The 144,179-nt window shown below is 47.9% G+C and overlaps 2 protein-coding genes and 2 pseudogenes across 3 annotated transcripts; 2 read left to right on the top strand and 2 right to left on the bottom strand.

Annotated features, from left to right (window-relative positions):
* Positions 1–65,552: 65,552 nt before the first annotated feature.
* LOC149357353 (uncharacterized) lies at positions 65,553–126,298 on the top strand (annotated as a pseudogene).
* Positions 80,784–115,552, top strand: LOC149357354 (uncharacterized; annotated as a pseudogene).
* Positions 83,354–97,662, bottom strand: LOC149357355 (uncharacterized). 2 transcript variants are annotated; one of them, XM_089584549.1, is made up of 6 exons: positions 97,498–97,662; positions 95,625–95,671; positions 93,749–93,808; positions 85,854–85,951; positions 84,914–85,134; positions 83,354–84,082 (listed from the first exon to the last, which is right to left on the bottom strand). In XM_089584549.1, exons 3-6 carry the CDS (start codon positions 93,792–93,794, stop codon positions 83,962–83,964), a joined length of 486 nt encoding a protein of 161 aa, XP_089440675.1. In that variant the 5' UTR covers positions 93,795–93,808; positions 95,625–95,671; positions 97,498–97,662; the 3' UTR covers positions 83,354–83,961. The 2 variants fall into 2 exon arrangements, with proteins under 2 accessions (XP_089440675.1, XP_089440676.1); XM_089584550.1 differs by lacking the exons at positions 95,625–95,671; positions 97,498–97,662 and adding an exon at positions 93,916–93,973.
* Positions 126,299–141,157: 14,859 nt separating the features above from the next.
* Positions 141,158–142,797, bottom strand: LOC149357352 (P2X purinoceptor 7-like). Its single transcript, XM_089576572.1, has 3 exons — positions 142,565–142,797; positions 141,744–141,962; positions 141,158–141,311 (listed from the first exon to the last, which is right to left on the bottom strand). The coding sequence occupies exons 1-3, from the start codon at positions 142,795–142,797 to the stop codon at positions 141,158–141,160; spliced, it is 606 nt and encodes a 201-aa protein (XP_089432698.1).
* Between the last annotated feature and the right edge of the window lie 1,382 nt (positions 142,798–144,179).

Here is a 144,179-nt window from a genome sequence, read left to right as displayed (position 1 = left end):
CTCTATTAGCGATTACCTTGGTAAATACCTTGTAGGCAACGGACAATAAGCTGATCGGTCTGTAATTCAAGTCCTTGACGTCTCCTTTCTTATGAATTAAGATAATGTTAACGTTCTTCCAAGCCTCTGGTACTCTCGAGGTCACAAGGCATTGCGCATACAGGGTGGCTAGTTTTTGTAGCACAATCTCTCCTCCGCCCTTCAGCAAATCTGCTGTTACCTGATCCTCACCAGCTGCTTTCCCTCTTTGCATTGCTCCTAAGGCTTTCTTTACTACATATGATACACAAAGTATTAAAAACACATTGCCACGTACTTCGAACAAACTAAACGTTGTTGATGAGAGCATTGCTGACATTTCGGGCAAATCACTCTGAAACTGATTGTACTCCTGTAACTACATTAAAACTGTTCTTTTTTCTTCCCTTTTATTTTCGCGTACATATGTGTCATCATTTTTTCTGCATTTTTGTTTGCTACCTCACACTGCAGGGGTGACTGACTTTGATCTGTGTATATTTTGAATCAGTGCTTATTTCCTACACTGCTGTCTGCTGCCACGCTCTGTAGAGGTTTGAGCACTCGACTAGCTGCTCTTGCAGCTTTTATACTCGGCCTTGCCCAAGTGACACTGGGAAAATAATTCAATACACTTGCTTCAGATGTTCACTTGGTGCGTTAGCTGAGAATCTTCACCTCCTGTGTTTTATTTTAGCATCAATCTTTGCGGGACTTATTGCCAAGCATGCAAACACTCTGGCATGCTTGCGCCACTGCAAGAAAATATTGTGGAGTAAGTAAGTGGGCCAAAAAAAGGATGTCCCTAATGCCACACATTCTATTTACTTTATTTGCAGAAGCGGTGTGCTTTCCTAACTACCACGGGAGAAGCTGTGTTCTGGGCTCTTGACCTACAAAGACCATCGTGCGAGGGTGGTCAACACTACCTGAAAGGACCCCAAGCTCCGTACTCACTCATGGAACAAAATTCCTGCAGGCGGCAGACACCTGCATTGAAAGGAGATGTTTTCAGCTGCCCCTCCTGTGGCTACGTTTCAGCAAACTTTGCCGATATTACGAGACACATGGACCGTGAGACAGGAGGAGAGTCATTTAAATGCTCCGAGGGCCCAGCGGTGTTTGCTAAATGTAACTGTAAGGGAGATGTGCGGTGCCAAACAGGAGGACGACCGTATGAGAGTGATATCTGCCCTCTTACAACTGAAGGTTCTACTACGCTAACTAGGCACGAACGCACGTACATTGACGAAAGCCCCTTCAATCTCGACACTTGTCCATCTACAGCTGCAGACACGGGAAATGTCACTCCACATAATAATACGCACACTGGCAAAAGTTCGTTCAATCGTGGCCCGTGCAGTTTTACACCTGCAGAATCTGGATGTGTCATTCCGAACGATACTATGTACACTGGCGAAAGTCTGTTCAATCGCAAGACGCGTACTTTTGCACCTGCAGAGTCTGGATGTTTCACTCCACATGATACTCTGCATTCTGTTGAGAAACGTTTAAAGTTCGATATGTGCCCTTCTAGAACTGCAGACTCTGGAACCTTAACTCGGCACAACCGTACGCAAACTGGGCAAAACCTCCTCTCGTGCGACATGTGCACTTATATAACTGCTCGCTCTGACAATCTGGTTCTGCACAAGCGAAAGCATACTGGCGAGAAACCCTTCCTTTGCGACGTGTGCCCTTTTGCAACCGCTAGATCTGGCGACCTCACTCGACACAAGCGTACGCACAGTGGCGAAAAACCGTTCAAGTGCGATTTGTGTCCTTTCAGATGTACAGTCTCTTCAAACTTAATTCAGCACAAGCGAATTCACATTGGAAAAAGACCCTTCAAGTGTGAAATATGCCCTTATGCAGCGTCCCAGCAAGGGACTTTAAAGCGCCATATGCTGACGCACGCTAGCGCAGAGGTATGTCGCTGTACTCTGTGCTCATTCACAAGTTCAAATAGAGAGGACATCAGAGAGCACGTATCCGATCATAGGCACTGACCTTCAGATGTGCTCACAAATGTCAGGAATACGCTTGCCGCTGGAGTCCAGTCCTAGGCGCTTACCAGATAACTAAGCGCCCTCGATGAGACCTGACGTGAGACGTATTGTTCTTGAATTCTGACAGAGATCCGTACTCTACGACTCGGTTCCTAAAGGAGAGAGATAAATGCAAGATTTCGGACCTTTTATTTTTTATTCCTTGATGCGTATTGCTGCATTGTCTTGCTGATAAGTGACATTTTAGAACTGGACACAGCATCAGTGCTTCGATTTCTATCCGATGCAAAAATTGCGAAGGGTACATCAGACTACTCTCTTGCTTAGAGCTTCAAAAGTATCCATTTTTGTATTCATTTTTATTTTTATATATTTATAATTTTGGCTTCCTCTGTAATTGGGCACCTGTTCGTTACCATACAGTCGGCAAGAAACGCATATTCTACGTCCGCGTATGTTCGCCAAGAGGCAAAGTGGTTTTGTGACCCATGGGTTTTATGCTCACCTCGCAATCTGAAAGTCCTTGGTGCACTCCCCTGCATCTTTGAAAGAATTGTTAGCTTTCTGTGTACACCACAGTGCCGTCATCTGGCAGCTTTGTGACCACTGCCGCTGGTCAACGCTGACACTGCGTTTCGTTCTAGACAAGCCATATAATGCGTTCGCATTGATAAACTGCAAAGTCTACGGCTGGCTTCGCCACACATCACACGCCCGGTTTCTTGCAGAGCGCCAATTGATGTAAAAGATTCATGGCAACTGCAGCCGAAAGGAATGTCGGTAGGCAAAGCTATCTTCCAAATACTTGCTTACAGTGATAATGAGAATGTTGGGCTGCGGGCAATATGCAAGTTGCAATAAAATTGCCACAGTAGTTCGCCACGACACACGTGCAGTGAATTCATCCTATGATGTCTGTACTTGTACCTAAGCTGCTCATTTGCATTTCAACATTCAAATAAAGAACAGATTTTTAAGTCCATGCCTGAGGAATGTATTCAAAGAAAATAGTGTCACCACTCGGCAATGGTTGGATATGGAGCACAGTTCTGAAACTTGCTTGAGCCCACTGTTCATGGCCTGCGCATCTATCGGCTAGCTTAAGCGGGGTCACAGTACAAAGTGTACAAGTGATTCCCAGTTACAGCGAAATGAATAAAACCACAAAAACAAAGACTACAACGATATTCGGCAATGCGAAGTTTCAGCGCAGCTCTTCACACGACACCTGCCGCCCATGGAAGGTGGCGTGTTACGCTGCTAGCCACCCTCCGGGATCGTCCCGTGGCAGCCACCTTCGGGTTGTCCGTTCCTCCGCTGTCGCCGTGGCAGGTGGCGTTTCGCTCTGCTGTCCCACTTATCTGGGTGGATACCCGAACCACGCTGTATGGGAGGGTAAAGGAGGGAGCGAAGAAAGAATGAGGTGCCGAAGTGGAGGGCCCCAGGAAAAATTTCACAGGGCACTGCACAAACCGCATTTAAGTAATGCGAAAGCACTGACGCCTCCTCGCCGCCTCTAATTACTCCTCTTTGCCTCTAGTTGCTCCTCTTTGCCTATATGTCCATTGTGACGGCGCGTCTGACAAAGGAATCGCATATTTCATCTTAAACACACTGAAGGGACCTATTTACGTAATTAATTGACCTGCCGTGGTAGCTCAGTAGTTACGGCTGTCGGCTTCTGACCGAAAAGACGCGGGTTCAATCCCGGCCGCGGCGTCCCAATTTCGATGGAGGCGAAATTCTAGAGGCCCGTGTACTGTGCGATGTCGGTGCACGTTAAAGAATCCCATGTGGTCAAAATTTCCGGAGCCCTTCAATGCGGCGTGCATCATAGCCTGAGCCCCTTTAGGACGTTAAGCTCTAATAAACCATTATTAATTTATAATAATTCGCATTTAATTTACTATTAATTTTATTCACATTTAAGTCCCTTAACTCACTTTGTGCGGACACGAAATCATCGACTTAGCCAAGAAAGTCTTTCGCCTTAATAATTTTGACCACATGGCGATCTTAAACATTCACTGATATCGCACACCATACAGGCGTCGCCTGCTTCGTAAAGGGGCCGCCGAGGTAGGGTTGGAACCCGGGGACGCCGCCAGACTAGATGATCGCCTTCGGGGGGAAGAGGGCGAAGAGCTGCGGTTTAAAAAAGCAAGTTGAGCATAATTCGTTATGTGATCATGACATTGCTTGGGATAATACGTTTGATAAAGCGCTACGAAGCAAACATGCATCATTCTGCTGGCACCATGATGGGCCCTATTTGGGTAGCATTTTGATGGAAAAACACTCGAAAACCGTTGTTCACTGCGCTGGTCGGTCTTGCATAGCGTAAATTTACATTTCTTGCCGCGCCTGCTACTATAATCTCTGGCGCCCCCCGAAATGACTAACTGAATAAGAAAAAACGTGGAGGACTTGGGTTGCTTCTGTTTTAAATGCTTTAATGTCACAATCTAAGGGAACCAAGAAGTCATCACCGTACCGGAAAATTTTGAGAACGCTTGAAGACTCGAGCTTGTCCTTCAGGGATCTGTCATGCATAGCCATCAAAAGGTCACTCAAAAGGGGGGTAATGCATGAGCCTATACATATGCCTTGCTTCTTTATGAATCTCGAACCGTTCCACTCAGTTACCGAAAAAGTTACCGAAGAAGTTGTCAGATTCCTGCACGAGAACAGAACAAAGTCGTTCAATGGCTTCTCCATTGATATGAAGGACCTGTTTTATTCCATTCCTCAGGATGCCCTCATAAAGTGTGTTCGTGACGCGATCAACAGACACGGCGTGGTGGCCTTCCAAAATGAGTGTGGCGTGTCTGCGGCCGGCTTCATTCCTGTGCGCTTACCTAAAATCAACAGTAACTCTGTGGAACGGTTAGAGATTCATACAGAAGCAAGGCATATGTATAGGCTCATGTATTGCCGCTAATTTGAGCGACCTTTTCCTAACTATGCATGACAGATCCCTGAAAGACAAGCTCTAGACTTCAAACGTTCTCAAAATTTTCTAGTACGGTGATGACTTCTTGGTTCTCTTAGATTGTGACACTGAAACATCTAAAACAGAAGCAATTCAAGTCCGCCAGGTTTTTTCTCATACTATGGCACCTCTTGAGCTTACCCATAAATTCCCAGAGCAAAATGCTCTACGGTTTCAAGAGTTAAATGTGCTTATCGGGGAGAACTGTACGTGGGCTGGTTATTTGAACCAAGAGGCCATAAGCCTATCATAGCCTACGATTCAGCCCACTCAAAACTTGTAAAGAGGACCATCGTGAATTGAACTTTTAAGTATGCACTCGCAAAATCTTGTGAACACAAGTTGCAAGACATCTTTTTGAACCAAGTGGTGAGGCTGACGCAAACACGGTACCCGCAGTCCCGCCTTTCATCTGTAGCAAAAAAAAAAGTCCTGATACGTATGAAGCATGAAAGTAAAGCCCCGGATGATACTCGACAGCGGAACAAAAGGGTCGCCGTTCTGCCCTACCTGCACTAGATATTGCGTAATCTGACGAAAATTGGTAGAAAAGCAGAGGTACACGTAATCTGTCCAGCCCCTATGCGCCTGTCAATCCTGTGCAACAAAGTTAACAAAAAGAAAAAGAACAGTAGCTGCACAAGTACGCACCTAGACCCTATTGTGCCTTGTGCGGAGGGTGATGTATACTCCATCTTTTTACCTTGCGTAAGGCGTACATAGGCCAAACAGGAAGCTGTTAAAATGAAAGGTTAATTAAACATAAGAATGATTTAACTGGGGCGCCATTGGGGAACATGCCTGCCCATTGCCGAATATGTGACAGCAAAAAGAAATGTATATTTAATTTTAGGAAAACTACCGTCTTGAAAAAGCATAAAAACCAACTGATGCGCGAAATCGTTGAAGCCGCCTACCTCTCATGGCTTAAGGAAGGTTGCGTAAGCATGACATCTATTTCGCTCTCTGAAAAAGAAAGCATCTTTCTCTCTGGTTTTGTCTGATTTTACCTGGTCTTCAGAGGCACATTTCACATATTGCTTTTCCTTCTAGCCGTGTTAATTGTTGGCGCTCATCCTTCGTATAGCCAACCTTTCCACCGTCTTCTCGCCTCCTCATGATTTTAGTAAAATTCTTGCCTTCAACCCTGTTTTTACATTTTTTCCATCCTTTTTGTCATTCATGCACACTCAAGTCTGTTTTTTCATTTGTTCCATCTTTTTTGTCGTTTGTGCACACTCAACCCTGTTTTTTTTCTATTTCCTTTTTTTTTTGTTTTTTCCGCATGTCATTCAGTGCTTCATTTCATGCAGCGCAGTGTGCAGTGTGATTCTTGTTATCGTTTTGAAGCCCTGGACATCGTGTGGGTACCAGTTCGATCGCGCGCCTTCATTACTCCCCATGGTGGGCTTTTACCCGGTGTGTGTATATTAGTGCGGGTTCACTTTTTGCTCAAATAAAAGTTGGAAGTTCAGCTCTCTGTACTATCTTCTCCTCCTTCCTGGTTTGTGTTCGCGCTGCTGATACAAGTGGGCGGGAAAACGCCGAATTTCTGTCAAATTTGATTTAAAATGTGTAATTAAGCCTAAATAGGACATAATATCATTGAAACACCTATAATGTCGGTAAAAATTGCTCAAAGCCGAAGAAAACTACATGATGACGTCACATCAGCCGAAGGGGCGTCGAAGCACGGTGATCCGCCGCCAAGCAACAAATGGCGACACGCTGCGCATGCGCAGTGCGACGTCACCCCTTTCTATCGCCACACTCTTTGCTGTGTCGTGAAAGGAATTCAAGCACGGCAAATTCAAACCAGTGGAATGAGTCGCAAACACCTTCCGCCTTCCCGTACTTAACAGATATCCAAGTGCTTCCAAAGAATTCTTTTTTTACACTTAGCGTACCCAATCCTGACTTGATACTATTCAATAAAAGAGGCACCTGATACTATTCAATAAAAAAAACGAAAAAAAAACGCACCACGAAGTTTGGTTCCTTGTGGTTACCGCGTGGTGGCGCCACATAAATACTTCAGACAACGTGGGCGTGGTGTTCAGACAATCAGCACGCGGCGTAACCGAGATTCAGCAAAGTTTTTAACAGTTCTGTCGGCGTCCAGCTGTTAACTGGCTGCGTATTCACGCAGTTTTAGCCCGCTGTGTCCTGTCCATATACCACTCATTGTCCAAGCAGGATTAGAACGCTGACGACCCAACTCTACGGAGACCCCCTGTGAGTGACACTGTTCTCATACACATTGCACGCCTCCTTTTCGTTTGTGCACGACTCAAGCAATATCGATATTTTCAACGCTAATATGTATTCCAGGTTGCATGAAATGAATGGCTTTGTCGAACGTAGTGTGGCTTCTGTCTATATGCTCGATTGTCCGTTGTTTTGCGCTCTGTTTAAAAAATAAATACTAAATTTTCCACACAATTTACTCCTGCAAAACGAGATGTAGGCCAGCACGCCTCCCGCAGTTTTGTTTCTTTTTGCTTGGCTTTGGCTTCTTGAGGCACATCTAATGAGAAAAGCATAACAACACTCATAAGAAAAAGTACTGGTTGCAGCATTCAAATAGTGAAATTTCTCGCCCTCGCAATTTTTCTAGGCACTTCACTGGCAGCCAACTCAAGCGGTTCTACCTCGCTGTACAACGCCCCCTTTACCTTGCACGACCAAGTAGGACTGGGACGCCGACGACACAACTCTGAGGAGACCCCACGTGAGTACATTTGTTTTCTTGGACATGGCTCGGTTGATGTTTTTTGTGCGGGTGTCACAGAAAGCAGCATGAATTTCTACGTGCCCCATACTAGCAGCACGCATTGTCAATATCAAGGCAGCCTTCATCAAATATCCCGTTTTCTGCGCAGAGTAATCACGAGAAGTGCGGTTCGGGAAGAGAAGTGGGAAGTTCCTGGAATATGCCCTAAAGAACTGGCTCATCAGCTGTCACTAAGCGAGCCATTAAGGGTATTGCAAAGGTAGCGTATATCTTTAACTGCGGGAGGTCCAATTCTAGTGCGCCAAGTGAACTGAAGAAAGAAGCTCTGCCATTATTAGTATATCGATCATATTGCCGTGAGGTATTGTAACGTTTTGTTTCATAAGCTCGGTACGGACCTCATAATACTTCGCGAAGCGGGACCATATTTATCTCGAATTATCGCATTTAAGCGCTACTGCCACTACGTCATGAGACATTGTAGCTACTTTCTTCTCGCTCGTTACCTAGACAGTTCTTTCTCAGCTTCAAATTTAGTGCGGCTAAGAGCAGCGATCGTTGTTATCGCCGGCGTTGTTGCTATCGCGCTTGTTGCTATCGCCGTCGCAAAGCTGTTCAGTATAGTGGCTGTCACAGTACTGTGGTGCTGGGGAAAGTGTGGCAAAATATGGCAAAACTACGTTCTGCGCCACCTAACGCGTAAGTCCGCACTTTCGCCCCATGCGGGCGTCTCTGTACCTCCATTCCTACCTGATGCGTGCCGTACGTATCGATTGTGAAAACTTTATGCCGGTACACAAACAGTCTATCTTGCTCATAACGACCGCATCACAGCGAACGCTCGCTTATTACGAACAAGGGTAGTGGTAGTGCTATCGTTATAATAAGCATTAGGGCAATGGGGACTCCATTTCAAATACAACGAACAACCATGACACCGTAACTGAGGACACCGTAATGAACGGAGAGGAGCAGCAGATTCGGCCGCACAGTCCGGAAACCCGCTTACTTGTTAAGCGTGGAGTTGGAATACTGGCTCCGACCACTCACGACACCCGCCCTCTCAACGACTGCGTTCCAACATAATGCAGTAGAAAAAGCGACAAGTTGACGGCGAAGAGACAGTTTTACCCAATCGAGCAGTCAAAAACAAATGCCTTGAAATGCGCTGGTTGGAAGGTGCCGCAAACTTTCGCGTTAACAAGCAATACCGGCTACGAACTGGCGGCTCTCCATTCTCATCGGCAAGTCTAGCCAACTGATATTCTGGGGCGTGCGCTTTCGTACGCATCGAGCCGAATTAGAAGTCCTGCATGCATAATGCCCGTCTTTATGTTGTTATTCGCGGAGTGTGCAACAAAAAATGCGTTTCATAAGGGCGATTTACGATTATTTTGTCGAATGGCTTCTGAAATTATCCGTGACGTGGCGAAAAATATGGGAGCTTCTGCTTGTTCTTGACAGATTTTCTACGCACCACGTGTTTCCTTCAAAGATTATGGTGCCAATGGTCTCCTCGCCACCGAATAAAAATTGCAGGATTCAGCCACCGTACATGCGAGTCGTTCACGGCCTAAGTATGTTTCATCATCGGCTCTTTATACAGCGCGTGCTCATACCAGACGATGCTGAAGGTGGCCGTGCTCCGATTCAGATATCTTTGTTTACCGCCATGGAAATGAATGAGGCGGCGTTCATAGGAAATTGATTCCCTGAAACATAGTTCATAGGCCAAGAAGCGGCAGAAGACGCGGCGAAAGTTGCGCGTGATTCAACACATGTTGAATGGTAACAACGCGTTGTTGATGCACAGATAGGTGGACATGAATTCGGCTGGGTTGACTTCGAGACATGCGAATCATGACGCCGACACAGCAAAGCGTTACAGTGCCAAGGCCATTGTTCGCGAAGTACGATCGCTCCCCGACTTTGAAGAATCTGCTGAGGAAGATGCCGGGCTGCCACCGGTTTCCATAAACGCTTTAAACACGATTTCTGAATTCACGTTCTTAAAGCAGCTTCTTGCTTGGGCTCGGACGGAAACATACTTACGCACGCTTTTCAGAACTTCGAAAGCGTCGTGACATCTTCTACATCGAAGGACGCGACGTGCAATTGAACGTATCTAAGAAACGAGTTTCTTTCGTCGGACCTCGTATTTCTGGCCGGAAATTAAAAGTACACTTACTACGAACCTCGGATACAACGAACGCAATTAGCACTACTATTGTGTTCGCTATATGTGGGCTCGACTCTTTTGTTTCTTACGAGCCGCCGCGGTGGCTCAGTGGTTATGTTGTTCGGCAGCTGGCCCGAAAGGCGCGAGATTAATCCTCGCCAAGACGATCGCATTTAAATGGAGCCAAAAGACGACGTAAGTGCACGTTAAAAAACCCCAGGTGGTCGAAATTATCCGGTGCTTTGCGCTACGGCATCTCTCATGACTCGGTCGCTTTCGGACAATAGATCCACTACCCAAATCAATAAATTTTGAATTTTGACTTTTGCTCCTAAAATGTAAAAAAAGGTGATTACTTAACGTTAGCTAGGTGTGTGCTTATTCTTAAATTATGAGTCCATAATATATATTTCGCTCTAAATCTACCTGCACGTACCGCACCGACTTGTCAAATTTTTTAAATAAAAATCTGAGGAGTTTAAAAAAGTCATCTGGCATTTATTCACGCAGGCTATGCCGCACCCAGCTCCATAAAGGTGTTCATTAAATATACAGATCTACGGCATCCTGTGCATCAAAATACAGTGTGTTTAACTATTTCTGATTGTCCTCAATTCCCATGTGACCGCCCTAGTGTCTGCGGCAGCCAGCAGGGAATTTTCTCGTCAACCCCTCTCTTTCTTCCTTTTGTGAACCATGTCGCGCTTGGAGACATATTAGGCGTTTCAGGGAACCCGGCTATTAATTTTTAAAAGCAGGGTTCTAGTGTAAAGAGAAGCTCTTTGCTGTGTAGTAATATCAGTGTTGGCGTAGGTCTAAAAATATTCGAACTCTTTTAAGCAGTAAATTGTTTAACTAATTCTTGTAGTTAACTTCCTAACTGTGACCGATAGCCACCTGTCTGCAATCAAAGATTTCTAGCAGGCCATTATTGAAGGCTGTATCAGTTTTTGCACGAAACAGGCTGCCGCTGTGGCTCAGGGGTTATGGTGCTCGGCTGCTGACCCAAAAGACGCGGGTTCGATCCCGGCCGCGGCGGCTAGAATTTCTTTGGAGGAGAAATTCTAGAGGCCCGTGTACTGTGCGATGTCAGTGCACGTTAAAGAACCCCATGTGGTCGAAATTTCCGGAGCCCTCCACTGCGGCGTCTCTCATAGCCTTAGTCGCTTTGGGACGTTAAACCCCATAAACCAAACCAAACCGGTTTTTGCACGAAACAAAGGAACGGAGCCATCAATTACCCGTTTCCCTCAGGATCTGGTCCCATCGTAGAGAGCTCGCCGCAGTTGAGGGCTGCGGCGTCGCAAGGACGACATGGGTTTTCGGTGACACCGAGCCGCTTGCAGCACTGTTCCAGCACTACAGAAATTACCAGTGGACTTGCAGTTTCTACTCTCCCGTTCCCACCCCTACTGAAAAATCCTGTACGAATTTTAAACCGGAACCGCATACCGGGTTATTGTACAGGATTTGCGATACCGGATTACCGGAATGTCCTGTATAAAACAGGACAGTCCTGTATAATACAGGACTCTCCTGTTTTGTACAGGATACTCCGGTAATCCGGTATCGCAAACCCTGTACAATAAGCCGGTATCTGGTTCAGGTTTAAAATTCATACCGGCATACATGACAGTCCTGTATTGTACAGGCTAGGCCCGTATTATACAGGAGGCCCTGTATCACAGGACGAAGGCAGGAATAAAATGCTTCAAATATATCCCACTTGGACTAAATCTGCCCCAAAACTGGTGTCATAAGTGTATATGCCAAATGCTGCAATATACAGAGCCTCAGAAACTGGTTTGGTTTGGTTTGGTTTGGTTAATCTGCTGGTAACTGGTAATCTGCGATTATAAGCGACTCGTATTGCTGTCGATGTGCAATTGTGTTATTTGCTCCCAGCTTTTACCAAGTATTGGTAGCTTGGTGAGTATTATAATGCATCAAAAACTCCAAAACGTGTTCATTTTTTCGCATGTCTTGAACCAGCTCACTGAGGTAATAATTTAACTCTTTGCGACGATGTACCGGCACTGGGGTCTCTACAGGGCGCTGGTCAATGAAGTAGTCAAAAGCACCCGCAGAAAAGAAAATATAATTGGTAGTACATAATGCCCCCAGCTTATCATTTAACTGGGCACTGACACACAACATAATGCATTGAGCACTGTGACATGCAACTTACGGCCAATGGCTTGTAGCTTTTCAGGGGTCATTGGCTTTCTGCCCACTGTGGAGGCTTCTGTCTTCAGGTTCCGATGGCAAGCTTGCCCTGTAACGCTCCTTTCCAGGAGTTGTGCAGTCGTCCAAAGGCTGCGTCCTTGCAGAAACGCTAATCTTTGGGTGCCACCATAACTGCTGCCAACGTTGCCGAAGGAATAAAAATTCCATTCCCGAGGTGGACCTGTATGCAATAATTACAAATGCATAGCCGAGTTGCAAAAACGGGGCTCTGAATTGCGGGCCCTCGTGGGCCCAGACAAGCCACGCGTCTCAAGACGCCAGGCCCTGAGCATTGGCAATGCTCAGTATCGTGAATGCACCTCACGCCTTCCATATTTGAATCAATAATGTACTGCAAATCTGCGTCGTAACATTGTTGGTGTGTAAACAGGTTGCTCGGACGATTCCGATGCTTGCGTGGTCATCCTCCATTATTTACGGCACACACCGCAGCATCGATGCGATGCGTGATGTTTGTTCAAAGTCTTGAGCCGCTCCCCCTCAGGACGCTTATCGATGTTTGCTCTCGCACGTATACACCATATGCCTCTGTAAAGAAAGAATACAGACTATAAAACTTAGCTTAGTAGTGTTATCATGAAGGACAAGCAATTTCGGTATTTAACTGAAAGAAAATTTTGCGCTATTTCGTCCCTCTACGCTGTGCAATCTGCAAAGTTTTAGTTAAAAAGACACTGGCCAGTTAGAACGTTTCTGTTGACGCCGAGCATATAACCGAGACGGAGGCAGTACTTAAAGAACAGAGTGATTTAAAATGCGTGCTTACGTCCTAGCAGCACGACGTCGCTGTCATGAAATCCGCCTTCACCGCCGTGGCCTCCACCGGTCATTTCGGAGCGAAGTCATTCATCACTGAGACAAGGATGTTAGAGTTCTACCATATTTGCACTGGACGTACGCATAAAAGGCGATGTCATCTTTGATCATGGATTGATCAAGGCAACATGAAGAAAGTCGCAAAAAATTGTATAACACAAATTCAACGCCAACGAGCGAGTGCCAGCGTGTTTTCGCAGCTACCTTCATCGCTTGACTCTCAACCCAGCCGCAGGAGAGAAGAAAAAACCTGTTCCAAACAAACGCAGGAAAGGTGGGGGAGTCACCGCGCAGCGACCTGGCACAGTGAACAAGCAGATTCGGAACCTCCTCGCCACTTCATGGAAGCCTCTCGCGGAGCGTGGTCGGGAGGGCGGCTTAAAAAAAATGTTCGGTCGTGGGTTGTAGAGTGAGCGCCTCCATGCCGTTTCGGGGAACGGCACTGGGAGGGGTAGGACAGACACAGAGGAGCCCAAGGGGAAGGAACAAAGGCCGACAGAAAAACCAGGGATGAGCAGGTTTTTGGTTGCGACCGACTCGGACCCAGGAAAAGCAGAGAAGGCGGTGATGAGAGAAAAGAAAAAGCTTTAAAAAAAATTGCCCAAAGACGGGCTACTCGTGTAAGGTTCTACAGGTGGTTTTTGTTTTTATTTTGTTCTCTCGAGCGCTGTATCTTTTAGCTAGCACGAAGCGTCGCCCTTAAGGGAACACCCCAAGCTTCCGGCTCCGTGGAATTGACCTTTTCTTCGTCGATAGAAATGTTCTGGGCGATTTGTGATTAGTATGTCTTCCTGATACAACAGGGTGGGGCCGCTCGCGATTGCGCTTGGACAAGTTGCGTTATCAATGGGCAATCACTTGACAAAGAAGTGCAAAGAATTCCTGCACGAAAACCAAGGATGTTTTTTCTTCATCGATGCGTCGCTACAGACTGCCGCTAGCGAACATTAAGAAAGCTGCTGCAATGAACGCGACAGTAACAAACCATTTGGAGCCTCTGGCGCAGTCACCGGAGGCGCGCCATGTTTATCAGCCAGTCGTGAAGTTCTGCGCTGTGAAATTCAAAGTAATCCGCGCAGGACTTACGAAGGCTGCTGGCTGATGTATACTAGCCGTTAGCCCGCACACAGCCGCCCTGGATTTGTCAGGGTGCTGCACGGGAAGCCAATATGGCGGTTGCCGCAATTTCCCTTCATGCAGCCCCCGCCTTTCATGCACAAACTGCATGTTTTGCCACTGCGAAGCGCACGCTTAGCCCTTTTCTTTTCCTAGGCCTTTCAACAAAGCCGTGTATGTGTTGATTATCGCACTTATGCGCACGCTGACCCCCCCCCTTCCCCTAAAAAATATCTACTGGCGTACAACAGTCAATCTGCAGATCAAGCACCAAAACCGCAGCACATATCGCTCTGAATACAGGCTGGTATGTCCGGTTTGAGCTCCGTACCGGACTGGTCTGTCTGGTTTGAGCTTCGAACCGGGAATGGACTGTCCGGTATGAGCTCCGTACCGGAGCGGTCTGTCCGGTTTGGGATCGATACCGGACCGGTATGAACCGGTATGGCCATCAAACCGGACGGGTTTCGCCGGTATGAGAGTTATATTGGACCGGTATGAAACCGATATGTTCCGGTAAAATCCGGTTTGCCGCGATACCGGATTTTTCAATAGGGACGGGTTGACTCTGCAACGAGTGACTCCGCCTGCTATGATGCTGTGCAACTTTCACTCGTGCGGATATTGGGGAAACGTGCATCATGTTGCATTGACCACCGCCTCATAGAGGGGCGGAACCTTAGCAGATGTTTCGTAAGGTCGGTGCTGACTGTGAAAGGACGCTTTGGGCCCTGTCGAAAAGGCTCATCCAGTCACTCGACGCAGTGAAATTTTTTAATTCTTGCTTATTTCCTCTTCTATAGTCAGTATATAAATAAGTTTAGTTATTGTGCCATTATACCGGATTGTTTTCGTTTTCCCACACTTCGAACCTTCAGTGTTTTCTCCGCCCGATGTTCAACGCGCTACCACACGGAGCCAGGGTTCGAGATAGCTTCTGCACGAAGACAGCAGGTCATGAGCGCCTGTAATATTTACACGGGTTAAAAAAAAATTTGATGCATATTCATATCCCCGGCTTCCCTGCAACACCTGCAGTATCGCAAGGCAAAGCTTCTGCGCAAAGTTGCTGTCCCCGACACGCAACCCCTTTTGCACAGCCACAAACACAAACGAAGCGCACGAAATGCAGGTTCAGTGTAAAGTTGGTCCAGTCATAACCTCACATATCAACTTACCTTATCCGAAATTCAGGCGAAGATGGCTAAAAATGAATTCACTATATAACAAGTTCAAACTTGTTCACACAGCTCAGTAGAACCCACCACAGCTTTTGTACGGGTGTCGTGCTTTTGTATATTGTTCACAAAACTAATGCCCTCGTATCTCACACAACATGAGAGCTTGTTTCCAGTTTTCAATCAGTTATGTTTGGGTTCTTACTTTCGCAAGCAACTGAGCGACGTTTACCGAGAGCCTAAGTTTTAATTCTCACGTTCTTTGGCAGCCACTCCCGATATATTGATAGCTCACATGCATGACGACATGCTAGATGATTCATCCGTTCTTTCGATGTTCAGTTCTTTCCTTCTTAATCTTTCCATTCTTCATAATGGTTTAAAAATACTTTTGATCTAATCGTTACTGAGATGTGGTCAGATTTTTCCTGTCTGCTACGAACGCTAAGAAATTGTATTTTGTTGTACGTCTGGATTATGACATCCAGAAATGTCTTGTAGATCAAGCCTTAAGGCTTCGTCTTAGTTTTTTGATGAGCCGATAGGTATCGCTAAGTGCCTAATGTATTTGTGAATTCTCTCCGGAAAAATATTTCTCATCCTAAATGCCAGCTGTTTTCTTTTTGTTAAGGTTGACATGCAAGAGGAAAATAGCTTCAAGTTCATCGCATCAATGCACCTTAGAATGCACACAATGTTCTGCACAACACATGGACAACTGATCGATTTAATCTTTAAGGGCTAGAGCGTTACGAAAGACGTCAACGTCAAACTCCACCAAATGTTCTGGTTTATTTCAGCACAAGGTATTGGATAACGTTGCCTACATTGGCTGTGATATCTGAGCGTCCCTAACACTCCGCAAGAAACCACATACGTCAACATACGACCGTAGACACACTACAGGCACTATTTTGAAAGCTTGCATGAATGCACTCCTTATTGTTCAGGATGGCTTTGACGCGGTGCGTTTCCTAAAAATGGCCACATCCTGTGTGATATTTTGGCATCAATCTTTGCATCGAATTATTATTAAATATTGCGTTCGGAGTAAGCGCGACAAAAAATAAAAGCTGGTTTCCCCTAACGCCACACATTCTATTAATTTTTTCTCGCAGAAGCAGTGTGCTTTGCTGACTACCACGACGGAGGTTGTGTTCTGGGCTCATTCGAAGACAAGGACCAGCACGGAAAGGCGGTGAACACAACCAGCAGAGAACGCCTAGCGCCGTATTCGCTCATGGAACCGAATTCGTTCGGGCGACCGCCACCTGCATTGAAAGAAGATTTGTTCAGCTGCCCCAGGCCCTCCTGCGACTACGTTTCACCAAATTTCGCCGATGTAACGAGACACTTGCCCCTTCATACAAGAGGAGAGCCATTTCAATGCACTGAGGACCGAGCTGTGGTTGCGAAGTGTGACTGTAAGGGGCATATGGCGCGCCATTCAGGAGGACGACTTTGTGAGTGTGTTTTGAGCCCTTTTACAACTGAAGTCCCGACAACGCTAACTCAGCACAATCGTACGCACACTAGCGAAAGCCTCATCGATCGCGACACGCCTCCTGTTGCAGCTGCACAGTCCGGAAATGTCCCATCACAGGCTAGTGCGCACAGTGACGAAAGCCTCTTAAATTGCGACACCTGTCATTTTACAGCTGCAGACTCCGGAAATATCACTTCGCAGGGTAGTACGGACACTGGCGAAAGCCTCTTAAATTGCGACACCTGTTCTTTTACAGCAGCAGGCTTCAGAAACGTCACTCCACAGGGTAGTACGGACACTGGCGAAAGCCTCTTAAACTGCGACACTTGTTCTTTTACAGCTGCAGACTCCGGAAATGTCACCTCACAGGGTAGTACGGACACTGGCGAAAGCCCCTTGACTCGCCACACGTACCCTTCTACACCTGCAGAGTCTAAAACTTCCACTCCACATTATTGTAGACACGCCATGCAGAAACCCGCAGAATGCGATTTGGAAACTCTTGCAACTGCGGACTCCTCAACCTTAACTCGTCACGAGCGTACGCACACTAGGGAAAGACCCTTCAAGGGCGATAAGTGCGCTTTTACAACTGCACATTCTTATTCTTTAAGTCGTCACAAGCGTACGCACACTGGGGAAAGACCCTACAAGTGCGATAAGTGCCCTTATAGAGCTGCAAATTCTTCACATTTAACTCGTCACGAGCGTACGCACACTAGAGAAAGACCCTTCAAGTGCAATATGCGCTCTTTCACAAGCACAGATTCTCCAAACTTAACTCGGCACAAGCAAATTCACACGAGGAATGACGCTTGAAGTGTGACTTGTGCGCTTCTTCAGCCTCTGTGCGAGCGGCCTTAATGCGCCACATGCTGACGCACGCTCGCGCAGAGGGCTATCGCAGTTCCTGTGTTCATTTACGGGTTGAAATTGAGAGGACCTAAGAGAGCACGCGTGTGGTCACGGGCAGTTAAATCTTCTTATAGACGTACAGATGTCAGGAATCTACTTGCCGCCGGGGATCGCTCCAGGGCGCATTAGCAGATTCTGACGGACATCTTTACTGTACTACTCGGTTTCTAACGGAGGGAGATAAATGCAGCATTTTCGCACTTTTTATTTGATATTCCTTGATGCGCATTGCGGCACTGGGTTGCTGATAAGTGATACTTTAGAACTTGACACTGCATCAGTGCTTCGATTTTTATCCGAAGTGTAGAAGTTTTTATACTACAGGAGTTATGGGGCAAAAAATATGGATTGTACATAATACTAGTGATGAGCTTAGAATTTAAAGCGTGGTTTTTTGTATAGTTATTTTTCATTTATATTAATCTTTTCGATTCTTTCTTAATTAGACACCTATTCGTTAGCATAGTCTTCAGGCAACGTATATCGCACGCGCGCCTTTGTTCGCCAAGAACGTGGTTTTCTGGGCCTATGACTTGTGTGCTCGCCTCGCAATCTAAAATTCCTAGGTCAATCCCTTGCACCTTAGGAAGAAACGTTATTTTTCTGTGTATACCATGGTGTCGTCATCTGGCAGTTTTGTGACCGCTGCTGTAGTTTAACTCTGACCTGGTGTCTCTTTCCCGATGAGCCGTATGATGCTTTCGCACTCATAAACTATACACTACAGCTAACTTGGCCACTCAGTGCTCGCTGCTTTTCTAAGAGGGCGGAACTTGATGCAGAAGATCCATGACGACTGCAGTGAAAGGAGTGTCGGCAGGCAGTGCTCCCTTCCAAGTACTTGCTTACAGTGAGAATGAGCATGTTGGGCTGCGGACAATATGCATGTTGCAATAAAATTACCCCAGCAGTCCGCAAGAAGACTCGTGCGTTGACTTCGTCCTGTGGTGTCTTCGTTGATCTGCACTGCTCATTTGCACTTCGACATTAAAATGAAAGGAACAGAATTTCAGTACATGTCTCAAGAATGCGTTCCAAGAACACTTTCGTACCACTCGACATTGGTTGCATATGGATGGATGGATGGAAAACTTTATTACGCTAGCGAGTTGGCCGCAGTCGTGGCCTAGAGGCCTGGTCGTCCACCTCGGCTGCGGGAAGTGGTTGGTTCGAAACCCACCGCCGGGCACCCACCGGTAAAAATGAGTACAAGCCACCCCCGGCCCGGCGCCCGGCTTCCTCAGGGGTGTGCGCTTGGAAGAGGCTCTGCAAACCCCGCTGTGTCCTTACGGGGGCAAAACCAGTTTCGAACACACCAGCCTGCAAAGGTGCTTCGTGATTCAGTTGAGAGGTTCAACGAAGTTTCCAGAGTACGGTGAAGTCTGATCGAGTTCGCTCTAACCTGAATTCAGTGGCACTGAGCCAACAAATCTGCGCCTTACCACAAAAACCACAGCCGCAAAAAAAACCGGTGCCTCCGGTTAACGCAGCCGTGGTCTCGTGGTCGTGGACTTTGGTCTGAAACCCTTTTCCCAAGCATCTCAGCCTAGAAGAGCCGAGCACCAGGCCAGGGGAAATCTTGTACCTATTAAAGAATCCGGTGGGTATCCGGCGGCACCGGGGATCGAACCCAGCACCTCCTGAATGCGAGGCGGGTGCTCTACCACAAGGCCACCGCTTCGGAAAAACCACTACACTATGCATGCCCAGCACATCTATCTTCCATCTTAAGCGTGGAGCCACTTGAAAGCGCTAGATTGAAATGACAGTTGTTTCAGTCAATCACTCGTGCACCAGGCCGCGCGACGCATTTGTGCGACGATTGCTGTGCGTTGGGGCCTTTGTTTTGTGGCGCCAGAGAGGCGTCACTTCCTTGCAGGGCCGGCCTCAACGCGCCATGTTCCCCATGCTGCACCTGTTCCCCATGCTGCACCTGTTCCCCATGCTGCACCTGTTCCCCATGCAGCACCTGTTCCCCATGCTGCATCCCATGCTGCACATGCTGCACCATGGCGCACCTGTTTGAACAGGCGTGTTTAGATCGTGTGACCCTCCCAGAAGACAAGTTCCTGCGCCGGTGGAGCAACCTTTTCATCGCCGCCAGCGGGGGCCGCGTCACGGTGTGGCTCCTGGCGTATTGAATGTGTGGTGCGCGGTGTCGGTGCGCGTTCATCGTATTTAGTGAGCGTGCTTCCCCCCGCGATGCTTGGACATAATCGACCCTTTGAACAATCTGTGCAGTGAATGATTTCGTGTGAACGGCGACAGCAGTCACCGTCGTGTACTTGTTTCAGAGCTTGTTTGTACCGAGCGACACTAGTCGCTGCCTTGTTGTTTTGGTCTTTTTGAGGGACTGTGGTCCCTTTGCATGAATTATCAGTCCAATAAACTTCTCTTCAAATCAACATATCTCGGTTCCTCCTCGCCGCGCCATAAGGAGAGGGATAAAGGAGGGAGTGAAGTAAGAAGAGAAAGAGATGCCGAAGTGGATGGCTCCAGAATAAAAAAATAGCTGCGGTTCAACTACGTCTGAACCTGGCTAGAGAGTGAAAGCTATGGAGTATCGGGCAACTGTAACGTTGTATGCTTTCCGGACAATGGATAGGCAGCGCGCCCCCCGCCCCCCAGCCTCTCTGGCAGGTGGAAGTTAATGGTTGATCACGAGAGTTTGCTCACCGAATGAACGCTGCGGCCTGTTGCAGCAGTGCCGCGTGTCTGCAGCAACGTTTTCAGCTCTAACTCAAGCAGCCCACATCTATCATCACCAGAGCTACCTATAAGCGCGATTCAGGCGCCCTGTGACCCAGGTAGCCAGTTATGCGCACTTCTTTTCCTTAAAATCATCAGAGTGTAAAACATTGTCAACCCCAACGCCAATAAACACAATGAACGCCGACGCCCTATGGTTTCAGTGCCACATTTCATTCACAACGTTGTCAATGCCGACGCATGGAGCGGCCTACTGAGGTGTCCACTGTTCCAAGAAGGCAGTTATCCGCCTTTCCTTTGCATTCAAAGCTCCGGCTCCGTTTGTTTCGTAGCTTGAAGCGCGAATGGTGTCCACTGTCCCCGCGGGAAAGTTATGCGCCTTTCCGTTGCTTTCGAAGCTCAAGGTCTTTTGAAGGTGAAGACTAGGTACCCGGCGATCGAAGCACGAGGTCACATAGTGCAGCTTTCGCGTAACTTCGACATCCTGGGGATCACTAACATGCACTGACACCGCAAAGCACACCGGTATCTCCTCCGTCGGAACGGTGCTGCCGCAGTTCGCTTAGCACCCGGGTACTCCGGCTTAGTAACCGAGCACCCTTTTTTTTAGGGGGGGGGGGCGGGGGGGGGAGGGGGGCAGTTTAAGACAGGTAATTTGGTTTTATTGGGGTTTAACGTCCCAAAGCCACTCAGGCTATCAGGGACGCCGTACTGAAGGGCTCCAGCGTTGCCCAGTGCTGCATTGTCTTGTTCATAAGTGACATTTTAGAATTGGACTCAGCATCAAGGCTTCGGTATTTTTTGGAAATACAAGTTTTTATACTGACGGAGGTATGTCGTAAAAATTGCGGAAGGCACTTAGGTCTACTTTTGTGCTATGAATGCGAAAGCATCGATTTTGTATTTTAATTTCTTTTAATGTTATTTACCTTTTATTATTTTCTCTTCCTGGGTAATCACACACCTACTGATAAGCATAGTCACAAGACAACGCACACACTATGTTCAGTTTTGTTAGCAAAGAAGCAACGCCGTTTTGTGGCCTGTGGTTTTACGCTCGCCTCACAGTCTGAAAGACCCGGGTTCAGTTCCTAGCACGTTGGGAAGCTACTCCGTTTTCTTTGATAATACAGTGACGTCATCAGTGATTTCTGGGACCACTCCTGCTTGTCAGCGCCGACGGCGGGTTTCGTTTCCCATGAGCCACGTAATGTTTTCGCATTGATAAACGGCAGACTAAAGCTGGTTTGGCCACTCAGTGCACGCCCCGTTTCTAATAGAGTGTCACTTGGCGCGAAAGATTCATGTCAACCACCGCCGGAATCAGTGCCGCTACCCAGAGCTCGTTTCCAAATACTTTCTTACAGTGAGAATGAGGATGTCGGGCTGCGGACATTCTGCACGCTGGAATTAATTTGGAACAGCAGTTCGCCAGTAGGCTCGCGCGTTGACCTCGTCCTGTGGCTTCTGCCGTTTTATCTACGCAGCGCATTTGTACTTCGACATTCAAATAAAGAACAGATTCTTTAGTGCATGTCTCAAGAATGTGTTACACGAAAATCGTCTGGCCTCTGGACATTGGTTGGGTATGCAGAACAGTTTCCAAACTTGCTTCAGTACTCTACGCTTACCCAGCACATCGATCCTGTAGCTAATGCGGTTAGCCAGCTGCAAGCGTACAAGGGATTCCCGTTTAAAACTGAATGAATAAAACCACAAAAATTCATTGGTGACTACGATAGTCGCTGATGCGAACTTTCAGCCCAGCTCTTCACACGTCACCTGCCACCCCTGGAAGGTGGCGTGTAACGCTGCTAGCCACCATCCGGGATCTTCCCGGGACAGAACCTTCCGTTTGTCCATTCCTCCCCTCTTGACATGGCAGGTGGCAGTTTCGCTCTTCTCCCTGCCATCGTTGTCAGCCGGTCTGTTAAGCCAACGCTGACTCAGACGACTACGATGAGGAATCCAGGAACAGCGGCCAAAGACCGCTGATCAAAAAAAGCAAGTTGAGCATAATTAATTATGCCTGCCTGACATTACTTCGGAAAATACTTTTCGTGAAGCGTTACGAAGCAGACGTGCATCATTCCGCCAGCACCAAGACGGGCTCGATTTGATCACCATTTTCGTGAACAGTTTTTGGGACAGCCATTGGTCATTGTGCTGCCGGGTTTCTCATAGCGTAAAAATACCTTCCTTGCCACACCTGTGGTGGTCCTAGCATCCATTCCGCCCTCCGAAATGGATCAGTGAATAAGACGCTCATCTGGAGAGTACGAGTATGCGGGTTTAATCCGGGCCTTAGCTGGTGTGTTTACCTGGAGTCGAACGGAAAAGAATCCGTGCGCTGTGCGATGTCAGTGTAAGTTAAAAATACCGAGGTGATCCAAAATATTCGGAAGCCCTCCCCTACGGTAGCTGTTTTTCTCGTTGCTTTTTCCACTTACTCCACTGTCAGTGTGAGTCTGTCTGCGAGTAGAAAATTGTTTTTACTTCATATTGCGCATTTAAGGTACGGTGATATGCACTGGAATGAGAACATTTGGGGAGAGATCTGCCTGTTCGAAATCTTAATTGTGAAGAAAAGACTAACACTCCGACCAAGTTGTCGCGAGAGGTGTGCCTTCCAGTGTAGACTACGCACCTTCTTTAAGGTTGATTGGGTAGGAGCGGGACACGCGCTTTTACTATGAAAGTAATAGTAATAGTAATTAGAAGGAAAGCTGGCGGTGTGTGTGTGCCGTGCGTGTGTGTAGCGGTGGCGCAGTGATTATGGCGCTTCACTGCTGGCACGAAAGACTCGTGTTCGATCCCGACCACGGCGGTCGCATTTTCATTTAACGATTTGCTAGAGACCCATGTGTTTTGCGATGTCTGTACAGGTTAAAACCCTTAGGTGGTGGAAATGATCCGGAGCCCTCCACTACGGTGTCGCACATTGCCTAAGTTGCTGTTGTGCGTTAAACACTTTAAACAACCCTGCCGCTGGGGTGGCTTAGTGATTATGGCGTTCGGCTGCTGATTCGAAAGTCACTGGGTCGATCCCTGCTAGGGCAGTCTTATTTCGACTTAGGTGAATTTCTAGAAGATTGCTTACTTTGCGATGTCAGTGTACGTTGAAGTACCCCAGGTGGTCAAAAGTTTTGGAGCCCTTCACTATAGCGTCCCATATAGCCTCAATGGCTTTGCGACGTTAAACCCTCACAAACGATAAAAATTCCCACCTGCAGCAGCCGTTCTGAGTTGGGGTATGCGGCAGGCCAAGGGCTGCCTTGTATGCTGTTCTAATGATGCTGTTAAGTGCGTCTTGGTCCCTGCGACGCAGGTGACAGTACGGGCAAGCGTGCGTGATCCTACTTATCACGAAGTATTGGGTGATTCTGCACAGGCCGGCTTCTCTCGTGCCCCTCGGACTGGTGGCAATGTGCGTCACCAGCCCGCCTGTGTGGTGCGGCGTGACGCGTAGCCAGCGTATCCCTTCCTTGTTATATTATTCTCAATCAACATTCTAAGAACCCTGATCGTGGCTACCGGGGGCATCGGATGGTTCTGAACGTGTAACTCGAAGGTCGGGTTCCACCTGTGAGGTTTTGTTTGTTTGTTGTAACTGAGTTCCTATCCAGCCAATGAACACGCAAGGCCATTTCCCTGCACGATTGTCCCTTATCGATAGCTCGTTGTAATTGCAATCTCTCTTCGTCTGATAAGGAATTGGTCCATATGGTGATGCCGGCGTATATAGAAAATATGGAGAAAGAGGAGGCATCGAGGAGAAGCAAATCAAAGGGGTCGACGTGGGGCGAGTCCCCACAGCTTCCATGTGTGCGTAACGAATCCACAACACACGCCTGTCGCATTGCCCCCTTAGATGAGTTAGGCGACCCCAGAGTAATTTTTTTTCGTCGTGACAATCTTTCTTACATTGTTTATTGAGAGGATATTAGCTCTCTCTAGAATACTTACTTGTGCACTAACGCTTTAGACGTAATACAAGACCCTCACGCGAAAACGGACATTGTAAATGTCAAGGAGGGGGAAGGGAGCACTTTGATTTGTATACTACGCCTACTGAAGGCAGGTATCGTTACCTGGTCTTCTCAAGAACTCCGGGAACACAAAACAGGAAAGAGGAGAAGATAGTACGGAGCGCTGAACTTCCAACGTTTATTTGAGCAAAAACTGAACCCGCACTAATATACACACACCGGGTAAAAGCCCACCAGGGGGAGTAATTCAGGCGCGCGATCGAACAGGTACCCACACAAAGTCCAGGGCATCAAAAGATAACAAGAATCACACTGTACACTGCGTTGAATGAAATGAAGCACGAATAAGATGCGGAAAAAACAAGAGGAAAGGGGGAAAAAACAGTGTTGGGTGTGGACGAATGACAAAAAAGATGAAAAAAATGGAAAAACAGGGCTGAAGGCACGAATTTTACTAAAAGCATGAGGAGGCGAGAAGGGGGTTGAAGAGTTAGCGCTACGAAGGATGAGCGCCAATAATTAACGCGGCTAGAAGGAAAAGCAATATTTGAAATGTGCCTCTGAAGACCAGGTAAAATCAGACAAAAGCAGAGACAAAGGTGATTTCTTTTTCAGATAGCGAGATAGGTGTCATGCTTACGCAACCTTCCCTAAGCCATGAGATGTAGGCGGCTTCAACGATTTCGCGCTTCAGTTGGTTTCTATGCTTTTTCAAGACGGTTGCTTTCTTACAATTAGGAATACACTTCTTTTTGCTGTTACATACCCTGCAATGGGCAGGCATGTTCCTCAATGGCGCCCCAGTTAAATCATCCTTATGTTCCATTAATCTTTCATTTAAACATCTTCCTGTTTGGCATATGTAAGCCTTACGCAAGTTAAAGGGATGGAGTATACAACATCCCCCGCACAAGGCACGATAGGGTCTCGGTGCCGGGTTGTGCAGCTACTGTTCTTTTTCTTTTTGTTACCTTTGTTGCACAGGCTTGACAGGCTCATAGGGGCTAAAATGACTACGTCTTCGCCCGCTTTCCTACCAATTTTCTTCAGATTATGCGATATCTGGTGCAGGTACGGCAGAACGGCGACGCTTTTGTTCCGCCGTCGCGTATCATCCCGGGGCTTTAGTTTCATGCTTCGTACCTATCAGGACTTTTTTTGCTGCAGACGAAAGGAGGGATTGCGGGTACCCTTATTGCGTCAGCCACACCACTTGGTTCGAAAGCTGTCTTGCAACTTGTGCTCCCAAGACTTTGTGAGCGCATTCTAAAAAGTTGATTTCGCGATGTTCCTCTTTACAACTTTTGAGTGGGCTGAATTGTAGGTTAAGATAGGCTTAGTGCCTCTTGATTCAAATAACCAGCACACGTGGTTCTCCCCGAAAAACACCTTTAACTGTACAAACCATATAGCGTTTTGCTCTGGGAATTCATGGGTAACTTCAAGAGGTGGCATAGTATTAGAAAAACCCTGGAGGACTTGAGTTGCTTCTGTTTTAAATGCTTCAGTGTCACAATCTAAGAGAACCAAGAAGTCATCAACGTACGGGAAAATTTTGAGAACGCTTGAAGACTCGAGCTTGTCCTTCAGGGATCTGTCATGCATAGCCAGGAAAAGGTCGCTCAAAATGGGGGTAATGCATGAGCCTATACCTATGCCTTGCTTCTGTATGAATCTCGAACCTTTCCACTCAGTTACCGAAAAAGTTACCGAAGAAGTTGTCAGATTCCTGCACGAGAACAGAACAAAGTCGATCAATGGCTTCTCCATTGATATCAATGACCTGTTTTATTCCATTCCTCAGGATGCCCTCACCTCATAGAATGTGTTCGTGACGCACTCGATAGACACAGTGTGGTGGCCTTCCAAAATGAGTGTGGCGTATCAGCGGACGGCTTCATTGAGTTGTTGAGCGCTTAACTGAAATCAACAATAACTGAGCGGAACGGTTCGAGTTTCATACAGAAGCAAGGCATAGGTATAGGCTCATGCACAGCCCCCATTTTGAGCGACGTTTTCTTGGCTATGCATGACAGATCGCTGAAAGACAAGCTCGAGCCTTCAAGCGTTCTCAAAATTTTGCGGTACGTTGATGACTTCTTGGTTCTCTCAGATTGTGACACTGAAACTTTTAAAACAGAAGCAACTCAAGTCCTGCAGGGTTTTTTCTGATATTGTGGCACTTCTTGAAGTTACCCATGAATTCCCAGAGGAAAACGCTATACAGTTTGTAGAGATAAAGGTGTTTTTAGGGGCGACCCACGTGTGCTAGTTATTTTAACCAAGAGGCAATAAGCCTATCTTACCCTACCATTCAGCCCACTCAAAAGTTGTAAAGAGGAACACCGTGAATTAAACTTTTAAGAATGCACTAACAAAATCTTGGGAACGCAAGTTGCAAGACGGCTTTTCGAACCAAGTGGTGAGGCTGACGCAATCAGTGTACCCGCAAGCTCTCCTTTCGTCTGTAGCAAAAAAAGTCCTGATAGGTATAAAGCATGAAAGTAAAGCCCCGGTGTTGCGACCCGGGTAGCATGGCCGGAGACCGGTGATGGGACGAGGAGGATGGGAGACTGGGTTCGGAGGAAGGTAACGAAAAACTTTATAAACTTATATACATTATTTACAAAGGGTGACTGAGAATGGCTCTCAGTGGAAGGGGAACGTCTTCGTCAACCGTAGTCGACTGGAGCTAGCAGGCTTCTCTCGGCCACACTCACAGCCGAGTTAAGTATGGTTCGGATTCCCCAGATCCCTGGCTGGGGAGTAATGTTCGAAGAGCACTGTCCAATCGGATGGATCAAAGTAGAGGCTGGTGTTACCACCCACGGCCGAGCAGGTGCGGGCTTTTCCACTCTCTCGCAGCTGGGTCGATGGGAAGGGGGAGATGCTGACTCATCCAGCCCGGCTGGAAAGGAATCTCCCGCCGTCTTCCAGCAGGTGAATGAACCTGCCTCCCCGCCTGTTGTCCAGAACACGAGTCGGGAACACAGCAGTCTTCAATTAACAGCCAGCGTGACTGGCGCCGCCACGTCGCCCCCGCTTCGCTGTGGTTGCTCTGACAATAGCCCCTGCGCATCTCCCGCCTTCGTCGCTGCTGCCGCGGTCACCTGCACTCCGCTACACTAATCCATTTAGGCTCGGAGGGCGGCATTCCAAGCACCCCACTTCACCACCGCCGTCGCGAGGTTGTCGGCCTCGTCGATTGTTCACGGTTGCTGCTGGTCGGGCCCACGTGGCTAGAAGTACGGTCACGACAGCTCTTCCGCCGCCAGGTAGAGGCTTCGAAAGGGGTTACAGCTCCTCGCTGTCCTCTGAAGAGGCCGCATCAGCCAGGCAGGTCCTCTGTTTCCTGGGTGATCCAAGGGTCGGTGTCTGCAGGCCAAGGGTCTCAGATAGAGCATTAGTGGTCAAATCTGCACAATGCCCCCACCCCGGCAAGGCAAGAGCACCACCCTTCTCCAGAGTCGTGCCAGGCAAAACAAAGAACAAGGCCTCAAGCTGTGCTGCTCAATTAACTCCCCTTTTTGGCTCCCCCCCCTCAGGCGGTCTGGTTGGGTGAGCTGCGGACGGGACCTATGCGGACGATTAAATGCCATCGCATTTTTCAAATTTTAAACAGGTTTTGTGCTGGAAGAAATTACAGCTGCCGTTGCGATCCACAGACTAACGGCCCCGATAGATCAGACGAGAAGATAGTAGAGCTCCACAACTGCTCACGTAATCTCAAGCGCTAATCTATACATAACACACAAAACCCACACACCGCAACTATCCATTCCATAACCTCCAATGCCGTCATACAAAAAAAAACCTCTTTTACGCAGATGATTAACAAGCGTATTTAAGCTACATTATTACGGCCAGAAAACACGAAGTACAAAATCCTACACAGGCATAAAAGCTCAAACTTCGTTTGCGTCTTTCTACCGTACATGAATAAAAAAAAACACAGCAAATACGAGACGCGTGTATTCCTGGAATACCCTTACTTCAGCCGCGCCCGGCGTGGTCGGGCTGCCGTTCTACCAGCTACGGTTTCCAAAAAGCTGCGGGGATGATTAGTTCCGTCTCTTTGCGACTGGCATGCAAAGCCCGGGCAGCGCTGAAAAAGCTTTACACGAGAGAGGCGCTTCCCCCTCTCCCAGTTCCCTGCATGTCTCGTCTCTGTCTGACCCGCGCGCGCTCTACAGCGCCCTTTTGTCCGGTAGCCGCGCGCTTCTTTCCTCAGCCAGCAGCAGTGTTCACATGTCTCCTGACAACCCCTGCAGCGGTCCCACAATGGAGCAGGTGGCTTACATCCAGGCTGCGCACGCCTAGTTACCTTGGCTTTCCTGCGACGCCTATGAACTCTTCAGCGCCGCGCTTGCAATTTTGCAAAATTACAAGGTTGGCCGGTCCTCAAACTCGCGGGCTTTATGACCCGTACCTTTCTCATTTCAGCGCAACCGTTCACCTTAGTTTTCCTTGCGCGCCGACGCTTTCTCGAGGCTACCCTAGCGCATCTGTATCGTGCGTTTCCGGTTATCGCGGCGCCGTCGCGTATTAAGCTGCCGGCACTCGCCGCAGCATCAATTTCCAAAGGCCCGTCATGTTCACGATTTTTCTCGCCGTTCAGCGAAGCCAATTGCGCTTTCCTCGCAGTGCTAGGCGACGGTCTCTCCGAAAAGTCCACCGCTCCTGCGATTTCATTCAACCACAACTCGTTTTCGGGTGTTAGGTCGCGAGCGGCCGTCGTTCCCTCATCCTTGAAATGACCTTTGTTTTCATGCAGCGCTGATGCGCATTCCTGGCTTACAAGCGATCTTTCAGCCGTCGTATTCACCGCATGACTGCTTTCTGGTATTGCGGTGCCGTCACGTGTTAAGGTGCCGGCCCTCGCCGCAGCGTCAAAAGCCAGCACAGTGATTCCCGGAAGCTCGTCGCGTGCGGAATTTTCCTCGCGTAGGGAAACCACCTGAGCCCCACTGCCAGTGCTAGGTAACGACCTCTCTGAAAACTCACACGCCTCAGTGATCTTGTCTGAGCTAGGTGCTTCACTGTCTGGCGTTCTGTCGCTGGCCGCTGCGAATCTGTCGTCATCTACCTTCAAAGGACCTTTCTCGAGTGTCTCACCAGCTGTATTCGGATGAGATCTTTCGCAGTATATCTGACCCTGAGCTGCCTTTGCCTCGTTCTTCCTTTTCAAATCGGCATGACTCTGAGGGTTCGATATTGCCCTGTGATACATTACTTTGTCCAGCGAGTTCAAACAAATCATCGCTAGTGCCTTTGTTATGGCTGGTAGTACTACAATCCTTTTCCTCTGCGTTTAAATCAACAGATCCTGCCGCTGTTTCCACTGAACTGGCACTTCTCTTTACGCTTATACCCGCCTTCTCTTTCCTGTCTTGCGCAACTGTTGTGTCCCTAGCTGCATCTTCACTTTGACGTTTAGAGTCCACCACCATACGTATGCCGAAGAAACGGAAGAGGGCACCTTTTGCTATGTCATAGTTGTCGGCACCCTCATCGGACAGTCGCGCTAATACGGCGCTGACCTCAAAAGGGAGGATAGCCAGCAACATCATTGACCATTCGCCCTGATCTAGCTCCTCTTCCGTACATACTCGCTCAAAATTCTCGAGGAAAGTTCTGAAGCCCTCGCCTCTTCGAGAAGTCCTCAAACGATCTCGAGCCCTTCGCCATTTCAGAAGCTTTCGCGTTTCTCGCTCCGCTTTTGCTGATTCTGCCCGAACTTCAGCTAGCTTCATCTCTAGTTGCTTCATTTCTCGCAACACCTCTTTTTTCCTCTTTTGTACCGCTAATTCCAATTCCTCTTTTCTTTTCTGTTCCTCCAACTCTTCTTTTCACTTTTGTTCCTCCAAATCCAGTTCCTCCAAGTGCTCCACTATCTCATCCTCAAAACCGAGGGCCTCTATCGCACTGACAACCTGCAATTTCTTCATATTTTTCCCACAATGAATCCCTAACTCCCCACATAAGGAGATCAGGTCCATCTTACGCAGCTTTCGCCAGTCCATGACTGCCCTTAAATGCTCGTTAATAATGTGATCGCAAGTCTCTCAAGGATGTTGGTGCAAAGCAAGGTTCAAGTCCTAACAGGCGACTACAACCAACTTACATTACCAGGAAGAGCAGCACAAATGCTAAGCCTGGCAATACTGAAGGAGAAAAGGCAATGCACTCACCAAAACCGGAGCCAGGACACTACGCAGACGATTCCACCGCTGCCAACCAGTTGTTGCGACCCGGGTAGCATGGCCGGGGACCGGTGATGGGACGAGGAGGATGGGAGACTTGGTTCGGAGGAAGGTAACGAAAAACTTTATACACTTATATACATTATTTACAAAGGGTGACTGAGAATGGCTCTCAGTGGAAGGGGAACGTCTTCGTCAACCGTAGTCGACTGGAGCTAGCAGGCTTCTCTCGGCCACACTCACAGCCGAGTTAAATATGGTTCGGATTCCCCAGATCCCTGGCTGGGGAGTAATGTTCGAAGAGCACTGTCCAATCGGATGGATCAAAGTAGAGGCTGGTGTTACCACCCACGGCCGAGCAGGTGCGGGCTTTTCCACTCTCTCGCAGCTGGGTCGATGGGAAGGGGGAGATGCTGACTCATCCAGCCCGGCTGGAAAGGAATCTCCCGCCGTCTTCCAGCAGGTGAATGAACCTGCCTCCCCGCCTGTTGTCCAGAACACGAGTCGGGAACACAGCAGTCTTCAATTAACTGCCAGCGTGACTGGCGCCGCCACGTCGCCCCCGCTTCGCTGTGGTTGCTCTGACAATAGCCCCTGCGCATCTCCCGCCTTCGTCGCTGCTGCCGCGGTCACCTGCACTCCGCTACACTAATCCATTTAGGCTCGGAGGGCGGCATTCCAAGCACCCCACTTCACCACCGCCGTCGCGAGGTTGTCGGCCTCGTCGATTGCTCACGGTTGCTGCTGGTCGGGCCCACGTGGCTAGAAGTACGGTCACGACAGCTCTTCCGTCGCCAGGTAGAGGCTTCGAAAGGGGTTACAGGTCCTCGCTGTCCTCTGAAGAGGCCGCATCAGCCAGGCAGGTCCTCTGTTTCCTGGGTGATCCAAGGGTCGGTGTCTGCAGGCCAAGGGTCTCAGATAGAGCATTAGTGGTCAAATCTGCACAATGCCCCCACCCCGGCAAGGCAAGAGCACCACCCTTCTCCCGAGTCGTGCCAGGCAAAACAAAGAACAAGGCCTCAAGCTGTGCTGCTCAATTAACTCCCCTTTTTGGCTCCTCCCCTCAGGCGGTCTGGTTGGGTGAGCTGCGGACGGGACCTATGCGGACGATTAAATGCCATCGCATTTTTCAAATTTGAAACAGGTTTTGTGCTGGAAGAAATTACAGCTGCTGTTGCGATCCACAGACCAACGGCCCCGATAGATCAGACGAGAAGATAGTACAGCTCCACAACTGCTCACGTAATCTGCCGCGGTCACCTCCACTCGCGCTACACTAATCCATTTAGGCTCGGAGGGCGGCATTCCAAGCACCCCACTTCACCACCGCCGTCGCGAGGTTGTCGGCCTCGTCGATTGTTCACGGTTGCTGCTGGTCAGGCCCACGTGGCTAGAAGTACGGTCACGACACCGGGATGATACGCGACAGCGGAACAAAATCTTCGCCGCTCGCCGTACCTGCACTAGATATCGCATAATTTGAAGAAAATTGGTATCAAAGCAGGCGTACACGTAGTCTTTTCAGCTTCTCTGCGCCTGTCAAGCCTGTGCAACAAAGTTAACAAAAAGAAAAGGAACAGTAGCTGCACAACGAGGCACCGAGACCCTATTGTGCCTTGTGCGGAGGGTGTTGTGTCCTCCATTCCTTTAACTTGTGTAAGGCTTACATAGGCCAAACAGGAAGATGTTTAAATGAAAGGTTAATGGAACATAAAAATGATTTAACTGGGGCGCCATTGAGGAACATGCCTGCCCATTGCCGGGTATGTGACAGCAAAAGGAAATGTATTCCTAATTTTAAGAAAGCAACCGTCTTGAAAAAGCATAAAAACGAACTGACGCGCGAAATCGTTGAAGCCGCCTACATGTCAGGGCTTAAGGAAGGTTGCGTAAGCACCCCATCTATCTCGCTATCTGAAAAAGAAATCACCTTTCTCTCTAGTTTTGTCTGATTTTACCTGGTTTTTAGAGGCACATTTTGCATATTGCTTTTCCTTTAGGTGTGGTAATTGTTGGCGCTCATCCATCGTATCACAAAACCTTCCACCGTCTTCTCGGCTTCTCATGCTTTTAGCGAAATTCGCGCCTACAACCCTGATTTTCCATTTTTTCCATCTTTTTTGTCATTCATGCACACTCAGCCCTCTTTTTCCATTTTTCCCATCTTTTTTGTCGTTCGTGCACACTCAACCCTGTTTTTTTTTTGCCCATCACCTTTTTTGTTTTTTCCGCATTTCATTCGTGCTTCATTTCATGCAGCGCAGTGTACAGTGTGATTCTTGTTATCTTTTGATGCCCGGGAGATCGTGTGGGTACCAGTTCGATCGCGCGCCTTGATTACTTCCCCTTGTGGGATTTTACCCGGTGTGTGTATATTAGTGCGGCTTCAGTTCTTGCTTGAATAAAAGTTGGAATTTCAGCGCTCTGTACTATCTTGTCCTCCTTCCTGGTTTGTGTTTGCGCTGCTGATACATATAGGAGGGGAAGCGCTGAATTTGTGTCAAATTAGATTTCAAATGGGTAATTAAGCTTAAATAGCACTTAATATCACCGCCGCCGCGGTGGCTCAGTGGTTATGGTGCTCGGCTGCTGACCCGAAAGACGCGGGTTCGATCCTCGGCCGCGGCGGTGGAATTTCCATGAAGGAGAAATTCTAGAGGCCCGTGTACTGTGCGTTTTCAGTGCACGTTAAAAAACCCCAGGTGGTCGAAATTTGCGGAGCCCTTCTTTACGGCGTCTCTCATAGCCTCAGTAGCTTTGGGACGTTAAACCCCATAAAGGAAACGAGCCAAACCTTAATATCACCGAAGCACCTATAATTTAGGTAAAAATTGCCCATAAACGAGAAAAACTACATGATGACGTCACATGAGACAAAGGACGTCGAAGCAGTCTGATCCGCCGCCAAGCAACAAATGTCGACACGCTGCGCATGAGCACCACGACATCACCGCTTTCTCTCGCCACGCTCTTTGCTGTGGCGTGAAATGAATTCAAGCACGGCGAATTCAAATCAGTGCAATGAGTCGCAAACGGCTTCCGCCTTCCCGACATAAGAGATATCTAAGTGCTTCCAAATAATTAGTTTTTTTTGCACATAGCGTATCCAATCCTGACTTGGCGAGAAAAAGACACATGGCACTATTGAATAAAGAAAAAGAAGAAAAAAAACGCTCCAGGCAGTCGGGTTCCTCGTGGTTACCGCGCGGTGGCGCCACATAAGTACTTCAGACACCGGAGGCGCATGGGGTTCAGACAATAGGAACGGGGCGTAACAGATAATCAGCGAAGTTTTTAACAGTTCTGCCGGCGTCCAGGCGTTCACTGGCTGCGTATTCACTCAGTTGTAGCCCGCTGTGTATTGTCCATGTTCCATTCAATGTCCAAGCGGGATTAGAACGCTGACGACCCAACTGTAGGGAGACCTCGTGTGAGTAACACTGTTCTGTTACGCATTGCACACCTCCTTTTTTTTGTGCACGAGTCACGTTATATCAATATTTTGAACGCTAATATGCATTCGAGATTGCCTGACTTGAATGGTTTTGTCGAACTTAGTGTAGCTTATCTCTATATGCTCGATTGTCCGTTGCTTCGCGCTCTGTTTTAAAAAGAAATACTAGATTTTCCACACAATTTACACCTGCAAAATGAGATGTAGCCCAGCACGCCTCCCGCAGTTTTGTTTCTTTTTACGTGGCCTTGGCATCGCGACGCACATGTAATGTAATGAGAAAAGTATGACAATACTCATAAGAAAACGTACTGGTTGCAGCATTCAAATAGTGAAATTTCCCGCCCTCGCAATTTTTCTAGACACTTCACTGGCAGCCAACTCAAGCTGTTCTACCTCGCTGTACAACGCCCACTTTACCTTGCACGCCCTAGTAGGACTGGGACGTTGACGACACAACTCTGGGGAGACCCCACGTGAGTACATTTGTTTTCTTGCACATGGCTCGGTTGATGTTTTTTGTGCGGGTGTCGCGGAAAGCCGCATGCATTCCTACGTGCTCCATACTAGCAGCACGCGTGGTCTATATCAAGGCAGTCTTCATCAAATATCACGTTTTCTGCAAAGAATATTCTCGAGAAGTCCGGTGTGGGAATAGAAGTAGAAAGTTCCTGAAATATGCATTCTTTCACTTAAAGAACTGGGTCATCAGCTGTCCCTCAGCGAGCCATTTCGGGTAGTGCAAAGTCAGCGTATATATTCAGCTGCGGCAGGTCGAATTCTAAAGCGCTAATGAACAGAAGAAAGAAGCTGTGCCATTATTAGCATATCGATCATGTTGCCGTGAAGTTTTGTAATGTTTTTTAGTTCATAACCTCGGTACGAACCTCATAACTTTGTGTCGCGAAGCGCGACCATATTTATCTCGACTTATCGCATTTAAGCACTGCTGGTACTACGTTACCTAAACAGTTCTTTCTCAGCTTTAAATTTATCGCGGCTAAGAGCAGCGATCGTTGTTTTCTTCGAGGAGCGCGAAACATGCTTGTTGCTATTGCCGTCGCAAAGCTGTTCACTATAGTGGCGGTCACAATATACTAGCACTTGAGGAACTGTGGCAAAATATAGCAAAACTACGTTCTGCGCCAGCTAACACGAAAGCCTGAACATTCGCCCCATGCAGACGTCTCTGTACCTCCACTCCTACTTGTGCGTGCCGTACGTATCGATTGAGAAAGCTTTACGCCGGTAGACACAGTCGAGCCTGCTCGAGCGACCGCATCATAACGAACGTTTGCTGATTTCGAACGAGGGTAGTAGCGCTATAGATATAATAAGCATTAGGGCAATGGGGACTACATTTTCAATACAATGACCAACCGTGACACCGTAACTGAGGACACCGTAACGAACGGAGAGGAGCAGCGAATTCGGCCGCGCAGTCGAATAACCCACTTATTTGCTAAGCATGGAGTTTGAAATTGGCTCCGACCACTAATGACACCCGCCCTCTGAACGATTGCGTTACCAAATAATGCAGTAGGGAAAGCGACAAACTGACAACGAACCGACAATTTTACCAAATCGAGCTGTCAACAAAAAAATGCCTTAAAAGGCAACACCAGCGCTGGTGGTAGAGGCCGCAAACTTTCGCGTTAGCGAGCAATACGGGCTGTGACTGGTGGCTCCCCATTTTCATTGGCAAGTCCAGCCAACTGATATTCTTGGGCGTGCGCTATCGTATGCTTCGAGCCGAATTGGAAGTGCTGCATAATGCCTGATTTTATGTTGTTATTTGTCGAGTGTGCAACAAGAAAGGCGTTTCATAAGGGCGACGCAGATTATCTTGTCGAGTGGCTTCTGAAATCATCCGTGACGTGGCGAAAAATATAGGAGCTTCTGTTCGTTCTTCACAAATTTGGTACACACCACGTGTTGCCAAAAAGCGTCGCGTTCAAAAGGCAAGGAAAGGAAGGGAAGGGAAAACTTTATTTACACTAATAGTTTTTCCTGTGGTTTGGGGGCATCGTCAGAGACGTTTTGGTTCTACCCCCCGGAGCCTTCTCTGTCGATGTCGTCCGCCTCTAATCAGTGGTCGGTTGCCCTCAGTCCAGGGCTCCGCTTGCCACTGCCGCCCGTTGAGCTCGCTGTACCAGACCTCGTTCTTCACAGCGGTCGCTAGACAGCAGTCTCTTACTGCTCCGCACTCGGGTTTTGTATTTTGGGGACCACGTGTATGTTTTGGCAGGCCCATGTGATGTGGTATAGAGTAGGTTTTTCGTCGGACCAGGGACATTTGTCCGTGTATATCGTAGGGTGCATTTTGTTTAGTATATGTAGGTTTGGGAAAGAGCCTGTTTGTAATTGTCTCCAAGTGACAGCTTCCTCTCTACTGAGAGATTTGTGCGGTGGGGGATATCGCATTCGTCTGCCTCTATAGTTTTGTAGTATGGCCGAGTATTCCCTGGGTGCTGGAGCGAGTTCGGCGGTCTCGTCGGATGCTCGGAAAGTAATGTATCCTCGAGCTATCCTGTCGGCCTCTTGGTTCCCTGCCACCCCCGTGTGCCCCGGTACCCACACAATTTTGTGTGGGATCTTGTCGTTTTGTTCTTCCTGGTTTTTAATTCTCTCGCTAGCTGCGAGTAGTATACGGAGCGCGTGACGACCTATCCTGCCATTCATGTAATTTCGGCAGGCTGTTTGAGGTACCGTGAGTATTGTTAGTGGCCGCCCGGTTCTATAGCCCTCCGCCACCGCTAGAGCAACGGCTACTTCCTCGGACTCTGCAGCTGTGCAGCCTCGGAGAGACGCGCTGGTCATTTCGCGTAAAGACGAATCGACCACCGCCGCTACAGCGATTTTGGTATCTCCTCCTCTCCAAGACGCGTCTTTATACACGGTCGTGGCTTGAGGAGCGTAAGTTTTCTCAATGAATTCGGCCCTCGCTTCTCTTCTGCCTCGATGGAGGTTGGGATCCATGTTTTTTGGTACTGGAGCTACCTTGAGGGTCTTGCAAAGCTCGTCGGGGATCGCTGCCGTCCTCGACATTTCTCGCATCTGCTCGCGGTATCCGAGCCTCTGCAGGAGCGCTCTTCCAGTCGTTGTTTGCAACAGCCTGAGTTTTTGCGACTCAAGCTGCGCCTCTCGTAGCTCCTCAAAGGTGTTATGTAATCCCAGGGCCATGAGTTTTTCTGTAGACGTGTTGCGTGGCAGTCGGAGCGCTGTCTTATACGTTTTGCGTAGCAGGGCATCCATTTGTTGTATTTCATTTTTGTTGAGGCACTGGTAGGGTAGGCTGTACGTGATTCGACTAACTACTAGGCTTCTGACTAGTTTTAGTGTGTCCTCTTCACGCATGCCATGTCGCCTGTTGGTGATGCGGGTGATCATGCGTGCGACTTGTAGCGTTGTTGCTTTCAGTAGGGTAAAAATTTGAGTACTGCGCTGGTTGGACTGAACCCACATGCCCAAAATTCTTATTTTCTTTTCGGGTATGGGCGTCCCTTCTAGGTAGACGTTGAGTTTTAGGTCCTCGTTGGTTGGGACGGTCCGGGTTTGCTTGCCTCTCCAGACTCTCAGCAGTTCCGCTTTCTCGGTCGAGCATGCGAGTCCTGTTTCTGCGAGGTATTGCTCTACACAAGAGGCCGCTTGCTGTAGCCTTTCTCCCTTCTCTCCGAGACAGCCCGTGTTTGTCCTGACTGTTATATCGTCAGCAAACATTGCATGCCTGATGCCTTCGATGTTCTGTAGTTTTCGAGCTAGGCCTATCATAGCTATTTTGAAGAGTAGGGTGGATTAACTGATCCTTGGGGTGTTCCCTTGTTTGGAGTGCGAATTATATCTGATCGAAGGTCTCCTATGCCGATGGTGGCAGTTCTATCTGAAAGGAAGGCTTTGACGAAGCCGTGGATTCTGCGTCCGCAATCCAGGTTGTCTAGGCCCGTAAGGATCGCTTCATGGCTGACGTTATCGAATGCCCCCTTGATGTCCAGGGCCATTATGACATTTTCTCCCGTCCGAGGTACGTTTCGCAGGACATCGTGTATTTGAAGGAGAAGGTCCTGCGTCGAGAGCTTCGCTCTGAAGCCGAACATGGTATGTGGTACACAGTCGTTATCTGCCATGTAATTTTGCAGTCATAAAGTTGCAACCCGTTCGTGAAGCTTGCCAAGGCACGACGTGAGTGATATGGGCCGGAGGTTTTCAATTTGTAGCTTTTTACCAGGTTTAGGTATCATTATTACTTCGGCGTGTTTCCAATCTTCGGGAACCGTCTCCGCCTCCCAACGTTTGTTAAGAAAGCTGACGAGCTCTTGTATGAGGTCGTCGCTCAGGTGAATACAAGGGGGGGTACTGCGCACAAAAGGACAAGGACAAGAAGATAACACAACAAGCGCAGACTCGCGACTAACTTTATTTGAAAACACGATACTCCTTTTACCGCTCAGGCTGCGGATTAGGGCGTTGTCGATTCTGTCCGCTCCGGCTGCCGAGTTTCTGGTGGTGTTTCTTATGGCCGCGTAAACCTCTTCCACGGAATAAAAAATTGGCCGAGGCTCAGCTTGGTTAAGACCGGAAATTGCGAAAGCAACTTCATCAGTTTCTTCAGCCCGCCATCGTTTCCTAGCTTGAGCGAATTGTTGCAACCTTTCCTTGTGCATGTCGGACGACATGGCCTGGCTGAAATGCACAGCGTGGTTAGGCCGGGACGACTGCGACTAGCCGGGTCGGAGCCCGATATATCTCCGTCTGGCGTGGCGTCATCATAGCGAGCGCCTCCTCGCGGCAGCGACGCGCAGCTGCTGCTTGACGCACCGTGGTTACGCTGGGACGACCGCGACGAAACGAGTTGGGGCTCTCTCTCCCTCCGTCTGGCGTGACGTCACAGCGGGGGTCATGCTAAAGGTCAAACGTGGTTACACCGCCGGGACGACGCTGAAGGGCTCAAACTGCGAGCTGTATTGCTTTCGCAATAGAAGTGCAGGATTCAGGCACCGTACATGCGCGTCGTTCACCGGCTAAGTATGTCTCATCATCGGCTCTGCATACAGCGCGTGCTCATACCAGACGATGCCGAAGGTGGCCATGTTCCGTTTCTGTTCACCGCCGTGGAAATGAATGAAGCGGCGTGCATAGGAAATTGGTTCCCTAAAACCCAGTTCATAGGCCAAAAAGCGACAGAAGACGCAGTGGAAGTTGCTCGTGATTTGCCACATGTTTAATTGTAACAGCGCGTTCTTGATGCATAGATGGCTGGACATGACTTCGCCTGGGATGACTTAGAGACATGCGAATCATGATGCCGACACTGCAAAGCGATACAGTGCCGAAGCCATTGGGCGCGAAATGGCGCTCCCCGAATGGCAAGAATCTGCTGAGGAGGATGCCGTGCTGGCACCGGTTTCCATAAACGCTTTGTCCGCGATTATTTATATCACGTTCTTAAAGCAGCTTTGTGCTTGGCCTCGGACGGAAACCTACGTACGCACGCTTTTCAGAGCTTCGAGAGCGTCGCGATATCGTCTACTTCGAAGAATGCGACGTGCATATTGGACGTTTCAAAGAAACTAAAGTTTCTTTGGTCGGACTTCGTATTTCTGGCTGAAAATTAAAAGTACACTTACTACGAACGCAATGAGCACAACTATTGTGTTCGTTATAAGTGGGCTCGACTCTTGTTTCCTACAAGCCGCCTCGGTGGCTCAGTGGTTATGTTGTTCGGCAGCTGGCCCGAAAGACGCGAGTTTAATCCTCTCCAAAGCGGTCGCCATTAAATGGCGCCAAAATACGACGTAAGCGAACGTTAAAAAACCCCAGGTGATCGAAATCATCCGGTGCTTTGCGCTACGGCGTCCCTCATACACTCGGTTGCTTTCGGACAATAGATCCCACTAAACCATATCAATCAATTTTGAATTCTGACTTTTTCTGCTAAAATCTAAAAAAGGTGATTACTTAACGTTAGCTAGCTGTGTACTTACTTTTACTGATTCCATAATATATGTTTTGCTCTACAATCTACCTGCACGTACGGCACCGACTTACTTGTCAAAATTTGTTAAATAAAAACCATCTGGGATTTATTTACGCAGGCTATGCCGCGCACAGCTCGATAAAGATGTTTATTGAATCTAGAGATCTACGGCATCCTGTGCATAAAAATACAGTATTCAATTCCCATGTCACCATCCCAGAGTCTGCGGCAGCCAGCAGAGAATTTTTTCGTTAACCGCTCTCTTTCTCATCTTTGTGAGCCATGTCGCGGCCGGAGTCATACTAGGCGTTTCAGCGAAGCCGGCTATTAATTTTTAAAAGCAGTGTTCTTGTGTAAAGGGAAGCTCTTTGCTGTGTAGTAGTATCAGTGTTGGCGTATGTCTAAAATTATTCGAATCGTGTTCACCAGTAAATTGTTTAACTAACTCTTGTAGTTCACTTCCTAACTGTGACCGATAGCCACCTGACTGCAAAGATTTGTAGCAGGCCATTATTGATGGCCGTATCAGTTTTTGGAGGAAATAAAGGGACGGAGCCATCAATTACCCGTTTCCCTCAGGATCTGTCCCCAGCGTAGAGAGCTCGCCGCAGTTGAGCGCCGCGGCGTCGCAAGGACCTCATGTGTTTTCGGTGACACGGAGCCGCCTGCAGCACGGTTCCTCCACTACAGGAATTAGCAGCGGACTTGCAGTTTCTCGTCTCCCGTTCCCACGAGTTGACTCTGCAACGAGTGACTCCGCCTGCTACGATGCTGTGCAACTTTCATTAGTGCGGATATTAGGGAAACGTGCCTCATGTTGGATTGACCAGCGCTTCATAGAGGGGCGGTACCATAGCAGACGCTTCGTAAGGTGTGGTGCTGAGTGCGAAAGGACGCTTTCGGCCCTGTCGAAAAGGCTCATCCAGTCACTCGATGCAGTGAATTTTTAATTCTTGCTTATTTGCTCTTCTATATTCAGTATATAAATAAGTTTCGTTATTGTGCCATTATACCCGATTGTTCTCGTTTTCCCAAACTTCGAACTTTCAGTGTTTTCTCAGCCCGAAGTTCATCGCCCTACCACACGGAGCCCGGGTTTGAGATAGCTTCTCCGCCAAGACAACAAGCCATGAGCGCCTGTAATATTTACACGGGTTAAAAGCAAATCTGAAGCATATTCATATCCCCGGGTTCCCTGCAACACCTGGAATATCGTAAGGTAATGCTTCTGCGCAAATTTGCTGTCCCCGACCCACCACCCTTTTTTCCCCGCCACACACGCAAAGGAAGCGCACGAAATAAAGCCTCAAGCTAGAGATGGTCCAGTCGTAACTTAACATGTCAACTTACCTTATCCGAAATTCAGGCGAAGATGGCTAAAAATGAATTCACTATATAACAAGTTCAAACTTGTTCACACAGCTCAGTAGAACCCACCACAGCTTTTGTACGGGTGTCGTGCTTTTGTATATTGTTCACAAAACTAATGCCCTCGTATCTCACACAACATGAGAGCTTGTTTCCAGTTTTCAATCAGTTCAATCAGAGACCGGGGTTCGATTCCCGAACTCGGCCAATTTCTTACTCGGTTTTATTTATTTATCTGGCCTGACTAGACAGGTTAATTAGGCTAATTGAGTAATTAAGCAATCAACTAAACTGATTTCCGCTTACTTGAAGCATCACTCTACGATCCCTTTAATTGGTTGCATGGTTACTAGCCAAAGTACGATTTGCCCCGTTTGAAATTTGCGCACTGTGACGTCATGACAAACAGGGCCACAAACAAACAGTTAAACAAACAGGGCCATAAAAGGGCCACAAATTGGGCTTATGCCGCACGAGGCTGACTTATGGTTGCTTGGCGGGGGAACTTATCACTCATCCGTCAAGGCAACTGTTTGGTCTAAGACCCTTTTCCCAAGCATTTCACCCTAGAAGAGCCGAGCACCACGCCAGGGGAAATCTTGTGCCCATTAAAGAAACCGGTGGGTACCCGGCGGCACTGGGGATCGAACCCAGCACCTCCCGAATGCGAGGCGGATGCTCTCCACTCTCTCCACTCGCCGTAAGCTATCACGCATTTGCCTCTTCCATAAAATTTACTATCACAATCCTTGCCTGAAAGCCATCTGTGTAAAGGTACCATCTTTCATCTCGCCTCGCATAGACCACAATCAAAAAGTAGCTGTTCCACACTGCCGCACAGTGACCTGCTCTAATTCCTTCCTCCCTAAAACATGTCGTGACTGGAATAATCTTTCACCCACAGCCACCTGTGTTAGCGACACTGTGCGTTTTAAAAGCAAATTACTCGCACTGTTAGAATCAGACCAATTGTGATATGTTGTTTACTCATATATAGACTACATAAGGTTTCTTTTTTTTGTAATCCTTTTATTTATTTCTTTTTACTCCTGTACTTTTGTTCTCAATGTTTTCGTCCTATGTCTCTAGGATCTTTCAATATTCTTCGTATATATAGCCCTGTTTTTGATCTCTGTATTGTTTTCTTCACTGTCCCACCCCCTCTGTAATGCGAAAGCCCTGAGGGTAAAATAAATGAAATGAAATGAAATGAAAGTAACTCCTACGGAGCGTGCATCACAGGGAAGCGATCCACAGGGAAGGACCTGAATGTGCATTGCGGGGAAGCCAACCATAGGGGACAAGCAAAGCGCGTCCGCGCACCCGTTAAGGTTAAATGAATGAACCACAAAAATTTGCAGACAACTACGATAGTCGATAATGCGAAGTTTCAGCCCAGCTCTTCTCACGCCAACCGCCACAGCTGGAAGGTGGCGTGCTGCGGTGCCAGCCGCCCTCCGGGATCTTCCCGTGGCCGCCACCTTGCTGATGTCCGTTCCTCCGCTCTCTCCATGGCAGGTGGCGGCCTTTCGCTGTGCTGTCCCACTTATCCGGGTGGACACCCAAACCGCGCGTTAAGGGAGGGAAAAGGAGGGAGCGAAAATAGAAAAGAAGAAAGAGGTGCCGAAGTGGAGGGCTTCGAAAAAGAAAACGCTTAGAGGGCACTGCGGAAACCCCATTGAAGTATTGCGAACGCATTTATGAGGCCTCGTCGCCGCCTTTAATTCCTCCACTTTGCCTCTTGTTGCTCCTCTCAGCCTCTATGTCGATTGTGAGGTCGCGTCTGACAATCGAATAGCATAATTCACTTAAAACCAGAGTTCATGCAACTTACTGTATAATTAATTCACTTTTAATTCAAATTTATTTCATTTCATTCACACTTAATTCCTTTATTTCGGAATTGACTCATTTAATCCAAACCTAATTAACAATTATTTCACAACTGATTTACTCCAACTCAGCTTTAATTCATTGCAATATATCATTGCCACATAATAGCCACATTCATATACCATAATTTATAATTAATTAACCTTAATTCATTCCAATGCACACATATTATTCTTAATTTTCTATTGGCGTTTATATAATTTGTTGTTATTCATTAGATTTCGATTAACTCGAAAGCCCCATCGTTTTACCTCAATAATTATTTCGGACATCTAAATTTCGCGCTGCTTGTTGGCACCGCACACCTTAATGGTCCACGCTCCCACGTGGTAGGTCACGTGGGAGCGACCCCGGGTACGACACTTCCGGCGATTGAAACTTCGCCCTACTCAACCCGGACCACGCCACTTTTGGTCGCTTTTTTCTCTCGATGTACTTAACCTACGATCCGATTGGCACCAAATTTTTCGCCCGGCATCCTCACATCACTCCCTTCAATTATGACCAACCAGACGATATCTTTTTACATTTTCCCGCAACTGCTGCCGACGCGTTTTGCGGACACGAAATCGTCGACATAGCCAAGAAAGGCTTTCGGCTTAAATATTTCGACCAGATGGGGATCTTAAACGTAAACTGATATCGCACAGCACACGGGCGTCGATTCCATCAAAATGCGGTCGCCAGAGTCAGCGGTGGGGGGAGGGAAGATCTGCGGTTTAAAAGAGCAAGTTGAGCCTAATTCGTTATGCGATCCTGACATTGCTTGGGACAATACGTTTAGTAGAGCGCTGCGAAGCAGATATGCATCATTCTGCCGGCACCAAGATGGGCCCTATTTGCGTAGCATTTTGTTGGAAAAATACTCGGGAACACCGTTGGTCATGGCGCTTCTCGAATTCTCACAGCGTCAAAATACCTTCCTTTCCGCACATGCTAGTATAATCAATTCCGCACTCCGAAATGGAGCACCCAATACGGCGCCCGTCTGGTGATCCCGAGGATGTGGGTTTACTCCCGGCCTTGGAAGCTGCTTTTACTTGGAGGTGAAACGAAAAAAGATCTGTCGGCTGTGAAATGTTTATGGTACGTCAAAAATATCCGCATGGTCCAAAATATTCCGAGGCCCTCCACCACAGCACCTGTTAATTTCTTTGTTTTTCCACAGACTGCATTATCTGTGCAAGTAAAATACAGGAACATTGTTTTTACTTCATTTTTACTACGCACTTTACGGTACTTTATAAGCACAGGGACGAGAACATTTCGGGAGAGGTCTGCCTGGTCGAGACCTGAATTATAAAGAAAAGACTAACACTCCGACCTAATCGCCATGAAAGGACTCCCGTCCGGTGCCGTCTCGGCACCTTCTTTAGAACTGATAGGGCAGTAGCGGAAGACACACTTTTAATGCCACAAAATTCCTAGTCCCGTTACAAGAAAAGTTAGTGGCGTGTGCATGTGTGTGTGTTGCGGAGGCGCACGGCTGTTGGACCGAAAGAGGAGCGTTTGATCTCGGCCGCGGCGGTCACATTTCGATTGAGGCGAAATGCCAGAACCCTTTGTATTGTGCGTTATCACTACACGTTAAAGGACCCCAGGTGTTCGAAATTTCGGGATGCATTCACTACGGGGTCCCTTGTAGCCTCAGTCGCTTTGGGACGTTAAGCCCCATAAAGCATAAAAATTCCCAACTGCTGCACTCGATCTGGGTTGGCATGTGCCGGCAGATCAAGGGCCGCCTTGTGTGCTGTTGTAATGATGCTATTAAGTGCCACTTGGTTCCTGCAACGCAGGTGATAGTATGGGCAAGCGTAAGTCATTCTAGTTGCAATGAAGGATTGCACGAACCTGCTCAGGTCGGCTTTTTCTCAAGCCCCTGCGGGGGGGATGCGCGTCATCAGCCTGCCTTTCTGGTGTGCCGTGACGCGTAGCCGGTGTAGCGCATCCGTGTTGTATTGGAGCGAAAGGTTCACTACGGCACCTCGTGCTCCGATCGCCGGGTGCCTAGTTTTGACCTTCAGCGGTTTTAGAGGTCAAACGATAAAAAGAGAAAAAGAAATTGAATCAATAAGTCGAACTCGCGGCTGTGAGAACAGATCTCCTTAAGGGCCGCTGAGCGAGACCACTAGGCGATCACCGCCCCCCCCCCCCCCCAAACAAAGAACAAAAAAAAAACAAAATCGCGTCTTTGCAGTCTATAAAACAATGTTCAATTGCTTCAGGCACATTGCACAAGCGGCAGTTTACAGAAGACACAGAAATGTTTTTCCCATCGAGCCACGTGTTGACAGGTAGAGTTTCGGTGCGTAATTTATAGAATAATGTTGGTTTGCTTTAAAACATCATGACCCACGAGCCCAAAGTAGACAGAACGGTACAGTGGGGGCGGGAAGAGCCTCGATATCAATGCCCTCTACATATCTTTGCGCGAAACAGAATATAACTACTCATTTGAAAACCAAGCTGTCAAAAAACGCACGGAGGCATAAATTTCCTGCATAAAGCCTAGTAAACGGGGGCGCTCATTAAAATTGGAAGAAACTACTAAGCTCAGGAGTAGAGTCATGAAGTTAACCTGCAAGAATGCTCTAATAATCGGATGGGAAGAATCACGAAAAAAGAAGAAACGGGCAACCAACTGTCTCGCCGGTGCTCTAGGCCCAGCCCTCCTGCACAAACAGGCCTGAAAAGGTTATCACACCGCATGTGCTCAAATTCGGAAGTCCAAATAAACAATCAAGTGCGCATTACTGGAGAGAGTTCTGGCCGTTCAGAGTTATGCTCAGACGTTCCTACCGCATCGGATTTCAATTTTTGGTCGAGCCCATGCTTGCAACACCTTTCTGGCAACAAGAATTTATTACCTACTCCAGGTTCTTCACTGCGCCAGACATTACGTACAGCGTTTCCATCGTATAATTGAGACGTTTATTTGAACTAGGCGATCGCCGCAGCCAACGCACCTCGTGTTAAAGAGCGCCACACACTGGCGCTGTGGACTGGGGAGCGTCGTCTTCGTCAACTTCCATCTGATAATGATGATGATGATGATGATGATGATGTCCTCAGGCCATCTGCTCCGTCCCGCGGCACTGCCTGCTCACCGTCGTCTTCTACGAGGCAAAATTCGTGCTTTCGCTCTGATTCGAATGTATTAAACATTCTCTGTAATCTTTTTCAATTCTGAGTCCACAACGGCTATCGGGGGTATCGGATAGTTGTCAATGTGCAACTCGATGGCTTCCCGATGGTCGGATTCTGCCTGCGAGGCTTGTTTGTTCCTTAAAACTAAGAGTTCCGATTGAGCAAGTGAAATCTCTCGGTCATTCCCCTGCATAAAAGTTTGCACCGTGTCGATAGCTCGTTGTAATTGCTCTGCGATCTCTCCGTCGGATCCGGAGTTGGTCGATACGGTGATATCGTTGGCGTATCTAGAAAGTATGGAGAAAGAGGAGCCATCGAGGGGAAGCAAACCAAAGGAGTCGACGCGAGGCGGGTCCCCACATCTCCCATCTGTGCGCAATGAATCCGGAACACACGCCCATTGGAATGCACTCTTAAGATGCGTTAAGCGACCCCCTAGTCCTTTTGTCGTCTTGACTATCTTGCATTGTTTATTGAGATGATATTAGCTGGCTCTAGAATATGAACCTGTGCACAACAGTTTGCAGACGTAATACGAGACCCACATGCGAAAACGCACATTACAGGTATATCAAGGGGGAAGCACTTCGATTTATATACTTCCCCTACGAAATAAAGGTATTGGTATGACCTTCTCAGCCACTCCGATTTGCCCACCTTGCAATCTCGTCGACAATGACATGGTTTGATACTGTCGTTCGCCGACATCAATTATCATACGAAAATAGAATTTGAGGCTTATATGCAGCACAACTGAACGCGATATACTCCGCAAGAACATAAGATAAGCAGCACTAATGCCTCTGTGGAGAGCCAATTAAAACAAGCTGTTGTTTATTCCCGCAACGACAGCCGGTTGGAAGAAGTTACGTCGTTATCTGGCCACCTTATCATCTCCCAAAGCATTTTTATCTACAGTGAGATCAAGGCAGCATGTTTTCTGTACTTCGTTTGATTCTTCGAGTGTAGGTTCGCGGTGGTTTCGACGCTTACGTAGGAATAAAACGACTTTTTATTTACGTGATGCGTTCGTTTGTTGCGCAGCAGCTTGAAAGTGCGCCCTTCTGCTCTCTTTTCTTGTTGTCTGTGATGAACCAAGCATTTTTACACACCGTGTATCCACAACTGCATTGTCCACCAGAACGCAACCGGCAGTACCGCGCCGCGGTGGCTCAGTGGTTACGGCGCACGGCTGCTGACCCGAAAGACGCGGGTTCGATCCCGGCCGCGGCGGCTGAATTTCGATGGGGGCGAAATTCTAGAGGCCCGTGTGCTGTGCGATGTCAGTGCACGTTAAGAACCCCAGGTGGTCGAAATTTCCGGAGGCCTTCACTACGGCGTCTCTCATAGCCTCAGTCGGTTTGGGACGTTAAACCCCAATAAACCAAACCAAGCAACCGGTAGTATTGAATAAAGGAAAGCACTAAAAAAAACGGAACACAGAGCCGTGTTCATAGCGGTTGTCACGTGGTGACACCACATGAAAACATGCTGCACGGTGGGCGTGGTGTTCAGACAAGCAGTACGGGGCGTAACACAGAAGCAACGAACTTTTTAACACTTGTGAAGTTGTCTAGCTGCTACACTAGCTGCATAATCGAGCAGTTTTAGCCCGCTGTGTGGTGCCCATATTACACTGGATATGCAAGCAGGACTAGAACGCCGATGATCCAACTCTAGGGAGAGCCTGTGTGAGTAAAACTGTTCTTTTGCGCATTGACGTCTCTCGTTTTTTTTTCGTTCTTTTTTTGCGGCACGTCTCATGTTATAGGTATTTTTCAGCGCCAATACGTATTCTAGGTTACATAAAATGAATGGCTTGGTCTAACTTGATGTGCTTTTTGCCTATTCCTTGGTTTGTCAGCTGCTTTTCGCTCTCTTCTGTGAAGGAATAGCGGGTATTTATGCAAAATTTATATCTTCAAAACGAGGCGCGGCTTAAAGCACATCCCGCAGTGTTGTTTCTTATTTCTTGGCCCTTGTTTGGCGCCATACAAATAATCAGGAGAGTGTGATCATGCTTATAAGACAACGTACTGGGTGCAGCAGTCAAATAGTGAACTTTTCCCTTTTAACAACTTGTCTAGACGCTTCACAGGACGCCAACTCAAGCTGTTCTCCCTCGCTGCATCCACTTTACCTTGAACGACCAAGCAGGACTGGGAGGCTGACGACGCAACTATGGAGAGACTCTACGTGAGTACATTTGTTCTCTTGCTCAACGCTCGGCTCATGTTTCTTTTTTTGTTCGGGTGTCGCTGACAGCTACACGCTTTCCTACTTGGCCCATACTTGCAGTCTATGTTCTGTCTACATCCAAGCAATCTTCATCAAATGTCATATTTTGTGCACAAAATATTCTCCAGAAGTCCGGTGCGGCAATTGAAGTGGAAAGTTCATGAAAATATATTCTATCACTAAAGAACTGGCACATCAGCTGTCGCTCAGCGAAGTCGGCGCGAATTTTTAGCTGTGGCTTGTCGAATTCAGGGGCGCGAGTGAACAGAAGAAAGAAGCTCCGTTATTATTAGTGCATCGATTACATTGACGCCATGTTTTGTGTGTTCAATGGTTCATAGCCTTCGTACGGGTGTTTATAAGTTTGTGACGCAAAGAGCGATCATAATTGTCGCAAATTATCACATTAACCCGCTGCAAGTTTTCCCCATACACTATTTTCGCCATTGCATTTAGCACGTTACCAAAAAAGGCCTCTCTCAGCTTTAAATTTAGCGCGGCTGAGACCAGCTGTCATTGTGTTATTCGACCACTACAAAACGCGCTTGTTGCTATCCGCGCCGCCAAGCTCTTAAGTACAGTCGCGATCACAATATTGCGGTGCTTGTGAAGGTGTCGCAAAACAACGCTCTGTGCCACCTAACGGCGCAAGCGCGTACTTTCACCCCGTGCAGGCATGTCTGTACCGTCACTCCTAAATTATGCTCCCCGTATACGTAGCGACTGAGAAACCTTTATGCCCGTAGACATAGAGTACAGCTCGCTTATAACCACCTCAGTTATAACCGACGCTCACTTATTACGAACGAGGGTAGTGCTACCGTCAAAATGTGCATCAGTGCAATGGGGACGGCATATCAGATACGACGAACGACCGGGACAGCGTAACTAGGTAATAACGAATGCAGAGGCGCAGCAAATTCAGCTGCATGTTCGAAGAACTCGCTTATCTCGTAAGCGCGGAGTTTGAAGAGTGCCTCCGATCACTCATGACACCCGCCCTCTGAACGAATGCGGGAACGAAAAAATTCACTACGAAAGGCGACGCATTGACGACGAAGTGGCAGTTTTACCGAATCGTGCCGTCAAAAACATATATATACTTTGAAAGGCCGCAACAGCGCTGGTGGAAGGCAGCGCAAACTTTCGTGTTAACGAGGAAGAACGCCGGCGACAGGCGGCTCTCCATTCTCAACGAAGTCCAATCGACTGATACTTTGTGCAGTGCGCATTCGTACGCTACCGGCCGCATTGGGTGTCCTGCATAATGGCTTACTTTTCGTTCTAATCCGTGAAGTGTGCAATCAAGCATGAGTTTCATAAAGGCAATGCATGATTATCTCGTCGAGTGGCTTCTGAATTCATCCATGACGTGGCAAAAATTATAGGCGCTTCTGCTTGTTCTCGACAAATTTGCGACGCACCACGCATTGCCTGAATATGGCGCCAATGCTCTTCCTGCAACCTAATGAAAATTGAAAGATTCAGCCACCGGAAATGGGCTTCATTCACACCCTTAATGTGTCCCATCATCGGCGCTATATAGTGCGCATGCTCATACCAAAATCACGCTGAAGGCGGCGGCGTTCACTTCGCTTATCTTTGTTCGCCGCTGTGGAAATGAATAAGGCCGTGTGGATGCGGCTTACGATTGAGTGAGTAGGAAATTGCTTTCCTGAACCACAGTGCATGGGCCAAGAAACGACAGAAGACGCTGTTGAACATTCGCGTGATTGGACACGTGTGGAATTGAAGCAACGCGTCGTTGATGGATAGATGCTGGACAAGACTTCGCCGGCGATTACTTCGAGAGGTGCGGATCATGACGACGACATTGCAAACCGATACACTGACGAAGACATTGTGCGCGAAATACGAGCACTCCCCAAGTGCCAGGAATCTGCTGACGAGGATGCCGAGCTGCCACCGGTTGCCATGAACGCTTTCACCGCGATTAGTTAAATCGTATTCTTAAATCTGCTGATTGCTTGGCGTTGCACGGAAACATAGGTATGCCCTCTCTGCAGACCTTGGAAAGCGCCGAGATAGGGTCTGCTTCGAGGAAGCCGACACGAAAATGTACGTTTCTGAGAAACAAACGTTTGTTTCGTCGTACTTCGTATTCCTGGCTGAAAATGAAAGGTTCGTTCTCTACGAATCTCGAAGACAAAGAAGCGCAATCCGTGCTGCCGTCAGGATCGTTACAAGTGGGCTGGACTGTATTGCTCTTTACGAGCTTCCGCGCACGGAAGGCACGCAGCATGGAAGGTCCTATCGGAAGAGAAAGCTCCGTCGCCCCAGTGGAATGTCTCTGTGAAGTGAAGCCAACCCCTGGATTGGCCGGAAAAGTAGTCCACTGAAGCGAGCCGACATCGTTCAATCGAGCTGTGGCCATTGCACTTTTTTTTTTAGAACGGCTGGAATTTACACGCTTAACCCTGGAATTTTGCTGTTAATTCATTTTGTGGCATGTGCATCTACAGTCAGTTTGATTGTTCTTTCACTTGCACGACTCTTGAGTTTGCAGATCATGGCTTTCTTTGAAAATTTTCTAGTTTTCGACGCTTGCGGAATCTAGAGGTCAGTTGAATAGAGGTGATAGATAAGGAGTTTCATCTGTTGGGAATTTTTATAGTTTATGGGGGTTTAACGTACCAAAGAAACTCATGCTATGAGGGTAACCGTAGTGGACGGCTGCGGGTATTTTCCATCACCTGTGGTTCTTTAACGTGCAGTAACATCGCACAATACATGGGCTTAAAGCATTTAAAATTGGTAAATTGGTTTTTTGAGGAAAGGAATTGGCACAGTATCTGTCTCACCTGAACCGCGCCGTAAGGGAAGAGAGGAAGGTAGGAGTGAAAGAAGAAAGAAAGTGGTGCCGTAGTGGAGGTCTCCGGAATAATTTCGACCACCTGGGGATCTTTAACGTGCACTGACATCGCACAGCACACGGGCGCCTCTTGTGTTTCGCCAACATCGAAACGCCGCGCCGCGGTCGGGTTGTATCCCGGGTGCTCCGGCTCGGTAGACGAGCGCCTATCACTGAGCCACCGCGGCGGGTATTACAACAGCATTTCGGCTCCATCGGAATCCGACCGCCACAGCCGGGATCAAACCACCGTCTTTCAGGCCAGTAGCCGAGCGCCATAACTGTGACACACTCACGCACACACTGCGAGCTTTTCTTGCAATGGGAATAGTAATACTTTCACATGAAGTGTGCGTCTTCCGCTCCTACCGAATCAATCCTAAAGAAGGTGCCGAGTCGGCATTGGATGGCAGTTCTTTCATGGCAATTGGCTCCGAGTGTTAGTCTCTTCATAATTCAGATCTTGACCAGGCAGGTCTCTCTCAAAATGTTCTCGTTGCAGTGCTTGTAAAGTACAGCAAAATGCGTAATAAAAATTAAACAAAACAATTTTTCTGTATTTGACTTGCACAAAGAATGCAGTCGGCGGAAAAACCAAGAAACAAACAGCTGCCGTAGTGGAGGGCTTCCGAATATTTTTGACCACGTGGATAATTTTAACGTACACTGTAATCGCACGGCGCGCGGATTCTTACTGTTCGACTCCAAGTAAACAAAGCCTCCAAAGCCGGGGTTAGACTCCCATCCACGGGTTCACAATTTGAGCGCCGTATTTATTCACACTGATCCATTCCGGAGAGCGGAAGGGATGCTAGTGCCACCGCAGGTTCGGCAAGGAAGGTATTTTTTCGCTATGAGAAACCCGGCAGCGCAATGACCAACGGCTGTCCCAAACAATTGTTCATGAAAATGCTGCACAAATCGGGCCCTTCTTGGTGCGGACGGAATGATGCACGTCTGCTTCGTAACGCTTCACCGAAAGCATTATCCCAACCAATGCCAGGCATGCCTAAAGAATTATGCCCAACTTGCTTTTTGAGCCCGAAGGTTTTTGACCGCCGTTCCTGGATTCGTCATCGTAGTCGTTTGAATCGGCATTGGCTTAACAGACCACCTGAAACCATGGCAGGTAGTAGAAGAGCGTAGCACCACTGTCACAACGAGATCAGAGGAATGGACAATCGCAAGGTGGCTGCCACGGGACGAGTCCGGAGGGTGGCTAGCGGCGTAACACACCACCTTCCAGTGGTGGCACGTGGCGTGTGAAGAGCTGCGCACAAATTTCGCATTACCGACTAACCCAGTCGCCCGTCAATTTTAAGGCGGAAGCCTTTAATGCCCCATCGTTGTAAGCAGGAGTTGTCGACATAAATGTCACGCTTTTTAATTGTTCGAAATGGTCCTGACGCCACAGTGCGCGAATTTCAAACGCTGCGAATTGTACTTTAGCTAGTAACCATGCAACCAATTGATGGGATCGTATAGTGATGCTCCACGTAAGTGGAACTCAGTCTAGTTCCTGACGCCACAGTGCGCCAATTTCAAACGCGGCCAATTGTAGCAAGCGTGGCTAGTAACCATGCAACCGATTAAAGGGATCGTATAGTGATACTACAAGTGGAACTTTGTTTAGGTAATTGCTTAATTATTCATTTAGCCTAATTAGCCCTTCTGTTCAGGCCAGATAAATAAATAAACCCGAGTAGGAAATTGGTCGAGTTCGGGAATCGAACCCCGGTCTCCGCAGTGCGAGACGAGCATGCTTACCACTCTGCCATGCCAGCCCAGTGGCCTTTGCAGTCTTGCGAGCCGATCAGCTTGAGCTGCTCTTCAGGCTTCGAGCTGGACAGCGCAGCCTCCCACTGCTCCGGTGTTGGTGTGTTGTTTATCGGCGCTGCCTGCATTTTCTGACAGGCCCATGTAACGTGGTAAAGCGTTGGGTGTTCACCGCATAGCGGGCATTTGTTGTCATATGTGGAAGGATAGATTTTGCTGAGTAAACTGAGATTGGGGTATGTATTAGTCTGCAGTTGTCTCCAGGCAACCGACTGCTCTCTACTAAGGTCTTTGTGGGGAGGAGGGTAGGTCCTCCGGAGGGCTCGTTGGTGTTCTAAGATGGCCCCATACCGTCTAGTGACTGCGTCCAGTTCTCCTTCTGTGCGCGCCTCCCGGTTGGCGTATGCTCGGGGGTTGGCGTCCGCACATTGGGAGTGGAACGCGGGATCAGCGTTCACCAGCAGCAGTGGTCAAAAAACTGCCAGATGACATCAGCGTGGTGTACACAGAAAAATGACATTTCTTCCGAAGGTGCAGAGGATTGAACCCCGGACGTTCAGATGGCGAGGCGAGGATACAACCCATAGGTCGCAAAACCACATTGCTTCTTGGCGAACATAGGCGCGCGTAGAGTACGCATTTCCTGACGACTTTATTGTGACGAATAGGTAAAATTACAAAGGAAGGGAAAATAACAAATATATATAAAAATTATAAATATAAGAATAAAAAACGATGCCCACAAAATCTAAGCCCTTAAGTAGTCTTCGATGCCCTCCATAATTTTTGCTTCATACCTCCTACAGTATACAAACTTCTACACATCACACAAAGATCAAAGCACTGACGCTGTGTCCATTCTAAAATATCACGTATCGAGACGATGCAGCAATACGCAGAACTGAATAAAAAATAAAAGGTGCAAAAATCTTGCATTGATCTCCCTGCATTAGGAACCAAGTAATGCAGTACGTATACCCGTAAGATTTAAGGACAATGCGCCTCACGTCACGACTGATCGAGGGAGCTTATTAATCTGGTAAAACGCATAGGACTGGACTCCAGCGGCAAGTATGTTCCTGACATTCACGCATCCATCTGAACATTTCACCACTGCCCATGACCGGACACGTGCTCTCTGAGGCTATCCTTATCTGAACACGTGAATGAGCACAGGGTACAGCGATAGCCCACTGCGATAGCGTGCGTTAGCGTATGCCGGTTTAAATTCCCTTGATCAGACATTGCATAAGGGCATATGTCACACTTGAAGGGCCTCTCCCCAGTGTGAATTCGCTTGTGCCGAATTAAGCTTGAAGAGAGTGCACTTGTGAAAGGGCACTTGTCGCACTTGAACGGTTTTTCACCAGTGTGCGCACGCTTATGTACAGTGAGATTGCTAGAGGTTGCAGCTGCAAAAGGGCACAAGTCGCAAATTAAGGGTTTCTCGCCAGTGTGCTTTCGCTTGTGAATAGCTACAGTGTAAGACCGAGCAGCTTTAAAAGTGCACACTTCGCACTTGAAGGGTTTTTCACCAGTATGCGTACGCTTGTGCCGCGTTAAGGTTGAATAGTACGCACTTGTAAAAGGGCATACATCGCACTTGAAAGGTGTTTCTCCAGTGTGCTTACGTTTGCGTTGAGCGAGTTTGGCAGAACTTGCACCTGTAAAAGTGCACACATCGCGCTTGAAGGGTCTTTCCCCTGAGTGCGTATGCTTGTGCAGAATTAATGCTTACGTGTCTGCAGTTGTAAGAATTTCCATATCGCACTCTGAGGGCTTCTCTTCGGCGTTCTTTCTATTGTATTGAGTGACATTTACGGAGTCTGCAGCTGTAAAAAGACATGTGTCGCAATTTAGGGCGCTTTCCCCAGTGTGTGTACTGCCCAGTGGAGTAACATTTTCCGAGTCTGCAGGCGTAAAAGGCCTCGTTTCTTGATAGAAGGGGGCTTCGCCATTGTGCGTACTACACTTCCGGAGTCTGGAGCTGTATAATAACACGTGTCGCAATTGAATGGGCTTTTGTAAGTGTGCGTATGGTCGTGCCGAGTTAGCGTTGGAGAGCCTCCAGTTGTAAAAGGGTACAAAAGCACTCACAGGGTCGTCCTCCTGACTGGCGCTGCATATCTCCCTTAGAGTCCCACTCCCCAAACACCGCTGGGTCCTTGGAGCATTTAAATCACTCTCCTTCTGTCTCAGGGTGCATGTGTCTCGTAACATCGGCAAAGTTTGTTGAAGCGTAGCCACAGGAGGGGCAGCTGAACACATCTCCTTTAAATGCAGGTGTCTGCCGCCCGGAGGAATTCTGTTCAATGACTGGATACGGCGCTACGGGTCTCTTCTAGTTGTGTTCACCGCCCTTCCATGCTGGACGTTGTCTTCGAATGAGCTCAGAAGAAAACTTGTGTCATGGTAGTCAGCAAAGCGCACCGCTTCTGCGGAAAAAAAATAGAATGTGTGGCGTTAGAGAAAATCAGTATTTATTTTTTGTCGCACTTACTCCATCTGCAATATTTTCTTGCGATGGTTCAAATATACCAGATTGTTAGTTCCACCGAAGAATAGTTCTCGCAAAGATTGATGCTAAAATAGCACACAGGACGCCGAGATTTTTAGGAAATGCACTGCGTCAACATCTCGAGCATTCAGCAGTGCATTCATGCAAGCTTTGAAAATAGTACAAGTAGTGTATTTACCATCGTATGTTGATGTACGGCTTTTGTTGCAGCGTGTAAAGGCAGCACTGATATCATACCCAATGTAGGCAACGCTATCCTTGACATTGTGCTCGAATGTGCCACAGTATGTGGTAGTTTAACGTGGACGTCTTTTGTAACGGTTCTAGCACTTCAAGATTGAACTGATTAAGTGTCCATGTGTTGACCAGGATGTTGTGTCATACCAATGATATGGAGCATTGTTACGACGAACTTGAATGTTTTTTCTTCTTGCACTTCAACCCTAACACCCCCCCCCCCCCCCCACGCACAAAAAAAAACACTTCGCATTTAGGATGAAAAGCCTTCTTTCAGAAGAGAATACACCATCACAATGAGTACTTGGAGATACCTATCTGCTCATCAACAAACTTAGATCATGCCTGCAAGGCTTATATGCTACGTAAACTAAACACGAGCTCTCCAATAAAATATTTGGCAGTCATATTCAAGAGGTATAAAACGTTACAACTAGTCAGCATTAGTAGCACACAGGAAAAATTTGTGCAAATCTGAGTAATGAGCAGGTATAAAAGTGGCTATAACTTATCAGGAAGAATCGAAAGATTAAGGAAGAAGGAACTGAAGGTACAAAACACAGATCATTCATCTAGCATTTTAGCAAGCATGCGCGCTATCAGGGTATCAAGAGCCACTGTCAAAGAACTTCAGAATTAAAACTTTGGCTCTTTGTGAATGTCGTTAAGTTGCTTGTGAAAGTAAGTACTCAAACATAACGGATTGAAAACTGGTAACAATCCTCATGTTACGGCACCGCAACGACCGACCGCAGCTCGCCGCCTGCGTCCAACCGGGCACGTGGCAACGACGGACTCAGTTCGCCTCGTCGCATCACAAGCGACAACACCGAACGGAAGCGCGGAGAGCGTCACTGTCATGATGACGTAGGGTGCGCTTCTCGGGGGTAAAAGTTGATAAAGAGCAGACACTCAGCGAAATCTAGCCCCAGGGACTGCGTAATCGGGTGTTTTCATGCCACCCGTTTAGTGGCGCTACCACAGCAGGCGCATGCGCGGGACCAGACCAGGGTTGCCGCAGGTGGCTACAGTGCACCAAATTGGCTACTTCACAACCTCATATGGCGATGAAAATTTCAGGCTGACGCCCTGGCCACTATTAAGTTTCATCATTTCTGTATCATAAATTTTATCGCACTTCCGATCATGAAACTGCCCCGATAACACGCGCTCATCGCTTTTCTCGTCATAGTCACCCTAACGCCGTCTACCCTGAACGGGCCCGCACCGAAACATATCATTTTTTCTTCGAACAGCCAATGACTGGAATGACCTTCCATCCGAAGTGGCGACCATCATCAATCGTGTTCTATTCAAAACCGCCATTGAAGACCATCTGTGTTCATATTAACTCTTTTGTTTGTCCACCCCTCATGTAATGTCCCCTGTGGACCCTTGAGGAAACAATAAATAAATATTTTCGGCGCGCCATTTCTTTTAGTAACTGCATGTATATACGCTAGCAAGCAAGCGTAAAAACGACCCATTATTTTAGAGCGCAGCTCTTTGGCGTCCGTTCCTGGGTTTCGCGTCGTCGTCGGCGTTGTCGTCGGCCTCGTAACCAGCTCCGCCCCCCTTTCATCCCCCCAGCGCTAGCAGCGACCGACTGATACCGCTGGATGCCGCTGACGCCGCTAGAGAGTCAAGATAACGTGACTGCATAGAACACCGTCGCCGCCATGCAGAAAGAGGAGGAAAGGGTCCCCCCCCCCCTGTTCTTGTGTGGCGGATAGGGTGCTCTTCAGTTGCCGACGCGCCGGTTATTTCACGTAGGCCCCGGCACGTCGACGAATACGTGACCACCTTCCCACGGCTAGACCTGGTTCTTAGCGCTGCGGAAGCGAGGGTATCATATCGTTTGTGTCGGCATCGGCGGCGTTGTCCCTGAAACCAACTCCGCAGCTGGGGTTGACTCACTATCGGCGTCAGCGGCATCAGTCAGTCGCTGCTATCTCTTCCCTCCTCCCTTTATCGTGTTGTCCGCTTGCTGCGCGCGCTTCTGCCCCCATCGTTTGCCGCTGGGTGTACACGCCGCCCCCCTCCCCCCTCTTCCTGCGAGTCTCCGGTTGTCAAAGCGCCGGCTCGAACTTAATTCCTTTCTTCGCTCCTCCTCCAATGCAACCCCTGTGCGGTGGCAATCAGAGAGCCAGATCGGTGGCGGCGGATCTGTATATGTGCACCGCCCGAGCCGAAATTGCCGCTGCCGTTCGCCCTGTGCGGTGGCAATCAGAGAGCCAGATCGGTGGCGGCGGATCTGTATATGTGCACCGCCCGAGCCGAAATTGCCGCTGCCGTTCGCCACTGCGAAATTATCTGCCAGTTCTTTCTGAGCCATGAGCGAGACGACCGATGGAAGTCCTCCGTCTGCTAAAAAAAAATTCTGTGATAGCGCATACATGTGTTGCTCGATTCCTTTGCCTCAATCTATCGAAAAGGTGAAACAGCTTATTTGCTGCGCTCAAATTTCGCATTAGGAAGTAACGTAATCGTCGGTAATTTTTTTAGCTTTGCTCTCGGGATGGCCAATGTGCCCACTCGTCCTCCCTGTCCGGAGGGGGGGGGGTTAATGTTATGCGCTTAGAGGCACACGAAGACATGCACAGAGGTGCAGCCATGTGGATGGCGTTAGGTAGCGTTACGCAATTCTATACGTAACGCTGTAACACGAGAAGCACAATCCCGGCGAGGAAACACTTGTGCAGCCGAAGGTGACAGAGCTTCTGTTCTATGCCTTCAGCGTGCATAGACCACCATCTATGTACCAAGGGAAAGCACGCAAGGCCAAAGCATACGTTTCGAGGAGGGCGAAAGTACAAGACACTTGGGTGGATGCTATTGTGACCTTTGGCTGCGCTTGGGTTGATACTGTTGTTATGTATCTACTCGATCTTGGTGGATCTCCCTAAACAGTGGACCGACACTATTCCCACCTTGAGTTGTTGATCATTTAGCCCTTACCCTACCATTTGCTGGCCCTCGTGGTTAGCGCTGTTGGTTACCGACTGCACCGGGAAGGCGGTTTCCCGGTTTCAAACCCCGGACCACAACGAGTTTTTCTTCAAATACGGTGTTTCTCTGAAAGCTCTGTGACTTTCCTTTGCAACCCTATGGCAGATCGTGGTGGTGAAAAACTTGCATTTATTTGACACAAAAGAAACGAAAATTCTGCAGCAACACGGCGGGCGACCTTCAGGCTACTGGTTGTGGCGCCCAGGCCGTGCCTATAGTCGGGGCGTTTTCAGTCCAGGTCACCAGCCGAAGTGCTGGAGCTGGACAAAGTGCTTTCGCTGGCTCGGTGCTGGTCAAACGATCCAGCTGGTCGGTGCTGGCTAACGACAGCATATCGTCCTCCGTCGGTTGGGCCAGTTCGGGAGTGCGCATTGTCGTCACAGCATGCTCTGGCGTGATGTGGTACGCCTTCTGGATCCTACAGACAGCAGCTCCGTCAATGTCTTCTTCCGTGGGCCAGCGCAAGAAGTGGGCGTTATCTATCTGCGGCCGAGCACAGCAGAAGTCACGAAGCACGCCGGACAGGGCGTCCAGAGATGAATGCCGCAGTAGCCTCAGCAGGGACTGTTCTCCAGGCTGATTTCCCTTGCGCGTTACAGCGGCGACGCGTAGCTTAGTCTGAACGAGCGGTACGACGGCGGCAGCTCGGCGCCAGGTCGCTTCACAGGGCTCCAAATGGCGACGCAGGGCTTTGACCACGGTCTTCTCAGTCTGGAACAGTCTGGTTAGGCCTTGTATAGATCTGAAGTAGTCGCCAGCTAGGACGCAGCTGATGACGAGGAAGGCCAACAGTAACGACAGCCACGAATTCATCTTCGTCCGAGCTTCTTTTTCATATTCTCCGATCAGTAAGAAGCACGCGCGTTAGAGTTGGGGCTTCATTGTCATTTGTTGACTGCGGTCATATTCTCTTTCTTTAATGATTTTTTGACACCAGCCCACGAGTCGTTCATTTTTATTATCATCAGGGCAAGAGCATCCTTTGCAAGTAGAATGACGTACAGTATAATAAACACACATTGTGGTGGTGGTGAGAAACATTTATCATCTGTTAAATTGTTACAGAGAGGTGAAAAGCGTAGGACCCTATTGGCCCTTTCCCCTTACAATACCGACTCGCGAGGGGCCTCTCGGAATTATAAGCTGGGATGGGCTACCCCGCTTGCCCGGCGCATACTGCAGTCTAGTTGCTGATACAAAGCTCTAAACACGCGCAACCCGATTTGGGCCCCTGATTTGGGGAATAAACAGGCCGATCAGAACGTCCACGCACATAGTGAGAAGGTTGAATTCTAAAGGGATAACGCAAAGCGATGATAAATGGGAAGAGGTATAGAGCAGGAATAAGACAGTGTTATCGAGCCGAAGTGAACAAGTTTATTGTCTGGCTGCTGTAAAACTTGACCGGCATTATTTATTGTTCCTGCCAGGAAATTACTGCTCTAAACAAAAGCAGGCTTCAAAAGCAACGCAGGCACGAAATTCCCCCCCCCCCTTTTGCTACTACAACGCCAGCCCTCTTCCGACTGCCATTTTTAGTCTTCTGAAGCAGCGATACATATAATCAAGTTATCATTTATGTGCCTTCATTTTAGTGCGACCGCACTAATCCAGACTTTCCGAGCCTAGCAAAATCGTCTCTTGGTGCATGCGCCGGGTATGTGCCTAGCGCGAGCGCTCTGTCCCACGGCACTACCCACTCATCAACGTCTTGTACGTGGCACTAATTAGGAGGTTCTGACCCCGCCATAATCATCTTTTGCCTGTCTGTCCCCCATGTGTGTCCCTCATGTGTGTCCTTCATGTGTCCCCTCAGTGTCTTTCAGTCCCTCAATCCTCCATCTCAAATAAGTAAAAAAAACTTTGCCAAAAAGAAACAAAAGCTCGTGCTTTTGCACTCAGTGGAAACATCCTCTCTTTATTTTTTCTCGTCTTTCGTCCGTTAGACTGTTTTTGTCTCATTTAAGCACGAAGTTCTTGGAGTGGCTCACCAGTCTTTACAGGTCCCCTAAGCGAGGAGCCCGAAGGAAGTACGCATAGCCATGACCATGCCATAGCCCTACACATTCAAAGACGCTCAGTTTGGACCAACCCCACGCCTTACGAAACATCTTCAAGCACAGCCAGCCAAACATTCATTCATTGCTGAGCGGACTGCAGTAAGGAAGGATGGTGCTTGGCGAACACCTGACCAGCGTATCCCCCTCTGCGTCCAGTCTGGCGAACAAGTCCATATGCGGCGGCTCTGCCCATACAGTGAAATGGGCCTCAGGGGTTTCTACTAACACGCAACACGGTCGCCCCTGGCCAATGGCCAGAAAAGATTGATGATTACCAGCATTCAGAGTAGCCTGTATCCAGCGTAAGAGCAGGTAGTGACCGCAGATCCGGTCCACTAGAGTGAAATAACTTAGAAAAATAAAACAGGATGGAGCGAATTTCGCAGGCACTCTAAGGTCATTAGTGGCAGTTTACCAACATCCCTCAGAAAAAGAAAAAGAGCAGCTGCATCCAATCTTATCACTACTCAGCTATGGGGAAGAAGCGAGCAGGCTAACGGAGAGGGTACGGCTTAAATTGAGGACAACGCTGTGTCCTATGAAATAAGAAATGAGACGTGTGGTATTGAGACAGGAAGAGAGGCAAATGGGTGAGGGAACAAACGCGGGTTAATGGCGTCCAAGTCGTAATTTTGAAGGCGAAATAGACTTGGGCCGGGCATGTAATGCGAAGGCAAGGTAACCGATGGTCGTCAAGCGTAACGGAGTTCAAGAGGAGACAAGCGTGACAGTGAGCGTCAGAAAGTTGTGGGGACAGATGAAATTAAGAAATTTGCACTGATAAAGTAGCCGCGGCTTGCATAAGAGAGGATGAATTACAGTAATATGGGAGAGGTCTTTCTCCTGCAGTGAACGTAGTCAGGCTTGCGGGGATGATGGGTAATTAATGCTCAACGCCTTCGATTTACCACATAGCAGCTATGCCACTCGCACCAGTGCAAGGCATCTAAGCCCCTCTAGGGGAAACTACACCGAAACGCCACAGTTTTTCCGCTGACGCCGACGAAGCAAAAGAACCTGACAGGGGCGTGATGAAAGTTTCAAGTGACGACGCCACCCATAATAGTTAGGACGACAGGCCCGAGCCACGACTCTCATACCCTATGAACCCGGGCAAGAATCACGGACTTTGAAGTGAGATTTGACGACCTCAGGGTTGCTGCATCTGGCGGCCGCAACATTACTGTGGACACTACACCAAACTACTCAATCATTGGTCCCTTTGCCGCCCAGATGAATAACAGACTGAGGCGCCTGAAACGGCCCTTAAATTTGTACCGCTGGAGACCACCTGATTGCGCTATCGGGACGATGCACCGCACCAGTGGCATTCACAGGTGTAAAGTCTTTGTCAAAAACGTACAGCCCAAGGGGTTTGCTTCCAAGTCGAGTAGCAAGGCTGTTTAAGCACATTTGACAATCGTAAGCTTGGGTGGGTTGAGGACTTGAGTTCATTCTGCCTTTCTGAGGTCAGGATTCCCGAGTATGCAAGAGGAACCGCGCTGTAGGGCTCAGAAACCGACCTCCTTGGCCTGTATACTTTTGACGAAGACTACGTATCTTGTGACCTTGCAACAACAAGTGCTTCTCTTCGGTGGACGCCAAGAGCAGCTACTGTGGAACTGATTCGATGAAAGAGACCAAGAGAAGGCCGCAATCATAATGACGGACGGCTTCTTCGAGTTCAGCATATTTTACCGGATTCTTTTACGCACCAAACACTTTCCAAAGGCTAATAGACAGAGCACTGACAGGCCTGAACTGGCAAATATGTCTAGTGTACTAAGTGACGTCGCCGCGTTAGCTAAAGAAGGAGCGGCTGTTTCTGTGTCATATCAGTGGTAACGATGGAGCACTCTCCACCCGCAGAAAAGAACTGCAGCAATCGCACAATTTCAGCAGCCGGGCGATAATAAACCAGTGCACAGACTCCTGGCATCACGTGTATTATGGACGCTTTGAGAATCCGTGCCCTTGAACCCTCAGCCAATTCTGTCGCGTCCCGGCATTTCGATAAAGGGGCAGAAACCAAGATCTACAGTGGTTCAAGCAGAATGGGTCTCGGACTCCTGCTCGTGCAGTAGTGCAGTAGAAGGATGGGATCCAGAAAGAGTTGTTGCTTACGTGAGCCGCTTTCAGTCGGCTTGCGATAATCTGGGCCACAGCAGAAGTACAGTGAACTGTAGCAGAAGTGTTTTCAAGATCATGCAATAGCCCATTCAAAGTGGCGGGTGAATAACACGCTTCGCGTTGGTTCGTCAGCTTGAAGTACGCCTCGGGCAGTCTCACTCGTGGGAGCTTGCGTCTCCAAGAGTCCCACATCGTGCTGTGCAAGTATGAACGCAAGCGCACCAACGTACACTCGTCGGCACGCTTAACACAAACGCTCGATTGAGCGTCCTGCACAGATATTACAACCCCTGAGAGCTGGGCGCTGAATCCTAGACCATGCTGATCGGTGTGTTTGCGGCGATTTGAGACAGCTCGTGCCCTGCTTCCAGCCTAATATTGACTCAGACCCAGCGGCCGACCCCCAGCGCCGCTAAAGTCAGTGGAAGACATGCACTCGAGCGTTCGTGTTAAGAGTGCTGACTGTGGTACACTGCCTCTGCCTATCAAGAGACCCTTGCGTTGAATACTCACAATACCTTGAGTAACGTAAGTAGTAGAGCTAACGCTCCAAAACAGCGATCCTGCACCCGACGTGCAACCTACAAAACTGTGACGTGGAATACGAGCCACGTGACAGTCTTGGGTTGGACACTGTAAAGCTACCACGATCTTATAGCAAGGCCTCTCGGCCGCTACTCTGGTCGGTACCAGGTTCTTCGACGAAGAAGTGAACTCGCCTATGAATTCCCAATGGAGAGAACAGTATACCACCTACGCCGGCGCACCCAGAAGTAGTGGATATCATGGGCCTAAAACCCACCCTATCACATCTGTTAATGAGCGCTCGGGTTTCCATCCTGAGTGTTTATTTTTGCTGCCTTTGTTCCCTTCCACTCTCAAGCCGATGTTTCTTTGGGAGAAAAGTAATGTCGTAAAACTTTTTCTTTCTCGGAAGCTTTGGCATGCGCCTTTTTTGCTTTGTTTTTGACGTGAGAAGCGCCGAGATTTCTGTGGTTAAATCGTAGCCGAGGATAACTACTTCCACATCGTTCATTATTGCCATAGATGCTTTTCGCATCTTGCCTCGAAAGTTCCCCATTATCTTTACACTGACCACTGCCGTCGGCGGCGGTAATTCTTTTTCGACGACCTTCGAGCACACTTGCTGTTGTCTCTGTCTACGAGTTTTTCATAAATGACGCCCAGGAAAAGCGTTATTCCGCTTCTTTAAGTACTCGGCTCTCTCCCGTCTGCACTACGTGAAAATATGTAACCGACAAAATAAAGATTATTTTGCTCATCGCCTGCTGCCCCATCTTTGACAGAGAATAATCACTGCTAGAAAAACGCTGAACATGATTTTCGAGAAATGATTATTTGATGTTACCAGAGAATGATGTTGATCGCTCAGAGGACACGCAGCCTCTTTGGGAATGCGGCGCGTTAATCGCCTGCTACCCCATCTTTGAAAGAGAATAATCACTGCTAGAAAAACGCTGAACATGATTTTCGAGAAATGATTATTTGATGTTACCAGAGAATGATGTTGATCGCTCAGAGGACACGCAGCCTCTTTGGGAATGCGGCGCGTTAATCGCCTGCTACCCCATCTTTGAAAGAGAATAATCACTGCTAGAAAAACGCTGAACATGATTTTCGAGAAATGATTCTTTGATGTTACCAGAGAATGATGTTGATCGCTCAGAGGACACGCAGCCTCTTTGGGAATGCGGCGCGTTAATCGCCTGCTACCCCATCTTTGAAAGAGAATAATCACTGCTAGAAAAACGCTGAACATGATTTTCGAGAAATGATTCTTTGATGTTACCAGAGAATGATGTTGATCGCTCAGAGGACACGCAGCCTCTTTGGGAATGCGGCGCGTTAATCGCCTGCTACCCCATCTTTGAAAGAGAATAATCACTGCTAGAAAAACGCTGAACATGATTTTCGAGAAATGATTCTTTGATGTTACCAGAGGATGATGTTGATCGCTCAGAGGACACGCAGCCTCTTTGGGAATGCGGCGCGTTAATCGCCTGCTACCCCATCTTTGAAAGAGAATAATCACTGCTAGAAAAACGCTGAACATGATTTTCGAGAAATGATTCTTTGATGTTACCAGAGAATGATGCTGATCGTTCTGAGGACACGCAGCCTATTTGGGAATGGGGCGTGGTTCACAAAAGCAATGACGAACGTAAATATGTTCGTTTAAGTAACATACTTTATTTCCTCAAAATCAAGGCTCCTAGAGCAACGAGGGCAACGTAGAGCTGCGAAGACCGTACGGTACAAATACCATGGCTGCAGTTGCCATGGCTGTCATGACTACCGTGGCTGCCGTCGCAGCCATGGTACTCCATATCTGTATGCGAAGGCAATGTTAGGAGGAAGCCTACCTTCCCCAAGACCGCCCTCGCCTGTAAAGCAGAAAATATACGAGCAAGTGTTTACCACAAAGATGTGCGAGTATTTCTTGTCGTTTGAGTAGCAGGCTTTAAGATATATAAATTAGAAGAGTTTTAGATTTTTTATTGAAGCTAAAATTTCCACACCATATATTCAAAGAAGGCGCCAATTGTTTGCATGCAATACGTATATTGACGCCACTGTTGTAGCGGAGTTGTTCCGCAAAGACCACATTTTCTATAGAGCTAGACCGTGTTTAAAAACAAAGGAAGCGCACGCGGCAGTCGGACTTTACTGGGGGTGTAAAGTAGGCTCAACGCCCATAGAAATACATGAAAACTAATGTTTTTAAAACAGTTTTCTAATTTCACAGTTGTCCTACGATGTCGTTCTTTCGTGAAGAATAACCATGAACATACTAGATGGGACCTCTGAAAGTTATTAAACTGCATTTCAAAGTCGTTGTATCGTTAATGCGCCGCGAAACTTGCGCGTCGCATTCTCTCGCCGCTGAGCGTAGAGTCCATAAAAAGACATGTAAGCAACCCTTGCCAAATTATTAAGGCGAGAGCTTTTAATGCTTCATCGTTGTCGACAGAACGTTCTCAGCAAATGTATCACGCTTTTCGGTTGGTCGAAATGGTTATGATGTCAGAGTGCGCGGATTCGAAGTAATGATGTCAACCTCGGATGCCTGACGCCTGCTTTTGATGCACACGACAACGAATAAAATAGTTGTCGTCCGTTCCAATAGGGAGCGTACGGCGTCCGCGGGTGACCACATTACATACCTCGTTACTGAGAACAGAGCCATGATACAACCAAACTCATCGAAGCAGGGAGGGAGTCGTGCTAAAGAAGCAGTCAAAGTGTGTAGTTGTAATGTGTAGTCAAAATGTGTAGTCAAATAAAGCACTTGTACAGCACAAACAGTCTCTCAGTCAATGCCAAACAGTGCGCCTCGAAATGCTTTAACCTTGCAGCACTTTAGAGAGACAAATTGACCCCTCGATTTTTTTTGTCCTTTAACAAACGACAAGTGCCGGCGGCCCTTCGTTAACAGTTTCTGCGTGCTTTGAAGAATAGTATGCCAAAGTGCGCTTCATAACTGCGGAGCTATCTTTGTGAAATACCACGACAACAGCTCATTTCTGAAGCAGAGCTTCCCGCTTGGTTTTTTCCCGAATCGCGCAAGCTTCTTGTGTAGTACGACATGCTGTCGCATACGGTAAATTTCCTTGCTAATACAGTCGTTCATACCACACAGGCTAGACAGCATTACACAAAAGGCACTTCTGAAACGCCATGGCAAGCGCACGAAGGGAGCCGCGCACTTTAGCAACAGAGAGTAATATACGCGTTTCGGTTGTTGTGGTTTCAGCTTAAGTTAAGGACAATGCAGCGATCTAGGGAAAGATAAATGATAGGTGTAACTTTATGAGACCGGAAGTGTATGGAGTGGGTGAGGGAACAACGCGGGTTAATGACATCGTATTCGGAATCAAGAGGAAGAAATGGGCTTGGGCGGGGCATGTAATGCGAAGGCATGAGAACCACTGGTCCTTAAGGGTAACGGAGTGGATTCCAAGAGAAGGCCAGCGTGGCTGGGGGCGGCAGAATGATAGGTGGGCGGATGAGATTATGAAGTTTGCGGGGACACGGTGGGCGGAGATGGCAAAGGACGGGGCTAATTGGACAGATATGGGTGAGAGAGATACTACGCCTTGCAGTGGGCGTAGTAAGGCTGATGATGATGCTGCGCCATGTGGCAGCAATGTTTCACTGCAGGAGGAACATGCGCGATTAGGAGAAAATCCCAGCGGATAGAGCGCCTTTGGGCGTACGCCCGACTTCCCAACGCACGTTTATTGCGGCGTTTGAAAAAGACAGCTTCAAAATGACATAGCGTACTTCGTTCTACTCATGTATCCGCCAACTGTTAAGTAACAGGTCCGCCACCTGGTGCCCTGTGAGACGAGAGGAGTTAACGGTAAGTTTTGCTTGCACATGTTTCTACCGGTCCCGCACCTCTTAGCGCCGCGAGCGGCAGCCGACTCCTATGCGCACGTTTCGTGGAGTTTAAAATACGGCGCCTTTGAAATGACGCTACATATTTCACAATCTCTTTCGGTGTGTTTATGGTTACTCTTCTCCAAGGGACGAACAGGCGTACTGTGAAATCAGAAAACTGCTTTGAAAACTGCCTCTTTATCTCCCTCTCGATCAGTGCTCTAGCCACTAGAGATGCGCACTCGATGGAGACAGACTTTAAGCACTGCCATTGAGTAGCAGTATTCTCTTGCGTCCACATTTTGGAAACGAATTCCGTAGAGACTCAGACCATTCTTGCAGGTATTGTTGGGCGCTATCAAAATACGGAAGGGGACGAACACACAGGACAAAGCACTTTCTAACAACTGTTTTATCTCTGAAGAAACATGACTATATACACATATTGCCGTCATACCATACACAGAAGAGGGAGGAGCGCGCGCGCTAACAAGAATGAAGGGAAAGGAAAAAAAATGAAGGAAAAGAAAAAAAATGAAAAACAAGGCAAAGGGGGGGAGTAAACAGGAAAAATGAAACAGGAAAAAATTATCAACACATGCGCTTACAACAGCCGAAGATTACTATTCTTGAGGTAGGTGAATTCAGTTCCCCCTAACATTACCGAAGGCGAGCTGACGCATTGCTTATCTGGATCAACCTGCATAGCGAAAGCTTCGAAAATTTCGTCAGCTCGTCTTCGTCAGATCGATAATTCGGTGATGTTAGGGGGAACTGAATTAATCTACCTCAGGAATAGTAATCTTCGGCTGTTGTAAGCGCACGAGTTGATTGTTTTTTCCTGTTTCTTTTTTCCTCTCTTCCCTCCTTTTTCCTTGTTTTTTTCCTTTTCCATCATTGTTTTCCTTTTCCTTCTTTCTTGTCAGCGCGAGCGCTCCTCCCTCTTCTGAGTATATGACATCAGTATGTGTATATAGTCATGTTTCTTCAGAGATTAAACGGTTGTCGAAAGCGCTTCGTCCTGTGTGATCGTCCCTTTTCTCTATTTTGATAGCGCCCACCAATACCTTCAAGAATGTACTTCCAACAAGCCCCAGTAGTAGCTCCTTTGACTCAGACAATATTCCAAGTAAATGCTACAGACAAAACTACACTTCTGGTTGTGGGGGTATTTGATTTTTGAAATACGAGTCGAACTTGAATAATTGGCTTTCAAGATCAGATCGAATAACTTGCGTTTATTCGCTCTGATTCATCTAAACTCCACCAGAAAGTACAGAAATGCTTGTGAATGCACTCAGTGAAATTCGGTTTGTTTTGAGTGTCGGTGCCATTTTAAATATTCAAAATATATATAACGAATCTGTACAAACGTTATGCTTCTGCCGACACTGGTTGGTACCACCACGTGCTTCATGTTCTCACAGTATTGTTGCAAAAGCAACACTACGCGAGTCGCCGAGCCATTTCGCGAAGGTGACGAAAGGCCATACTGCGCATGCGCAAGCAGCAGTGAGGTCACACGGCGCACAGCTGACGCGCCGCCGCCGTCGCTGCGCGGGTGACTCAGAGGTGCCGCCGCCGCGCTCGCCAGTTGCGCATGCGCAGTAGCGGCGCATAGCTAGCGTGCCGGGGCCGCCGCCACTGCCACGCGCTCTCCATCGCCTCTCTCTCTCTCCTCGTTGCTTGCTATGTGTTCTCTCCTCGTTATTGGCTATGTGCTCAGCATACACTGCTCTGAAAGTTTGTGCCTATCGTTAAAACAGCCACGAATGCAAGGATAAGAAGTTGGAAAGCACAAGATGCGTGGTGCTTTAGTAGTCCGGTTTTTTTCTTGCTTTTTCCCTAGCTCACACTGGAATATTTTGATCGTCCAACCACCTTGCTTTAAGTGGTCCCACAGAACATTAGAGGAGAAGTTAGCTTTGACAAGCTTATCAGTTTCATTTCTCTCACAGAAGTTGTGACGTCATAAGCAAATGCGAACTTAATAGAGTTCAGCTAACGGGGCTCCAGGTTACTGTTAACATAGTAAAATAGCAGTTGGCACCTATGCAAGGAATGTTGCAAATTATTCCTGTTTTTTTTTTTCTGGTGAACGCGTGGTTTAGTGCATTTTCATTAGCTGCACTCTTGTACCTGATATTTGAAGCCTAAACTATCCTCGAGGGCGACGCTGTAAGGACTGCTGAAGTGTAGAATATATTGATGGATGTAATATTTGTTCTGATCGAAACCTGACCGCCATCATAACATAAAGAACCAAAGCAGCAATGCTAATCGACTCAATGTTGGATATGTATTGACAAAGGCGGGTCTTACAAAGGACCAGAGTGAAACCATTGATTTCAATATTGGTTTGGTTTGCTTTGGTTTATGGGGTTTAACGTCCCAAAGCGACTAAGGCTATGAGAGACGCCGTAGTGGAGGGCTCCGCAAATTTCGACCACCTGCGGTTCTTTAACGTGCATTGACATCGCATTCTCCTTAGTTCACGTGCTATGTACTGTACTCAAGAATGTTACAAGTCCACGTGCTGGTATTGTGTCATCTTTCAGGTAACTATTCACAAGAGGAAATAGGGCAAAAGCAGCTGGCGGACAACATGTATACAATAGTCTGCTCTTAATGAACACTTACACTTACCCATGGCGCTCCGTCGTCGGGCAGAGATGCACGTGCGGTTGCCAACGTGGGACTGAAATGCTGCAATAAAGTGCGCGCTTTCCATCCGTGCCAAGGCACTGCTACAGAAACAGTGGCTAGCAGTCAGGGCGCCTTGGTCATGGTTGCCACCCTTCCCCCCCCCCCCCCCTTTTTACGCGGAGCTTTTTTTGTAAAGCAGGAGTAACAATACGCACAAAACATAGGTGTGTGAGTGTAAACTGAATAAAATTATTCATCACCGCTCTTAGACACTCGAAGGCATTCTGTTTTTTCGTCATATAAAAGCAATAGAAGGTCAGAGCCAGGCAAGAATCCAATAAACGCAAGCAAATATGCCGGAGTAATTTTTTTTTTGTTTTTGAAGAAAGGAAATGGTAGAGTAATTCCTCTCGCGTTTTTCACCTCTCGCTCTTATATATGAAGGAGAAGCTACAGGCTGGTTTCACTAATGAATGCTGTCAGTACTCGCTGCTGAGGTTCTACGTGTGTTTGTCTGGCAAGTCGTTTCGCCGTATGTCGGACTCGCATTGCCTGAAGTTATTCCAGGGCGAGTTCTCCTCATCGTCGTGAAGGTTGCGCGGGGCGCCGCAGAAATTTTTTGTGGAAGAGCTTTGTTTCCTGCGGAAAGCTTCAACAAGGCCCGCTTACGCGAACAGAAGGCCGAAGGCTTGTTGTCAACAGGCAGGGCATCGCTTACGTGCCGAATACGAAGAAAAGGCGACATATTCAAGCAGATGTGCAAAACAATCCATTGAAGGCGTCACACCATGTCTTATCTGTCTAGAGAGCTTGAGCGGTGCACCGGCGACTACATTTCTGCCATTTACGAGTGGTCTAGAGCTCTAAACTTGTCCTTGTCATACATTCACATTCCCAAGGATTGTGTTTGACTTCTCATGTCTGTAAAAGCTGTCCCAAACACACCAGCCACCGGCCACTATAATAAATGCAAAAGAGAGCTCGCTCTGCGAGCGCTCAAGAAAGTTTGTGCACGACTGTACATACTCCAATGATAGCAACAGCTCTGACAGCCTGCATAATGGGTGGGTTTTTCAGGTGCAAACTTGAGTGTTGCACAGTGCGAAAAATTGACTTTGGAGGTCGTCTAGCTAATTCGAGCGTCTAATAAAAGTCTTCTTTCAACAGTTATCTCTAGTCCTCATATCCCTGCCTTCTGCAGCGACCATGCAGACACGAAATGTGCCTGCTTACTGCCGTCTGCAAAGTATTATACTATTCTGGCTACATTTCAGAATCGATCTGAAGAAGGATATCTCTCGTAAGCCCACCGGACATCCGGACTCAGATGTACGTTTTCGAATTTCGTCGGTTTTCTTTGCATGTAGGGGATTCCGCAATAGGACATCCGTCGCAGATCGCTGATCGTGAGGAACGTGGGCCCAGTCAGCCCCAAAGCTTATTCTTGTCTCAGAATCATTTATTTCGCATCCGTGAGCACAGACATGTGCACTGATACACGGTGGGGCATTGGCCAGTATGCACTGCCGACTCAAACAGAGAAAACACAATTACGTAAACAAGCTAGGCTATCGGATAACTTTTGAGGTAATTACGGTAATTTAGGAAACAGTAACTGAGACAAGAGTCTCCCCAACTTAATGATACAACCATGAAGACTCGCACACTGGTTGCAGCTAGGACATACATAAAAATAAATACATGTTTGTCTGCGGTACGTGTCCAGTACTCAAGAATGAAACATTGGGAAGCTGATTATAATTTGTAAGCAATAAGTAAGGTGACCATGCTCGTGAGCAAGAGTGTGTCTATGCAATGTTTACGCTTTCGCAGAAGTGATTATTGAGGTTTCATTGAGCCCTCGAGTACCAACGTATTCCTGCAAATTGACCCGAGCTGCGTTACGCTTGTCATATTATTTCGCAGGTCGTTATAGTGTGTATAGTGTTCAAAGTTTATAAGGCTGCTGACGAGAACAGAAACATTAAGCCATAAAATGTTAATAACCGTTGTCTTAGTTATTTCTAGTCGTCATTCAAACATGATTTAAGCACAGCAAAGTGCAGGCTTCATTCAGCCGCCAGCATATGCGATTAAAGCGATTGAAGCACTGGCATCGAGAGGAACTCTGCCGTCGCAGGACGGGGCAACCCAGAGCGATACAGTGCATTCTGCAGGCCTGCTTCAATTTCGCTGCCGCATGGGAGGGATATATAGTTTCGACTCTTTATGCCACCTCACAAACGATATAGAGGCAACCACTGAAAACTTTGCCGATGCAAGTTCTCCTGGCAAGCGCTATTATGCGAATCTAAGTCATTCCTGAATCTAACAAACTGATGACTGAATGACTGAATCTAACAATCACCTGTATGTTCTTGCTTTCACAATACGGGCCGCCTAGTCTGTGGGCACGCTCAATTTTTTCCCCAGTGAGACCGGGGTCAATGTTTGATGTTAATAAGTTTACAATTCTATTGCGAAAGCAATACTACGACAGGTCTAACTGCTTGTCGCGTGGTCTCCCCTGCTCCTTTTGCTCCTTTTGTTGCGAAAGCAACACCACTGAAGCCCAGCTCGGCTCGTCGCGTATGGTCGTGCCGGTGCGTCTACCTAACGATCTTGTGCCGTTGCCTAGCAACCCGAGTTAATACCAGAGCTTGCACGAGTTACTCAGGTAAGCTCGGGTAGTAACTCGGGTAAGCTCGGGTAAGTTCGGACGAGCGTCATGCCTTCTGCGCGAGAGGTTGCTCGGGAAAAGCAATATCGGCCGCAAAATCCCGACGGGTGGCTGGGATAGAAACAGCCACCTGCCAGTGCAGTGGCGCATCGCTTAACTGCAGCGCCAATGCGCTGGTAGTGGTATATGAGGACTCGCCGCCATCTATAAATATTAAGTAGGAATTACCAATTCAGCACACATGAGCATTAACCCACTAAAGATGTGCCACGCCCCTAAGGCGGAGTTTAAGTGCCCCTCCAATTGAAGAATAAACACTTGCATTCGCAGGTCTACTCGGTTTAATTACGTTGAACTCCTATAATTTTTGTTTCAGTTTCATCTCATGATTCAGTGCTGTCTTGTACACCGCGAAAAACAAGATTATTACTACCAGACTTGTCCTCCAGATCGCAAAGCCGAGACGATTTCATCAGTTTGCTGCGGGACGCTATTAAATATTTCCTCAGTATGCAGAATAATTTGGTCATTTTTTTCAAAATTGGTGTATCAACCTCAACGTTTGACAGACGGGCGTCCATTTCAACAAATCTATCTTCCATAGACTGTGGCAATGCTTTAACATCATTTACAGTGACAAGCAAGTGAGCTTGCCCTGAAGCAAGGATTGCGCATTCACGTTTTGGGACTTTTAGGTACTGTAGAATTTGTTGACCGTCTTAGTCATTGACGGAACCAGCCCTAGTAGCAGAATGGTTAGGGCCGGGATTACTTTCGACATCGCCAGAGCATAGCAAACTGGTCACAGCATTAGCACATTCTTCGAATCCTTCGCACAAAGTAAGGAGGCATGGTAACAGAAACAGGTAACGATTGCTAGTACGTTTCGTGAACAGTGAGCATTTATTACGAACCTCAAAGAAGCGGATGGGCAGCACGTGAGTCATGTCGTGAACAGCAGTGCCGCACGCACTCCCACTGAAGAGCAATCAGGTGGCGTCGCATATTAAATGTTCCGCAGTGGATGATGCCGATGGCGCTGTCGAGGTGAGGCGGAGGTAACTGCTTCCGAGGGACACAAAGGCGTCTGCGTTGTGGCCTCTCCGCACGTCGTTGGCGATGATGCACAGGACAGGAGCAGCACCGGTTTTTGGTCCGCCGCTGTTTTCGACGAATGCAGCAAGGCATGCAAAGCTTTGAACGCCCACTCAAGGGGGTAAATCCGCTGACGCTGTGGCGAGCCCCTTTTGGTGTAAAGTTACACTTCCGTCCGGGGGCAAAGCGCGTATCTAGTAATGTTTAGGCTGTAATAGGACTAATGATGATCCGTTTGGTCAAGTGTAAGTATGAGCTTTTGATGACTAACATTACCCTTCCTCAGAAAGACTAACGCTTAGGCCATGAAAGTGCAAATATATGCTCGACTTCCTGGTGCATGTTTGAACCCACTCGGAATAAGCTTATGCTCTTTCCCAGAGCATAAACTTAGCCTCATAAGGCCTGCAGTTAAGCCTTTCAAATGAGCTTATTAAAACACTCCTAGAGTGCAACTTTGCACCTTAAAAATGGGTGTAAGACTGCTCTGCAAGAGCACATAAATTTGTTCTTTTTAGGTGCACCTTTATGCCGCGTTAGAAATGGTAATGTTGCACGTAAACTTACCCTCGCAAGGGCTGTAGTTAAACCTACCTAATTAGTTTGTAAAAACCTCCTAAAGTGCAACTCTGCACCGTATCAGTGGCATAACTTTGCTTTACAAGAGGATATGGTTTTGTGGTAGAACAACAGCGCAAACTTAGAGAACACAGAACAAGAAGGAAGACGCTACAAGCGCTGACTCGCAACTAAGGTTTATTAGAAAAACGGAACAGAATATATACAGTGACCACCTAAGACTGCTTACGTCATAACCACGGGGAAACAGATTACGTGCTTTCACGTGCAGATTACGCAAGTTTGCGCTGTTGTTCCACCATTAATTCACACCAACTAGCCCAAATGTCTGCTCTGATATAGTTTTGATCCTTTACGTGCACTTTTAAGTCTCGTTTTCAAGGGTAATGTTAAAGGGGTAGAGACACCAAATTCCGAGCTTGTACAAAAGACTGCCCTACGTTTGCTTGTATGTGAGGACCATAGGAGCGAAGTATTAAATTTAAGGGAGGTCTAGAATATATTTTAATCTCATTTTAAAGCTTGTGAAAATGCTCACTCTTGAAGTCTGAGCCATCGCTAGCGCATCAGTGTGACGTAGGGACAAAGAAGAAAACACAAGCAAGTATTTCTTACGTCACTGCACAGTTTTCTGACGTAAGGAACGAAGTTTTGCCGCCTAGCAACCTTGTTCATGAGTGCTCTCGTATCTCCTTTTTCTGCACGCTCGCTAGTGCGGCGGTGCTCACGACGAGTCAACGCATACTGCTGTAGCAGGCCCGCCAGTCATGCTGTCCTGCTTTTAGATAACGCGCACAGTGAGCTTCAAGGCACACCGACCGCCATGCCTCCGATTTCGTGCGTTGTTGACTCTTGCCTCAGCAAGTCCGGAACCGAAGCGGCTTTGCACAAATTTCCTCGGGATGCCGCTCCGAGGCAAGCCTGGGTAGATTTTGTGCGTGCAACTGGGCGTCACTATTGGAGTCCGAGCGAATAATGTGTTATATGCTCGCTACACTGCAACAACAACTGTTACGAGTGCAACCCGGCATACATCGCTGGCTACGGCATTCGAGCAAAACGTTTCCTGAGACCCGGTGCCGTGCCGGCGTTGTACCCCGCAGCAGCGCAGCGTCTTCTCGCTGCGGAGGGCACACAGAGCGGACCAACAGCGTCAAAGCATCAGGTGTGTATCGCATGCTTTATCAGTGATGTCTGCTGACTTGTATGTTCGTGCTACAGCGTGTGACCTTGTGCAAAACGTTTTGCGCAGTGCGTCGTTATGGTTTCAATGAGCTTCCTGACTCGCGGGTATGAAGTACGCGGGTATGAAGGAGGTGGACGAGGGTCCAGGCTTGTCGTCTTCGAGCACAGGTTGGCGTTCTTCGATGGTCTGGTTTTGTTGAGCTTTCTCATGGTGCCGGAGATTGATGCTTTGTTTGGCTGCTTATCTAAATATTATAGTAGCCCAGCAAAATTACAAAAAAGGGCGCGAAGTAAAGGTTCTGAAACCTGGTGTGGACGCCGTGACTTCACTAGAGCTTCGTATGAATATCGCCTCACTGTTCCTACCTCTGCGCCCGACCACCGGCTCCCGCTATTATGGTGGGCGCGGCACGCCGCCGCAAGCGCTACGGTTGATTAAAATGGACCGCCGTCGAAGCAGAATATCAAAATATTTCTTCTCCCTCTCTCTCCGCAGCGTATCTCGGTAATAGAGGTAGCAGGTGATAAGGAGCTTAGAAGTGCAATGCATTCATGCAGCAGGAATTGTTCCTGACATGGTACCCATTCATACTTAGCTACTCTATGCTTAATCTGCATCACGTGTAAGTGGGTGCAACACGTATGAACGACTGAGAGGAACTTTGATAGAGAGAATGGTGCCAGATCTTGTGCCTAAGGGAAAAAGAAATGAGCCAGACACCCAAGCAACCTCTGCCTTGTCCAGTCTGGTACAGCACAACAGAGGGACGGCATGGAGCACTGTTGGTAGCGGCATGGCGTACTTGGATGCCTATCAGTCGTGTAGCGCTACTGTCATCTTGTGCCATTCAACGACTACGTGTTCACTACCAGAGTGCAGGGTTGGACATTATTTCAGTGCAACGCACTCCTCCATATAGTTAGGAAGTTTGTGCTCGTTGTATTTGAAGCACACCAATTGCCACGCCTGCAGTTGCGTTCTGTGTTGACTTCTAACTTAGCAAGACAGGCACTTAAGCAGTTTTGCACAAGTTTCCAGAAATAAACCATAGTGCTGTTGGAATACCGCATTATGTGCTCACAGTGAAACTTAAAATGACAGGTACAAGATCAGAAGCACAGATTAAACTTTTGTGTGGATTGGTGTAGGAAATAGGTGAAAACAATGTCACTTAAGGTGCTCAGGTATTGGTATAAAAAGAGCTTTGACTCAAAATGGAAGCAAAGGAATAGAAAACTACTTTGTGGTCCATTCAAACGGAAGTAAAGAACTTTAAACAGAGGCCGAAAGGAAGACTGTTGGCTTGCGTAGGAAACAGAAAACGAAAGTTGGGAAATAATCATTCCATGATAATTCAGGATGCTTTGCCCTACTGTTTCAAACGATATGCAGGGTACGGAAATAATTTCACAATCAGTACTGTAATGTGAAACATCTATCGTCAACACTATCCAGAGACAGTTGGAAGATTGTCGGCTTAAAAGTAGTGCAGTGACCTAACGATACAAGATCAGGATTCAGATTTGAGATAGCTTAAAAAATAGTGAGATTTTTACATGAAACAAAAGTTCCACAGATTGTATCTTTTTTTAATTCTATAGTGGCATCAACCACCATCCTGTTTTAGTGAAGGCGCTCGGAAACCATTGATCCACCCATTGTTTCTTTGTGCATAACAAATCTTGTGAAGCACTTGACAAACAACCTGTATGACTTTCAAGCATAAGTTTGTCATGGCCTATTTGTATAAATGCCTGTTTGTATACTTAGAAGCCTTTTCATTGGTATCGTTGCACATTTTGTTACATTTTCTTTTGGTTTTAGCACTTATCCATGGCCAAGCAGCACCACTTCTCACAGTGCCAGAAAAACCTGCACCTACGAAGTCTAATACAGAGGTTCAGTGCACAGCCCTAGTGGCATGGAAATCTTCGCAGGTGGCGTTCAAGCCTAAAACGAGAAGTGTTGGTGTGCAAACCGGGCTTGCAACACAGGAAACTGGTATGTGTGCAAAGGAGTACTTGTTTCTTTTTCCAAAATATGGAAAAAGCATGTTGTAATGCATGGATTACGATTTTGTGAGTACTTGGTGCTGTTGATCCCCGTGACAGCCCCACTAATTATACATTACTGTGCCACTGTATGTGAGAAGCCAACAGCCACAGAAACCAAGGGACACAGGGGATTTTTAATTTTTGTTTATTTATTTATTTTGTGCTGTTGTTTGATTTAGAATATTACTGAATATGTTATCGCTTAAAGTAATTGATTAGAAAAACAGAAGAAAAAACAACCACATGCCGCCGGTGGGATCCGAACCCACGACCTCCGAATTACGCGTCCGGTGCTCTACCGCCTGAGGTACGGCGACGGCTGTCAGATCTTCTGCTTTCGGGGGTATTTATGTTTACAAATAACCTGAACTTGGGAGTGTTCACCAGCGCCACCCACGTTCTTAAGCGGCGGACGTAGCACGTCCTGAGTTACCGCTGATGTGACGTAGAACGTCATCGAACGGCGAGGGTGGAAGCTGTGTGAGAACCCTCTTATGCTTCCTATGGCGTCAAGACTGCCAGAACCGAGGCCCTCGCTAAGCAATTAAGCAAACAAGGGAAGAGGAATGAGGGACTCGTTATAAATATGTGAGAAGCCAACAGCCACAGAAACCAAGGGACACAGGGGATTTTAACTTTTATTTATTTATTTATTTATTTATATATTTATTTTGTGCTGTTGTTCGATTTAGAATATTACTGAATATGTTATCGCTTAAAGTAATTGATTACAAAAGCAGAAGAAATAACAACCACATGCCGCCGGTGGGATCGGATCCCACCGGCGGCATGTGGTTATAACGAGTCCCTCGTGCCACTGTGTGTTATTTTCTAACTGTGTTCTTGGAAAGAGTACTAAAGATATAGTAATTGCAAGCACACTAGAAGCCACATTGGCAGCTTAGTTGTTATGGTGCTCGGCTGCTGACCCGAAAGACACTGGTTCGAACCGGACCGCAGCAGTCGCACTTCAATGGATGCGCAATTCTGAGGCCCGTGTACTGTGCGATGTCATGTGTGCCCAGTTTTCAGAACCCCAAGTGGTCGAGATTTCCGAAGCCCCTTCACTACGGCGTCCCTCATAGCCTGAGTTGCTTTGGGACATTGAACGCAATAAACCAAACCAGCAAGCACACTAGTGTGAGGTTTTCTTTGGAGTTCTTTAATAGTTCATGTCAACTGCATGTTGATCAGCACTCTTATCTGACAGAAGCGCCCAGCTGGTTTACTGCTGGCAAGCCAGATATGTTTGTTTTAAGGTAGCTGTAAGCGAGCTAGTTATTCAGGTGATCTTCCATGGAGCAGCCTCAGCAATAAAAGTTCAATGTTTTGCCCAGCAGTTGGAAACAACTGTACTGTGTGTGAAGAAAGAGAAATCATATGCACCTGCGGTGTAAAGCTACAAGTATGCACACTTCTTTGCACTGAACAGTCGAGGTACGCCAATATAATGCATCTCTGGTATTAGACACTCGCACTACTCATCTGTGGTACAACTCTATCTTTCTGGCCAATTACTTTTTATTGTTTGAAACTGCACATTGCTCTTAATTCTCCTCCCAATTGCGGAATCTCAGACTGACTTCACAGTTGCTATTATTTTGCTGCAAGAGGACACAGCTCCGAGGTGTTCGTCACCAAACTAGGATGATTTGTCGGCAACATTCAATGACAATCCTCATGACAGCACTTACCAACCAAGTTTGGACATCTCAGCAGCGTAAGTGTAATAATAAGTCAGGCCTAAGCATGCGCACAATCCCTCAGCAGCATGTAGGTATCTTCGTTAATGGCCAAATTTTATTCAGTGGAACCTGTGCATAACATCAAGAGGCAAATATTTTTGTAGTAGTACTTGAAGCTGGTCGTTCTTTAAGCTTTTTGAGCATATTGTTTCATAGTGTACATTACAAGACTAAACTGCTTACAGATCTTCCGTTGAACCATCACCACCTCGCAAGGTCATTGTTTACGAGGACCGCTTGCTGCAACTCACTAATCTCTGCAGGCAGTGCCATCAATCACCCAGCAAAATCTTCACTGAAGGTGTGTTACTGAGTCTCACTTATACATTGCAGCAGTTGAAGTAATCTTTTCTCAGTCAATCTTCCTCTATCATTAATTGTTTAATCATGCTGTGTGTGTTTTTTCAGGTCATTGGCTCTCTTGTGGTGACGACGACATGCCCAAATATGCGCAGAACAAAGTGGTACAGCCAGCCAACGCAGAGGCGCATTGGATATGGCATCGTGCTTCTGGCCGCTGCCATTTTGTTCACAGGATGCAGCCCAACGCAGTACCTGCGGCTCCTGGAGAATGTTGGCATCTTGTGATTTTCAAAGCGCACATATGACAGGATCCAAAAGGACATCTTGTTCCCAGCTGTGTACCAGGTTTGGATGTTTTATTTGTAAATGCCAGGATTTCTGCTCTTGTAAATGATGACATTATATATTCTTTCTTTAAAGATCTTTTCAAGTATTGTGTGCTGAAAACTTAGTCATGTCTGCGTGGTGTGACATCTTTTAGTCTGCTAATTTTCTTGGTATTTATAAATGTATTATTTATGCCGCTGTATCAATCTTTTTGTTGTGGAGTTGGTGTTTTAAGGCCCGTTCACATTTGCGAGTCGCAGAGGTCGCGCGACTGTTTCGGTCGAAAAGCGACAGTCGCAAACGGTCGCCCTGGTCGAAATGCGACAGTCGCGGGCCAGTCGCTCGCTGCTCATTTTTCAGCTTCGCGACTGCGAGTCGCAAACCGCTCAACCAATCAGCGGCGCTTCGGAAGTTGACGAAAGCGTCACCTACATCCGGTTGTTCATTCCCGGCGGCAAGATCAAAATCGGCGTCACACCAGCGTGGTCACTCAAAAGATGGAGTACTCCGCAGAGCTGCTCATCAACGCTGTGCGCGAGTACAAATTTTTGTATGACAAACACCACCCCGAATTTAAAAAGCGAACTAAAAAGTACTGCACATGGGAAGAAATTGGAAGACTATTCGGCTTAACCCGTAAGTATCCCGCGTTTTCTTTAGATGTGCTCAGTTCGTATTTTTGTAGCATGCAGGACGAGGGCAGCATGTTTTAGAGCGCAGCTCTTTGGCGTCCGTTCCTGGGTTTCGCGTCGTCGTCGGCGTCGGCCTCGTAACCAGCTCCGCCCCCCTTTCATCCCCCCAGCGCTATCGGCGTCAGCGGCATCAGTCAGTCGCTGCTGTCTCTTCCCTCCTCCCTTTATCGTGTTGTCCGCTTGCTGCGCGCGCTTCTGCCCCCATCGTTTGCCACTGGGTGTACACGCCGCCCCCCTCCCCCCTCTTCCTGCGAGTCTCCGGTTGTCAAAGCGCCGGCTCGAACTTAGTTCCTTTCTTCGCTCCTCCTCCAATGCAACCCCTGTGCGGTGGCAATCAGAGAGCCAGATCGGTGGCGGCGGATCTGTATATGTGCACCGCCCGAGCCGAAATTGCGAATACATGTGAAAAATAAAAAAAAATTCTGTGATAGCGCATACATGTGTTGCTCAATTTCTTTGCCTCAATCTATCGAAAAGGTGAAACAGCTTATTTGCTGCGCTCAAATTTCGCATTAGGAAGTAACGTAATCGTCGGTAATTTTTTTCCTCACAAGAACGCGTGCTCATGTTTACACACGATGAAAACATATTCCGAACTTGATTTTTCCTTCTACCGCTTGGCGTTCGTCCCCGTTTCGCTCGAAATCGGAGAAGACTAGGGCCGAGACGTGTGTTTTTACGCTCGCGTAAAAGCATGCATTGTGTGCACGTAGACACCCCAGTCAAAAATTCCTTCAGCCTATCGGTCTGAAGGCTGAAGGAACCCGTAATTTGGGCTTGTTGGGCCTGTTGGTGATGGGCCTGTCGGGCCTGTTGGTGATGGCCTGTCGGGCCTGTTGGTGATGGACCTGATGGTGATTGACCTGATGGTGATGGACCTGTCGGTGTCAGACCTGTTGGTTCTAATGGCGTCGGCCTGTTGGCACAGATCCTGCTTGCAGGTATCGGGATAGTGTTAGGCCTAATGAGGGACGCCAGTCCTAATGGCGCACCATAGATAAGTTTTTTCATCACTCAGAAATGTGTGCTGCACATTGCGCATGATAACATAGCTTCTTCCATTAGTGCATCGCAAGCTGTTGCAAAAAGGCAGCGCCTGCTACTAATAATATTTTCCAATTAAGCTGGCCAAAAGGGTCTGTAATGCCCTACGATATATATACTGACAACCAGATTTAGGGCAAACGAAAGCTTTATTATAAAATAGAAACCTGTAAAGAGGAAGATGATCAGCAGTCAGAGCAGCAGAACCGAGGCGAGGCGCGAGATGAGAAGACGACGATCGGCAGCTGAAGCAGCAGAGCCGACGCGCGGCGCGAGACGAGAGCGTGAACTGTTCCGGGACCGGACCTGTCCTTGCCCGCTCTAACCGGCCTTCACAACTGTCAATAAAGGCCGTTACATCTTGGTGGAGGTGCGGGGTAGCGGAGAGACGTCTTTTCGGGTGATTTTGTTGAGGCGCCAGTAGTCAACGCAAAAGCGGATAGAGCCGTCTTTCTTGGTGACAAGGACGACGGGGGAAGCCCAAGGACTGTGTGATGGTTGTATGACGCCACGCTGCAGCATATGGGTGTCGATAACCTGGCGTTCGGTGGCCGAGACGCGATATGGGCGTTGGCGCAACGGCGAATGGGCGCCAGTGTCGATCCGATGGGTAACAGCTGAAGTGCGACCAAAACGGTGGTGAGAGAAGTCAAACGATGACCGAAACGTATCTAGCAGGGCCGCAAGCTGGGTCTTCTCCGGTGGCGAAAGATTTGTGTCGATTGAGCCCACAAAGACGGCCTCGGGAACGGGATCAGGAGACGGTGAGGAGGAAGTAAGTGAAGACACTTGCAGGCGGCAGGAGTCGTCCTCAGAAGGGTCCCAGGCGACGACGGAAGCGAAAGGCTGGACACATCCCAAGCATTCACCACGAAGAAGAGTGGAGGGGCACAGGAATGGATTCGTCAGGGGCAAGGCGCTGCAGCCGGCTGAGACGGCAAGCACGGCGAATGGCAGGGGTAGACAGTGGCGAGAAGCAGAGGAGTCGGACGGGATGAAGATGACAGGGCCGTTGGATCCAGAGTCGCAATGAACAGAGGCGAGCACAGCAGAGCACGGCGGGATCATGACGTCATCAGCCACAGTCAGCTTGGAGCACAAGTTAGTGGAAGTGTTCACAGAGTCGTCGCCGAAGGGAAGAAGGGCGACTTCGGAACGAGCGCAGTCGATGACAACGTCATGTTGGGAGAGAAAGTCCCAGCCTAAGATGACGTCGTGAGACGGCCATGGGAAGACGATGAATTCAACAATATACAGAACGTCCTGAATAGTAACTCGGGCTGTACATGACCCCAAAGGCGCAATAAGTTGCGAATTAGCGGCGCGAAGCATAAAACCATATAGCGCAGTCATCACTTTTCGTAACTGGCGGCACAATTTCTCACTTAGTACAGATACAGCAGCACTGGTGTCAACAAGCGCGAAAGCATCGGTGCCCTCCACAGAAACCGCGATCAAATTTGTCGGAGAAAGTCGAGGTCTTGAGCTTGGTGACGAGCAAGCAGTTCTTGCCTCCGGAACTGCGGGCACTAGTTTTCCGAAGGGGAAGAGGGACGACGGCGCATCGGGGAAACCGAGCGACGACGCGGAGATGGAGCACGGCGGCGAATAGACGGCCTGAGATCGGAGGAAGCAGTGGTCTCAGAAGGCGAAGTGCGGTGAAAAGGCTGGGGAGGGGCGTAGGCGTAACCTCGAGGGTCAGTATTGGCAGCAGGGGACAACACTTGGCGGCGGCAGGGACGCATCACATGGCCAGGAATGCCGCAGACATAACAAATGGGTAGGTTGTCCGGTGTCCGCCATGGACGGAAACGTTGCGGTGGTGGCCAGGCAGGACGAAATGGTGTCGACTGCGGTGGATGCTGGTACGAAACGAACGTTTCTGGGCGGGGACGCCTGACGGCTTCGGCATAGGTAAGTGGCAAAATAAATTTATACATCATGACCTCCAATTTTTCGTTGCACGTCCCCCAGCTTCTGTGAGAGGTGCATGCGCACGGCTTTCAGTCTCTTCTCTGCAAGCTCCTTTGGTATGTCTCCCATGTAGATATGAAACAGAGCTGCGCAATAGAACACAAAATAGGCCACATTTGAACACAACTAGATACATGATAAATGCAAAAGTGAGATTCAGAATTACCACTCTCATTGTAAAAACACAGAAACGAATGTTCGCCATTAAAGGGGCCATGAAGCCTACTTTCGTGCATACCCTTGTTGTAGCATTTAATTCCCAACACATTAAATTACAATACCCAAAACTTTCAGTTGATTCCGTGCGGCAGATATCTTTAAAACGATTTTCGTTTCCTTTGCGAACTGACTGCTTGTCTGGCAACCTCTGATTGCTGACGACACATGGGCCTACCCACTCCGCGTCTGCTGTGTGTTGTTGGATGCACTGAGATGCTTGCATGAAAACCAAAGACAGAGATTACTCGAAACAACGGGCAATGCTATTTATACATTCTGTGCAGATATGTCAATTGCACTATCTTTGTCGCAGCAAGATCGGAGAACGTGCACAATGACTTGCCACCAGTCGTTGAGAACGCTAATTTCACAACCAAATAGATAAATCAGGTTACTGGCAGAACGGATCTTAGCGAGAGCCACACAAACAGTGTGGAGATCTCTGAAAGTGCTGTGATAGAGCCTGCATGAAGAAACGTATGGGCATAACACACCTTGCAAAAACTAAACGTCACTTTTGCCCGACTTTGCAGTTTTGGATGCAATAAGGACATTGCAGTTGTTACAAACCTCGGATACAATGAACAGGATCTCCATGACTATCACGCTTTCTGTAAGTGAGCGCGACTGTATTTGGCTGAAGCAAAGTTTGATTGCCTAGGTGTTACTCAAAGCAAAGAAAAAAAAAGCACTAGCACCTTTCAGAGAAGACTTTTTCCGGTGTAAGTGCCGGTTTCGCCTCTGTTCTGCCAAGAGACCGGCACTTATTTGAAAGCACGCCAGTCACGCTGCGGCTCTTCAGCTCATCAGGTGTCCAATACACCTGAGTAGCACCGCGGCAGAACATTGAGTCTGTTGGTGCTCTCAGGAGCATCTGCCAGGCACCAGGCTCCATCCAGAGCCCACTGCCTGCATAGACCTGCAGCAAACGTGGAGAATTTCGCATTTGTACACATTAACAGCAATGAATCAAGGGATTTTAAATATTTCATAACTTAAAACAAACAGCTGAAAAACATAAAAATTATGTAGGCATGAATGCACTCTTTTACAGCGAGCAGTGTCCAAAATCAGTAGATTTTTTATTTCTAGCCTTATAATTCGAAAAAAAAGAAATTGCTTGCGTGCAACATGAAATATATAGCACAATCTTCTGACAGTTCTAGCTTCTCTTCATTCCGAGTCAAATACCGCCAAAAGTTGAAATAATGTTCTCTGCCCCAATTCAAACAAACTTCAGAAATGAGAATAAATTTCACATACCAACAACTAGGCATACCTGACAGAACAAGGCAGCCTCCTCATGATCAAAAATTATTTGTGTACTAAGAATTTCCTCAGGACAAGAATAACTGCAGACCCATTATGGCATCGTCAGGTAATGAAGTACAAAAATGACAAATTAGAAATGCTGACCTGTGCCTTACATGATATTGTCTGAAACCACACATCTATGCTTTGCACACTACCCTTTTCGGCACACTTACTGGGACTAGTATAAGTTTCTACTGTAAGCTAGCATCATCCTCTAAACTGTACCCATTTCACTATGTACCAGCCCCAATTTAATTAAGAATCATTCACTCACTCTACTATGGTATTTGATACACTATATGACTTAAGAACACGAACAATCACCTTTCCATCATCCCTAGCAGAACCTATCACAGTGTCCTGCCCACCAGGCAGCTGGAGCTGGCAGTCCGCGGCGCTCTCCATCTCCTCGGCTGAGCATACTTTTTTGACAAGAAAAGGAAGTACACAAATATCAATGCACCTCAGCAGCACATATAAGCAAAAGCAAACTGAGTTCAGTTTGACATTGTGGGCTATCAAGTAAATGAAAAAAATTAAGTATTTTGCTCTCAAGGTAACAGTGAAAGCTTTGCACAGTAGAACCTCGCTGCTGAGTTGATGGGTGCTGCATTTTCCTGGCTGCTACACATTGTAGTGGTCTAGATCTGGCATGATGATGATAGGGTTCCATGCATTATAAACCCTGCTGTTCGTTGCATTGTAACTTCGGCCACATTCCTACACAGTTATACTTGTGAAATAACACCCCATGCCAGCCTAAATGAGAAACAGTGGCAGTCATATGTTTACTTCTAAAGCGGCTTTACTTGGCCTGGCATGTCTAGCACCACTGTGTTAGGCAGACGGCATTCAGACAGGCTGTGCCATCATCATCCACAGTGGTTGCACTTTTTTGAAGCAGTAGCTTCACTGCTACAGGTGCACGGCTGAGATCGCCATGTACGCAACATGACCTTCAAGTCTGCCACAAATAAAATAAACAAACAAATAAACCTCACAATCAGTGGGATTCAAACTCAGGTCCATTGGGCGAGAGCCAGGTGCGCTAACCACTAAGCTTCAGACCCACGGTGTGACAATTCAATAAAACTGGAGATATACAGGGTGTCCCAGCTAAAAGTAACCAAGCTTGTTAAAAAGAGGATGATCCCTAGCCGAGTGAGACCAACTGAGGGTTGTTGATAGTCGCGTGTCCTAGTCTGCAGTATTTTTTTATTATGCAAACGTGATTAATTAGCAAAGACTAATTAGCTAACTTTTTAATTATTGCTTTCAGGAAGAAATTGTCAATGCAGGAGTTGTAGATCCCATAGAAAAATAATCGTTTGCCTTGTTTGCAGCTAAGTACCACTGATACAACTTCTTTTATCTGACTTAAAAGAAAGCCCGCGAAATACAAAAAGAACCACGTGATAGGGAAGCAGTTACAGCGCTCCCAAACGAGCGATCAAGCAACGACATCCGCTTATGTTTGCAACGCTGTCCCGTACAGCTTTTGGCGTCTTGAGGAGGTGGCGAGATATGCACCAGGAACTGCTTATGCGTCATGGAAAGTGAGCGGGTGCTGCTCTTCAACGAAGTGAAGCGCGGCTCGCATGGAGCGCTTTTTCACGCGTAACCTCGCCTCGAGTGATAGGAATGTGGCCGTGCCGCTAACTTGCACCGTCACGCGCTGAAGAAACGGTCGCCCTAGCGCCGATGCGAGAGTTAATTACGTATATCTCGCAACCATCACAAAACGCCGAACCCCGTTCGGGACAACGTTGCAAAGATAAGCGAATGTCTTTGCTTGGCTGGTCGTCTGGGAGCGCTGAAACTGCTTCCCTATCACGTGGCTCTTTTTGTATTTAGCGGGCTTTCTTTTAAGTCAAATAAAAGAAGCTGTATCAGTGGTACTTGGCTGCAAACACGGCAAACGGTTATTTTTCAAAGGGATCTACAACTTCTGCATTGACACTTTCTTCCTGTAGGCAATAATTAAAAAGTTAGCTAATTAGTCTCTGCTAATTAATCATGTTTGCATAATAAAAAAAATACTACAGACTAGGACACGCGACTGGCAACAACCCTCAGTTGGTCTCACTCGGCTAGGGATCATCCTCTTTTTTTACAAGCTTCGTTACTTTTAGCTGGGACACCCTGTATATGTGCTTCTTGTATACTAACTGCTAGGTTACACAGCCGCTCATGCAATATCATGGTAATTTGTGATTCGAGCGATTCATGATTGATCAGTGACAGGCGATTTCGAGAGGAGTTTGAAGAGGAATAACAAGAGGAAGACGAAGAATACAAAGAGGAAGATTAGCGCTCCACACGCAGAAAATCTAACACCACGGGTATAGGAAAAAATCAGCTGTGGTTTAGCTTCGGTTAAACCTGGTGAGAAGCAGTAGTTTCACGTAGCTACGTGCGGCAAAGTCCAAAGAAACAACAATCTTTCAACAAGCCGAGAAACTAGAAACAAACAAAGCTTTGCAAAGCGCAGCCACATGAAGCTACCGCTTCTCGCCATGTTTAATCAGAGCTAAACCACAGCTAATTTTTTCTTCACCTATCCTTGTTTCTTTGTAATTGTGCTGCTAGTGTTAGTGTGGCTGGCGCGATTGATTTTGTCCTTCCGCACCTCATCACATCTTTTGTGACTTCTGGATGCACACAGCAGTGGCAACAAAGAGGACGAGGGCTAGCCTCCGCTGGAACCAACCATTATGTTGGCTGTAGCGGCATTAGACATTCTCAGAAAGTATGTTTGCAATGATCGCAACAGCCACATAGCCCCGTAAATTCTGGAGAAATGAGTAGTCCTCACCGGACGTAAGAAAATGCAGCAGACAATGCTGCATGATTTTTTCAAGTGCCAGCACTGCAATAAATGTGTTTAGTTCTTCATTCCTGTCATTTTTAAATTTGTCCTACTTCCTGCCTCTAATGTTTCCTCGCTCTTGCATTTTTTTTTTGTAGCAAGAGCTATTGGTCGCAAAGTAGCATTTTCACTGCGGCGGTGGTCACACCGTGGTCACACCGCTTCTTGCGCCGCTGCCTAGCAACCGTTGCCAGATGGAGCCGCGCCATCTGGTGCAACGTCAGAGGAGGAGGAGAGCCAGAGATAGCAGTAGGCACAGCAAGAGACCTCCCAGGTCTACGTATGCATTCACTGGACACCCAGAAATCACGCACAACGGACCGGGAACAGGACTGCCCACGAGGCTGCTGGCGCGCAGCTAGAGGAAGACCGTCGGCATTGCCTTAACGTGAGCCGACCAACTCGGACCACCCTTATCGTTCTCCCATGCCGCTCATAATACCTGACTCTATCATCACACGCCTTTAACAAGAGCAGAGGGGTTTGTCGTGGGACTTTGTCCCAGACATTACTCCATCCATTCCTTCTGGACTTTCTCGCCCGGCCCAAGTTCTCGCTCACAAGGTGCGAGCCGGTGCAGCGTACACCCCGGACATCCCGAGTCGATGGCACCGAACCAGGATCGGCTGCCCCGATTGCCCTGCTGACTCTGTTGATTTGCACCACCTGATCTGGACCTGTCCTGGCACTGCGAGCCTCTGCGCCTGCTACACCTCTGCCTACCACATCCAGACATACGATGACTGGACGGCCCCCAGTACCGACGCCAAGCGCAAGCTCAGTGCCCTGCTAGACTTCATGTCAGAGACCTACACCCTCACCTTCACCTAACCAACCCACTTCCCCCTTGGGCCTCAGGTCATCCTTGTGATTAAAGATTTATGAATGAATGAGCAGCGGCCTGTATAAGAGGGCGGTTCGTTGAAGCTGTTGTGGCCAGAGATGGAGAGCGAGTCGGAGAGGCTGAAACAAACCAAGCTTAGCTGTTGGAACGAAACAAGGCAAAGGCGACGATACCGAGGAAGAACGTGCAGAACGTCTGAATAAGCGACGCCGTGAAGATGCAGCTCGACGAGTTCGCCTAGCCTCTGAAGGTCCATTACCTCTCGCTACGTATGTCTGGCATAGCTGAGCTAAGCCACAGCCAATTTTTTTTAGTCCCGTGAGGAGTACATCAGCAGGGTTATGCTGTATTAAAACTTGTAGAAACATTAATACTATGAGAAACACATCTCAGTGAAGAGTTGATCGGCTGCTACACTAACAGTAGTAAAGCTTTTTGACGGGCTAGTTGGTACATATTCATATTTGAAAGGGTGTGCGCTAAAAAAGACGTACACAGGAAAAAGATAGAGACGACAGGAGAGAAGCGCAACTTCCAACTTTAATGACGACAAAAGAAGCCAGGCGCACATATATATCCGCTGATAAACAGATATGAGCTGCGTGATGGAGCGTGACCCCATCAACCAAACATAAGACAGCGCAAAAAATGCATATCTAAGTGACATTAAAAGAAACCCAAGAAAGTGAACATATCAAACACCTGCCGAGGTAAGGTAAAAAAGTGGGATTCGTATCGGCTGACAACAATGCATAACAACATGGGAAAACAGAGCTGTATGAAAGACGACACTGAAAAAGAGGATAACACCATAAAAAAGGCTAACAACATGACGAAATTTTTAACAAAGAACAAGTGAAAGATGGAGATAAAAACCGTGTAAAGGGTGGTAAATAAAGGCACATTGGAACATCTAAAAGGACAATAAAACATAGAGAGGCGAACGGGTTAATAGTCTAGATGTACCCATCCAGAAAGGCAAGTTCATTTCTAGACAGGTTAATGGAAGGCGTGCTAACGCACTTGTCTTTCCTGAGGTGAATAAAAAAGGCCTCGATTACTTCTCTTTCTGTCTTGTCCTGAGCCTTAGCTAGAAACTTGGTTTCATTAAACTTGGGGTGGCAGTTCTGGCAACTGCTGCAGTGTAACGGAAGGTTACCTCCAGACCTGTTCTTCATGGTGACGTTGTGCCTGCGGGCGCGCTCATTGAAACATTTCCCGGTTTGACCCACATACACTTTGCCGCACGTCAAGGGAATCTCGTACACAACATTGGCAGTGCATTGTGTGTACACGGTTTGATGCTTGATATTACAGGCCTTCTTAACACGCTTCCTGGTCACCATCGGACATAATTTCGCCAGTTTGCAAGTAGCCGAAAAAACTAGCCTAACCCCGTGACGAGACGCAACTTTCTTTAAATTGTGTGAAAGACCATGCAGGTAAGGTATAACCTGCACAGGTTGCCGTTCTGTTTGATGTTTAGCATGCTCCGAGGCGGTCAAAGGAGCTGAGACCGGATGCCTCGAAATATTCTTTTCAGGTAAAACGCATAAGCCTGCTTGTCCACTACGTGCCATTGTGTCTGAAAGGGATACGTGGCAAAAAGTTGTGGGTGACTTCCTTCGGTGCCAACTGGACAGAATAGCTGGCGCTTACCCTTACCGCGTTCGAAGCTCAAAGGAAGTGGTGCAGGTACTGGAGGGAGGCAAGGTATCGGCCACAACTGGTTTTTCAATTGACGTTGAGGACTTATTTTACTCTGTGCCTCACGACGGGTTGTTGGATGCTGTTCGTGAACATTTGGAAGAATTTGGCGAAGTCAGGTTTCAAAATTCTGCCGGTGTCACAACTGAAAAATTTCTGGACCTACTATTGTTTTATTTGGATTCCACTGTTATTTGCTTCCAGGATGAGTTTTACTTGCAAAAAGCCGGAATTTGTATAGGTTCCTCAGTCGCACCGGTCTTATGCGGAATTTTTCTGGCGTCATTTGACCGGCGCCTTGAAGCTAGCTTGAAGGACACAGGGAGAACACGTATTTTCAGATACGTCGACGATTATCATGTCCTTCTTAACGCACCTTCATACTGTGCTGCTGATACACTTGTAGTCCAAATTCTCACTACCTTCTGTTCTTCATCGAGGGGTCTAAAATTCACGCATGAACGAGCAGATCATGATCGACTCCAGTTTCTTGACTTACAGCTTATTTTTACAAATGATCATGTGTGTTGGTCTTATCAGCCGCACTCAAAGAAGTCACTTTTGCCCTATGATAGTGCCCACTCCAAGCTGGTAAAGCTTGGCATAGTATCTCTTTGCATGAAATCTGCATTAGAAAAATCCTGCGGCCACAAGATAGGTGAAAGTTTCCAGTGCCAGATCGACCGAATTTCTGCTGCAGGTTACCCTGCAAATCTGGTCACGAACATGTCTGAAAACCTTTTGCAAAAAATTAAAAACTCGGAGCATGCTAAACATCAAACAGAACGGAAACCTGTGCAGGTTATACCTTACGTGCATGGTCTTTCACACAATTTAAAGAAAGTTGCGTCTCGTCACGGGGTTAGGCTGGTTTTTTCGGCTACTTGCAAACTGGCGAAATTATGTCCGATGGTGACCAGGAAGCGTGTTAAGAAGGCCTGTAATATCAAGCATCAAACCGTGTACACACAATGCACTGCCAATGTTGTGTACGAGATTCCCTTGACGTGCGGCAAAGTGTATGTGGGTCAAACCGGGAAATGTTTCAATGAGCGCGCCCGCAGGCACAACGTCACCATGAAGAACAGGTCTGGAGGTAACCTTCCGTTACACTGCAGCAGTTGCCAGAACTGCTACCCCAAGTTTAATGAAACCAAGTTTCTAGCTAAGGCTCAGGACAAGACAGAAAGAGAAGTAATTGAGGCCTTTTTTATTCACCTCAGGAAAGACAAGTGCGTTAGCACGCCTGCCATTAACCTGTCTAGAAATGAACTTGCCTTTCTGGATGGGTACATCTAGACTATTAACCCGTTCGCCTCTCTATGTTTTAGTGTCCTTTTAGATGTTCCAATGTGCCTTTATTTACCACCCTTTACACGGTTTTTATCTCCATCTTTCACTTGTTCTTTGTTAAAAATTTCGTCATGTTGTTAGCCTTTTTTATGGTGTTATCCTCTTTTTCAGTGTCATCTTTCATACAGCTCTGTTTTCCCATGTTGTTATGCATTGTTGTCAGCCGATACGAATCCCACTTTTTTACCTTACCTCGGCAGGTGTTTGATATGTTCACTTTCTTGGGTTTCTTTTAATGTCACTTAGATATGCATTTTTTGCGCTGTCTTATGTTTGGTTGATGGGGTCACGCTCCATCACACAGCTCATATCTGTTTATCAGCGGATATATATGTGCGCCTGGCTTCTTTTGTTGTCATTAAAGTTGGAAGTTGCGCTTCTTTCCTGTCGTCTCTATCTTTTCCCTGTGTACGTCTTTTTTAGCGCACACCCTTTCAAACTACACTAACACTGATGGCTAAAAAGATAACTGGTGAAATAATGAGGGCTAAGTGACAAGTGACAACCGTGGCCGCCGTGGCTCAGTGGTTATAACGCTTGGCTGCTGACCCAAATGACGAGAGTTCGATCCAGCTGCGGCAATGGAATTTCGATGGAGGCGAAGTTCCAGGGGCCCGTGTGCTGTGCGATGTCAGTGCACGTTAAAGAACCTCAGCTGGTCGAAATTTCCGGAGCCCTCCACTACCACGTCCCTCATAGCTCGAGTTGCTTTGGGACGTTGAACCCCCATAAACGAGCCTTAAAGACACAGCAGAACACTGCGGAGCGAGAGCAGTTCAGAAAAATCGCATATCCTGCCAAAAATGAAAGGGACAGTACAGCAAGCCTCATAGGCAATGCAAAAAGAAAAAAAAAAAGACGTCAGGTTCAATTAACTGCGCATCTGCTGAAGGACAGCAGGAACACTGTGCCAGAAAACTTTTCAACCTGTACACGGTACAATGCCTAACAACTTTGAATGTACCAGACGACCAGAATAATGCTAATATATTTTGTTAATTCACAAGAAAGGGGATGTCAATCAATTAAAAAGCTTTTAATTATTAGATAACTATGGGAAAGAAACATGAAGGTTAATGAAAAGGCTTGAAATGCAACTGAAGGCAGGACGGCAAGCTATCGAAAGGTATAGATGTAATCACACAGTAGAGTAGGAGAGCGACACAAAGTAGAGATAAAAAGTACAGAAAGAAATGGGGCCTGGGAAGGGTATGTAACCAATTTCAAGAAAGGTCAATGTAGCACATACAGTCAAAGTTAGGGGCACAGCAGAGATGGTGGAAGGATGAGAGTAGAAGTTTCAGGGGATAAGGCGTCCTCAAGTGGCACAGGACAGGGTTATCAGGCGCTCATTAGACAAATCCTTTGTTTGCAGTGAACATTTTCTTAGGCCAATTTGATTATGAAAAATAAAAAATGGCATGCATCACAAGAAGGTTCGCTCACCAAACTCGTCTGGCCCACTGCCACTAGCCCCATTGATGGATGTCATTGCTGGGGCCAGTTCTGTGAATTAGGTATAGTTAGAGTTCATGTCCTTACACCAAAATGCACATCAAAGGTACGGTATATTCACACAACGGATGAGGTCGCAAAAAGATCTCTAGCATCACCTCAAGTAAAGGCAGTGTCCGCATGCTGAAAGCATTCACACATGAGATGAAAACAGCAGATCTTGTCCTAATAGAAAAAAAACGCCCTCCTCTTTCCATCTGCAGACACCAGTTGGTTGGCGTCAATTCGTGACGTCAAGCCACATAATGCACAGTTCACCCTCAAGATTTGCAATTCAGTCCACCGTGCGAATTCACCTTAAGATGACTTCCAAGAGCACTTACTTTAAGCTCTAAGATATACATGCATGGTGACACCTACAACATGCAATTTGATGAAGTAGCTTAGCTAAGAAAAAAGGGATGAGCAGCACACATGTGAGCTACTCAGGAACAAGAACCAGAGCTAATGTTTTAAACAGTTACTAGGCACATTACCATAGCATGAAAATGCACACACACCTCTCAACTGGCATGTTAGAAATACAAAACACTTCAGTAAACTATCTACACAACAATAGCACACCTTGCAAACATACACCACCTGGACTTTGTGTTTCCCAAATATAAGACATTCATTTTGTGCACAAAATTGCAACAAATAAACAAAGTAGCAGTGCCACCTAATTGGCCATTTAGAAACAAGGAGCAGAGGTATTATGAACAGCAGAGTTAGTTGTTGGCCTGGTTAGCATCACTGATTTAAGTTCATAGTTTTCCAGCCCTACGGAACACACACACATACATGAGCCGCCACGGCAGTTCAGTGGTTATGGTGCTCGGCTGCTGGCCTGTTAAGACACGGGTTCTATCCTGGCCGCGGTGGTTGCATTTCGATGGAGGCAAAATGCTACAGGCCCGTAAATGCAAACTGCATGCAGGAGATCTAAAGAATAAGGACAGGTTCCAAACTTGTCAAGCACTGCAGTGATTGTACAGAGATTTTCAAGTGTGAAGATCCTTAGCAGAAGCAAGCCACTTGTGAAGGGACAGAGACGCATCATATTAAAAAAGCTGGTTCACAATGTGCGAGCAATACTTCAGTTGTATCATATAACACAGAAATGATGTTTCTTTCATAGTTTTGATGATAAAGGTGTGATAAGTTTGTTTTTTTCCTGCTCCGCTGGTCTGAAGGCATTTAAGCAGTGTCTGCGCCGTTAAATAACCAGTTGTCAGTGAGTGCTGTGTTTTATCCTTCTTCCCAACTTCAGTAAAACGGCAAGTTGAAGAAAACAGCGCAGCAACAGGCACAAGAAAGAAGATGGGAGAGGTGCTGACTAGCAACTGAAGGTTTATTGAAAAGGAACACTTAAAATATACTCTCTTCACAACCAAGAGCGTGCATGAGCTGCGCGAACAACACTGATAAGCTATCAACTTCAGTCATGGTGGTCAAGATTCAATAGTTCACAGCCATGAACGGCCATCCGTCCTTGTTAATGATTGTGAACTATTGTATCCTGACCACCATGACTGAAGTTGACAGGTTATCAGTGTTGTTTGCGCAGCTCATGCACTCTCTTGGTTGCGAAGAGAGTATATTTTATGCATTCCTTTTCAATAAACCTTCAGTTGCTAGTCAGCACCTGTCTCATCTTCTCTCTTGTCCCTGTTGCTGCGCTGTTTTCTTCAAGTATCCTTCTTCCCTTCTTTGGTCATGCACCGTTGCACTGGAAAACTACAAATTTAAAGTACTCTCAACATTTGCCTGAACAATTTAGCACATCTAAAATATGCTTATCTTCTGGTAGCCTCCAGCTGCTCACAATGATGGTCTCTTCTAATTCATGATGTGACAAGCAAAGCTGCATCCCTGCAAAAAAAAGAAAGAGCCAAAAATTTCCTAATATAAGCATCTTGGTGGGCACACGTCTAATAACAAATCTTTTACAATCCTCAATGAGCACAGACATTGGACAGCTCTGTACAAAGAACTTATGTCCAGTCACTTGGCTCAAACCAAAATAGTGAGAAAAAAATCCGCCCTTCCCTGGCAGCGCGAGCATATTTTAACAGCCTGAGCAACAAATTGTTCTGAAAGTGGCTAAAAATGCATTCATTACAAAAAAGACATCGACTATTCATGCCAACTAAAATTCCTCAAAAGCAAGCAAATAATATACAAACAAAAATTCCCATTCCCGCATCTCACAGCAATGGCCAGTGCTGCTGTCTGGCTTGAATCCTGCCTTACAAGCGGACCTACTGGTGTCAGCCATGGGGACGGCCATTCAATTGCTTAAGACCACAAGGGCGTTTGTAGATGAAGACGCGGCTGGAGGTGGTTGCACATCACTCCCTTTGTCTTCCCTCAATTGTGCCATGGCAGGTGGCCGACAAAGTAAACTGAGCGAAGAGGGCAGGCAAAGCCTATAGTCTTTTTCAGCCTCACTGCTGTGCACAATTTGAAAGGCATAGTTGCTAACGGCCGATTCTTCGTGGGCTACATAAGCTAGATCACAAACTGATGATGGGTGCAGGGGTCGAGTGGATGCAGCTAGCACAGGAAAGGGCTAATTTGGGGAATATGGGAGAGGCTGTCGCCCTGCTGCCAGTATAGTCCGGCTGATGATGATGAAGGATGATTGAATTCCAATGAATATTTCACTTTTCTTACCCTTGGTGCAAATCGCTGCACAGTCCCATAAATGTTGGTTATAAGAGTATACATCTGATTAAGAATGAGAGGGAAAATACTACACTACTGGCATGATGCAGCAGCGTCAGTGTTAAGTGAAAGAATAAATTCTGGTTCCTTGCTTACAATGTCGCTGGATCTATGCTATCTTCCAGTAGAATGCATGAGAACTGGTGTAATGCCCTCGCACAAAGTGCAGACGTTAAGGAACATGCACAACTTGTTCTTCCAGAGAACGAAAAATTCCAAAGTAGTGGTAATGACCATCGCTCATCACTGCTGGATCACTATGCCTCTGCGTCTTTAGTAATTTTCTAGAATCCGTGGGTAACTCTGGATGGTATGGCTTCAGCACTTTAAGCAGGGAATGCAGGTGAGAAGCAGGCAATTGGCTATTAATTGCCCACACGCGCAAGTCGTGCTCTAGACATTGAGTAGCGGAACCAGACTCAGGTGTCATCCTATCTTCATAACCCACCAACTCCTCATTGTCAGAAATTCGCGACAACTCTTACGTTGCACTTTCTATGTCAGGGATGCTGCTAGCGGTGCTAAAATCTGACAAGTGAGAACTGCGGCTTTCAACTGCGTCCTCGACCGGCGCTGATAAAGAGGATAAAATAACATTATGCGATGAAAAGGCATCTTGAAACTGTTCTGCTCCTGTTGCGCACAATCTGCTGCCATGACCATTATCAAGACAGACAACTGCCAAACAGGGTAGCATTTCGTGATGCGTACCCGCAAAAGCCGGCTCTCACCATTGTGGGTACCCTTGACGAAAACAGTTTTCTAGTTCGTCGTGAACAGCCTCTGCTGTTCTTCGGCGTCGTTGCCGAAATGACACCTCGATTAGCGAACACTTCATTCTCTTCATGATACAACGAATGTAGCACTTTATCAAACTATCACGCAGGGCATGGGTAACATATATACACTACTGGCTTTGTGCCAACCAACACAGGTCACAGCACAACAATGCAAGTCTAGAAATCACTCACCATTGAGGTCATCCTCTGGGCAAGCCTTTGTTGTTTCAGCTGAATTCCAGTGAAACCACAACGAAACACAGCAGTGCGGGCACGACGACCGCCAAAAAACTGTACTAGAAGAACAAAAAACGTGAAAATCTTGCCATGACTGCCGCTGACACGCGAGTTCTCGGACCAGCGAACGCCGCAGGATTGGAATTTGTCTCTCGGCGCGGCCGCGAGTAGCCGCGGTTTGGATTTGGACCATTAGACTGCAGGGCGTCAGTAAAACCAGAACTAAATTTCTTCGGCAGTTTTAATTTTGTCTGCCTGTTTAATTAAAAACGAAGTAATTCCAGCTGTTTAAAAATATTTCAGATAGAAATATATCTTTCTACCTTAGTGTCACCATTTGCATACACACCACATGCAAACTTGCAATCGAAGTAAAAATTAATAAACAAATTAATACTCTCACGGTGAGGGGAAGTGATCTGGTACCGACTTTTCTATTTGGGCTTCAGAAATAGCCAGAGAGGGCAGATTAACCTATAGCATGAATGTTATAGCAATGCCATCGTATGTGGTTCAACATTTATTCATCATTTGACAATATTGCTGCAATGTGAAAAGACCACTTCAGAGCAACGTTATCAGCAAGTTGCTTGGTAACATTGCAGCAACATTCTCTAATGTTGAAGAATGTTAGCGCAACATAGTACAACATTGGCAATGTTGTGGCAACGTTGCAGTTACATACTGTGCTACTAGGGATAGCAGCGAGGCTCTATGGTGAGGCAGCTATGACATATAATGTTCACCAGCTGCTGCACCTTTCTAAGGCTACGCGCATGTTTGGCCTATTATGGGGTGTGTCCACGGTTCCTTTTGAAGATGGGATTGGCCGTACACTGCGGCTTGTGTCAGCAGCCAAGCTGGTGCCTATGCAGGTCGCTGAACGGTGCATAATGCAGCAGTGCTATCGAAGCTCAGAAAGAAATTTGGAGCTCCCAGCTCATTTGGCTTTTGCCAAGAAAAATATTGGCGCTTAGCACACAAACAGCTACCAGACATGTGCTCTAGGTGTGCCACACCCTGTTCCTTCATTTCCCGAGCAGCTAAAAATGATTTTCAATTCACACTTTGGCTGCATTCCTCAGATGTCTAGGTACTTTCGAGCACAAATTGGCAGCATTATTATACACAGTTCGGATTATTTGACTCCAAAAAAGACCAGCTCTTGTTCTGTTAAAATGGTAGACGGCTCATATTGTTATGTACTTGGAACTTATAAGATTGCAGGCTGTATATATTTTCACTCCCAAAGGCTTCTTGTTTCACCACTTGTATTTGATGTCCTACATATCATGCAGTGTCAGCACCCACCGGCTGATCAGAATAATTGTTTGCACTCCCTTGATGATGTGTCTCTGCAATGTGTTTTCTTTAGTATTAATAATGTTTCATACTTGTGTGAAGTGCCCAACCAGAAGGAAAGAGATTGATCTGGTAGTGATGTATGATGTGCAGTTCATGAAGGTAGTTTCAGTGTATTTTTATTTTTGTATTACTTTAAGGTAGCTCTTCAGTGTGTTTAACTTTTTTCAAACTTGTGGCCATGAAATTCATTGCAGTTAGCAGCAATTACACCAATCTTCAGATTGTGACGGGAGGTTGCTCCATATTGTCACATTGTCAAAAGTTCGTCGTCAGTTATAAATTCAGCACGGCCACAAGCGGCAGGCATTGTCTTCGACGACCGCCAAGCACGCTTGTTGCTACACCGCTGCCGAGTCGTTCAGTTCTTTGTGGGTGTGAAACAGCCCAACAGTGTTTCTTTGGAAGCCGTTTTGCTGTCTACCTGACTGCCAAACTGCAGCCATCACAACTACGTGACAATATTACACTTGTGGGAATCTGGCTTTCCGCCGTCGCCTTTGCGCGGCTGTGCCGGCCGCCCGCGTTGTTTCTCCTCTTTCCCTTGCTCCCGCCTCAGGCGGTGGAGAGGCGGCTGGGTGACTAATCACTGTCATTTAGCCACAGCTCCGCCCCGGCTCCCCAAGGGCCTTTGCCATTGGCGCCTTTTGGCGGGAATTCGGGACCCCGCTTTGGACAGCCGCGCGCCGCGCGCCGCGCGACCGTCCGAGCGGGGCCCGGAGAGAGAGATCCCTCCGAGACAGCGTAAGGTGCGTACGTTACTGTTTGTCCGTGCCGGCCTTTGCCGTTCGGACCAGTGCTTACTCGAGCTCGCCCGCACGTGTCCTCTGACCTGCAGCGGCTCGAGCCTGTCCAGCGGGGTCCAGCGACCTCTGACAGGCGTACCTTGCGTTGAATGCCCACTCTCTCTCGCAACCGGCCCAACGGTCGACACGAGAGAGAGATCACAGCACTGCCGCGGGGACATTCTCCTGCAGCGGCGTGCTAGCGGTGCGCATTACTCGAGTCGCTTTGTGCGCGCAGCGGAGCCTTGCTCCTCGCGCGCCCCCGGGACGGGGTGACTATTGAGTGTGTGTATATCAGCTGGAGGACGACGTGAATAAACGTCTCCTTTGTGAACTTGGAGGCCTATTTCTTTGCGGCGAATCGCTCTCCTCCCAGCGGAGGTTGAGTGCGCCGCATCGGTGTCCCAGTGGTGTGTGGTGACGGCTGATCGGGGCCCTTGGCTCGCGCGAAGCTCGAACCCGCGGTGGGTAGTGGCCTGTGTCCACTTAGAAACCCACAACTGGCGCCCAACGTGCTAAGTCATTGGCGCTTACGCCTTTGATGACATATTAGCCCAGCAGGTCGCCTTGCCGATCACGCTTGCGCACCATGTCTACCCCCAGCGGGGCACTCGGCAGCTACCTGTCGGCTCCCTACGGAGTTGTAGCGTCGTTTTATCCGCTGGCTGCTGTTCCTTCGAATAGCCAGACACCGTGCTGGGCCGCGGCCCCCATTGGGGTTTACGGCGACACAACCCAAAATGTCGACCACGCGGCTCCCATCGGAGCTGTATCGGAAGCACCCTGCGGTGCATCCGCTGGTCACATGCCTCAGCTGTGCACGCTTTCCACCCAGTGCGAAAGCAGTTCGTGTCACGCTGCCGCAACCGGCAGTTTCGAACAGCAGCAGCCGTGCCCCGCGAGCAGTCAATTCTGCTCTGGGAACGGCGAGGCGCTGGCCCGGTTCCCTGCGGAAACCGCGCCGCTCATCGAACTAGGAGCCTTGCCTCCCTCGTTCGTGCAGCCCGCCCAAGCCTCCACTGAGGCCGGAGCGCAGGCGCTGCTAGCCAGTGCTGCCCAGATGATCCAGTCGCTGTCAGGGGCTGTTGGGACGCTTTTGGCCACGCCGAAGTTGTCTCACCCCGCGGTCAAGTTGCCCATGCCAACATACCGCGGGTATGATGACCTACTCAGTGCCCGGGATTTCCTTGAGTCCCTCACCCATTATCAGAGAACTATGGGTCTTACTGAGCAGGTGGTGCTTGCACACATCATCCCCGCAGCGCTGACTGACACGGCAGCTCGGTGGCATCGGCTTTCCGGCCACCGGGCAGCGACTCTCGAGGAGTTCCGTGCAGCATTCCTGCGCGAATTCCTGCCCGCTGACTACGAGCGTAGGATGCGGCGAGAGCTGGAGCTCCGTACTCAGGCTCCGGATGAGTCGCTGCAAGAGTATGTTCGTGCGATGGAAGACCTTTTCTCAATCGCCGAGCCCAGAGCCTCGAACGAGGAGCGTGTCGAAAGGACGATCAGGCAGGCACATCCGACCTTTTCGGCTTACCTGCGCGGCGGCCGATTCCGAGATTTGGAGGAGCTGGCCGCCGAGGCAAAGCGCATTCAAGGCGACATTCTCGCCGCGCGCGCCTATCGTCCGCCACCGCCGGCAAGCGAGGCCCTTGAGCCACGCTGTGCATGGAGAGGGGCCTTGCCCTTACCCAACCGGCGACCACCCGCACAACCTGCCTTTGCAGCTGTTAGCGGGCAAAACGAGGCATGGGAGTTGAGCGACAGAGCTCTCGATCCCTACTCGTACGGGAGACGGGCAGCCTGCGCTGCACCGTTTTCCGAGCAGCATGCTGATGGGCGGCAAGCGCTCCAACGCACAGCGGAGGGGGAAACCCGACTCGGCCGACCCTTTGGTCGTGCAGCGGGCGGACCCAGGCAGGGAGAGGCGCCATTGTCCCGCGACCAAGCTCGCGGCGGTGTGCGCTGCTTCCGCTGCCAAGAGAGGGGCCACTTAGCAAGAGAATGCACCGTAGCCAGGCCTCCTGCGAGGCAGGGAAACGGCGGCGGGGGTCGGTCGTAAAGGGACCACCGGCCCAATCTCTGCTAATTCCCTCTGCGTACAGAGCAAGCTGCCTTGCTAATGCGCACGCGCCGTTTATTCCGGTCACCATTGCTGGCCGCGAATTTTCGGCGTTACTGGATACGGGAGCCAGCGCTTCCTTGTTCGGTGAAGAGGTGTTGTCCCACTTGCAAAAGCACTCTGTGCGCTTGCGGGACTGCCGTACGGCATTCAACCTTGCGAAAGGCGTAGCCCATTCGGCTGGCGCCGCGAGGCTGACTGTCAGGTGGGGAGAGCGGACGAGACGCACGCGTTTCATCCATCTCCCAGGGCTCAGTGTGCCCATGATTCTCGGACGGGACTTTCTCCTGAAAACCGGGATCGTGGTGGACATTGCGAATGGCGGCTATCGCGACGGACCATTTTCCCAGCTTAAGCCGTTCATTAGCCCACCGGCGTCAGTATCTGCCTGCGCAGTGAAGGCGTTCGGAGAGTGCCACGCTCAGCGGCCAGGGCCACGCCCTTGTGTCGAGCGTTCCGTCGTTCAGCCTCCCCATTGGGACCGAGCGGCGCGGCACGACCAGGCACCACATCCGCTGGCCGCCAGTGCGGCAACATTGGATGACACACAGAAGGCTCGTTTGACAGCGCTATTGCGTCAGTACGATGAGCTCTTCACGGATCAACCTGGCTGTACCACTTTAGTGAGCCACAAGATCCACACTGGAGACGCGCTTCCTTTGAAGTGCAACCCTAGACCCGTCAGCCTTGCGAAAAGGCAGGTGATTGATGGGTTGCTGGATGAGATGCTGTCGGCGGACATTATCCGCCGCTCGTCCAGCGCCTGGGCGTCTCCGGTGGTGTTGGTGCCTAAGAAAGATGGCAGCCACCGTTTGTGTGTGGATTATCGCCGTCTAAATGCGCTGACTCGCAAGGATGCCTATCCTTTCCCGACGATCAGCTCAATCGTAGGAAACCTGGGCAGCGCGCGGTACTTTTCCACGCTAGATGCCTCCAAAGGTTACCTACAGGTCCAGATGGCTGACACTGACCGGTCTAAGACCGCGTTCACGTGTCACAGAGGGCTGTTTGAGTTCACTCGTATGCCCTTTGGTCTCTGCAATGGTCCTGCGACTTTTCAGAGGCTCATGGACCGCGTCCTGGGGGAAGCGAAATGGTCCCACGCCATGTGCTACCTGGACGATATCGTGATTTATTCACGAACCTTCGATGAGCACTTAGGCCACATTGCCGACGTGCTCGAGAGGGTACGGGCTGCTGGGATGACTTTGAATCCTGCGAAAGCCCAAATAGCGCGGACCCGGGTTCAGTTACTAGGGTTCACGCTGGGCGAGGGCTCCATTGATCCTGATGCGGAGAAACTTCGAGCCATACTCGAATTTCCCGCGCCCAAGGACGTACGCGGCCTCCGCCGCTTTCTGGGAATGGCCAATTTTTATCGGTCGTTCATCCCGTCCTGTGCCCGCGTGCAGGCACCCTTGACCAAGCTCTTGGGAAAGACTGCAGCGTGGCGATGGGGGCCCGAGCAAGAGCGATCCTTTCGCCTCCTGTCTAGTGCCATTGCCGAGACAGCGCAGCTCAGGCTACCCGACCTGACCAGACAGTTCGTAGTCCAGACTGACGCGAGCGATCTGGGTTTAGGAGCAGTTCTCCTACAGGAATTCGATGGCGTGCTGCAACCGCTGGCCTTTGCCAGCCGCTCCTTGCTGCCCTCGGAGAGGAATTATTCCGTGACCGAGAAGGAGTGCCTCGCCATCGTGTTTGCACTGCGCAAATTTGACGTCTACCTTGATGGAACGCAATTCGTGGTGCAGACAGACCACAGTGCGCTCAGTTGGCTGATGCGGCTCCGCGAGCCTGCGGGTCGGCTGGCGCGCTGGGCTCTCCTGATACAGCATTACGACTTTTCCGTGCAGTATCGAAAGGGGAGCACAAACGTGGTAGCTGACGCGCTATCCCGTGCCCCACTCGCCAGCGGCGCCTTGACGCCTGTAGGCGGAGGGGGCGAAACAGCGGACGAGCCGCCGGGCGGCAAGGAGGGAGAGCCCGCGAACGGGTTAACCCATTCCGCAAACCAGGCAAGCAGCGCTTCGCAAAGCGGATGAGAGGCAAAGCTCTTCGTGAGCGCCTCGGAGTTGCCGACGCGAACGGAAATTTTGGCTGCAAACCTGAGTGGGGACGAGACCATGCTCCCCTCTGGGATGACTGGAATCGTTTTCAGCCGTAAAGAGCTACTGAAAGCCCAGCAAAATGACCCCTTTTGTCGCGAGGTGAGCGACGGTCTCAGGGAGACGGAGCGCCGTGACGCTACTGGTATTGTAGCGGGCGCAGGGGGGCAGAAGCCAGCGTGTGTCGCGGCGAACCCCGGGGATTCATATTTGCTGGACCATGACGGGCTCGTGCTGAAGTACATAGCCACCGATGACGAGTCCATCGACCCGTTCAAGGTGGTTATCCCCAAAAGTCTGAGGGGTGCACTGTTGAGATTCTCTCATGACGAACCACTGGCCGGTCATCTGAGTGGCTCCAAAGTTTTTGCAAAACTGAGTCAATCGGTGACGTGGCCCGGCATGAAGCGTGACATTTTCCGCTATTGCCGTTCCTGCCATGTCTGTCAAGCGGTGAAGTCACGGGGCGGCAAGCCGCCTGGAATGATGAAACCGATTGACAGTGTGCGTCCGTGGCAGATGGCGACCTGCGATTTGATGGGGCCTTTCCCCAGGAGCAAGCAGGGGTTCATTTACCTGATGGTAGTCGCTGACCACTTTTCCAAATGGGTTGAGTTGTACCCCCTTCGGAAAGTGTCAGCACGAGCGGTGCTGGATAAACTCCAGGAAGTGTTCTGTCGGTTCGGCTTTCCGGAAAGACTGATCACGGACAATGCGTCCTATTTCACCGCTCGGGTGTTCGGTAACACGTGCCGTTCCCTCGGAATCGAGCACTACACCACTTCACCCTACCACCCCCAGTCCAACTTGACCGAGCGAATCAACCGAACGCTCAAGCCAATGCTGGCGGCCTTTGCCGGGTGTCAAAAGGATTGGGCAGACCATTTGAGCGAGTTCGCGTTCGCCATCCGAACAGCTGAGAATCGCTCAACTGGTTTCTCTCCCGCCTTCCTCAATTTCGGGAGGGAGCTGGCGAATCCGATGTCAAACGTCGTGCAGAGCCAGCTCGGGGATGAGCAGACGCGGGCAGACTGCTCTGCTTATGCGTCGACGCTTCGGGACCGGCTTGGTCGGGCTCTCAACAGAGCAAGGCAGAATTTGGCGGCAGCCAGAGCCCAACAGAAGGCTCAATATGACCGCAAGCACCGCCGCCTGACTTTTCAGGTGGGTGGTCTTGTCCTGAAGCGCAACCACGTGCTTAGCGATGCGAGCAAGGGGTTCTCAGCCTCGCTCGCTCCTAAGTGGCTTGGTCCGTACCGAGTGGTCAGAGTCTGGTCGCCACTCGCGTACCTGCTGGAGGATCCCCTTACGGGGAAAACCAGCCGTGCCCACATCGCAGACCTGAAGGCCTACGCGTCACTGTCTGACGAGCTTGCGCCGATACCCATTGGTATCAAAGGCAAGCGCAAAGGCACAACTGGTGCTGCGGAACGCAAGCGTACGGAGCACCGGTGCAATCTGAGGCGACGGTCACCGGTGTGATTAATGCCGGACGGCGGACTTTTCCGCAACCGAAGGCACGCAGCCTCAGCTAGCTGGCGAGCTTTCTCGTCAGGCCCTACCTAGGCGAAGCACGGTGTGTTATTTTTTTTGTTGTTTGTTTTTGCAGCATGCTCAGTTCCAGCCTTGTGTGTTTATCAGTTTATTTATTTTTTTGTTTGAGTCAGTTTCTGGCCACTTTCGTTTCCTGCTTGTACGTCTGTTTTCGTTCTAACGTACCAGACTTGTACATAGGCAAACTTCAGCCAGCTCGTGCTTGCTCTTATCTTCAAGAAGAAAAAGATGGGTGTCGTTTGTACAGCGCGCCTTTTCTCATTTCCTGCCCGACTGTGGGTGCTTGGCTCGTTAAGGAGCCGTGTGTCGCGGTGCGAGTTTTGTGCGGCCCGTATGGAGGGGAAGTTGGCGGGGCGTTTGGGGCGATGGGGGGGCGGAAAGTGCACCCTTTGACCCTCGCCGCGGCGCCTCTGGACGCTTCTGATGGGGGGGGTCGTTGTCGCCGACCAGCGTCCGCGCACGTGCCGGTGTACGTGCACATGTGTTTGTGTTTGTGGCTGTGTGCGCGCGTAACCATGAGCCAAGGCGACGCCTGTGAGTTGTGCCGTTGTGTCCTTCTGCGTGAGCGCGAGGATGAGAAGGACCCCTCGCTGTGGACAAGGTTACACATCTGGACGCCGCCGAACGTCCTCGCCCGTTTCAGCCGGCGTGAAAGGGGTGCACTAACTTTCTTGTGCCCGAACGTGATGTCGTGTCCAAGGGCGCGAGGTCAGTGCTCTGCCGCGGCCCCGTCGTCATCAACGCACCCTACATCAACGGAAAGAAGACCGCCATCAGTCGTCGGCCCTCCCAACCCGTTCAACTTGAAGCCTGCGAGCGGTGAGTCGCCGACCGGCCCACTGGGCCGCGCCATCGAACTTTGAGGCTGGCATCCACCTGTAACATAGCTGTACAGTTGTATTCACACAGCATTGTATATAATCTGCAAGCTGTTTTGATTTACTGAAGCGTATGCAAGTGTTGTTTGCCTTGTTTTTCCTTTGTTTTTTTTTACATTGTTCTGGCTGGAACTGAAGTGTAGCTAGTTTTTTTTGTGTATTCATTTCTTTATTTTGGAACTGAAGTGTAGCTAGTTTTTTTTGTGTATCCATTTCTTTATTTTAGAACTGAAGTGTAGCTTATTTTTTTCGTGTATTGATTTCTTTATTTTGGCCGCGTGCTTTGCCGATGGTAGGAGGGCATTTAAGGAGAGGGGGATGTGGGAATCTGGCTTTCCGCCGTCGCCTTTGCGCGGCTGTGCCGGCCGCCCGCGTTGTTTCTCCTCTTTCCCTTGCTCCCGCCTCAGGCGGTGGAGAGGCGGCTGGGTGACTAATCACTGTCATTTAGCCACAGCTCCACCCCGGCTCCCCAAGGGCCTTTGCCATTGGCGCCTTTTGGCGGGAATTCGGGACCCCGCTTTGGACAGCCGCGCGCCGCGCGCCGCGCGACCGTCCGAGCGGGGCCCGGAGAGAGAGATCCCTCCGAGACAGCGTAAGGTGCGTACGTTACTGTTTGTCCGTGCCGGCCTTTGCCGTTCGGACCAGTGCTTACTCGAGCTCGCCCGCACGTGTCCTCTGACCTGCAGCGGCTCGAGCCTGTCCAGCGGGGTCCAGCGACCTCTGACAGGCCTACCTTGCGTTGAATGCCCACTCTCTCTCGCAACCGGCCCAACGGTCGACACGAGAGAGAGATCACAGCACTGCCGCGGGGACATTCTCCTGCAGCGGCGTGCTAGCGGTGCGCATTACTCGAGTCGCTTTGTGCGCGCAGCGGAGCCTTGCTCCTCGCGCGCCCCCGGGACGGGGTGACTATTGAGTGTGTGTATATCAGCTGGAGGACGACGTGAATAAACGTCTCCTTTGTGAACTTGGAGGCCTATTTCTTTGCGGCGAATCGCTCTCCTCCCAGCGGAGGTTGAGTGCGCCGCATCGGTGTCCCAGTGGTGTGTGGTGACGGCTGATCGGGGCCCTTGGCTCGCGCGAAGCTCGAACCCGCGGTGGGTAGTGGCCTGTGTCCACTTAGAAACCCACACACTAATCTCAAAGTTTCTTTTATTCTTGGAACATTTATGCTTCAAAGTATTTAGTGCAAATAATGCAAGAGAGAACACATTGCCATGTATGCTGACAAAGTCTGTTGATGGGATTTATAAGACATAAGTAGAGGCCGGATTTTTAGGCACCAAGAAGGCATGTTTTAGGCGCCAAAAATAGGTGGTTAAGATTTGATTTTAGGCACCTAAAAAGAAAAATAGGCACTATAAACTGCCTCAAAATTGCACTTATCAGATCCGAACATCAGCACGCAATATCTGCCATAAAGTAAAAACAGCCGGAATGATTTGAGATCTTAACTATTGTGTGCGAACCTTAGAAGCACTCTTTTTAAAGCTGTCGTGAAGCTTTTCGTACAACACGCATGCTTCAGCAGAGCAAAAGAGATGGTTACAAAGCCTTTTAAAATGCGTTGGCATACCTGGAAACAAACAATTTGCTTGTCGTGCACAATAGTAAAACAAGAGGCCGTGCATTTAGCAATTGACGCAAATGTGACTTTAAAGCATCCGACATGTGTTCAGAGTCATCCTCATAGGAATTAAACTTATCTATTGCAGGCATGCACGGTGCTTTAACATTAATAAATGTGTCGCCATTTGTGTAAACTGCGTTTTATAGTTAGTGGCTCCAAGTGTCGGAAGTCACGCGGACTTAAAATGGTGCTTGCTATTAAAAGGGTCTGGAAACCATAAGTACGAGATGCTAAAAATGTAGCCGCTTAGTGCTGGTGATGCTTTATATGCCGAAAATAATTATATAGTTCAGCACGGGCCTACGTACATCCACTGGGGATTCATAATAAATAAACACCGTTCATATAGTAATCACTGCTAAAGTCATGAAAGCAGTAGCACACAAGCAACGTCTCCATGTTGGTGGGCTCAAAATTGTGCCTCTTCTCATTGAGAACAAGCTTGTAAGCTGAAAAGGAACGCTCCACACCAACAGATGTTACAGGAGTGTGCTTGTAGGAAACCATTTCGATTGAAGGGTTGAGATAATATGACATAGGAGTGACGCCAAAAGAGTGATATTCATACAAGCATCAAACATTGTTTGAGTGCATGAATGTGTTCCGTATGCACGCACGACTGGCACGGCTCTCAGCTGTCCAGTGCGGCCTACTCCAAGAAAACTGCCGCCAAAGGCTATTTGATTAGGATGACATGCAGATGAGGCACAAGGAATGATCATAAGGCAGATTACCAATATGGCAAATTTTATCCAGTTAAACTTTATCCAGCCAGCTTATGGAACAATTTGCAGTCAACTCGAACCCACTGGGAATTATGTGGACGAAACTTACGTACTTCATGTACTTTCCAAAATGTAGCACCATCTGGTCAACTACCATTTTAACGGCCAGAGTTTACAAGCTGTAACTACAAAACGGCAGAAACAGGAAAAAGGTTATTTCGATATTTTTGGCTGATGTGGTTGACATTGTCTACACAGTCGGCGTTGGAGTAGTGTTCACCACACCCAAGTGACGAAGTCATTTAATTTTGCCATGTGTGGGTTCAACTCAAAACCGAAATGGATTCGAAAACAAAGAGAATCTGAAAACAAAACCACAACGTATATCAGGGCTATTTTCTTCAAAATAGGGCATTTTTAGGCACCAACGTTGGAAATCGGCATTTATAGGCGCTGACGCCCAAAATAGGCATTTATGGCACCATCAAATGTGTATTAAACATGTCGTGAACGCCTAATTCATGCTCATATGTAAAAATGGTGCGCCTATGATGCCTTGAAAAAAATAGGCATTTGCCTAAAATCTGGTCTCTAGACATAAGGATATACCTGGCCTTGCAGCCTGATAGTATGATGCTTTGTCATCCTTGTTTTTTCATGTGTTTAAAATGTTTGCTGCTTTTAAGTGTAAAGAATAATGCACGTTCCTGTCCAACATTTATTACTCCCTCTGCTTTGTTGTTGTGGCCTAGTGTGTGTAATAAATCATGTTTGTAGATCACATCACATCACTTTATTTTCCTTAAAGACCCTTTTCCAGGGTGTTACATAAGGGGTGGGGTTTACGAAATGCAGGAATCAACAGTGCTTGAAAATGATGATGAACATGTTATGGCAGTAATATTATGGGGAAGGCCGTTCCAGTCAGCTGCTTCACGAGAAAAAAATGAGTTGGCAAAAACAGTGGTACGGCCACGTGGACGCAAAACTTGGAAGAGAATGATCGACCGATGCGGTGGGACCTACATTGTGGAAGTGCGCAAATGTATGGTTCTTGTTTTAGTGGTGAATAAAAGAACTTGTGAAACAGGACAAGACTGGCTATGCGACGGCGACTAGAAAGATTAGCTAGACCTGACTACGATTTGAGGGATGATATGCTGACATCGTACTAGTATGAGGAGTGCATGAATCTGATAGCCCTGTTTTGAAAAGATTCGATAGCGTGTGTTAAATATTCTTGATAAGGGCTCCAGATGGGTGATGCGTATTCAAGTTTAGTTCTAATGAATGAGATGTACGCTTGTAGTCTTACGTGTTGTGGGGCTTCCCGTAGGTGATGTTTTAAGAAACCTAGTGTTTTATTAGCAGATGATATCAGGTTAGTCACGTGCAAACGCCAAGATAAATCATTAGAAATGGTGACTCCTAAGTATTTATATGACTGGACGAGGTCAACTGGGGAATTGCAGACTGTGTATTTGAAAACAAGAGGATTTCGACGGCGGGGAAAGGACATGCACTTGCATTTGTTAGAGTTGAGCATCATCATCCACTGGTAGCACCAGTCTTGCACATGGCGCAGGTCTGCCTGAAGGGATTCTTGGTCAGAATGGTTAGTCACTGAGCGATAAATGACGCAATCATCGGCGAATAAGCGGATGTGACAAGAGACATGCTGGGGTAAATCATTAATCTATATGAGGAATAACAAAGGACCGAGAACAGAACCCTGTGGGACGCCAGAGGTTACTGGAAGCGGGTTGGAAAGTTGGTTATTAATGACGACGGACTGAGAGTGATGCGTGAGGAAAGCTTTAATCCATGCAATTATGTTCGGATGTATACTTCAACTGGGAGAGTTTAAGAAGCAAGCGTTGATGAGGTACTTTGTCGAATGCCTTAGCGAAATCTAAGAAAATGGAGTCAGTTTGCAGGTTAGTATCAAGGTTGGCGTGAATATCATGTAGAAAAATGGCTAGTTGAGTTTCGCAGGAGAACCCCTTGCGAAATCCATGCTGTGATGGATGGAAGAAATTATTTGAATCCAAAGATTGCATGATTTGAGAGTAAATGACATGTTCCATGATTTTGCACGGTACACTTGTTAATGAAATGGGGCGATAATTAAGAGGTGAATCAGTACTACCTGATTTGTGGACGGGAACGACCTTCCCCACTTCCCAGTCGTCTGGAATGGTACCTTCGGAGAGTGATTGCGAGAATAATCCTCAAAACCTCAAAGCCTCAAAACTGGCTGCACTTATTTTTGATGCAGCGTTACATGTTCCATGGGTGTGTTCCGGGAACCAAAATTCTGTTACTGCTGTCAATTAAGTTGCCGTATACCCTAGTGATACGAAGAATTTTTACGCAAATGCCTTTCAAAGAAGGTCCTCCAGCCAGTGGAGCTGGCCAGTTGGTGTGATGTGATGGTTAATCCCCATTCACTTAGTGTGACATACAGGGGGCTGGGAATTAACTGCATAGAGATCATGAATCCAGCGTCAAGGAATATGTTCACTTGACATCGCGGTGCTAGGTGGGCGAGTTTAATGTTTTCAATGATACACATCGCCAGAGAGAGAGAGACTCTTTAATGAAATACAGAGAATTTAGCCGGTGTTTCAATATCGCTGGCATGCTACTCTGCGTAGGGAGGGGAATTTGGGAGATAAAGACTGAAGGAGAGCCGCACATGAGTTGTGCGGCTTCTCATGACAACACAGATGCCTCGAGGGGACTTCAGTGTACTCACTGCGCTTGGCTTCAACAGTCAATGCAAGTGCAGGGCGCTTTCCTGCTTGGTGAAAATTATTTAAACAGAAACGTCGCGCCATGGAAAAAAAAATATTTGCGCTGTCGTTCAGCGCGAGCAATTCGCTGCACGTCTTTGCCGCGCTTATAGCGCTGTGCGCTGCATTCAGTCACCTTAATCCCCGACTGAAAGGTGCGCTGGCGTATGAATTCCTCGTGACTACGAAAATCGGTGCGGGCGCGCTCCCGCGTAGAATATGGGCACTGGTTTCGTTGCCCGATCGAGGAAGCTCTGGACGATCGAGCATGCATGCAGCGTCTCCACCTTGCTGAAAGGATGATCGAGGATCGAGGGAAGGCTATGCGTAGTAGAAAAAGTTAATTCCGACTGGCGCAGTTCCTGGCCGGTGTATGCCGCACACAAACATGCGTACGTGTACTGGCTATCAGATAGGCAGATCTGCCCTGATAGCGGGCGGGTTCACTGCACGCGGTGCGCAGCATATGCATAGCGGAAAGGTCGAACATAATCAGTTTTGAGTATGAAGTATGATCGACGTACGTACCGATACCACATTTGCTCTACTTTTTGCGCGCAACGCGCACAAACGCGTTAAGCTAGAATTAATTGTGCAGCACCTTTTAAAAATTCATTCGCCTCAATTGATGGTTCTCCCTAGATTAAAATTAACTGCGCAGCTAACACACATTTTTTTTCACCTGGCCGTAGTTTATGCCGTGCGCCTGGAATCGTCTGCGCCGAGGACGAGTGAAGAAAAGTCAGCAAAGCCGAATAGCGGCCGGCCGTCTTTGCATGCTTCGCACGAAACGCAGAAGTACTTCAGTTATGCGAACCGCTTGGTTGGTACGCATCAGTTGTCAAGTTCACTACGAGACAACGTTTACCGTCCAATATTGATATATGATATGTGTACAGTTTTGCCGAAAATGAGCCAGGATCGAGTGAAGCCGGCCGGATGATCCTTGGAAGCTAAGCATATGATCGAGAACGCGAGCTCTACAGCGATTCATGGCCTCCGTGCAAAGAATTTTCAGGCACTATCGGAAGGGCGCGCAGCTCACATATACCTAATGCGTGCTTGCAAGAATCATGCAATTTGCACGAATATTGTATGTGTTTGAGCATACGTACGTGTGTTTCAGATATGTCCCCGCTAATTTCGTAAGCTGCTTTCTGGCCAAATAAATCTCCACCGGTGAGCGGTTGTGCTGGTACAAGGTGTGTGCTACACAAACCGATTAAAACGTACAATTAAGCTTCTTGCCAGTATTATAACTTTCCCGAAGCGATTCGCAGCTATGCCGGTGACGGTCGAAGCTTACGTCGCCCGCAGACAGAGCAGCTGCATGCAGATTTCTGCAGGACCGTCAGAGTCACTCCGGTAAACAGAGCTGCTAATGGAGATGCATTCAGCACCGTCAGATCTCGTGCCGGTACAAACAGACGTGCTGACGGAGATCCCTTCAGCACCATCAGAGACGCGCCGGTGCAAACAGAGCTCCTGACGGAGATGCCTTCAGCACCGTCAGAGTCACGCCGGTACAAACAGAGCGGCTGACGGAGATGCCTTCAGCACCGTCAGAGCCGCGCCGGTGCAAACAGAGCTGCTAATGGAGATGCCTTCAGCCCCGTCAGAGTCGCGCCATTGCAAACAGAGCATCCATGCAGATTCCTTCAGGACCATCAGGTGCATGTAGAGGTGACAGTCAAGAATCCTGTTGGCTCCCTGAAGGAACTTTGAAGGATTTTTTGACCGGGACGTGCGTTGGCTACTGCGAGGACAGTGTACGCTCGGCCTCTTATCTTTTTTTCTCTCCCCGCGCCTTGTGAAACGCTTGTTCAGGTGCAAGTTATTATTGCTACGCACTTCCATGCTCACCCAACTGCGGTACTTCGACGACAGCACAAAATGTGCACATGCTGAACATGCACGTGCATTAGCATCTCCATGCAGCACAAAGTACTAGAGATAAGCCACAGCAGTGATTACTTCAAAGAAGCAACACTTTGAGCTTTCAGGCACAGTCAGATAAAACAAGCTGAATGCACATTGTTTTTTAATGATGATTATTTTATTTGCATATATATTCATGAGAACGTTTTTATCTTCCAGGCACCCAGGCAGAGAAAAAAATTAAAAATTTTGAAGGATATCTACATTAGGAAACGCCAGTAAATAAAAGAAAAGCAGAAGAGTGGAGCTGGGGCGGCAGGTATGCCTACTGTGAAATGGCCGCATTTTGAATCCATGATGCAGCTCATGGAATCTTCACCGCAGCCTGCACTGTGAGTTTAATTTGCTTGTATAATGAGACCTTTTGCAACACTTGATGTAGAAATACATGTGAAAAGGAGAACAGAGCCAGAGCAAGCATAATGTGACTTTTACAAGTCCAAAAATATGGTAGCTGAACAACACGGGCATCTCATAGAGCACTCCATTGAACAAACGCAGGCACCTCATAGCAAGAAAGTGATTGTTGGGGTAGTCTAAGCAGAAAGGCTAGTTTAGTGTTATCAAACTATATGCTTAGTGCCTCTAGCAGTATTCTTGTTACATATCTACACTGCTAGCAACATTAGGCTGAACGCTAGGATTTCTTTTGCTAAGGCAGTCAATGTCCAAGTCACATGTTTACAAATCACCCTCTCATCTGTGCCTCAGTGCAGTGACCAGTAGTACTGTTATCTCTGCGTGTAATCAAGCAGCTGTATTTGCTTTCATGATAGTGGATCATGAAACGTTGAACTACATAATTTGTTTTTCCAGAGTCCTATGCAGTACAGAGGAAGATGGTACAAGGTGAGAAACAAATAGGCCACTAAAAAAACAACTAATTTTGCGCAAACAAATTTCACAACCAACTGCACTTGGTTATTCAAAAAGTTAATTCTGGTGTAAAATATGTACGTTAATTTCTTTTCAGCTTTGGCCATGCTGCTGATGACAGTGGTGAAAGGTTAGTGACAAAAAGGAGGCTTTTTAGGTACAACCTTAGACCTATACCGCATGGTATGGGCCTGCCAAGGCAACATGGAAATAAACATGATAAATGAACTGCCGATTGAGCAGCTGGCCAACTTAGGCCCAAAAGTTCAGCAGGAGCAGAGCTTTGAAAGCAGTCTTTTTATAAAGCGGTCTTGTTTAAAATGTTGCCATCAGCGAAAACAAAGAACATATTCATGGTGCCTTTGCACAGTCTGTTATGCTGCTGCATATTTATCCTTGATCTCTGGCATTGCAGCTCCACGCAGGCAACGCAGGAGGGACATGTGGAGCTACTGCCTCGGGCCACTGGCAGCGATGCCGAAGGAGAAACCTGGGAGCAAGAGTAAGTAAAATTTGCGATACCCTGGTAGATTTTCACATTCTTGTCGTCCACCTACTTTGCACTAGGTTGTGTTCTGCTATAAATTGCACGTGCAAGAAAAGTGTCCTAATGATACTTGTCTTGCAGATGCAGTCCTGACGTGCATGAGCAGGATGCTGCTGAGCTGACACCTGCAAAACGGTACGTGGGCCGAGTTTCTGGCAAAACAATTACTTTGCTAAACAGGCGGACCAAGACAAGTTCTTTCGTCTAATGAAGAAAACTTTGTATTGCATTATAGGCCACGCACGTCGCAGAAGATAACAAAAAAAAAATTCTGGGTGAGTTTTGCAATCTGTTCATTACTGAGAGTTTACATTTTTTGTTCCCAAAGTTAAAGGCATTTGCAGTAAGGTTAACTGTGAGACAGTGGTTTGTCTGTTCCTCTCCCTTGTCCAATCTCTTTTGCACATGATTTCCTTCCATGACGTTTGGTGAACTGACTAACCAATTTGCACTACGCTAAATTGCTTGGTCTGCAGGAATGCTGGCGATGACAATGTCATGAGGGCTTGCGTGAGCCATTTGGCTCAGATTAGGGAACAGCGGCAACAGCAGAGGGATCACATCGGACTTTTTTGTATGCTGTTGGACGCCCGCCTGAGACTCCTGCCACGACACCTGGCTGAAGACCTCATGCACAACATTGAAGTCATGACATATAGCCTGCAGGTGCAGGGCAGGATTGAATAATTAACATACAGACTGTTCCGAATTAAAGGCGCGCTGTAGAACGCTGCTCACAGCTAAACCAGTGAATTGGTTGAGCTCAAATTTCGTGCAGAAATGACATATGGTCGGCAGAATTGCTATCTACCACATTTCTTTGGGGTACTTTCCTGAATCAATAAGAAGTCTGATATTCCCATAGTTTGCAGCGACGACGAAATGAAATGGGCCAGTTTCTCTGCGATTGTATTGGTGGCATCGTCTCGTTGTCGGCCATGGAGATTCGGCAAAGGAGGTGGGGCAGAGTTTTGTGGGAGGTTTCGAAGGTGCTCTACCCCAAGAAACTTCAAACTTGGTGCAGTTTTGGCCAAACCAAGCCTTTTGTGGTCATTGACAAAAGCAGTTGCTGAAAAGTCTTCAAACCTCCCACAAAAGAACCCTCTCATTTGCCTAATCTCCATGGTTGACCAACGAGATGGCACCACCAGTGCAAACACCGAGAGAGCGACCCATTTTGTTTCGTCGTTGCTGCAAACTATGGGAATATCCGACTTCTTCTTATTGATTCAGGCAAGTACCCCAAAGAAATGTGGTAGAAAGCAATTCTGCCGACCAAATGCCATGTATTTGCGATAATTGAGCTCGAACAACTCACTGGTTTAGCTTTGAGGTGCATTCTATGGCGCACGTTTAATTGCGGAACACGCTGTAGTGTTGATGTGCTTTTATTTTTCATTAACTGCAAATGTTTTATACAAATGAATGTGCAATCGCGACTCAGTCATTTTTTAGGTTCCTTTTTAGCGCTACAATGCAATTTATAATACTCAAGTTAACATATGCTAATCCAGATTTTATTGTATTGAACCGCAGAAGTTCCCATTTTTAGCCCTGTTTTACGTGACATGACTAAACTGTGAGATTTTTTGATCCCAGTCCCTCATAGCCCGAGTCGCTTTAGGAAGTTTAAACCCATAAGCCCTCACCCAGCCACACTTTGTGTAAGGTTGGCTGTAGAATTGTAATATCACAGTCGAGGTTTCTGGGGCTTGACGTCCCAAAGCAACTCTATAAGGGACGTCATAGTGGAGGCAGGTATTGAACCTGCATCTTTTAGGTCAACAGTCTGGCACCGTAACCACTGAGCCACTGCGGCGACGTGACTGCCCTTAAAAGTACAAGTTGATATCGATGTGCCTAGTATTTATGTTCCTGTTTATGTTTTGTGATAAATGTGATTAGGTGATATTTTTAAAATAAGGAACCGATAAAAAATACCAATGGCTTTTTACTTACAAACACTTGTGCAATCTTCATCTTCAACTACTCACTGCTAATGTTACTTGCACTTAATTTATGAATGATCTCACTTCATGCATTGTTCTTATGAAAGAAGCTCATATTTTCCCTCTTCATGTAAAAGTACCATCTGTTGCAAAAGTTTACAGTCTCCTATACCCTTAGAAGCAAAGGCATGGAGGACTGCCAACTTTTGCTACTGACAGTACATATTTTTATCAAGCAAAACATCATCTTGCAAGCACTTATTGTATAAAATAAAATTCACCATTGTGTAACCTACCTCTGGTTACTCGTGATTTGCGGTCACCATTCCATGTTGCCACGGTACTGCACCTGCCGTGACGAAGTGGTGCGTCAGCTTTTCACGCACTTGCTTGGCATGCCTGGGAAGAAATTGCACTCAAGTTATATTTCATTATCTTGATAAGCCAACTCCAGTGCTGCATGTCACACAGTGCCAAAATGCTCCGAGCCTCTGATGTGTACCATTGTAAACGAGAACTTCTGAAACTGGGTTCTACAGAACCCTCTAGTTTATTGGGTTACTTTTTTCCTTTGAGATTTTCTGTATATAAGAAATCAAAACAAATTACATGAGGTTTAGTAAGTTGAACAAGTATGATTGACAATGCCGGACACCTAATGTATGCGCCTGTTTTGGTGGCACATGTAGTGCAATGATTGGAACAAACAGCTGTATAACAAACCACATTCCGTGTAGCGTTGCAGCCTGTGAGTCTTTGAGCCCTCAAGACCGAGCTGGAGTCGTCATCCCTCCAGCTTCCAGGACAGAGGCGGCCCTCCCAATGTTCAGCGTCGGCAGAGCCTGGCGGGCAGTACATGGAGGAGGATTCTGCGGACTCTTTAAGGAGATATTTGTGCAGCACTATGCATGCACCAACATATCTATTGATGTTAACTGTTTTTGCCTTGAAGGGTCGCCGCAGAATCCTCCACCTCTGTGCCAGGATGCCAAACGCATTTTCGATGATGCGGCGTGCCCGGCTCAGCCGATAATTAACAATTCGGCGCTCGTAGTTGGACTGGACCGCAGTTTCATGCAGGGCTGAAGACAAGAACATGAGTGATGAAGTATAGAGAACATTTGCATGCACTTCTCATTCGCAAGCAGTGCACTGTGAGACCAAACAGTCTACTTGTTTGCATGGGAAGCATGACCTTGGAGCCTTCAGTGAAGCTGAGAAGTTTCAAGCATGAAGAATACTTAGGCTCATGCTGCTGCCAAATGTACAAAAGTTTCTGCATATGTATTGTTTTTTCTGGTACTCCTGCCAATGCACACCTAGAGCGGCATTTCTGTAATGTGATTTCGATACACTTGTTAACAGCAAGGTTACCGGTTTACAGGAATGAGCCACAAACATCCTAGTTAGATGAAAAAGTGACACTGCAAAGGCTGGGCTTACAAATTTGTGGCATGCAACACAAAACTCTTAGAATGCTTTACATGGCCTGTGTTACAGCTTTCTTGAAATGGTAAAATATGAAAAAGATTGATGAAACTAGGCATGCAATATTTGGAGAGGAAAAAAATATTGAAAATTCAGATTATGACAGATGCACACTTCACTGCTTGATCATGCCAGTGACATAGCTCTTTACGTTTTAAGTGCTGTGAAACTTCAGATGTGGTCCTCTACCTCGTCTTGGAAAAGGCCGCATCATGTAGTCTTTCAGCGGGAAGGCCTCGTCCCCCACGAAGAAATAGGGCAGCGGCCCCTCACCACCTAGAGGCTTTGCAGTGGGAAAGCCCCACTCGCCACCAGCAATCTTTTTTTGGAGCGTCGACGAGGCGAAAATTCCGCCATCAGAGTCGCTTCCAAAGTGCCCCATTTCGACGTAGAGGAACCTGTATGGAAGACAGTTTGAAATTCAGTACAGATTGAGTAGCAATGAATGTGTTTCTGACATCTGTTCTTTTGATTTGTACCTGTAAGTTATGTTTTAAAGGTCACTACATGTTGCAGTTGCTGAGAATGTGCAGTTCTCAATAATTTTATACATGGATTGAAACCCAAAGTGCTTAAACGAAATGTTGCCCTCTGCATGGCATTGAGATTGACAGTGTGTCTTATTTATTCATCGCTACCTGATAGTCAGCAGTCATGCAAACCTGTGGTCGGCCTCATTATTAAGAAGGTGTCAGCAAACTGCACATGCCAAGGTTGTCATAATAGAGAGCCTTACCTGTAGTGTGCATCACAGCCAGCAAGCAACGACTTGCTGAATGATCCTTTATAATTTCGATTTGCACTCCCAGAGTTGGCAGGGCATTCAACCAAGACATGCTTGCCGTCAATGGCCCCAACGCAGTGTGGCATTTGCCACTTTTCTTCAAAGTCAGCTGCAATCTGCAGAAAAAAGTTTAACGGATATACTTCCATATATCAAAATGAATTGCGTTGGTCACTCATTAGTTGTTCCTGTGAAGTATTCCGGAACACCATGTGCAGTAACAACCTTTGCCTGCAGAGCACAGCAGCAATAACATAATTAATATAAAGAAGCTTACTTTTAGCCACTCGTCTGCCACCTGTGGATGCCGTAGGTAGAGTGGCTTTAGCACATCCCACAGTGCCTGGCAGACTGTTGCCACGAGACAGCACGCTGTAGACCTTCCTATCAAAAAGTTGTAAGAAAGCTCCCTCAGGCTTTGACCCGTGGCCAGGAACCTGCCAAAGCAATGACATAGAAAGGTTGAACAGCATAGATACTCACTTCACTGGGAAATTGATTTACACACCACAGATGAACTGTTTATACTTGACTATTTATAATGAAAACAGTGCTCACTACTATGCAGCATGAACTCATGAAACAGATCAATTCAGCAAGCATTGTGTTATGACATGGTCGGAACTACAATTGTTATACGCTATACATGAGAAAAAATGTTACCATTTTTCTGACAACGCGGGTTACGTAATTGTCATGGCCAAACGGTCAGACGCTGAAATGGCACTCCTGAATCTGGTGTCCCGCACAGTTATAGAACTTCGCACCAGATCCAGGAGTGTGTCGAAAGTCCGAGGCGGCATCCGGAGAAAGCTGGAATGCGCAAAGGAGAAAAAAGGATTGAACGAGGAAGGTTGCAAAGTTGTGCTTAGCGCCATAAAGACAGAAATGAAAACTTACTCTCTGTAGTATTCTTCATCGTGCGCCCGCAGCTGCGGTAGCAGGCGGCTTGCATGTCCGGCGACTTCCCGCGATCGGAGGCATGGTCGAACCCACCAGCGACGCCGTCGCCGTTCTTTCTGTGCCGTACGCGCGCGCGCAGCAAACGCTTGCGCGGCCGCAGTGCACATCAGAACAGCCACGACGGCTTCCTCCTCGCTGAGGTCGCCGTAAAACAAGCTTGTGTTGAGTCGAGGGCGATGCAACAAAATGTCTCGGGACAAGCGCGAGCCGTGACTGGCGCGAACCGCAGCAGACGCAAAAAGGGCGCGAACGACCACATTCCTGATGGTTCTCGTTTGGAACGAGAACAGAACGAGAAGGCGACTCGCGTAGTCGCCTTGCTAGTGTGAAAATCGGTAGTGGCGAGCTGCTCCGAGGTCACATGCGACTGCGAGTCGCACGCCCTTTGCGACTCGCAAGTGTGAATGAGCCTTCAGCCTGAGTAGTGTTATGTGTACAGTCATGACCACAACATGTTTTGATGATCAAATTACTTTTACTACTTAAAAATTGTAGGGCACCCAATACATATGCTGGCAAGCAGTGTTCACACATTCACTGATAATGCAAGGAATTTTTCTGAAAGGTTGCTGTAAGTCAAGACTATAGTTACAGGACCAAAGTATGGCTCTTTGTTGTAGCTAAAACTGTTCGCATAGGTGTGTGTGTGTGTGTGTGTGTGTGTGTGTGTGTGTGTGTGTGTGTGTGTGTGTGTGTGTGTGTGTGTGTGTGTGTGTGTGTGTGTGTGTGTGTGTGTGTGTGTGTGTGTGTGTGTGTGTGTGTGCGTGTGTGTGTGTGTGTGTGTGTGTGTGTGTGTGTGTGTGTGTGTGTGTGTGTGTGTGTGTGTGTGTGTGTGTGTGTGTGTGTGTGTGTGTGTGTGTGTGTGTGTGTGTGTGTGTGTGTGTGTGTGTGTGTGTGTGTGTGTGTGTGTGTGTGTGTGTGTGTGTGTGTGTGTGTGTGTGTGTGTGTGTGTGTGTGTGTGTGTGTGTGTGTGTGTGTGTGTGTGTGTGTGTGTGTGTGTGTGTGTGTGTGTGTGTGTGTGTGTGTGTGTGTGTGTGTGTGTGTGTGTGTGTGTGTGTGTGTGTGTGTGTGTGTGTGTGTGTGTGTGTGTGTGTGTGTGTGTGTGTGTGTGTGTGTGTGTGTGTGTGTGTGTGTGTGTGTGTGTGTGTGTGTGTGCGCGCGTGCGTGCGTGCGTGCGTGCGTGCGTGCGTGCGTGTGTGTGTGTGTGTGCGTGTGTGCGTGTATTATTCTCTTTCTAGCTTTGGGAACAAAAGTCAGCCTCACTCAGCCAGTTGAGCACCACTGGCGCAAAGCTGGCCGGGGACAGCCGTGCTGACTCGCCTGGCGATAGTGCAAAATATGGCACCTACTCCCTGCTGGACACTTCTATAAACCAGGTGGTTTATATGCAGCTTGTCGAGATAACGCCGCTTTGTCTACTTCTCATGTTCACAGTTCCCTGATTTCAGTAATTTCTGATATCTTTCAATTTACTTTTCTCTGCGGTCCAATGAAGTCAGCTGCAGTGCCGCGATGGAGCTCGAGGGCCTGAAAAGAGGTCTTGACTGCCTTTCTGCCAACAATGTTAAAGTCCTCGAACCTGTCACCGACTGACATCCCCAAGTGCGCGCCCATATGAGAGATGTGAGGCCGGATATCCCCCACCACATTGATGCTTGGCACGTTGGCAACGGTTAGCACCTCTACAGCTGGACAACTACATTACTGCTCAGTTGCAAGGATACTTTTGTAGTTGATTGGGCCACTCTGCACTACAGCCAGAGGAGACATTTTAAACGAAGTTCAAACAAAGGCCTTTAATGGTGTAAAGATGCAGGAAGCCAAGAGACATCAAAACCAATAGAAGCATCGGGAAATTTTTTAATTTACTTTTTAATTTGTGCTTGTGAATGTTAAATTAGTAGTGTAATCACTTTGTGTTTGAAAATTGATAAAGAATTCGAAGAAAATCAACCATGTCACCTGTGGGATCCAAAACCACGACCTCTATATTCTGCATATGGATACTCTATCAACTCAGCAGTGAGAACAGCTGTCCAGTCTTCTGCTTTCGGGGGTACTTGTGTTGTGCGTAACATTGGGAGTGTTCGCCAGCGCTACCCTTGACGATGGTGGCAGACGTAGGAACGTCCTGTGATTCATGAAGTGCCAGATTGATTGGGATCGAATGTAAGGGAGGCAGTTCTACAAGAACCCTCTTACGCTTCTTATGGCACCAAGGCTGCTACGGCAGTGAAACGAAGGGCTCGATATGTTATACATAGAAAGGAAGCCAACAGCGATTGAAAGCAAGGGAAGCTTAAAGGAATGTTTTTTTTCATTCCTGACGTTGGTTAATGGGAAATGAACTGTGTAATCACTGGTGTCAAGTGTTTGTAAGGCAGTGTAAGGTGTTTATAAGAGCTTCCCTAGACCTGCAAGGACAGTCTCGATGCCAATATGCACCACAGAAGGCCGGAGAATGTGAGAAGGAAGCTAGCTAGATCATGTTACGAATTTTTAATGCCAATGCAATAATTATGGAAACTAAGATAGAATAGCTTATTATAGAGATTTTGGATTAAACATATTGCGCATGTTTTTGGTAAAAATAAGGCTGATTTGAACAGCAGCTCGGTATAACACCAAGAGGACTTGCTTACCTGATGGAGCTATAATTCTAGAATAATGTACACATTCCTTTTTTTTTGGTTATTGCATGGTATGTTGGAAGCACTTATTGTGAGAGAATGAACTTAAAACACGAACGAAAAGAAACCAATCTGGTTTTAGATTTGTAAAGTGAGCAAAAAATAAAGTTATATGTTTAACAAGTAAAATAAGCTAAATAATTGTTGCATCACCTTTGCTTTGAAGTTTCAATGAAAGTAATATGCGTAATCCCGGGTTATGAACAGCTCACGAATAACCAGGCTGCATACATTTGGTCTATAATTGGGGACAATTTTCTGTGCCTGTGCAGTGGAGTGTATGAGCGTGAGGTGCAGGCTTTCACAAGCGTGCTCACGAACCAGAAACACAAGCATGTAAGCTGGCCAGTGCATACTTATAGCTTCCTCTGCATAGCCACAGCAAGCTGTCCCCGAGTATCTGCACACCTTCATGTTTTCTTATTTCCTCATCTTTTCATTCACGCCAATCTGCAGGGCTACGCAAGAAGTTGCTTGCAGCTTCCAAGACAAAGGGTTGAGTCATCATCAAGGAGTGGAGTTCATCCATTGTGAACCACATGCACTTTGCTGTGAAGGTTGGCTCCAGCAATCGTGACCTAACTGTGGCCATTTGGAAGACCTTCTTGAATCATGTTCAGGATAAGCACGCAGACCACTGTGATGAGTATACTGACTGCGAGCATGGCGACCTGTTGCCAAGGAAGTGAATTTTTCCAGGTACTTGCACTGCACTGAAACAAGATCTTGGAGCTGGATTAACACCTGCTTTTACAGGAAACTATATTAGGGCTGCTATGATACCCTTTCAATGTTTTGCAGCAGGGTGTCTGCGTTTGTGCACGCGGGCTTTCAATTTTTTTTTATTCTCAAAGCCTGTGGTGCTCTTCTCATGAAGTCGGTGATGCTGTCTGCATTTCCTTCTCGGCAGAACTTTAGAGCCTTTTCATGTTTTGAAAAAAAAAGAAAAGAAAAACAAATCTTTTCTGAACAAGAATGACAGCGAGATATTGCTAAGTTCCACGGCGCGCCTGGGAATTACTGTCTGCTATTCTCACTTGTTCTTCTCTGACGTGGTGGAATGTTTTACTGAGGAACACCGTAGCTGAGTTTTGATTGTGAAGACAGCTTCGGATGATAAGAAAAATGATTAATTGGGTGTTTTTGTCTTCTATGGAAGAATGAGGCTGCAAATCCACTAGTGTCAAAGGGTATGGCATGCGTTAATTCCTAACATTTTTAGCCAGTAATGCTGTGTTTTGTGAAAAAGGGGTTCATATGCACACACAGATTTTCAGATTTTTGTCTATAGCAGAACATATTGCTTGTCTGAGAGGAAATAAAGTCATCTTCAGTATATATTATTGATGGCATTGGTAATTTTACATGAAGGCGATAGTGGTTAGGTGAATGTAATGTGCGACTGGTGCTCAACTTGTAATGCACTTATTAAACAATACCAAGTGATGTGAACCTTACATAGTGGTATTTGTTATTGCATGTTGTGACCAGGCACTGGCACCTATGACAATATCTATGTTGTTGTGAACAACAAGCGGCTTCTGGATGACCTGAGGAAGATATCTCCAGACTACCAGACATCAAGTCTAGAGTCATTTCACTCAGTCATCAAAAGGTTCGCACCGAAAACCTACAGCTTTTCAAACCAATGGATGCTTGCTCGGTATGTGTTAGCCTTTCACACTTCTTCAAGTGCCTGTTGTAAGTAGGTTGTATGTTAAATAGTGATATTGTGACGGACTAGAAGACGACGAAGCGGGCAGTGGCATGGGCAGGAGCGCTCGTGCTAGGCTCGCAGACATTAAATCATATCATCGCCATCGGTCATGCAGTCCTTTCTTCATCGCTTGCCGTCACGTAACATTTGGTGGAGGTGCTGGGTACCTTCTTCATCCCGGTCCCGGAGCTTAAGAGCCTGCTGTACACCGAGGTCTTCTGTGGAGAGCTCACGGCTTCGCACCTACCGGCGCTTCCCCAGCCTGCCAGGTATGCCCCGACGCCGCCGCTCTTCACCGCCCCGCCCCAAGCCCCGACCAGAAGACACGACGACACAAGGACCGCCGCAACTGCCCTGTGACCCCACTCAACGCCCACATAAGAACCCACTGAGAACCTAGAAGACCCAACGATCTACGACCCCACTGAACCGAGACCGCCGCCACTGACCAGACAATCCATTGACCACCGACACTCAAACTAGAAACAAGTACCCCAGCCCCTGCCGTTGGGTGTGTCTACGGGCCTCGACGCTGACTTCCAGAAACCGGTGGCTCCTCAGTCTTCGTGGACCTGGCTTCACCCGCTCATCATCTCTTTCATCGTGACGGCAAGCCCTTCATCTTCTCTTCTCTGTTCATATGTCTGCCACGCCCATCGTCACGTCCTGCTTGTCATCTTCTGTGGCATTCTTCTAGATCGCGCGATTGGGACGATCGCTTCATGGCCCCGAGTCATGTGACGGACCAGAAGACGACGAAGCGGGCAGTGGCATGGGCAGGAGCGCTCGTGCTAGGCTCGCAGACATTAAATCATATCATCGCCATCGGTCATGCAGTCCTTTCTTCATCGCTTGCTGTCACGTAACAATATGAATCTCTGTGGATCTACATTTGTCTCTGCAGGTAAGGGCTGGCAGCACTACATTATAATGAAAATGCCAACCGAGCCCAAAGCAGAACTGCCACTGGCGCATTGCGGTGGCAAAAAAGAACATTCCATATCAACAAAGGGCAAGCCGGTTGTGTGTCCTGTCAAAGAGCCAGCAACGTATGGTGCGTATATAGAAAAAATTGAAAAAAAACTAATATTGGTGTGACACCATTCATTGGGAATTTGTTTACTACGTGTACTTCTTTGATAAGGAAAGAGATGGTGAAATTTGTACTTGCGTATTATGGCGCCAAAAAGTGAGAACAATTAGGTACTCAGTAACACCCTTTCTTTCCACTCTTTGGCGACAGCCATCTTGATCGCTGGGTTAAGCTTCATAAGCATGTATGAGAGGAAGATGGAGCAAGTAATTTTGACTGGCCGATTTTGCGAAACATATACCTTTTAAAAATTTAGTAGCGGTTGCCTGAAGAGCGTAGCATAGCACCTGCAGTAGTGTATTTAAGTGTTGCAAACGCAATTTTTTTTATTGGTCTAGCAATGCTGAACGTACAGAAGCAACCTACTAAACTGCTTCCTAAATTTTATTTAAATCAAATGCAACTTAAAGTTTCTGCAAATTTTCTTCCTTCAGAAACGTGACACATTTTATAAGCAGAAATTGTGTACATGAAGATTAAACAGCCAGAAGAAGGCAGATTCACAGTTTGTTGCATTATTGGCTATGATTGCAGATTTCCCACGTTTTCTTTTCTATTTCCATTGATGTGATGCAGGCTACGTCACTCAGCTTCTCAGCATTGTCGATGAGCTCATGGAGAGTGGCAGCTTTGCCAGTGCACAGGTGACCATGCTGCTATCTCCACCACCCACTCTTTCCAGCCACTTTGAGCAAGTGAGCATAGAAGAGCTTGTGCGAGCCCACATATCGAGGTTTGCATCGCACTGAGATGGCTGTAGTAGTGCGGAAGGTACAGATGACCTCGGTGAGCAATAGTGGGCACTGAAGATACGCACTGCATGAGCAAGTGCTGTGTTTGCAAGCAAGGATTTCAGCACAAGTGGCTTGGTGACTCTACATATTTTGTGTGCTTCCGATGCTAGCATCTGTGTGTTCTGGATGTTGGATGTGATGAAGCTGCATGGTTGCTCTGGTGTGCAGTGAAGTGAACTGTGCACTAATTTTCGCTGCCTGGGGCTCTTGAACATGTGGTAACAGTGCCCAGCACAAGAGTAATATATAGTATGTAGGTAACAACTCAAACGTAGCCGGGGACGGCAGAAAGTTAGGTGGGCGGATGAGATTAAGAAGTTTGCGGGGATGCAGTGGCGGCAAGTGACAAAGGACAGGGTTAGTTGGATAGACATGGGAGAGGCCTTTGCCCTGGAGTGGGTGTAGTCAGGCTGATGATGATGATGAGGTATCAACTTCCCAAAGCTGTAGGTGGCCTACAGCAGATGCAGCACTACAAACATTCAGAATAATTTCAAACATCAGGTCGTCTTTGATGCGCAATGCTAATGCATAGCTACACTACATGGGGCATGACCTGCGTGTCAGACAATGTGCTGAAGTTCTCGGCCTTCTCCGGCACTTGTTTTCGAAGTTTTCACTGACAGCATCACAGCATTTGTGTTCGTGGACATTAGTCCTGCCATCTTTTCGATGACTGAAAAGCTGTCCCAATCGCTTCCCCAAGTCATCATGCCGCCTGTGCCGAGCCCATTCACCTCCTTGTTGTTTGCACCGGGCCACCATTCGGACATTTTATAATGTGCAATTCATTATGTTTCAGTCTTGCTGTCATCAACTCATCGTGGGCTGGGATTTTCTATCCGACAACCATGGTACCATCATAGTCCTTCAATGTTTTTATGCTCCCTAACGCTATGGGAGAGCTTCATAGGTTTACCGCGCCTTCCACGAAGCGGCGCTAAGAGTCTTGTGGGGGCAACCACGCAAGGAAGCGAGCATCTCTACGGCCGCGAGTGACCCCAGTGTACGGGCGGAATGGGACGCTGGCGGTACGGCAGCAACTATTTTCTCTTTTCACTTTGCCTTCCTTTGCGAAATAAGTATAGTGCACATGACATGCAAGCCTGTGATGTCGAATACTTGCTGCGTGACAGGTTGCCGCTCCGGCTACGGAGGTACGCAGGAAAAGCCCTCGCTGTTCTGTCTGCCAAGCCGAGCAGCGTAAAATATGGAGGCGGGCGATACCCCGATAGGAAAGCGGTGGCTTTAGCTAAGACTGCAAGCATGTCCGTGTCTGAGAGCCGCATTTTGGCCCGCGGATTTAATTTGGCCTCACGAGTTCGTGATCAACAGAGAAGCAGTGGTCCCACAACGCGAGAAGCTGAAGCTCAGGCCTGGCGCCGTCCCACGGATATTCGAAGGCCAACCAGCGTACTTGAACACGAATCTGCGATGATGTTGCATTTCAGGCAGCTGTACTCTTCAATGTGCAGATGGCTTTTGGTGCAAAAGCAATACTTCATGGGGTCAAATTCAACAAAAAATCTTGTGGCGTCCCTGAATTTAAGGGTGCAGAAATTAAACAAATATTGCCGCGACTGGAAACTTCGAACCCCCGGCAACGCGAAAGGATCACCTTCGCTGGCCACTGCATGGGAGAAGTGTTCTATCACAGCAGCCGATCACGCCTCGTGTTGTTGTTGTTGTTGCCTCAAAAACGATGGCACATACCCGCGGTGGTAGATTGGCCAGTGTTTCGTGCTGACCCAAACAGGAAAAAACTAAACTGCAACACACTGTCGCGCTGCACGCATTGCACACCGTTGTCTTCATCAACGTCCACCTTCGAAACGAATGCATCAGACCAGCTTAACCTCGATCAGAGCTTAACATCACTCTAATATCGTTGCCAGACGTACCAACGAACCAGTAAAGCAAAACTATGAGCCAAACAGGCTAAACGTGTTGTTCATTGCTCATGGGCTGGCTTCGCACTACCAAATTGAGAGACAACCTGTGAGCGGCCACGTAATAAACCAAAATTAACAATGATATAAATCGCGAAGAAACATGAAAAAAACTAAAAGCGCTAGGGGTTTAACGTGGTTAAACCGAGCTGATGTGCGAACGTATATGTGTAAAAACTTCCTTGCACTTGTCAGCGCCTCCGTAGTCACAGCGTGAGAAAGCGTAAATATATTCTTTACGTAGCAAGAGTCTTCAGCAGCTGGCTTTGCCACCTCCGAAAGTGTCAGGAAAAAAATTGAGATAGCACCATGAAACTACCGGTGCAGTCGTCATGTGATCGCTATATGTAGCGCACATTCCTGTTCTTAAAATTCCGCCATAACGTTTTGTTTGCAGCATTATTGAGATTGCAGTATTTCTCACACGGTAAACAGCAGCCTTAAGCAGCCTTGTGCACTTAGATGAAAGCGGGGACTCGGCCGACACAGTCGCAACTCAGACACATATAGATATGTTACTGATCACTACGCTAGATTTTCCAGAACTAGATCTTCCAGTTGTAGGCAAGTTGCGGTAGAAATGAATGTGAAGGCTGGACCAATGCACAAAAACCGTGTTTTTGTTTTTGTAAAAAGCAAAGAGAGAAAGTAATCATGTTGATTGTGTGCCAGAAAACAGCCGCTAACAAGGTTTACTAGCGGCCGTCGTCGACCGCACACGGTTTTTAGCGTCTGGATGTTGCAGCCAAGCTTTCAGGTGATAACCAGTAAAGTAGCGTCCATTCTAAGCCCAAATACCGATCCCAAGAAAGCACAACTACCGAGTGAATGTGCGCCCGTTGGCCGGAAAACAACCGCTGCGAGCAGGGCTCGCGCAGCTATTCGTGGCCCCTTGCCGACAGCCGCGCCACTAGCGGCGCGCGCTGTCCCTATATGGAACTTTGTCCGGAGTTTCGTGACCAGAAAAACATTGAAGGACTATGGTACCATTGACTGTGTTCACTCGTGCACTGCCTCTCAGTGGCAGCACTGTCCAGGTGGACCACTATGTCTTTTGCCCTCCTTGACCCTCAGATTGTCGCTGTTGATCAGCTCACTTATTATGCTCAGATGCCGCTCTTTTAGGGTATGCTGCTCATGACTTAGGGACCAGGCACGAGCCTTCTTATCTGAAGGGTTCACAAACTTCTCAATGCATGTCACACATGGCTATGTCATCACACAAACCACTGGCTTAGTCAAGTGATTGAACCAGACTCGTGGTGATACACTGGCTACATACTGTCATGTAGTGGGCTCTGCAATCCAAGTACTTCAAGTGCTGCATATGTTGAAGAAACGAAACTCCTTTTTCGACTTGGTTTGGTTTGGTTTATTGTGGTTTAACGTCCCAAAGCGACTGAGGCTATGAGAGACGCCGTAGTGTAGGACTCCGGAAATTTCGACCACCTCGGGTTCTTTAACGTGCACTGACATCGCACAGCACACGGGCCTTTTTCGACTTGAAAATCCCAACATGAGCGAAAAGAAGGTGGGCTTTCTAATGCAAGGTGTTCATGTCTGTGCCACAGCCACCCAGACTCGACGACCACCATTAGCGAGAACTTGCAGGAAGTCACCCACAAAATCATCCGCGAGGAACTCCGACAGTTGCTGCCATCTTCCCTGCAGCCTCAAGCAGCAACTTTTATGAATGTAGCACGAGAAGAAGTGCAGCAGGCACTTCGCACCCCGGCCCCAATGGCCACGGAACCCCAGGTCATGACTTATGCTGCCGCGGCGCGCAGACAAAGCTGTCCTGCCAGTCTGTGCTTGGAGTCCTATTCACTGCTCCAAAGACCCCAAGCCAAGAAAAGCAGACCTCTGTAGGATCCCCAACCAGCGTCACTCACTCTACTTACACGGTGGTTAGCCCGTCCACATTCTCCGGCACTGCCCGTACAGGTGAATGGGTTTTTCGCGGTTTTTTTCTTTGACTCTGGCCCAACCAGCAACCCCGGGAACCGAGCCGTCCGTCTTGCTCATTGTCGCCATCAACAGCTTGTTTCGCATCTCCAACCTGCTGCCACGCAGGGGCCATTTATAGAAGGTCACCCAGCCTGCACAGGGGAAACTAAAGACTGCAACCTTTGGAGATGAGTTGCTCGCGAGCAAAATGCGGAAGATCCTCCACCTACCACGCCGCATGAAGACATCGCCCCCAATACGCCGACGCGGCATACAGCGACCAGCTCGACCACAACGAGACCCAACTTGATGCCTCCGCCCAGAAAAATCGCAACGACCTACCCAGCCACGATCACAGCACCCGAAGAAGCCGAGATCGGACTCCAAGACCAACTTGCAAAGCGAGGACAAAAACCACCGTCCTCGAAGTGGCTTTCGGCAGTTCCACAGTAACCCCATTAATGGACACAAGTGCAGACTACTGTCATCAGTGAACCATTTGTAGCTCAGCTCAAGTTAGTGACGACCACTTGGGATGGCCCACAAATCTGCACTACTGGAGATCCTGCTACGACCTTCATGGTCCTGCAGTAATTTTCCGGAGACATGATATTAGGCACGGACTTTTTGACCAAGCATCAAACGATCCCCGGCCTTCAGTCCAAGTCCATCATGTTTTCGATGGAGGCAGCCCTCTCTTCAAACACCACCAATGCATCCTGTCACCTTGAACGAGCTTGGTGAAGATTCGCTTAACCAAGAGACCTCTCCCACCTTCGACATCAACCTAGCCGTTCCCAGGAACAGACACACTTTGGTTCTGCATCGATTGGCACCAGTTTGTGGGTACTTCTTTCAATTCCTCCGCGCACGGGGTCAGTACATAGCCCAAGAATGGGCTTCCTTACATGTCCCAGGGGCGTGCAAAGAGAGAGACCCACTGCGTGGTTCCAGCACCGAGCCGAAAGGGGTCCGCCGGTCTGCTCTTGCCGCGCTCGTGCGCTCTTAATCCAAGGGCATTAGCACGTTTACAGCACACGTATATATTGTGCGGACAACTACGATACACATATACACAAGCACTGCATGCGGCACTCGTTCAACCCGTGCGGACCTGGCGTCCACCGCCACCCGACAGCGGGCCGCAGCAGATAAGCGCTCAGACCGGTGCAGCAGGAAAACTCTAGTGAGAGCCGCGGCTGACTCGAGTCAGCGGCGGCGGTTACTCGGCGGGTTTCGCCGGGCGCTCGCAGGTTCCGCAAGGGCGGGGCGTGAGGCTCTCAGCTTGCGATGTTCGGGGTCTGTGCGACAAGGCACGCGAATGCCCGTCGGCAAAGGCCTCGGGGACAGTGAATATCGGTCGCTCACGTACCTTGCCGCTTGCGTCGGCCCGTGTTCCGCCCCCGTCGCCCGCCCTCCACCAACTTCCCCGCGCTCCCACAACCGGCTACCGAACAGCACAACTTCGCCCCTACGTCACACCCCCGCAGCCCAATCAGCGGACCACGTAGCACGACCCCCCCCCCCCCTGTGGAGCGCAGCCGGGATCTCCGCGAGACCGGAGGGCCCAGCGGGTGGTTAGGCAGCGTCCAGAGCAGTACCGCGCCTCCGCTAGCGGACAGGTTTTCGCTATAGTCGAAAAGGAGAAGCACAGGCTGCCCTCGAGACAGCGCGAATCCCCACAAGTAGAACAACATAATGAAGGATGTCTACCCCTTCTCTCATTTCCACGACACACTCAAGTACTTCTCGTCGATGGACCTCAAGAGTAGCTACTGGAAAATCGAGGTGATCGAACTTGATCACCACCTGAAAGGCTTTGAACAGTGCTGGAAGCAATCAAGTCATCCGCGCCAGCCTTGAAAGCAGAGAAGTGCCACTTCACCTATGAGGAGCGGCTGGTTTTGGACCACATGGTAGGCAAAGATGAAGTAAACCCAGACCCTTGGGAAAACATCTGCTATCGCACAGTTTCCACCGCTGGCCGACAGAAAATCTGTGCACACTTTCTTCGCACTGTGCGCTCATTACTGACGTTTTGTCAAGAACTTTTCACGCATCGCCGGGCCTCTGACCCAAGTGACAAAGGCAGACAGACATGCCTTTTAAATTGGAAGCGCCGCAGGCGGAGGCCTTCGTGGAACTTCAGCATATATTACAGCCCACTCCGGTCCTTGGGTACCTCGGTGAAAACATCAGGACTGAAATTCATACCAACGCAACCAGCATGAGCCTAGGTGCCGTCCTCGTTCAGAAGCCCGATGCACTAGAGAGAGTAATTGCGGACACTAGCTGTTGCCTGTCCAAGGCCGAGGCCAACTATTCGACGACTGCGAAGGAGTGCCTTGCCATTATCTGGACTACCTCGAAATTCCGCCCCTACCTTTACCGGCGACCATTCAACGTGGTCAGCGATAACTATGCTTTGTGCTAGCTTGCCAGTTTGCAAGACCCCTCCAGCCCCGCTGCTTGATAGAGTTTGCTCCCCTAGGAGTTCATCACCATCATCTACAAATCTGGACACAAGCACACCGGTGCGAACTGCCTGCCTCAAGCCCCTGTCGACAACCGGCTGGAAGAGGATGATGAGGGTGCCCTTCGGGACCGATAAGCACCACTGACTTTGTGCAACGCCAACGCTTGGACCCCGACCTAGCATCTCTCCCAGCATCTGGAAGGCAAGGTTTCTTCGCCCTTAGCGTCATTCAAGCATGGCTTGTTCTCTATCTTCCAAATGGCATCCTCGTGAAGAACTTGGCCCCCAGTAAGGCCGCATACCTCTTTTTCATCCAGAATAGCAAACGAGCATTCTGCAGGCTTCGCATGACGAGCCAACAGCAGGGCACCTTGGTTTTATTCGCACACTACAATGCATTCAAGATAATTACTACTGGCCATGACTCTGCCGACGTCACACGTTAAGTCAAAATATGCTATGAGTGTCAACGATGGTAGATGCCACTTATCAGGTGAGCTGGACAACAGAAACCCATACCATTACTGAGCAAGCTCTTTCAGCAGATTGAAATGGGTCTCGTTGGTCCTTTCCCAACGCCATAATCGAGCAGCAAGTGGATCATCATGGCGACCGAATACTTGACCTCACGCTATGGGGAAGCAAAAGCCCTGCCAAGTGGTACTGCGGCTCAAACTGCTAAATTTTTTGTTGAGGAGATCCTTTTGCACCACGGTGCCCCAAAAGGTTTCATCAATCATATGAGAACATCAGTTACGGCCAAGCTTACTCAAGCCATTCCGAACTAGAGCCTCACACGCCATCGTTTAACTGCTGCATACGTTGCGCAGACCAACGGACTTACAGAGCGTTGCTGACATGCTCGCCGTGTATATGGACATCAAGCACGACCTGGGATGCCATCATTCTTTCATTGTCTTTGTGTACAATACTGCTGTGCAGGAGACCACTCAGATGACACTGCTTTGGCTCGTCCACTCGTGAGGAAGGACAGAAGGATAGAAACTAGGGCAAGTTGGTATGGTGTCACGGTGAGTCTACCAGCGCGAGAGAGGGATGAGAAAGGAGACAAAAAAAGCACTGATGGACACTATTCACAGCAGACTTAACTCACACATTTTTATTACCCGGATGGTATCGTCGTCTTTTCTAGAGACTTTGCATACGACCTGGTTCACCTCGAAGAAGTCTTGCAATTGAACTTGAAGAAGTGCTGCTTTGCTGCTCAGCGGCTTACTATCTTGGGCCACATTGTCTCAAAAGATTGTATCCTTGCCGATCTTACCAAACTGCGTGCAGTCGCCGAGTTCAATTTACCAACTTCACTGAAGGAGCAGCGAAGCTTTATTTCCGCCGTTTCGCTTGCAATTTCTCCTGTGTTTTTCTCCCTGAGTGAGTTGCTAGCCAGCCAACTCAAAAACTCATCTTGGACGCCCACCTGTAGTGTGGCTTCCTTCACACATCGGTGCCTTCTAGTGTCACTTCCAGTCCTCCAGCATTTTGACCGCAGCGAATCTACTGAAATCCACGCTGATGCCAGTTGGGGGTGGGCCTCGGTGCTGTTCTTGCATAACGGAAACTTTGCTTACAGGAGTATGCAGTTGCGAATGTGCGCCATCATTGGATGTTACATTTACAAGAATTTGACATTGAAGTCATCTATCGGTCTGGCCAAAAGCGTTGTGATGCCGAGATCCTCTCCATCTCTGCTCTCCAATGCGACTTCGACTTCACATTTCTCGCCGCAAGCGTTTCCTGTTCCCTCGACGTAGCCAAGGTGCCGTCTGAGCAATGCCAGGACCTTTGCATCGCTTCTCTCCTCGCTCTACTGCCTACACTGTGTATTGATTGATGGATTGATTGAAGTCTTTTATTCAGGCAAGCTTGATCTGCTGTGACGGGACTTGATGAGACCGCGTCGCCCATTACATTGTTACTGTGTCCCAGACTCTTCGCTGTGAAGCCCACCATTTTTCCTTATATAATTTGTGTATTTAACAAATACGGCAGGCACTCAGTGGACCCTAGTATAAGGGGCGAAAAGAATACAGTATTGTGGATATGAATTCATCGCAAGAACCGCATGGAACATAAGTAACAAGCAAATTACATTGAGACATGTTCAACACTAAGCTGGTGTCTTTTGTGATTGAAATTATCTTCACGACGGGTGCAAAAGGCTGCTTGTCATTCCTGGACTGCTTGTAACCTTCAGTGTGCCCATGCCGGTGTGTTGAAGACTTACACACGCCTTTGACTCTACTTAAACTGGCAAGGCATGTTCCGCTTTGTACAGCATTATGATCACTCCTACCTGGAATGCCTCCAACGCAGAATCCCTCCTTGCCGTTCCACTGTTCAGCTGCAGCCCTTGCCCTGCCCCATGCTACCATTTCACTGCCTTAGCATCACCCTCTACGAGACACTTCACATCACTTTGGCTGGAAATTACTGGCTCTTAGTGGTAGTAGACCACCTCACCTGCTACGTAAAAGGCTCCTCCTCGCCATCTGTATCCGCGCAAGGCGTCGTCTTTCATCCCCTATCATCTTGTTCTGCGCCATGGTTTACCTAAAAAACTTCTGAGCGACTGTAGCCGTGCTTTTCTGTAGGACACCATATAAATTCTCCTCCACCAATGCCACATTGTTAACCGCTCTACAATGGCCTACCACCCTGGAAACAATGGTATGACTGAATGGTTCAACCACACATTGAGTGACATGCTGGCCATGTACGAGGGGAACCCAAAAATAACCGGAATCGTATTCCTGCGCATGATTTACTCGTCATACGAGATGCAGTGGGAGGACCTCTCCTGAGTCGGTATGCCAAGTGGCATCAACCGACAACGATGGCGTGTGGTTTCTGCGTGTGTCTGCAGTGCTCTTAGGACATGAAGAAATGGCACATTGTCACGAAGAACATGCTGTTGTGAAGTTTTGTTTGTTACTCGGCAAGAATGCAGCAGAGACTGTAGTGACGATGCAAAGAGCTTACAAAGAACATGCTCTATGTAGAGCGCATGAGTACAAATGGTTTGTTCACCTCACTGGAACGACTCCATCTCCTGAGGGGGAGGCCCTGGGGTTACTTGTTAGCACCGCACGCTATGAGGCAAAGAAGTAAGAGAAGCGACGCGCAGCGGCTGGAATAAACCAGTTTGTCTGCGGCTCCTGTGCAAGCAACATCTTCTACAGTAGCATAGCTGACAGCCATGCTGGATCAGTGCTGTGAAGAAGACGATGCCTGCGAAACGCAAAGGATGCTTGCAGACTGAACATTTGGCTTGAACTGTTGGTGGGCATAGCAGACACTATATAGATCGAACTTGGCTAGAACCCCCCCTTACACATTGAGTTTAAAGCAGCAGAATATTGTGCTATGGTTTTGTACCTTCTACAGAGGCAGTCTTACTGCTTAGTGAGGAATATAATTTGATCCTTTAGCTGCGTAGCATAAGCACTAAAAGGTGTGAATATCTGCACAGCATGATGAATTCAGGACCCAAGTACACACAGGAGTAAAGATGACATAGCACAAATACTTTTGCACCTGAGGCTCCAGAAAAATTTTCTAAAAATCAAACAGCTTTAGCAGACCTTAGATACAAGAAAAATTCCAGCAGTAGAAAGCAGGAGGGCCACAGAAACTAGCCACAGTCTTCATCTTGCCTGTGTCTTGTTTTTCGCGCTACGTATTTCGAAGATGCAATTGCTCCGACTAGCCCAGTTTAGCTTACTTGTGCATGTGTGTTTACCCTTTGTAATGGAACTCAGCTCTCCAAGTATGGGCCTGCTTCCTGTGTTACACTTTTGTATTGTGTCATGCTGATTAGGTTTTATGCATCTGCTAGCCAAAGTACTTTTTTTGCACAAAGGCTCACAGGTGACTGGTGCTATGGAGCACAATTGTTTGTGTGAAAGTTTTTTATATCTGTGCAGTGCAGAAAGTTGATGACAAAAGACAAAAGAGATGACACAAGCAGTTTCAGGTGGAGATGTTTTGGAAGAAGCAATGAATCATAGAATAAAATTAAATGAAGCAAAGGGCCAAAGAGCAATAAAACGAGAAAAAAGGACAACTAAACAAGGTGTGAAACTCTAGACTACAGTGTTTGCAAATAGTTAGGGAAGCTCATCTTGTTTCACCTCTTCATACAAGCCCGGCTAACGCAGATCTTACTGGCTATTTACCCCTGAAGGCCCTCTTTCGAAGTATTATGGGGGGGGGGAATAGTGTACAGGGTGTATAAGCATCAAGAATGCCAACAAAAAAGAATTGTTTACCTTCTGGAAGGTTTCTTCTGTTTTGAATATGTGATGATCAGTTTGCATTATCAAAGTGGAATTGAGAGAGCGACAATGGAGAAATTAATGAGAGTTTGGCACACCTTTGAAATGTTGTTTCAAATATCACTGACACAGTGCCCTTCATGTCTGGCAATTATATAGCGCTGCACAGGTGACAGGAACTATAAACAACACCCATGCGGCGCTGAATAAAATGGGTTGTGTTCAGCGTCACATATTGTCATAATGGCCCCAACTGCTCGCAGCTGATTTTTGTTTTATATTGTCTAGAGAATTTAGGCTGGGCTGTCTTGGACAGGTATAGAAAGTGCTGTGCTTGGTACTCTAATACCTTGAAGATTGGCTCTTTTTTTCATACAATGCTGGCCAGCGATTGATCTATCTTTGATGATGCCCCAGGGCATAATTCTGCACCTGTTGTAGTGGGCCTGCCGTGGGATGCAGTCGTGCAAAAGTTTGGCACTGGCCTGTCGCTGACTGCTTTGCTAGAAGGCCTGGTACTGCCGCACGAGGAAGCCCCAGAATGAATGGTGAGCGTTATCTGAAAGAAGTAACACATTTTGCTACTCAGTATTCTTTTCATAACTTACCTCTTACCATAAAACACTATGAATTGGTTGCCACCAGACCTACCACGCTTGATGCGCTAGCTTGCTTGAGCAGAATCTGGCCACGTGCAGGTTTTTATTTACCAGGGTATAGCTTCATGAAAGTTTAGATTAAATTAATAGCATTCCTATCGATCTGCTGTGGTCACTGATGTGTGCAACACCTGCAGAAAGGAAATGTGGCTGTCTCCTCAGAGTTCTCCATATAAAGCTGAAATCTAGAAATCTGCCAACCATTACCAGCCCTTCTTTATTTTCTTCCGCTGTCTGCTTAGTTTAATTTAGCTATAGTTTGTTGCTTCTTCCAAATTACCTTTATTTGATTAGTACAAGTCTCACCTTTCTGCTGTCATCTATCCTTGACTTGCAAAACATGAGCCCACTGCAACTCGTCTAGCCCTCAAGCCTTCATTACACGCACGTATTTCCTTTCTGTGAAGTGCATTGAAGTTGTTTCGCTGTATTGCTTGTACGAAACCTCATTAGTGTAGCATTCCTCTAGGTAACATTTGTTTGCTTTTCCTTTAAAAATGTGCATGCTGCCTTTTGCCTTGCTTTGGGAGCACATTTTACATGGGAGTGGTATGTGCAGGTTCTGTTCTTTGTTCCTGCATTATTTGCCGGGAATTTCATGCAGCTTTTGTAATGTCATGGTAAAGTTGCTTAGTGTGAGCCACCTATTTAAGCTGTCTGCCTGAGGATGTCTTGCAATTATTGTGCTGTGGTGGCGATGACTAGTGGTGTGGTGAGACAATCGGGTGCTTTTCCCTTCAATCTTTTCACTGTTGTGATTTATTTAATAATGCCACACAATCCCGCATTGGATAAAGTAACTGTACTCAATATTATACTGACTGTGTTGTGACCAGTATATTCTGAGCTGCACCGCCTTACCATGAATGACACAAGCTAAGCTAATCAGCACATAGCAATGAATTCTGAAGTTCTAAACTTGCCTGCGCTTTATGAAATACTTTTGATACTGCGTCCTTTGTCCTACAGCAGTATTTAGGAAACTGCACCAAGGTGGAGGAGATTTTGCTTAGGTAGTAATTGCTTATTCACATCCTACAGAGCATAATCATACAGCTACAAAGGAACGCTATAAAGCTTACTCTGGAAGCTTTGCAGTTCAATAAAAATATGTCCTGCTTCAATAATTGAGCCCTGACCTCCGCAGTACTGTGACAGCCATTCTACAATCTAAGGGGTGGCAGTGTGTGAAGACTGGAAACCAACCAATGCGGCACACTATCCACATTGCCCTTGTGCGCCCAGTGGATAACATGAGGCAGCTTAAGAGCCAAGCTGTCTCTATGCAGCTGGAGGCCTTCGTGCCTGACGAAATCACTACTACACTGCAACAGTAGACGTCTACCATACGGCTGTGCTGTAGTCACTGAAGGCCGCCACAGAGCTTGAGTGCATCGCTGTCTAGACATTCATCTCGCTCAGTAAGGAGTCTTATGGCATCATTTGTGACATCAACATAGCCATTATTGATGCCAGTTTACCTGTAGTCATGGGGGTAGTGAAGGAAGGCACCGTATTTCTTGAGATTCAATGTCTGGGCAGTGCACGTTGCATCAAAATTGTGCTCCAAAGAGTCTGTTTCCCGTCCCATGTGATTTGTGGGCAGAAAAGCATTGTGGTTGTTGACGAGGCTAGTGCAGGTGATATGCAGAATGCTTTTATGGGATTCTTATAGTATATGTGCCTGTTATTTCAAGCATATGTGAGACAAACTTGCGTACTCTCCAGAGCATTCAAGGTCATGCCCTTCGCACTAGAATAGGCCACTCTCCGAGTGCTTCAACAGTCCTTTTTCCAGTTCATCCTTAGAGAAAAAAAAACATCAAGGCACTCTTCTGATACCTAAATACACAGGCTTGAGCAAAAGACTTTAGATGATCTGTGCTTTGTTGAATTGATGGCCGCACGGACACAAGCGTTCTGCTCTTGCCTTCTTCATTTATTCCCATCCCCATATGCAGGGTAGCAAACTGGGCATTGTCTGGTTAACCTCCTTGCCTTTCCTGTCCTCCTCCTACCAGGTGGGCTAACTGGGACAGCTAGTAGATGGCAGGCCGAGGCCGAGTGAATCAATTCGATCTGGGATCGCTGTTATTCCAATCCACTTTGTTTCTGCGCTCAGATGGTTGTCAATGAGCAATTACTCCCAACCTTAAACTTTATTTGGTGGAAGAGCTCCCAACACCTGCACTGGAGCACACTTATGAGCTCTTTGTATTGTGAATTTCTGGTCGTGTCAAGGACTTGCAACAGACGGCTAGTCGGCTTCTTCCTGCTTTTTATGAGTGGTGTGATTTTCAGTTTGCATACTGAAGGCATATGGTTCATACAGGGTAAAGGAAACATCATTACTGCAGTGCAGCACTACATGTATACGGCTAGCAGTTCCCTTCTGTCAGTGCTCAATGCATCACGCTTTCCTTTGGGTTCCATTTTGAAGTCTTTGTGAGTATAATATAAAGACTATTTCAACAGTGTGTTCCCTCTATGGATACCTTGCCCTTTGTCATCAGTTGAAGTGATGTCATGCCCTGGGCTTCACGCGCTAGCAAAGAGCAAACGTGGAGTAGGAAATGGCTTCAGCCAATATGGACATGATGTTGGTTTTGGGATCGTTCTGTTGTATAGACTCTTGAGTTTGTTCTTCTATTGCTGCATGCATAATAGTGCAATTCACCAACATGTGTGGTGAATGCTCCTAATAAAACTACCTTGCAGAAAAGAACAAGTTGTTCAAATAATTCTCTATACTTTGCTAATAGTGGGTTCTTTTACTGCATGTGCACAATGGGCACAGAGGTGAGCAAATAGGAGAGGACTTGATTCAATGAAACTGGTTTGTCTGGATAGCACAGATATTGACATGCTGACATAATAATCAGTGCGTTGCAGAAGGCAAGGCATGCACCCTCACGTCGTATGTGGGCTTTATTTTATGCACTGTGCAGCGCTAAAGCTTTGCTGCACATGCATTAAGTTAAATAGGGTAGCACTTCTCAGGAATTTGCAAAAAGTGCATACAACTGAGGAAGTCCATTGTATAAAGATGTCTCACTGTACCAGTTTATGCTTGGCACGAACAGGCTCGGCCACGGTCACTGTTTATCCATGGGAGCTAATGCAGGTGTAGCTATTCTGCGATTTTACTGTGACGTATGCAAATGCGTGCATTCATTCGTAGTGATTACAGCGCAACTGATATTTTAGCACAGGTACAAACCCTGTTATGTGGTGTGAATTTCGGGCAGTTATATTGTTCAAGGCAGCGTTTCATGCGTATGTCATATGTATATCTAGGCCAAGTATGTTTGTGTAACTATACAAGGTATACCTTTGTCCAAAATATAACTTGTGATCATTCAGACTAATGTATATTTTTTTAACTGTAGTTCATGTTCTGCCTTGCATTTTGATGTGAAATAAATGATTGCACACCTTGTTACCTTCACTGGGCACAGTTCAGTATGTTTTGCTAATATGAAACTGATTTATTGTGGGTAGCGAGACCCACAGTATTGCTGGGCAGGAAAATCGTTGCGGATTTCTGCCACGACACAGCTTGGCAGAACTCTACGACTGCCTCTCCCAAGGCGACGCCATATCCACCTGACGCACTGCCGGTAGGCTGTGTACCTGTAACGACTGCAAAAAATAGTCACAGCATTACGATGGTGATATGCAAGACGCAAAAAATACGCTGTTAAATAGTCACACAACCCTGAATTCATTTTTCAATCTCAGTGGCAAGTGTCAGCAACTGAGGTGCTGGATAGATGTGTAAACAGAGTAAGAGAGTATGCAGTGCTATTAAGCTATACTTTCATTCTTTTGAGCTTTGCTCTCAGAATTGCCAAAATTTCAACCTTTGTGCTTAAACTTGAAAACTTAGTTCATATGATGCTGGCTGCATTCAAACTGTTATTGGTGCAAATGAATGGCGGCTAAGCTAGGTTTGAAGATCAATGACAAATGCAAGAGACACAAATGTCACCATTGAAACTCGTACAGGAGTGGAGCATGGCAATAAAGCTAATGCCTCTAGTAAATATGATTGAATATGCAACATCCACTTACCTGTGGAACCCTGGTGCGTTGACGAGGGCCGGCCTGTCTTCCAAGAGTACAAAATATGCAAGTTGCAGTGCATAGATGTTGAGGCACCCTTGCACAAACATGTTGCTGCTTGTGATGCACTGGGCACTGTCCGGGATATGGGCTGCTACTGGGGGCATTTCACGGCAGCACACAGACTCCAACGCCGTGTCCATTGCGCGACAGCGGCTGCAGTCACACCTAGGATAAATATTTTTTTATATATTATTAATATTACAGCACGCAGAACTGCACTTGCAAGCCGTTTTTCATCGTCGCGCCCGCAGCCGAAGGCAATTTCGCAAAGACCGCTTTGGGTATGCACCGGCGCGTTTTTGCGAGTGCTCGAATTAACACACGCTCGCCACAAAGGATGCGGCGAGAAACGCAACATCGTATGTTTCACGGAGCACGGTCAAAGAAACCAAACAGGTGTGCGAATGACTTCCTGGAGCGGCAAAATTGTACCCCTCAACCACGCAAACAGCTAAGTCTGCAGCCCTATTCATGTGAAAGAACATATGCAAACAGGTGAAAACACGTGCACACAGTTCAGGGAGAAATAGCATCCAAACGGCGTGATGTGTGCTCCCGACAAAATATATAAGCATTGTTTACCTATACAGCAAAGGCCGAGCTACAACATGCGGGGTTGCACGTGCTAGTGGCCACGTTTTTTTGTCTTTCGCGATGTTTGAGTGGCAGTGACTGACACAATGTAAATAGATCGGAGGAGACTGGCTGAGACGAAAACAAACAAAAATCCCTTAAACGAGCTGCAAAATAACAACCGCACTGCTTACCAGTTGACGTTGCCTATACGCTCGGCGTTCGCTGGCACAATCTGAGCGGCGTCGGGCCTGACGCCTGCCCCCTCTTCGGAATCGCTGGCCAGCGGATCAAAGACGAAGTGGTTGTCAGGGTTCGCAACCGCGGCGTCTTCTTCCTCGTCTGCGTCATCCCCCGATTCCTCATAATCGATGTCTTCGCCGAAATAAAACTCCTCTTCAGCTTCCGACTCGGAGCTATTCGGCATTGCGGCTTGCCCTCCGCCCGGCTCTCCGTGTTTACGCGCACCACGTGCGTGTCAAGCAGACGACATGCCTACACGACGTCACGGCTTTCCGGAACCACGTGACAACGCATTGGGCGCATTTGTTTCTCCAGTCCCGGACTACTTGCTGACAGGTCTCGGCTTCCGCTCTGACAGGAAACAGCGTCATGGTCACATGACCTACTTGCCATAGGCTGCTTGCGGACTCGCCGCCGGAGCCGGGCTCCCCCTCGGTTCCCGTATCTGGACGCCGTCATCTACTAGCAGACGATTTAAGACATGGCCACCACGACGCGGAAGCAACGCCGCGCGCTTGATCATGATACGGAGTCGATTTGAAGACCGTACCGTCAGCTTAGTGTAGATGCATGACAGAACTCGGCTTCGGGGGTACGATCGCCGCTACTGCTCGCTGCTCGCGCAAGTTCGCACAAAGTAGCGCAACTCGTTGCGGATAGGCAGATAGACGAAAGCCTTCGCAAAAATGCTGACAACAAGCGCTATAGCTGCTCCATTATACGAGTGATTCACCTGCGATGCTTTCAGGTAAGCGCGCAGACAGCATGTGGCAAAACAAGCGAACAAGAACCTCTTGACGACACGAGCAAACAATACGCGCTCGCAGCTCCGAACGCACGTCCGTGTGGGGTGGATTCCAAGAGAATAAGCGAAGATGCAAGAACAAAAAAATGGCCTGGCTTTGCTTATGGTTAAGCCTAGGATGCGAAGCATACCGCCGGCGGAGGCTGCGCGTCCGCAAGCGAGCGCTCGAGTTGAGCCCCAGCTTTCACAGATGGTGGGACGTCAGCGCCCCTAGCGGAAGGAGCGGCAGTTAGGCCGCTGGTGGAGGCTGCGCGTCCGCAAGCGAGCGCACGAGTTGAGCCCCAGCTTTCACAGCTGTTGTGACGTCATATCACGTGGTGCGCCGATGTAGGTCAAGTGGTAGCTACGCGGCCGCGCGCGGCGCAGCAAGGAAGAGCTCGGTTGTGCGGCTAGTATGCTTCGCATAAAAGTCTTACGATGGCTCAGAGAGCAGCTACGGACCTCACGTGAAGGTTTAACGCGCGATGTCGTCCTCCAGGAACACGAAAAGTACGCAAAATGCACGCAGAGTCTAACTCAATATGGCTGGCAGCGCGGCTCGCAGCTGTCGTCTGCTGCCTTCCCCGCAGCGCCAAGTAGCCCGTGGACTGCCATATGCGAAAAACGAACGCGTTGCTATGACGATGCAGGCAGGTGGGCGGAGCTTTCGGGCAGCCCGAGAAAAACAAATACCGGACTCGAGTCAGCAAGTAGTCCCGGACAGTCCGGGACCGAAAATCCAATGCGCCCATTGTCTCGTTTTCCACGTCATGTGAAAGCCT

Source organism: Amblyomma mixtum, chromosome 3 (assembly GCF_055824585.1).
Source record: "Amblyomma mixtum isolate Tamu chromosome 3, ASM5582458v1, whole genome shotgun sequence".
NCBI classification, from domain to species: domain Eukaryota; kingdom Metazoa; phylum Arthropoda; class Arachnida; order Ixodida; family Ixodidae; genus Amblyomma; species Amblyomma mixtum.
Note: the sequence above shows the minus strand (reverse complement) of the source record. Positions and strands in the feature narration are given on the sequence as shown.

Bases quoted from the DNA above. Each gene is read 5' to 3' on its own strand.
- LOC149357355 (XM_089584549.1), bottom strand. From the start codon at position 93,794: ATGACATCCATCAATGGGGCTAGTGGCAGTGGGCCAGACGAGTTTG. The intron at 85,135-85,853 runs GTGATTGTTCGT...CGTTTGCTGCAG, and splicing joins CTGCTAGGGATGATGGAAAG to GTCTATGCAGGCAGTGGGCT. The intron at 84,083-84,913 runs GTGCTAGTGCTT...TCTATTGCGCAG, and splicing joins GAAAAAGTCTTCTCTGAAAG to CTCTGTTTCATATCTACATG.
- LOC149357352 (XM_089576572.1), bottom strand. From the start codon at position 142,797: ATGCCGAATAGCTCCGAGTCGGAAGCTGAAGAGGAGTTTTATTTCGGC. The intron at 141,963-142,564 runs GTAAGCAGTGCG...TATTTATCCTAG, and splicing joins CGTATAGGCAACGTCAACTG to GTGTGACTGCAGCCGCTGTC. The intron at 141,312-141,743 runs GTAAGTGGATGT...TATTTTTTGCAG, and splicing joins AACGCACCAGGGTTCCACAG to TCGTTACAGGTACACAGCCT.